General features: G+C 45.3%; 1 protein-coding gene across 2 annotated transcripts; it reads right to left on the reverse strand.

Annotated features, from left to right (window-relative positions):
- Positions 1-37,322: 37,322 nt before the first annotated feature.
- FAM217A (family with sequence similarity 217 member A) lies at positions 37,323-114,619 on the reverse strand. 2 transcript variants are annotated; one of them, XM_085606605.1, is made up of 4 exons: positions 78,108-78,314; positions 73,768-73,833; positions 57,431-57,519; positions 37,323-38,796 (listed from the first exon to the last, which is right to left on the reverse strand). In XM_085606605.1, the coding sequence occupies exons 2-4, from the start codon at positions 73,804-73,806 to the stop codon at positions 37,809-37,811; spliced, it is 1,116 nt and encodes a 371-aa protein (XP_085462731.1). In that variant the 5' UTR covers positions 73,807-73,833; positions 78,108-78,314; the 3' UTR covers positions 37,323-37,808. The 2 variants fall into 2 exon arrangements, with proteins under 2 accessions (XP_085462731.1, XP_085462730.1); XM_085606604.1 differs by lacking the exon at positions 78,108-78,314 and adding an exon at positions 114,026-114,619 and having other exon boundaries at positions 37,651-38,796.
- Positions 114,620-144,179: the final 29,560 nt, after the last annotated feature.

The raw sequence follows: 144,179 nt of genomic DNA on the forward strand, positions 1-144,179 counted from the left end.
ACCTGCAGAATGCGTATTTTTACATCGTCAACCTACCGGGCCAAAGGCGTTACCTGCGGTTCAGGGTAGGCCAAGAGTACTTTCAGTTTACCGTACTCCCCTTCGGCCTCACCAGTGCCCCTCAGGTATTCACCAAGGTTATGGCGGTGGTCGCAGCTCATCTGCACAGGTTAGGGGTTTCAATCTTCCTGTACCTCGACGATTGGCTTTTGAAGGCGTCCTCGCTCTAGGCTGTCGTCTCCCACCTTCAGACTACGACTAACCTCCTGCAGTTGCTGGGGTTCTCTATAAATGTGCCAAATTCACACCTGACTCATTCTCAGACACTCCCTTTCATCGGAGCTGTTCTGCACACAGTGCAGTTTAGTCTCTATCCTCCCGAGCTGCAAATCCAGGACATTGAGGTTATGATCCCGATGTTTCAGCCTCTATCCTGGATTTCAGTGAGACTGACTCTGAGGTCGTTGGTAAAGCATGCCAGGTGGCGTATATGGGCTCTGAAGTGCGACCTGAAGTACCAGTGGACACAGTATCGAGGAAATCTCACTGACATGGTCCAGATCTCTGAAGGAACTGTGAGAGGTTTAGTGATTCATTTAGCATTGAAAGCATTTCTTTCCTCTGTCAGGGGGAAGTTAATGCAGGTGTTGACAGACAGCACCACCACCATGTGATACTGAAACAAGGAGGGTGGGGTGGGTATGAGGACCCTTTGTCAAAAGGCCCTGCTTCTCTGGACATGGCTGGAGCAGCAGGGCATAACCCTGGTGGTTCAATACCTGGCACTGGCAGGTTTTCTGAATGCCAGGGCGGACAAACTCAGCCGTCCATGCCTAGCTCAGGATGGCGTCTATAGTCGGAGGTGGTGTAATGTCTCTTTCAACAGTGGGGAGAACCTTGGTTAGATTTGTTTGCCTTGGAAGAGAACGTGCAGTGTCAGCAATACTGCTTGCTGGAGTTTCAAGGCAGCTATCGCTCAGTGATGCCTTTCATCGCCAGTGGAGCTCAGACCTGCTGTACGCCTTTCCACCTAAACCATTCCTCCCCAAAGTTCTGAAGAAGATCAGGAACGACCGGGCCCAAGTCATCCTTGTGGCTCCGGACTGGGCGAGGAGAGTCTGGTATCCAGAGCTTCTGAAGATGAACATTGATCCCTCGATCAGGCTGCCACTTCAAGAGGATCTTCTGTCGCAGCAGCAGGGGAGGGTTCTCCACCCGAACCTGTCAATTCTGTGCCTCCATGCATGGAGATTGAGCAGCGGCAGGTGATGGCTTTTGACCATCCTCCCGAAGTATGTAACGTCACTTTGAACTAAGACGGTATACGCCTCCCGTTGGCAGAAATTTGTATTATACTGTAGAGAAAGGTCTATTGACCCTCTTTCTGCTTCTCTTTCCACTCTTCTTCCATTCTTTCTAATCCTTGCCCAACAGGGCTCTGCTTTGGGAATTCCCAAGGGTTATCTTTCTGCTCTGAATGCTTTTTTGCGTCTTCCAGACCAACCCTCTCTCTTTGAGTCTCCGATTGTAAATACTTTTTTTAATGGGCTGGCACACTTGTTTCCACCCACGCCCTTTTTAATGCCGCAGTAGGATCTTAATTTGGTCCTCACTTATTTTATGTGTGCTCCCTTCGAGCCTTTACACAACTGCCTCCTCTGGCTTCTATTATCAAGACAGCCTTTTTAGCGAAGACTACATCTGCCCGGAAGGTGAGTGAGTTGCAGGCGTTATCTTGCACGCCTCCTTACATGATGTTGATTCCGGACAAAGTGGTGCTTCATTCTTCCTAAGGTTGTGACCCCATTCCATCTGGGTCAATCCATCATGCTGCCCACCTTCTTTGCTCCTCCACATCCCTCTCACCGCCTGGGCCCAAAAAGAGCCTTGACCGCACAAAAGAGTTCCCGGTGGACTACCAACTCTTTGTGGAGTATGTGGGAGCTAAGAAGGGACGGGCAGTGCAGAAAAGGACCATCTCTCGCTGGGTCGTTCTCTGCATTAATATCGGCTATACCCTGGCTAAGAAGAAGCCCCTTGAGGGATTAACGACCCATTCCACCAGGAGGAAGGCTGCGACTAAGGCCTTGGCTTTTGGTGTCCCATTCCTTGACATCTGTCAGGCAGCAACGTGGGCATCCTTGCACACAATTGCCACTCACTACTGCCTGGACAGTCCGGTCCATAGGGACTCGCATTTTGCCTGTTCGGTCCTGCAGGACTTCCTAGTTTAAGGTATTTTCCACAACCCAGCGTTGGGATGGTATGACTTGGGTAATTCAGAGGTAAGGAATCTGCAGCTAGAAGTCTCTATCAGATGAACAAGTTACTTACTATCTGTAAAACATCATCTGGTAGAGACTATCTAGCTACAGATTCCTTACAGCCCCACTCCATGCTTTCCCGCTTTGCGGATTGATTTTATTAGGGCTAGGTTTACTCCCCTAATCTGAAAGAAACACGTTAGTCAGATTCCTCACCTTAGAATATCCCCAGGCGTCAGGCTGGATCCGGAAAGATTTTTCGTCCGCAATACCCTTGCGCGTCGCTAGGCGTCGTCTGCCGCTCCGCGTCCGTCGTCGTGATCGCCGGGATGTCATCGGAGTACTTAGACGCCGCCCTCGCACGCTGACATCAGTTCTTCTTTTTTCCGCGCCAGTAAGCGACGATCCGGGAAGAGCATACCCTTGTAGTCATTTTTTGACTAAACTTTTTTGAACTCTTTTGGTTCCATTCTTCGTCGACCTAGACTCTGGTGCCGATAGGGATACCTGGCTTCAAAGCTTGTGACACCTGTCACCGACTGATGTCGGTCACGGATCACCACCGCCGGTGCCTCTATTGCCTTGGGGCCGACCACGATGCAGAGTCGTGCCTCGACTGCCGGGCCTTGACTTCGAAGGCTAGGCGGGAGCAGTCCCGCAAGCTGCTCGAGTTCCGGCAGTCGGCTCCATGCTGCTCAAGATCCCGGTCGAGGAGGAGGTCAAGGGACCGGTCGCGGAGCCGCAGTCATCACCGCTCGTCGGGGTCTAAGTCTTCGCGATCCGGTTAGTCGAAGCATAGCAAGAAGTCGAAGAGGCGACATCGCTCTTCTGGCTCCCCTCGCCGGTTGCGCGACTCGGCTAAGGGTTCGGGTGGCACCACCCACGCGGCTCCGTCGGAGCCGCAGGAGTCCCGTCCCACCCCATACCCTCCGGTCCCTGGGTCTGAAGCGACTCCGCCGGAGGTCAGGGACTTCCTCGTGGCCATGAGGAACCTGGCTCCGCCGTAGACGCCTGCCGGCGCGCCTTTGGGCCCCGCAGGCTCGACTGGAAGGCCTAGCGAGCCGGCAGCTCCGGCCCCGGTGCGTCGTCGACTCCGGTCCCGACTCCGCAGGACCCCAGGCGGGCCCGCTCCAGGCAGTCGTCTCCCACCTCCAGACTACGGCCAACCTCTTGCATTTGCTGGGGTTCTCCATCAATGTGCCGAAGTCGCATCTGAGTCACTCCCAGAAGCTCCTCTTCATCGGAGCGGTTCTGGACTTGGCGCAGTTCCGGGCCTATCCTCCGGAACAGCGGGTCCGGGATATTCAGGCTCTGATTCCCATCTTTCGGCCTCTATCCCGGGTTTCGGTCAGGTTGGTGCTGCGGCTTCTGGGTCTGATGGCCTCCTGCATCCTGTTGGTGCATCACGTCAGATGGCGGATGCGGGCTCTGCAGTGGGACCTGAAGTTTCAGTGGGCCCAGCATCGGGGCAACCTGTCCGACCATGTCTTGATCTCGGAGGGCGCTGCAAGACAGTTGCAGTGGTGGCTCATGGACCGTGATTGGGTCAGTGGCAGATCCCTCTCCCTACCCCAACCGGAGCACGTAGTAGTGACGAATGCGTCCCTCCTGGGATGGGGGGCCACATGGGAGAGGCAGAGATCAGAGGCCTCTGGTCTCCGGCGGAGTCTCGGCTCCATATCAACCTTCTGGAGCTGAGGGCGATCCGACTTGCACTGAAGGCATTCCTTCCCTCCGTCCGGGGAAGTGTAGTGCAGGTGCTCACAGACAACACCACCCCCTGTGGTACTGCAACCAACAGGGCGGGTTGGGGTCGTGGACCCTTTGTCAGGAGAATCTGCCCCTCTGGACATGGCTGGAACATAAGGACATCACCCTGGTGGTTCAACATCTGGCGGGCTCTCTGGACGCCAGAGCAGACTAACTCAGCCGCGGGTGCATGATGGATCACGAATGGCGTCTGAACTCAGACGTGGCGCAAGGCCTCTTTCGGCAGTGGGGAGAGCCTTGGTTAGATCTATTCACCACCGAAGAGAATGCGCAATGTCATCAGTTCTGCGTGTTGGAGTTTCCAAGGCGGCACTCGCTCGGAGACGCTTTTCGTCGCGAGTGGAGTTGTGGTCTGTTGTACGCCTTTCCGCCTATACCACTTCTACCCAGAGTGCTGAAGAAGATCAGGCGCGACCGGGCCGAAGTCATCCTGGTGGCTCCGGATTGGGCACGAAGATACTGGTATCCTGAGCTACTCAGTCTATCGATTGATTCCCCGATCCGCCTGCCTCTTCAGGAGGACCTTCTGTCGCAGCAGCAGGGGACGGTCCTCCACACGAACCTATCCAGTCTCCGCCTCCATGCGTGGAGATTGAGCGGCGACAGTTGATGCCATTTGACTTGCCTCCTGAAGTCTGTAATGTTATTCTGGCAGCCAGGTGTCCCTCCACAAAATCGGTATACGCCTGCAGGTGGAACAAATTTGTGGCATGGTGTACAGCAAAGGCTGTGGATCCCCTTTCCGCCCCTCTTTCTGAGGTTCTCCTCTTTCATCTTTCCCTGGTCCAGCAGGGCTCTGCTCTGGGTACCCTTAAGGGATATCTTTGAGCTATTTCTGCTTTCTTACGGCTTCCTGATCAGCCTTCTCTTTTCAAATCCCCTGTTGTTTCTCGATTCTTTAAGGACATTACTCACATGTTTTCTTCTGTCCCTTTCGTAATGCCTCAGTGGGATTTGAATCTAGTATTGACCTATCTGATTTGCGCTCCCTTTGAACCACTTCATAATTGTCCCCTTCGTCTTCTGACTCTTAAGACTGCTTTCCTGGTTGCCATCACCTCTGCTAGAAGGGTGAGTGAGCTCCAGGCTCTCTCTTCTAAGCCTCCTTTCCTTTCCGTCCATCCGGAAAAAGTTGTTCTCAGGACTCGTCCTTCCTTTCTCCCTAAGGTGGTAACTGCCTTTCACATCGGACAGTCTGTTACACTGCCCACCTTCTTTCCACCTCCGCATCCCTCGAAAGAGGAAAAGAGGCTCCACCGCCTGGACCCAAAACGGGGGCTGTCCTTCTATCTGGACCGCACCAAACAGTTCCGGATGGATGACCAACTCTCTGTTGGCTACATGGGCGCTAAGAAGGGGCGGGCGGTGCACATGCGAACCATCTCTCGGTGGGTCGTTTTGTGTATCAAGGCCTGTTATTCCTTAGCTAAAAAGGAACCTCCTGTAGGGCTGAGGGCCCATTCCACTCGGGCCACAGAGGCGACCACTGCTCTGGGCCGGGGAGTCCCCTTGCAGGACATTTGTCAGGCACACCTTCGCCAAACACTATTGCCTGGACAGCCAAGTCTGGAGAGACTGCTTCTTTGGCCGTTCTGTTCTCCAGGACTTTCTGGTGTGATCTTGGTTCGCAGACCCAACACCGGGGTTGGTATTGCTGGGGTATCTATTCTAAGGTGAGGAATCTAACTAACGTGTTTCTTTCAGATGAACAAGTTACTTACCTTCGGTAATGATATATCTGTGAGAAACATTAGTTAGATTCCACACCGCCCCACCCATCCTCCCCGTTCTGCGAACCGATATCTAGGGTTGAGGTCATCCCTTTCAGGGCCCTAGAATTTTTGGCACCAGTGTCGGTCTCTTGCATGGCTCTGCGTTCCTGGCGCGGAAAGCTATGTACAAGAACTGACGTCAGCGCGCGAGGGCGGCGTCTAAGTACTTCGGCGTCATGCCGGCGATCACGACGCCGATGACGGACGCGGAGCCGCAGACGACGCCTAGCAACGCGCAAGGGTATTGCTGACGAAAAATCTTTCTGGATCCAGCCTGACACCTGGGGATATTCTAAGGTGAGGAATCTAACTAACTAATGCTTCTTACAGATATATCGTTACTGAAGGTAAGTAACTTGTTCTTCAGGACTCTTGTTTTGCACACAACTACGTCGGTTATTTCGTGGCTCTGCGCTTCTGGCGTGGAAAAAAGAAAGGTACTCAAGTCTGCGTGCCTGGTTGGCGCCTATATAACCGTAACCAATGCCGAAGATGTCACGCAGAGCCAAATGGGGCCACCCTACAGCGCTCGCAAGGGGTATTGCTCAGCTAAAAATTCTGGATCCAGCCTGACGCCTGGGAAATTCAAAGGTAAAGAATTTGCAGCTAGAGTCTCTACCAGATAATCATCATCATCATTTGATCTTTATTTCGACATTTTTTCAGTCATAAAAGATTACAGTTAAAACAGTTGAAACCTATATAAAACCACAGGAGATAAATTAACATTTCATAAAATCAGATTATCAAGCAAGGTATGCAATCATAATATACAATCACCCCTGGATGCCGCTGTAATGAGAGAACATCTCTTGGACCACATAGCTAGCAGGAACTTTGAAAGTGCGAAAACTATGTGCGGGGAAGTGTCAGTTTTAAGGACTCTCATTGCAACAAGACATTTATCAAAGCCCATGTTCTTGCACAAGGGTACCAACCAGTACTTTCTGGCTTTACTGTAAGCAGGGCAAAAAAAGAGCCTGTGTAGTTCATCTTCCTTAATCGCACCGCATCCAGGGCAAGAATTACTCGTTGGTGTAGACCACTTACTTGTAAATGCCCTTAGTGGTAGCGTTGCGAATCTCCATTGGATATATAACTTCCTAGCTCCAACTGGGTAAATAGAATTAAAAAACTCCTCAAAAACATATGAGTGTTTAAGTGTTAAAAAGGTCGTTGTCAGAGGGCCAGCTTTGGAGTCATGAAGCCATATATTTTGTTTGTAGTGCATAAAGGACTTCGCAGGCATTTTGCATGAAACCCCCCTGCATGCCTGTTCTGGCTCATGCCAAAGGTCCAATAGACCCATTTTCTCCAGTTTCTTTTTCACAAATGCAAGCCAGGGAATTTTCGCTGCACTACCATGGTTCAGCATATCCTTTAATTCAAGCCTATAATTGGACAGTTCTGGAGTTATCCATAGCCTGCGCCAAAACCTAAGAGGTTTCAGAGCTAGCTCATCCTGGATAAAACTCAGTCCTAAGTCCAATCTCAGCGGAAGGAGGGGTGTGCTTTGGGGGAGTGCAAGTAGCTGCCTCATAAACTTGTTCTCCACGTTAAGAATTTCGGGCCTACAAGTATATCCCCCAGAGTTCCCCACCATAAAGAGCCCCCCGATGCCCTCGCCTTCACTTTGTAAATCTCCAGTGCGGGGCTCACTGGCTTGATTGTAGATGTATTAGACATTTTGAGGATGCCACCGACTAATTGGGAGAGTTTAAGTTGTGATTTCTCCTGTTGGGGGCCCCAGGAAAGATTTTCATTGATCGTTACCCCTAGATATTGGAAAGTCTGTACCCTCTCCAGTCTAACCGAACCCAGGATCGGTGTTGGGCGTGTCGACACCGGGGGGCTGAAAATCATAAATTTGGTCTTATCAGCATTGATTTCCAGTCCGCGGCATCGGCAAAAGTCTGTAAAGCCGTCCAACACTCGTCGGATCCCCGTGGGGGACTTGGAAAGCAGGAGGGTGTCATCGGCAAACATTATCGCCGGCACCCTCCTGCCTGCCAATCTGGGTGCATCATTATTGGAAACCGCGTCCAGATGCGATATAACACCATTCACATAGAGGCAGAACAGGGTTGGTGCCAGAACGCACCCCTGCCTGACCCCCCTGCAGACTGGAAACTGGGACGACAGCACCTCCTCCCTCCCACATCTGACCTGTGCGTAGTTTTGTGCATGCAACCTAATCAGCACAGTCAGTATTGCGTTTGGAACTCCCATTTCCAAGAGCACCGCCCACAGTTTGGCCCTAGGTACTAGATCAAAAGCAGACCGGAGGTCCTCAAAGACCATGTAGAGGCTGCCACCCTCTAGTGTTACCGTCTTCCAGAATAACATTATAAGACGGAATATCTGGTCCATGGTCGATGTGTTCCTCCTAAATCCGGCCTGATAAGGACTGAGGATATCATACTCCTCAATCCACTCCTGTAAGCGGTCCAGGATTAGACGGGAGAAGATTTTTTGGGGAACGTCAATGAGGCTAATGGGCCTGTAGTTGGTTGGAAGCAGAGGAGAGCCCTTCTTGAAGATTGGGACAATCTCTGCTCCCAACCAAGTACCCGGTACCTCCATACCTCGCAGAATTGTGTTGAAAAGAGCACATAGGTAGGGGGCCCAGATCGCCGGTTGATCCCTAAATAAATCACCTGGGAGTCTATCTAGGCCGGGAGCCCTACCCGTGGCCAACTTCCCTATGGCAATATAGACCTCCTCCACTGTACACTCATGATCATTTTGTGCCCCCAATCTGGGTGTAAGTGCCAGTGGACTTTCTAGACCTGTAACTGCCGCATATAAGGTCTTAAAATGGAGCTCCCAGACCCCCGCCTCAATATTGGGTTCTATTGCAGGTCTGGCCTCTCCTGACCCCGTGCTAACTATTGGCCAGAATCTGCGTGCATCTCTCGTTTCCAATGCGGAGGAGAGGTTGGACCATTTCTCCAAATCCCACTCCTCCCTAGCGAGGTTCATTATTTCTTTATATTGTGATCTTAGGGTGCGAATTTTTGGTTTGTCTCTCCCATCTTTAAGGGCCACAATAAACTCTGATTTTGCCTTCCTGCATGAGGCATTATACCATGTGGATACAGGCACCCTGCGCCTCCTATTAGAGCCAGCAGGGTTAAAAAATTCCGCTAAACAGGCTACTAGGTCCTGATGCACGCACTGCATGTTATCATTAAAGTCAAGTGCCAGAGGCTGGGAGATTAGAGAGCCCACCTTCGTAAAATAGGGTAAAATTGCACTATATAATTTAGGCAGAGCATCTCGTGATACCACCAGTTTCTCCCACTTGACTCTGCGTCTATTATTCGTTAAGGTCAGCCCTTCGACCACGTCCGGGCCAAATTTCTTTTCATTCTCTATAGGCCGTGGGCACTCGATCCTCAGGCTTAGTGCATTATGGTCACTGTCCACCCTAGGCATTACCTCGAAGTCGACAACCTTCGACCATAAGCATGTCTCCACCATAATATAATCTAGTCTGGATTCGTGTCCCCTCTTGTTGAAGGTACACTTTGACGGGGTATCAGATGGCGTCCGACCGTTACAAGCCCTAATAGAGTTATTCAAAGTTAGGGTCATGAGCTGCATGGCCAGAGGGGACCAGGACTTCGGATATGGGGACTGGCATAGCGGAATTCCCCAGTATTCGTCCTCACCCGTCAGGGCTCCCTCATTTAAGCCACGAAGTGGCTCGTAGTGACAGTTTAGGTCCCCTGCGACCAAATAATGTATATCCCTGCTAAGGGAACCAAGGAAGGATGACAACTCTTCAATTGTTTTGGACTCCTTTGCCACACTTGTCGGCCGTGAGTAGACATTCACGATGGCAAGTTTGTAGGGGGTTGGCCAGGACAAGAGAACGCACTGAATATCATCAGAGTAGGTCGGGATGATCTCACCCGAACAGCCCAGATGTAGCCCAACCCAGATTGTAAGGCCCCCTGATGGGCGTCCCTTTCCTCCCCACCGTGCGGCGATGTTAAATGCCGCAAAGCCCACTCTGTGTTGATCCTCCCTGACCCAGGTTTCTTGGAATACACATATATCACTATTGTCCACAAAATTGCCCCACTCCGGACAAGCTAATTTGTTTGGTAAGCCTGCCACATTCCATGACAATATAGACATACATTTTGTGTTCCCCACATTAGGACATATACTGTCGGGCAGAATATCGTCTCTCCCTAGAGAATTGTCGTAACTGGTGGTAGCTGAGGATGTTACTGGTAGGTGATCATCAACTTCCCTGCCCAAAACCGGCGTTACACCACTCCTAATGCTACCTATTAGGGGGTTCTGCGCTCCTGGCTGCTCACATGCCTGGTCTCTCTCCACCACAGCCGGGCCCTCCCCGGCAGCCTCATCATGAGTCAGGACCTCATCCTGCATATCCTGCCCAGCCAAAAACAGTCAATCAACCTGGTCCAAGACGCTGAACCTATTATAACATGGGATCTGATTCTGGACAGATGGGTGGTGGCCATGCCAACTCACCCCTCCCCTCCCCACTCGACGGTGTGATACGAGCGACCAGGCTTCGTCTGAGTCACTCAGTTGATTGCCAGAATAGAAATAGGAAAGAGGCCTAACTTCAATTTTTGTGCCTGTGCTAGCTGAGCTCCATTTACATATGTGGTCTACAATATTTGGATCCCTAAAATTGACCAGTACACAATCGCCAGGTAAAGTTTTGGGTGTGCGCCCTACCCATCCCACCCTTCGGACCATAGATATTTTGGTAGTCATATGTGGGGGAAGGGGTCTATGCACGTTAAGCCAATGTATGGCTTTGTTTTTCAAAGAAATGTAAGATTCAGCATTCGGCATACTAATTTCTGGGACCCCTGTTAACAAAATTAGATAGGGACTCACTTCTGGTGGCAGTTCCACTGTGGGCTCAATACGAGGTCTCTTGCTTATACCTGTATCTGTACCTGTATATGCAGTGGCCCGCCCTTCGTGTGACGTAGTGCTGAACTGTGACCCTCCTGCTCTACTGGACACTATGTGCTGGGCAGCCCTGGGTACCACTCCCAGTTTATAAGTCAATACATTGGTACCGCCCGTAGATGGAGTGTGGTTAGCAACAACTTGTTGTGTCACAGAGGTAGCAGGATTGTCGTACGTCACAGTCCCCCCAGCTAGGATCGACAAGTTCGATTTGCCCTGAGCCAATACATTGTTAACCAGACTATTTAGGGTGCCCACTGTTACTTGTTCAAAGTTAGATAGTCGGCTTTCAATATTGGCAAGTCTCTCTTCTAGTGGGCGTAGTGTGGCACTCAGGGTTGCGGTGATTTTCATGCATAAGGAGTCCTCCCATGGCGGCGGTTCTTCCCTGGATAGACCTGCGCCTGACAGAGTATCACCTCCAGAGCTTCCCAAATGTAGGGGTGATTTCGGTGCAACAACTGACATTTGTGCCTCAGCATCATTTGGGCTTGGGCTTGGCCTTGTGCTTGGTGGAATTACATTTTTGCTATGGCCTTTGGCTGATTTAGCTGCCCTAGCTCCCGCCTTATTTGTAGATGGCTGTTTCTTCTTAAAAATAGCACCCTGTTTCTTTTTAGGACTAGCACCCGTACAATTACCCTGATGCTGGCCAGTATTAGGTCTTTCTGGGGTTTTAATCAAAGTGGGGGCATTCAATTGCAATGAAAAGACTTGCTGGATCAAATGAGTAGGGGGGGAAATTTCGACCGGACCTCATGTAGGTAATTGGTTTTGGTTTTGGACAGTCAATAAGGCGTTGTCAATATTCACATTCCTTGCAACCTCGGGTGTGCGAGCGTTCGCGAGATGCCCCAATGAGGATCTTTTGGCCATAGCAAGATCCTGCGACACCCTACGTTCCATTAGCACAATACCCTGCTCAATCACTGAATTGGCTCTCAAAATAAAATTGTCCAAAGTTCCTGTAAGTTTGCTGTTGTGGACTTTGCTTCTAGACTCCCGTGCAGCCATATTACAATCGTACTTTAAAATGTAGAAACTGTATTCCCCCACCAAAGGTACTTACTAGTAGCTACAGCTGGCTCCAAGGATGGCGAAATAGGGCTGGCCCGGTCCGGGCTACTTTTACGGGCAGGACAACCCCAATAACGTAGAATAGTAAGGGGGTGGGCGGGAAGAGGACACAACGTCGCCGCACGGGCTGCTGGTCCTCGCAGTCCCGCTGGTGTCTCAATACCAGTACTTTGCCCCCAAAAACCCTCCTGCCTCCTTAGCCCGCGAAGTCTCCCGCTGCCTTGGCTTGCCTCCGAGCGGGGCAGTAGTTCTGCACTTCCCTCCTCGGACTCTGTTCTATGCCCAGGGTCCCCCCACTCCAGGGCTCCAAAGCTCCCTCTTCCCGGGCACAACCGCCCTCAAACGCGCCGATACTCTTGTGCTGATTATGCAACTCCCAAGATTGTCATTACGCCCCTCTGTCACCGCTGACAAACAATGGGGTGCATTCTGGGAGTTGCAGTCCAGAGGACAAAATGACAGAATCCCGTCAAAATAATGTTATAGTAATGGTAATGATGGCGAGACTGGAATTAGGAGCCTCCTAACACGAAGGCGTCTGATGCTCTTACTCAGGGTGCAAGCAGCCCTGTATATATGGGCAGACACCTCACTCTTGCCGTCACTCCCAGCTCCGTGCTCCGTGCTGCAGCCGTGCTCAGGACGCGGTCCTCTCTGTAGGGTCTGCTTCAGCCTCGGTCTTAAGCTTTACGGGAATTGATGTTATCGTCTCTGTGAGATCCGCCTGCGTTTCCAATTACGGGACTGGTGATTCCTGTGGGATTTGACCACGGCAAAGCGTCTCTCCGGATACTGGCGTTCACCACGTTCACCACCTTTAGTAACGAATATGACCCATTCAGACCCACGTCCAGATAATGCGTTACCGAAGGTAAGTAACTTGTTCAGCAATGTTTAACATTATTATGCAATAACAATGATTGTGTACTAGCCAAGCCAACTATTACCCTGAATAAAGACATTTGAATGGGCTTTCTTAAACAGTAGTAGTTAGTAAGTGGAAATCATACAAATATCCATCTTGAAAAAAGAGACATCCCTTAGTCACGTCTGGGCAGCACGTTGTTACCTTGACTTTCTAGGGCATTAAATGAGGAAGTGCTCTGATACAACAACAATATTACTCGACAGCCCACACAAAGTCGCAATGCCAGACTCTATGACTCAAAATAAACATTTAGACAATTTTCAGGGAAATCCTGTGCTAATACTCGCTCTAAGTAATGACCTAGGCCAAAAGCATATTTCTAGCTATCTAATTGAGGAAGTTAAATATATATACTCCAATGGGTACCTCCTGTGTAATGGAACCCTTCGCTAGAGTGTTGTGCGATTCCACAGAAAAAGGCAATTCGTAAATCGAGCGGGCAAGTAGTGTTAACTGCAGCAGTCTAGATCCTCTATTCTATATCTTGCGCATTCCTTAGACGTTCGTGAACAGTAAAATATTTGTGTGCATGTGTGTAGACAGGTAAACGCATTCATATTCCTAAACCTTTCTTTTTTTAAAAACTACTTTAGTAAGGAAAAAATGCCCATAGTTAGCAACGTTTTCTTTCCTATTATTGTTTTTCAACTGAAGCCAGTTAAAATTCAGTCGTGTACTACTAATGTGCATTTGATTGAAATAATTTAATTGTGTTTTTTTGCTATTTCGACATCTAAGAAGGTTTCTTTCAGAGTTAAAGTTTTGAAGCTAGGGCAATTTGTTAATACTGTTTCTGTGAAAGAGTACTCCTGACCCATTTTCGTTAGTCACCATGCTGGCTCTCTTTGATAAATGCCCCTCTCGTAGTAGGAAGATGTAGTGGAACGATAAACATGAAATCCGTGAGGTCTGTTTTCCAGAGGTTGTACTATTGATTCTGAACTTCGAACATAGAAATATGGTCAAATAACAATATGATGGACAAAACATCTAAGACCAAAATTTCGAAATTTACGTGCATAAAGAGGAAGTATATATTTACTATTTTTAACTCTGCATCTACATACCTTGAAGATAGATACATCATCAAGGTAAATATATATGTAGTTAGGTTTAGAAAATGAATACTTACCTTTCAATATTTGTTACAATATTTTATCCTCGATATGTCCATACCACCATATTCTGTCTTGGATATTCAGGATGCGCACCTTTTCAAAACTCAGAAGTGCTGTTTGTCAGGTTTGCCTTACGGGACTCTAAAGGATAGGAAGGGAGTTGTCTGACAGCTGCATTTGAAGGACTTAAAAAGGAGGAAATATGGTCCTGCAATCTCCCATCCCACTCAAAGAACAAGGGTGAGAAACAACCTTTACATCGCGTTCATTAGACCGCGATGCCTTCACAACACGGTCTTTACAATGACCACGTTGTTACAATGCGATGCCGTTACTACGCAAGTCATTACATAGACTTGCAGTAGATGGCGCTCTAACATAAGGAATAGTATGATTTACTATTCCAACACCTTTCCTACTGTTGCATAGGCTGGAGTTGTAATAGTAAATAATATATTCCTAATAGTACGGCGCCATCTACTCCAAGTCGATGTAATGACTTGCGCAGTAATGGCATCTCATTGTAACACCGCTTTCGTAACGACCGCGTTGTTACATACCGCGTAGTAAAAGCACACGTTGTATGTGCTATATTTAACAAGGATAGAAGAATCCTCAACCTCAGCATTTGGTGGGACAGTCCGGTACTCCAAGGGTTTCCTCAGATGAACATCAACATCATTGACGTTCGTGGTCAACACTTAGGCAATCTTCATTGTACCATCCTAAATTGTGGTGAATTTTTCAATGTCAAGATACTGTCTGGCTAAGTGTTGAGTGCCTCCATGTTGAGTTTAATGTTCACTTATTGAGCAGGCAAATAATGGAGCTTAGGATAAAAAAAGAGGAGAATGTGTTCTTCAGAAGGGGAAATGTGTCAGCTGAGGACATTCTGCCTAGCCCTGCACTAGATGATGAAGCTGCAGCTTAAAAGCAATCACAGCCAGTGCCGGATTTCCTGAAGCCCTACAAAACTCACTTCTGAAAGTGCCTCCTTCACCATAGATGAACAGCGCCCAAAGAAATACATGCCTAGAGCCATATTCCCAGCACAGAACACCAGACAAGGCTTCTTTCATATTTGATTGGGGTGCATATACCTTAAACCCCAATTCCATCCTTTCCTCCATTTCACAAATTGATGAGGTCATCTTGTTTCACGAGGAGACAAACAGCTACCCGAAACACATTGATGCACTTCAATCACCTGCTCAAAAGTCTGTTATTTTGGAGACATTCCAACCAAAGCTACAATACAGTTAGATGTTCCCAGTAGTCACAGTTAAAATCAATTAGTCAGGGGTTGGGGTAGCGGAACTACTAACCTGAATGGGTCTCAAGGCGCTGAGGGGGGGGGGGAGAGAGGGGGCGCGCAGCTCCTGGATGATTCCGGAGTTTTGTCGAAGAGCCAGGTCTTGAGGTCCGTCAAGAACTTGGGGAGTGTAGGTGTCTGTCGTAGGTGAAGGGGGAGGGAGTTCCGTGCCTTGGCTGCGAGAAAGGAGAAGGAGCGTCCTCCTGTTCTGGTCTTCCTGATGCATGGTGCCATCAAAAGGGAGAGCTGGGCTGAGTGGAGGGATCTTTGGGGTGCTTGGAACGAGAGGCAGTGGTTCATATAGGTGGGTCCGGTGTTGTGGAGGGCCTTGTGGGCGTGGGTGAGAAGCTTGACAGTGATTCTCTTTTCTACGGGGAGCCAGTGAAGTGTCCGTAGGTGTTGGTTGATGTGGCAGTGGCACGGTAGGTTTAGCACTAGTCTGGCGACGGCATTCTGGAGTTTGCGGATGAGGCTCTTGTTGATCCCGGCATAGAGTGTGTTACCGTAGTGCAGTCTGCTGCTGATGAGGGTGTGGGTGACGGTTTTCCTGAGTTCGAGGGGGATCCAGTTGAAAGTCTTTCGGAGTAGGCGGTGGGTGTGGTAGCAGGAAGAGTTGAAGGTGTTGATCTGGCGGTCCATTTTGAGTTCGTAGTCCAGGATGATTCCGAGTTTGGGTGTGTGGTTACCTTGAGCACACAACGGACACTTTCCTACATTTGTCGTTCATCACGCCTACCAAGAGGGCACAGGGTAAGGCATAAAAGGCATGTCAATCAATCCCTTTACTATCAAGAGACAATCTGCCTGATGACTCCTTAATGGTCTCGACAACCAACACGTTAGCCTCCATCGAACATCAAAAATAAATTATTAGATATGTTTGGAAGAAGGTTTTGGCAAGCAAGAGTCACACCCCTAGGTGAGGTGCAATGAGTCATTCAGGACTTTCGTGGCAGTACGATTGTGCTCTTTGGGATTTCCTTTTGGTTTTCTATGTTCCTGTTCTGAGAAACAAGGGAAGACTTCAAAGAAATTTTGAGGAAAGAGATTGGTGACTTAATTGCTTTGGATTAACTAATACATGTAGCAAATGATAAAGCATTTCTCTGCAAAGCTACTTCTATGGCTTCACATTGCAATGTTCACTATATTTCATTGTACTATTTGTATAGCGTTTACTACCCCTATGTGGGACATTGAAGCACTTACCCACACAGATAGGCAGGTACAATGTGTACGGTGTGTAGTTGGAAGGCTGTTTTTTTGGGGCGGATACTGTGGGATATATCTTAATGTTGTACCGATGACAACCTGGGTACGGCTATCGTCTTATGAGACATAACACCTAGCAGTGTGATGAGGGAGGGTATGTGAGCAAGAGACATGCCAATTATAATTGTAATAAGGACTACAGCATATAGGCAGCTACACAGCATCAGCCAAGCCATAGGGGCAGCAGGATACTGTGTGCGTGTACACCAAATAGGGAGTAATCAGTGAAGGCACAATGATCCATATATTAACATGCGACCTACAGAGAAGGTATTGAATGAATTAAAGTTGGGGTCCCAATATATATGCGACCTGCTTTCCTTACGCCCTTTGATGTTTTGGCTTAAAATTTGGATAAATGAGAACATACCCCTAACACATTTAATCATTAAGGACTTTATGTCACTGGACAAGGCATTGAGTTCTCCTTGGTTAAGCTATTTAAAAACAAATTTTGACAAACTTGGTCGCCCTGATCTTTTTTCTAATCCACAATCAATTATCAGGGGAGATCTGGAGCAAATAAAACATTTATTTTTGTGTGATAAGAGGAGTACAAGAGAAGACATGGAGCTACAGAAACCAAGTGTGAGAAAATTTGTTATGCTTAAGACTACCTTGGCCATCGAACCATATTTGGAAGGGTCTTTTTCTTCACATGAGAAATTTTTATTGACCAGATTTAGGTTTAACCAATTTCATCATCTGCTTATTAGACCCAAAGGTGACATTTTTAACAAATTGCCAGCGCCCTGCGGCTGCGACGGAAAGTCTCCGCAGGATATGCTGCATTTTATTTTTTTATGCAAATTTTATGAATTTCCTCGCAAATTATATTTAGTGACTCTTTTAAAAAAACTTGATTTTAAACAAATCAGACCGGCTCTTTTGTACTTGCAGCTTTTGCACAGTGACAGTGTTCTCCAAATGAAGGAATTTTTAAAATTATGTATTAGATTGAGAAATTGTCTGGACCAGTGAAACCATGCCCCTCGCTCTGTTTCTATATTTTAAATAGCAATATTTTTCTTGCACTAAAATGGTTGGTGTTTCTGTATTAATGAATTGTTTATTTTATGTATGTCTTTTATGGTTAGCAATAACCGAAATAAAGATTTGATTTGATTTGATTTGATTTGAATTAAAGTAGGCCGAAAGGGCAAGAATGAGAATTGGTGACATGAGCACTAGCCATTCACCTTTATTTTTTAAATGCAAGGATATTGCCTACAGCTAAATAAATTGACGTCATGACGGAGGATTGAAGTGAAAAAGCAATCAGGGGTGGCACCCAGCACAGAAAGTACACAATCTTTAAAAGGCTCAGATTCCACCTACTCCTGCCAGATTGAAAGAAGCCAAACCTTTGAGCAGGGGCTTCATGCCCTAAGTTCCTCTCAAGTTCCCAAAGGCTCCATTAGGAATGCGAGCGCTAATCAAATTGTGGTTCACAGCCTTCCCAGACTGGCACCCTACGCATGCGGGTGAGATCAACAAGAACAACGTAGATTTCTGCCCAGAAAACGCAAGAGTGAATTGGCCTGCTTCGTGTTACCTGTCATCACTCCTCCATGTTAGCTCAAAACGTTTCTTAGATCCCAGAGACCCTTGCTCTTTCTTTGTTGTTTACATAAGGAGGCATCCTCCTGCTCTTTTAGAATTTAGAAGTTCATCCAAGAACTCTGGCCTTGGGCCATGTATGCACTTTATAGGCAAAAATCTAACTACTCCACACTGCTTTACGGCTGGTCGCAATGTCTCTAGGCTACTTTGGCAGATTTTTTGGCATATGGTCTCATCCTGCTGGTTTTTCTCAATTGCCTTTATTCGTATTGATAAATTAAAGAATGTAGAGCTCGGCCAGCCAGGAAAAATGCTACTACTCCAGCTAGCCTTATTGTAATTGTCAGGCTAACCTTGCTGATTCCTTCGTGTTTGATCCCATTTTACCGATCCGTCCCCTTGCAGTGATATGAGTTGTAATCTGCCTTCATTGGCTAAAGAAGATGTAAGTACGCTGAGCCCTGCCAGCAAGGAAGAAAAATCAAACTACCCCATACCACTTTAATGTTGGTCACAATACTTAGGGCTAGTGTTGCTATTTAGTGGGTACTTTGCCCTATCCTGCTGAGTCTTTCTATTGTGAAAATATGATCCACAATCTGCCTTTATTGGCATTAGAAGGTGAAAGTACACCAAACCCTGCCATCAAACTACTCTCATTATGGCTTCTATGGACCTTCCTCACTCCTTAAACACAGAATTAAATACCAGAGCCACTATTCACTGGATCTATCCTTTTCAAACCACACACTGATAATAGTCTTCAAATCAGGGGTCTCCAACCTTTTCTGTAATAAGAGCTACTTATTTTCAATGAAACTCACCGAGAGGTACTAATATTATTAGTGTTATAATACTGGCCCCATCAGACACGTTTACATTAGTGGCCACCACATGCAAGATTATTACCAGTAAGCGTACTACCAGTGATATCCTCAGTACATCATGTTGCCTGCAGTGACACAAAAAAGCCTTTGTCAATTTGTAATGCCTCTACATGGTTAGTACATAACAGCCATTGCTGCAATGTCTCTGGCAGCAAAGTAGTAACATTTGTAAAATGTCTCTCCAAAGCTACATGATGTATCACTCAATTATCCGCTTTAAATATATTTTAGAAGTCAGCCATTTTTCTCCATATATCACTCTAAATTTTTATATAGGTGTATTAATTCAACATAGCAAAAGTTTCTAATTTAGTAGGCTGCACACTGGAGAGCTACGTACAGGTAGCTGGGGAGCTACCAGTAGCTCACGATCTACTTGATCTACTAGTTAGAGAAGCCTTCTTTAAATGAAAGGCAAAAGAAACATGTAGGAAGATGTGCCCACTGTTCCCATTTCCAGGGCTATATCCACCACTTTCCCTGGCCCAAAAAGCCAAACCTGATATTTCTCTCCTAGCAGCCCTTCGCCGTGATCACGAAGCCTGTGACTGATCCTCCTTCAAGTTCATTGCAAAGCTCCACTTGCACTGGCAAACAGCTTCCTGGGAGCCTACCAAGTTCACCGTCCATCGATGTTTGTGTCCCAAGGATGGTGGCACTCCAAATCCCCAAGTTTGCCTTTAAACAGCTCTGTGCTTTAACACCCAGCTTTCCCTGTGATCACTACAACACCAGCCTTCCTAATGGTAATTCGCCTCTCTTCCACTTACCAGATTCGGCCAGAGAGGACTGGAAGGTCTCTAGGAAGAGGGACAGAAGGTGTAGATAGCCAAACAAGGAGTGACAGGAGATGCTAAAGGAGGCAGAACAACCATCAGGCTGGATTGGGAGTCATAGAGGAATGGGATAAACCAAGCATGTTAGGTGAATGGAAACAAAATGATCAGCATTATCTCTACATGTAGAATGCTGTGACTACATTTAAAGCAGCAGATTCAAATGAGCTAATAAACAGGGACGATTGGTTGGTGGTTCAATGAGAGAAAGACATATATAAAAGAAGGACCCTTCTTAACACTGTCAGTCAGTCAAGAATACTTTATTCAACAACTTAATGCCATAAAGTGATCATATCATACAGCAATACAATTCATTGACACCATAGTCTTTAAACACATGTGAGATCTCATAAACAATAAAACCATACATAAAAGGATCACATAAACAGATAAAACCACCTGATTCCTTAGAACTAATTTAGCTTAATACTTTGTTAAAAGGGGACCAGTGACTACCTTCTTCCTTGGTAGCATCCATATTTTCAATATTAAATACGCGGTTAAATAATTAAAATAACCTTAAAAGTTATTAGTCGGCGGTATCTTTGATACTCTCATTAAAGGGGATTCATTTTCCACATCCTTTCTCTTTAGCAGCAGTTGATTAAAACCGATGAGTCTATAACTGTTATTTAAGCTGTGTTGCTTATATACTTGGAATAAGGGTTTTTAAGCATAAATAACATTTCTACCCTTACTTAAGTTTATCCCATACAAGACGCTGTATGCCTTTCATGTAGCTTCCTAGTGCAATAGCAATGTCAAGACTTGTCATTTCTGTCAGTAACACAATGGCTTGGGCTCGTGACCTTATTCCATATTTTAAAAATACTGGGTGTAAAAACAATTTTCTCAATTCTAAAACTGTAAGGCAATCCAGCAATATATGCTGGATTCCAGATTTGGTCCCAAGGCCGCATTTGCATGTTCCATCTGAGTGTAACATCTCTGACTTTATTCTTCTCTCCATTAACCATGGGTTAATACCAATTCGTATCCTTAGGATTTCGCGCCTAAGCCCATGGTTTGGCAGAGTTTCTAGGTATGGATACCATGCAGCATTTACCCAGGAGTTTATTACACATTTGACCGATTTTTTTTCTTCCTCAGGTACTCTAAGTCATTATTCCTTGACTGCTCCATGCCTTGGTACTTGAGAGACGTCTTTGTAAATTCTACGTCCAGGGAGTGCTGTATAGTGCTCACATTTAAACTCCCTATTATTACCTGAATTTTCCTTCTCGCTTCCTTTGCCCAATTTAAATTACTATGCTGGATCTCTTCGCTACACCAGTGTGAGATTTTCTGCACTCCCCCTGGTTTCTGGCGTTTCCAGAATCATACCAAAGACATTTGGACCTGGGTGTTCCATGCTATTGTTCCTAACTCCATCCTAATTGCCTGGACCATTGCAGAGCTTGGTAGGGACAATAGCATTTTTAGGGCCTTACCCTCCTCCCGATCCCACCCTCCTTTACCACTTAGAAGGAGGACTTCTGCCCCATACAGTACTTGGGGTGGGATCATAGCTTCAAAAGCTTTTAACATAGGTTTGTGCGACATATCCCCATAGTCCTTATTACATTTTTTCAATCCGCAGATGGATGAAAAAGCTTTTATTTTTTGGGCTTCTAGGTGAGTACACCATTTTAGGGAGCTGTAGAACCAGAGGCCCAGGTATTTATATTCTTTCACTATTTCCAGTTTTGTTTGTCCTAAATACCAACTAAATTTTTTATCTCTCTTGCCAAAACATAAAATCTTCGTTTTATCCATATTTACAACTGAAAACTTTGCCTCACAGTATTCTTTAAAAGCATTTAATATCCATGGAGCCCAAGTTCCGTTTGATCAATTATTACAAGATCATCGGCATATAAAAGACTTGCTACTTTCCTTCCGTTCATTCTGGGGCTTGCACTTCTTTCTACTTCCAGCGCTGCAGGTAGGTCGGCTAGGAATATTGCAAAAAGCAGGGGGGCCAGGACACAACCCTGTCTTAGCCCATTTCCTATGGCTATTTTCTTTGTTAGTGACCCTTGAGTGTCCTTTATTACTTGGGCCCAGTTCCCTCTATGTAATTCCTTTAAGGTGATCAATAGGCTTTACGGTATATCATATTTTATCAGGCATTCCCATAAGCTCTTACGATCCACAAGGTCGAAGGCTGCCCGGAAATCAACGAAACAACAATACATTTTCCCCTTTTGTTCTATTGACTTCCGGGCAAGTGCCCAGAGGGCGAAACAGTAGTCTATAGTGGAATGACCTTCTTTGAATCCCCCCTGTTCAACCGGCACCACTGAGTTCTGGTCTGCCCAATCTTAGTTTCTCTAATACTATTTTTGGGAAGATCTTTTCCCCAATATCTATTAGAATAATTAATCTATAGTTTTTTGGGGCTTGCATATCGCCTTTCTTGTGTAAGGGCCTTATTATTGCACCCTTACAATTGTTAGGGAACTTCCCAGTTTCTAAGATGACTTGGAACATCTTAGCAAAGAATTCTGCCCACCAGTCCAACTGGGTTTTAATTATCAGGGCAGGGAGGTTGTCTGGACCTGCTGCCCTTGTTAGATTCAAACGTTTTATCGTATTTTTCACTTCAGAGGCCGAAAAGTCGGGTTTTAAGACTGCTACCAGACCGCTCAAATCTGGTTGCAAACCCTATTCCGGTTCTCTGCCTGGGCTGTATAATTCCAGCAAATGTTCCTCCCAAGCTGCTTCTTCTACCACACAGTTCATTTTCGCCACTGGACGATCTACTGCTGATTGAATTAGTTTCCAGAACTGGCGTATATTCTTTGTTTCTATTGCCTCAAGCAGCTCTTTCCAGCAGTCTTCTTTATACTCTCTTCTTGCCCTCCTAATTAACATATTATAATCTCTTTTTAATTTCAAGAGGATATCAGCCTTACCCTGATCATACTTTATACTTGGGCTACGTGCTGTTCTCCTCAATTCTCTCTTCTTTTTCAAACAATTCTTTGTAAACCATCTTCCTTGTCTCTCCGGCTTTCTTTTGCTCCTTTTATCATCTATTTTTTCTTTCCTCAGACCATCGCTGAGGCTTTGGACCACTTCTTCAATTTTATCCACATACCAATCCAAGCTCTGGCTACTTATTGTGCCCAGATTTAAGTTCTGCTGCAGTTTTACTAGCCGAGCTACATACTCTTCTGTTAGTCTTGTGGTGATCCACCTGGGGTATCCCATCTCTTGTTGAATAACTTTATTACAGGTGTTCCAGTATACATCTGGGAGCTCTAGTTCTAAGAGGTTATGGTCACTTCCTTCTCTATTAGTAATCCTAAAATCTTGAATTTGTTGGAAGCACCAGGGTGTCATAAATACATTATCTACTGGGCAGTTTTGCAAACCTAATTTAAATGTTTTCTTTGCTGGACAGTCTAAGGTTGATCTTCCGTTTAGACAAAGGAGGCTTTTAGACCCCAAATAATTTCCCAGCTGAATATCATTAGATGTACATACACAGTCTGGGAAAGTTGCTTGTATTATATCATAAGCCTCCAACAATTCTTGAAACCAACAATCTACTTTCTTTGGGTCCAGTTTATGATTAAAATCTCCCATTAGTATGATCAGATCCATTTTTCACAAATTGTGTCCATATCATCTTTAAAATTCCCCATTTCAACAGCATATTCCTCTCTGGAACCCCATTGCATATACACATTTAACAGCACCATTGTATTTTTTTTGTCAGAGGTAGATAAAGTTACCCTACATGCGAGTGACCATTTACATTTTACAGTTATTTCAAACACCTTTCTCACTATTTTAGTTGATAGCAATGTCATTATTCCCCCTGCCGGGCACCCAAATCTTTGCTTCTTTGCTAAGCGATTTAACTGGCGGAAGCCAACGAATATCGGGGTCTTGCCGCATAGCCAAGTTTCGTGGCTACAGATGATCTCGGTGTTTTTTTTAATTCCCTTATATTTTCTTGTTTGGATTGATCTCCGTGACCATTTATGTTCCAGGAAGCTATTCTTATGCCATGCGGCATGCCCTTTACCTATTCGACGTCATCTAGGGATCCTTCCTCCCCACGCCCCTCAGTATACCTGTTTGAGGGGCCTTCGTGGCATGGTCCCTGACTCCATTTTCCCCACCAATTTTCCACATCTGAATTATTTACTACTATTTTTAGGTTTCCCAAGTCAACTCCTTCATCTTCTTCCATATCAATTGTCCTTACCTGTCTCTTTCTTAATCCTGCATGGTACCTTAAAAAGTTTTTACCCTGCCGCTCTTTCCCTTCTACTTCTATTTGTACTTCCTCTTCGGATAGTATCCGTATCCCTTCTTTCTGTACCTCACTCTCTGCTTTTTTAATCGTAATCTTTACCAGGTCCGAGTACATCAATACTCTGGTCACATCCTTTCCTTCTATATTTTGCCTAAATCCCACTTGTCTTAAATCATTTGACCCTATACCTTTCAATTTTGGGCACTTGGCGAACGCTTGCAGAAGTTGTGACCTGTTTAGCGGCAACCTCTTCCTTGACTTCTTACCCCCTTTACCTATTGGTATTGGTTCAAAATATAACCACTTACCCTCCTTCCTTGCACCTTTTACTGCCTGCTGTTGTATAATTTGTACCTTATTTATCTGATTTGTGGGCCTATTAATTCCTACCACCGGAGTATTCCTGGTTTGAAGGCTTTCTCCGTAGCCATGACCCAGGCAACTACCGGGATTCTTAGGCTGAGATGGGGTTTTATTCCTAACTTGTTTCTCCTGCGTACTTAAGTTACTATCTAATTGCGCCCTTTTGTTTTGTTTCTTTGGGATTTTCTTCTTCATTATACTCCTGATGGGGTTGAGTGCCTTTGTTTCTTGCACCCTACCCTCACCTCTCACCTCAACCTCACCCACCCTTGATCTTTTCACTATCTTGTTAATCCCCTTGTTACTACCCTTTTTTAATGGTTTCCTTCCTACTCGCCCTACTCTGTTTGCTGGCATAAATCTAGAGACCTCGCCTCTTTTTATTACTCTCATTGGCCATTTTGAAATATAAACCTCTGGTTTTTCTTTAGATAAGTCAGCTAGTTCGAGGTGTTCCTCTACCATGGGCCGTGGATCGATATCTGGGACAGGTCTTACCATACAAGGCATTTGGCATCTAATCCCCTGTAGCTCACCCTCTATCTTAGCTAGGTACTTTTTCTGTACTTTTAAAATGTCATTATTTGTCAGCGTGACTTCTAGAAGGCCTTGTAGAGTTCTCTGTAGTATTAACATAAGGTTCAGCATCGACGAAGCGGGTGTAGCAGAAAGTTCCAAATTTAGTTCAGAGTTTAGATTCAATTCCACGCTTTGTTCTAGCACTGTTTTTTCGAGTTCTCAAGCGGGTTTTGCTTTTCTTTCCTTCTTTGACTTAACTCTCTACCAGATACATCCTCTTCCTCTCCTTGAGTCCGCCTCTGAAATTAGGGTATCCCGGTGTCCTGATTCTTGTTCATAAATAAGAAGACCTCGCGGTGAAGAGGACAACCGTGGTGACGACAATATAAATTGTAAAGACTGATTGGCCATAGTTACTGATTCAAATGTGTGATTCTCAGGTGGTAGGGAAATATTCCCAATCCCGTTCCCACTTTTACTCACCCTATCATTCAGCGGCGCAGCCTCTATTATTTCTATATCGGGGGCTTTTGCTGGTAAGAAATCTTTTTTGAAAGGTTTCCCCACAAATTCTTTTAGCGAATTTGAGGTAGTACCACCCCGTTTTTTGCTTACGGCCACACATTTATTTGCTCTTTTCTTTGCCTTTTTTCTGGGCTTGGCTCAGGGCTCTCTCCACTTCCCTCTGAGGGACACGGGTTAGCTAGGGTCGCTCTTGGTTTCAGTTTAAGATCCAGGTTCTTTTTGAATTTCTTGGGAGCCATCCCTAATGCTTAGTTTAGGTTATATTAAAATTTTCACAGTCTCGGTCACACTCTCTTTGACAGGTAGACTTACTCTTTTGACGATCTTTTAGGTAGAACCGAAGTTAGAGACCAGGATTAGTGTCGCAGGTGACTCTGTTAGGCTGGTCCTATGCTGTAGCCCTGTTTTGGTGATCTTGGCTAGCTGGCTAGCAGGCTGGGTGTGGCTTTTGACTTTTGGCTGTAGCCTTGGCACTTGACTTAACACTTTTTAACGCCCCAGGTCGAGGTCAAGCATAGAGGGCAGTAGGGTGCTGGACTATGACAACCCTGGACCCTCGGCGCAGCGTTGCACTGCTTGCACCTACCTTTGTCGGTTGTCAGTGGTTGTCTTGGAAATCATAACAAATCAGCAGACTGCAAGTCTGCAGTGTACGGGTAGATGAGGGAGCAGATAGATAAACGGGCGAACAGCTCTGGGCAGCACACCTCTACCTTTAGAGCGTCTCGGTAGGCTCAAGGGTCGCGGCGGTGACTCTCGGTGGCTCTTAACACCCCCCCCCCCTCCCCTCCACTCTGTATTATACTCCGGTTCCCGCTTAGAGTGCGACTTGAAAATCCCCTGCAAAGAGCGGCCTTTTCCCAAAGCTATTGCAGAGACTGGGGCCGGAGGAGAGGACGGAGGGCTGGGAGCCTAGAGAGGGAGGCAACAGGCGGAGCTCGATGATCGGCGTCCTCGCGCTGCGACTCTCCCCGACTGTGGCTCAGACTGACGGGCAACGTGGAAAAGACGGACTGGAAGCGCAGAATCTCTTCTTAACACTGGATAACTCATGGTCAGCTTTCTGGAAATTACCTGGAAATTTGGAGAGAAGGTTGAAAGTGATTGTCTGCCACCAGAAGCACATCCTTAGACTGCAGTGCTGAGCAACCAACAGACGGGAACTGACTTGATCCAGGAGAATCATTTTCAAGAGTTCTGTTCCCACCTGAAATAAATGCTAAATAAATACCATGTTGTGGTCTGTTCCGCTGTTGCTACCCATCAGAAGTCCACAGCCTAAAATTGGCCAGCTAGAGAAAAGCGCCGATTTCCCCAGAGTCCAATTCAGAAGCTACTGTAGAGGACATAAGCATAATATCCATACATCTTACTAGCAAATGCATCAGCAGCGTTCCTAATCACAGCCTCAGAAACCCTTCTTTCAGCACCGTAAATCAAGCAGAGTTAGAGGGAGCTTGGAGCTTTCCGCTACTCTGGAGAAGGTTTTCCATCCAAATACAACAAACTACAAATGGATGCTGAATATAGTTAGAACTAGTCACAAAATGGCATTCTGCAGGCCTCCACTGAACTTCCTTGAAGGGTGATATCTTTCCGTTTGGAACAGATGGTCTAGAAGCTCGGATTCTAGTCATAAACAAACATTTTGGGCAGTGTTCTAAAAAAAAAATCAAAGGAACATAAGCATCTACTCAAGGTACATCTTGGTCGGTAAGAAAGTTCCCAAACACAAGTTGAGTTCCAATCCTTTCTTGAGCTGAGAGGTGCATCATGTGACACATGTAAGCCAGAACATCTCAAATACATGTAACAGCACAGATGTGCCTTAATAATTACACAAGGCTTGCAACACCATCTAATACTAAGACATTTCACAAAGAGTTTAACATATTAAAAACATTTCACCCGAATGCTCCACATCTTATAAAAAGCACATATTCAACTATCATTAGTACCCTAACAACACTTACTAATTATCAATACACATGTTTTGTATCATTTGGCACTTCTCATCAAGGAGTAATCCTTCAGTTTGGGGTCGCTTGGCTAGCTACTTTCGGTAAATCAAGTTCTGTTCCACTCCAAGCACATGTATGCCTCTCCAGGGTTAATCAATTTAACATCCTTTAGGAAATGTAAACGGTGGGGGAGGGGAGCATACTGCCTTCCGCTTGCACCAGTTCTCTCAATGCATTCAGGTTGATGCAGTCCTCAATAGTGTTCATACTCACAGTTAGTCAAGTGTTTTCCCCATCATCTTGACGCTTCAAGCACTGACTATCCTTAGATGCATTTTTCATGCTAGTTGGCACTCATCAGCTAGGAGAAATCTGCTAGTTTTGAGGTGACTCAGATATACGTTTAATTCAAAGTACCACAACATAACATATTTTGCACGCATTGGACATTCTCATGCACACACCACAGCATCAAAGCCTTATAGTTGGTAAATCAGTGAAACCTCAACCGCACATCACTCTCCCCACTGCAACATACATCTAAAAAAACATTCAAAACACGTTAACATAGCTGTACCTCTCATGCACAAGAAATACATTGCATTCAAGCTAAATACTTGATAAATGATGCCACTCAACAGTCCTTCAAACCAGACAATTTTCATCCATTCAATGCTCTGCAATATATTAAATAGCAAAGTTCTATGAAACACAAACACATATGGCAATAAAAAAGATCCCTGATTAGATTGGGCACATTGTATTTGTCCAATCAACCAAATAAGAACAATGACTAAACTCTAAACAAAGTTTTCGACTGACCAAACATGATGATACCATATTAAAATGAGGAGCTTCAACGATAAAGGTGATAAAGATTTAGTTTGTAGGTTGAAAGGCGACCACCAGCACCTCAACAATGTCCACTCTCGCAACTTCTACATAACCCCATGGACATCATGCTGTCATGGAATCATGATGTGAGCGTAATCAACCCAACACCCCCCCATCCTTTAGCAAAATAAAGCATGGTGTTCGAACAATTACATGAACAAATATACACAGAAAACGTCAGATAGAGAATGAATCACGGACTACAAATACATCCACAAAGTTGCCCCACAACATAATTTTTTAAATGAGGGCAGACACCTAGAGAAACTCAAACTTGTAGGACGAGAACACCCCCTTGACTCTGTCACTTGTAACCTCTCAACATTGTCACTAACTCCCATGTGGTCACGCACTATGTCTACTTTATCATCAGGAATCAGTGCCACTCGGTCTTTGTTCTATACATGGCTATCACTGATATGTACAGCATGAGACATTACACAAACAACTTGCACAGGAGAAGAATATTTAGACTCTTCTTTGCTACATAACCAGGCTTCTTTATCCTTACCCAACAGTCCACGTTTACTTTCACCCCATGATCACCTTTGCCTTTGTAAGCAGATTGAACTTTCTCCCTAACGTCAACCACGTTTCCCAAGCTAGAAGTATCAATTGTGTGGTCACCCATACATTTCCTGTTTAATTTTGATCCCTAGGCCTGACCTCTCAACACAAAAGGCGTGACACCAGTTGTCATATTGGGTGTGGATCGCATGGCTCACAACATGTCGCTGACAACGCACCTCCAATTCAGCTTATTGACAAAAGCAAGTGTCAATTGACTCATCAGTGTCAATCAGTCAGGACTTATAAAGCACGCTAATCACCTTATAGGTTATCCAGACGCTTGCGGCCCAGGAGGCATATTCGAACAGCCAGGTTTTGTGGGCCATTCAGTGTGCAATTAAAACGTTCGACTAACCCATTACTTCTGGGACGATACAAGGAAGTATGGGTATGACTTATGCCATGTTCAAATAAAAATGTACCTATTTCCTCAAACAGCAGTTGCATACTGTCATCCATCACCAATTCATTTGGATACCCTTCTCTTTCAAATACTTCTCATAGAAATTCTATGACGGTTCACGTTAAGATATTGTACACAAAAGCAGCCTCAGGTCATTTATACATGCAGTCAATCCACACTAAAACATACTTGGATACCTCCCTTTGGACTCTTGAGGGACCAGCAATCTCAAAATCAAACTTTGACCAGGGATACATATACGATTCCACTGGAGTTATAGGTGACGATTTTGTGACTTGGCTCTTATCACTCAACACACACTTGTCACAATCACGCACAAAATGCTCAACAGACTTGTTAACACCAGCCCACCAGTAATCCTCTCGAACCTTTCCTTTGATCGCATGTATTCCCAGATGCCACTCATGAGCCATTTCCAACTCCCTTTTCCGCAACTCATTCGGCACAACCAATTGCTCGATCCTCTGCACCAAAACTTCCACACGTGTTAATTCATCCCCACATGAAAATAAGAGCAAAGTTCAGTACCAACACACTTAGCATCTGGCCAACCACCACACAACAAACTCTTCATCTGAGCCAAAACAATATCACATTCAAGAGCATCCCTGCAGTTATGCTCAGTAATAGCAACACTTGTCGTTTTCTATATTTAATGGAGGGTACATACCAGAGTTTCATTCTGGCTCTCACATTCTTCTGTAGTACGTAATGGCATTCTAGACATATAATTGGCAACCACATTCTTTCTATCTGGGATATACTCCACCTTGTAATGATACTCTAGCAATCAATATTGCCACCTGGCAACCCTGGGCGTTGTTCTACCACCACCTTTGGTACTAAATAAGTCCACCAACTCCTTGTTATCACAAGTAAAACAAAAACGGACATAAGTTCTAAAATGTTAAGTGCCCCACCACATCCCCATTGCTTCCTTTTCAGTGGTGCAATAAGTTAATTCAGATCCTTATAGTGCTCTACAGCAAATGTAATCACCTCTTCCCTGCCAGCTTTTCTTTTTTTGTAACAACACAGCGCCCAAACTATCATTACTGACATCTGTGATGATGATATTAGAATCACAAGTATCTAAATGTTTTAATGGCAGTGCCCCAACAATATCTGATTTGGTTGTTTCAACTGCACTCTGGCACTGTACATTCCAATCATACACACTTCCTTTGTTAATTAAAAACCAAAAAGACGCAGTCTTCTGGGCAAAGTGAGGTTCAAACTTGGAATAATATTCAACCAAGCCTAAATAAGACTTGAGTTGCTCCTTGTATTTGGGGCAAGGGGCTGTTATGTTCCATATAGATACCATAATAGAGGCCCCGGTAACTTCATTACCCTTCACCTATATTCTTCCCTACATTACACTTATAACGGTTTACAGAACGCAGGTTTTTCCTAGTTAGAAATCTCATACATTATGCATGAGGATTCTTGGAAGCACAGCAGGACGACCATCTCCTGTATAATATCTATGCATAAAGTTTATGCCCGACGTCATCCTTAGGCCGACACAGTAATACATTGAGGTAGGACACCTGGGGAGACCTATGGGTACATATACATCACATCTTGCTCAGATAGAGCGGTGGAGACCGAGACTTCCCAGCCGACACACTGACCAGAGACACTGAGGTTCCTGCATGCAGACAGTATAGCTTGCAGTGGTCTAACATCCTTTGCGGGGTGTTCAACTCAAGACCAAGACGGAGTCCTACAGTCTCTCACTTCAGGTAATGGGGTTGACTCTATCCTAGAGGGATTCTTGGCTTAACACCTACACACATGCTAGTTACATTTAGGTACATCTAGTTAGGGAAGAATCGTAGGAGTACTCATGTTTTTAACATGTGTTTTATATACTCGTATCTATTCATGATTATTGTAAGATGGTAGAGCTATACCATCCATTTACCTTTATAGTACTGCTAATCATTTATATCTTATACTGTCTAACGGTTGTTGCAGCTCATCTATTCTACACCAGAATAACAACTGTTCAAAAAACGCCCAGCCTGTTTATTCTGTGTATCCCTCTGAGACAGACTAAGTAAGCACGAGTGACTGAGTGAAAAGTAGTATATTGTTTCCACGGTCCTTAGGGATCAGAGTTGTCATGTTCGATGATTGCTAAGAACTATTCTCTCCTTGGTAAGAGGAGATTCTAGTGGCACTGTGAGCTAGTTGGTACAAAAGGCCAACATACCCGGTGGAGGTGTTCAGAGTCAGTCTGACACCAATCCTATAGTGTATGCTGTCCAAATGCACAGATCCTGTATAATTGTTATAGGAGCTACACAACAGGGCTTCCTTGATGACTTTCAATATCTTAATTTTCGGTTCAATGCCTTTGATACTAATATGTTGTTCAATGTAATCCACCCCACTTGCTTCAAATTTACACTTATTGGCCATCAATCGTAATCGTTTATCTTTTAGCACAGACAGAACCTTGGTGAGATGCTCGTCATGCTCCTTTACATTACCTCCGAACACCAGTATGTCATTCTGGGAATAAAGCACCCCTTTCTGACCAAGGAACATGAATGTAAAACAAAAGGCATGTGTTTGTAACGATAAGCTCCTAAGGGAGTAATAAGGATGTGAGATGCCTAAATTCCTCAGACAACATGACCTGATGGTCTGCCGCTGACATTTAACTTGCAAAATATCTCATTGATATTGGATAAAGGTTCGCAATCAACCCAGATATTGTGGTTCAAATTGCATAAATCCACACTCAGTCTCAAAGTACAGTTGCTGTATCAAACCAGGACAATTGGAAACAACCACTCTGAACCTTCTATCAATTCAATAATGTCAAGGGCACATAACCAATTCAATTCAGTCTCCAATTCAGCTTTCAAACACAATGGCACCTTGCTGACCTTGTTGGCTACGGGCTTGGCATCACTCTTCAATACAATCTCGTGCTGAAATCCATGCAACTTGCCCAGATTTTTGTTAAAAACTTCTGGAAAACGATCAGGCCATCCTCCACTAGAGAAGGACACATTCATGTAGTTCTTACAACTGGCACTAGTTAAACTGGACTTTGAGATGACTTGATTGGGATGATTCAGGTGCAGAATTATCCCTGGTCATACCACCCCAGTAAATCTGACCCATACTTGGCTACATATATCATGGATGTTATTGTCTTGCCATCAAATTCCAACTGTCTATCAAATTCCAACAGTTTATCAGACTCCCCCACAACCTCGATTTATCCCCCTCCATATGCATCATTCTTTACAGATGATGATTTAAAGCTCACAAGTAGAAATATTTTGGACTGTGATACCATTTAAATGCACTTCGCACATAGTAGGTTTTCTTCTAATGTTGCATTCACAATTTCCACCAACACTGCTTTCAACAATATTTACATTTTAACCTTCATTTTCCACCCCAACACTAGTTACACTGGGTTATTGTTATTGTTATTTTGGATTTATATCGCGCCCAATCACCTACAGGTCTCTAGGCGCGCGGAAATCGATGGTAACAGACAACAAACTCGGCAAACACAGAATGAGAGGCACTTTTTGGTCTAATTTACACCCAGGGTTCTTTTAAACAGCAATGTTTTTAGCGTCCTTCTAAATCGCAGAAGATTCCCCGCCCTGCGCATCACCTCAGGCAGTGTGTTCCATAGCTGAGGGACTAATACAGAGAAGGCTCTTCCTCCCTTAGTTACAAGTTTGTAACGGGGGCAGACCAAAAGCTGAGAGTCTGAGGATCTAAGTGTTCTCACTGGACTGTACACCTCCAGACGCTCAGTGATGTAAGCTGGTGCCTGACCATAGATTGCCTTATGAGCTGTGCATAAGTTTTTGAATTCCACGCGCTCTTTAATGGGGAGCCAATGCAAGCTGTGTAACAGGGGAGAGGCCTTAGTTCTCCTTGGGAGTCTAAAAATTAGTCGTGCAGCATCATTCATCACGACCTGCAGCCTGTTAGTAAGAGTTTTGGGTAGGCCAAGGTAGAGAGCGTTTCCGTAGTCTATCCTTGAGATGACAGTTGCTGCTACAATTGAACGCATCATTGACTGGGAGAGGACCGGGGTTAACTTTCGTAGCTGTCGGATGATGTTTGTACAGCTCCCCACCACAGATGAAATTTGACTGGCCATTGACAAGTCGCAATCCAGTTTGATCCCCAAACTCTTTACGTTCATGCTTGGTTTTGGAGCAGGGCCCAACTCAGCTGGCCAATAGAGGTCACTCCAGGGTGAGGCGGTAGAAGGAATCACCAGTACCTCGGTCTTGTCTGGATTGATCTTTAATAGGTTTCCAGTCATCCATTGCACAGTATACCTCAATATGTTCTGAGCATTGAGTTGTGCGGTACTTGAATTATCGACACTCAGCAACAGCTGAGTGTCGTCCGCGTAGTTAAAGACTCTGCAGCCCCTACTGGCCAGTGATGCAATCAGCGGTTGTAGGTAGATATTAAATAACAGTGGGGATAGGGCAGAGCCCTGTGGCACCCCACATTCCAGGGTCCCCACCTCAGATGGGTACAATTTCATTGTTATTTTCACTGTTATCCTCTTCCTCTATGTTGAACACAACTGGCTTGTGTGGCATGCGACAAACCCTTGTAAAATGACATTTTTGTTACAATTGAAACACATTAGAGTAGATGCAGAGCAGCTCATGGCTGAAGATGTGTGGTTGTTGCCGCCACACCTAAAACACACTACAAAATTTTCCCCATGTTCATTATCTCTTTTCCAATCCTGTTTATATTCCGGTTTCATTTCTGTCATGACCTTGGTGCCTTTAGGCCCTACGTTGATGAGTTATCTCATTGCACTGCACGTGGTCTGTAAGAGTAAATAATTGCTTAAAATAAGCATCTGAGGGGTATATTTACTAAGATTTTGTGCCGTGTTTGCGTCACAAAGTATATACCTTCCAGTGCAAAACTTGTTTTGGCTGGGAAATCACTTGAAAATAACACTAATCAGCACATAGCGCTGCTTTGCATTACTTAGCGCCAAGGAGGCATTCCATGGATGGTGCATGGGCGTTCCTATGCAGCCACCCAAACCTTTTGATGCAAAACCCCCCAAAAAAGTAAAGCAGGATTTGCATGAAAAAATAGCACCCAGTTCAAATAGGCTCTGTCACAGAGAATTGCTTTTATTTCTCCTTTCTCTTCCGAGCATTGTACAGCACACATACAAATTGGGAAAAGTTTTAAAGTTTGTCTAAGCGTCGTATTTTGTACTGGAAGAATATACTTCCAGTACAAAACCTATGCTGGACTCACACAGACACCCTTGCACTATGGTGCAAAGGTGTGTGCATGGCGCATGGCTGCCTGATTGAGCGCCAGCGCTAGGGAGAGGGGAGGGGGGTGCCATATTTTTGTAAATATGGCGTTTTCCTGCTCTGTCCTTCTCACTCAACACAGCATTCTTTGGCTGCATATTGTGTGAGAATTTAGTAAATCTGGTCCTGAATTTGCTATTGCTTTGGCAATGGCGATTGCAGTTTCCAAATCTGGGTTGTGAGTGGAAAGTAAACGCTCTTGAATTTTTCTGTTGGATGTTTTCTCAATTAGTTGGTCGCTAATAATCTCATTGTGCATATCGCGGTAGTTACAGGTAATGGCCAAAGTTCTCAGAGCTGAAACAAAATCATCAATGGATTCATCCGGTTGTTGACATCTTTGTAAGAACGTATGTCTCTCTCGTACTACATACCTACTTAGAGAAATACGATTTTCAAGAGCTTGTAACACTGTAGCATGCTCATATACATGATACACTGTCGCTTGTTCTCCCGCCTCTTCCTGCTGAGAAGGAATCCTTACTTCTACCAACGGTAGGGATTTTAAAACAGATCTGCCTTCAGGACCTAAATTGTGCACCAATAGAGCTTTTTTCTCATTAGTGAAAGTGTCACCGTCCACAACATCAAGATAGTCCTTGAAAGCTTCCTTTAACATGACCATTTGAATAATGGTTTGCCGGGTATAGAGAGAAATCGTGAAAGAGGTGATATACCTTCCATGGGGGAGTTGAGAATGATTAATTATCTTGCTGAAGTAAAAACATAAAATAAAATCCACAATAGGTAGTCTAGCAGACTAAGATGGGAATTACACTTTAATGTCCTCAAGAACTAAAAAATGTGGGCAAAAATCTAAATAAGCAAAAATGCCTGACTCCAAGACGGCAACAGTGCCTTTCCCTATGCATTTGTCTCAGTAGATGCCTGACTTTAAAATGGTGGCCAGAGGAGGCATTGCTAGGTGCACCTCGGGCCGATAGGTGGCACTGCAGCTCAAATCAAAGGAAAACTCAAGCCTCCGCCTCTCTTCATAGCTTGCTTGTGGCTTGGCGCATACAGAAGATAGCGCAGTTACCCCCAACATGGAACAGCCGGCCTCTGCATTCAGTGCATATAGCCAACCAATTTCAAGTCTAGTCTCCTGCCTCCTGATTCCTGTATGCAAAAACCCGATTCCACGTCAGGCTTTTGCAGACATGGACTGATCTTGTGTGACTCAGAGTATACACTGCCAGTAACCTGCACCTGCAGGGCAGTGCACAACATTTTTGGCACACTCCCTCTGCCTGCCATAGTGCATTTTCCGTGCTCCTGTCCGGTAGTGTAAAAAAACAATTTTTTCATTTAGTTCCAGTACATGACAATAGACCCGATTCAGGCCTCAATAGAAGTCAATGGAAGAAATACATTCTCCTGGTCATTAAAAAAAAAGAATCTTCCCCTTCTAAAATGTTAGCATGTATGTCCGTGACACCGAAAAGGAAGACAGGCACGACAGGTGGAAAGCTGACGGTCCCAATAAAGTCATCCTGGACTAAGCTTGCATGGAAATCAACATAGAAGATGCCCAGAAAGCAGCCATTAACAGACTAAAAGAAACAAATCACTTTCCTGTCTCAATGGGCCGAAAAGGCATGCACTCCCTAGAGGAAGCATACAACAAACAAACATTGGTAAAGTCAATATGTCTCGACTTTGGGACCTATTGGCTTTGCCAAAGCCTTACTGCGATGCTGTACAGCATCAGCAGAATGCTGTGCAGCATACCTAAATGGAAAAAGAAAAAAAGGAAGGTGCTATGATGTGGCAGCGTCATTTTGCAGGGAAACCCATGCATGATGACATGTGCATGCGACATTTTGCGTGCATGCCTATAAAATGACATAGCGCCATTTTTTAAAATTTACCAGTCTGAAATGGATTGGTTAATTTAAAAAACAATTAAAAAGAAGAGGCGCATAAAGTTTTTTTTACAAGGAAGAAGGACCTTAAAAAAAGACTGTTGGGAGGGCAACAGAAGAGCTGACTGGAGAGCTACATGGGAGTGGGGGAAGAAGCAGACGAGCGAAAAAGCATCGGGGAGCGCTGAAAAGTTGAACGTTTGGTGGGGGAAAAGCACGTCGAGAGAGAAACTGAAACATGATGGAGAAAGCAACACTGCCCATCGGGATGGGTATTTGATGGGGGAGAAGCACACAAGGGAGAGAGTTGGAATACACATGCACTCTAGGTAGTGCTTGAGCAAGAAGAAAAAAGTAGTTCCCTGAATGTGAGCAGTGTAGGAATGGAAGCCAGCCAATTAGAGAGATGGTAATGAGGCCATGTTCCAGGGCAGGGGGCAACCACAAGATGGACAAGCTAGGAAAAGGAAAGCCTTTGAATATGAAGCAAGCAAGTGACAGTGACAATAAAGCCAACCAATTGTAAGCAATGAACAGACTGTAAGCCCCTTTAACTTCTTGGTAAACCCACAACAGGTATATTACAAACAGTGGGCTTGCACTGTCTGGCAGGCCCGACGTAAAAAGCACTTCCATGCATCTGGCCTAAAACCCTAGGTGAGTACTGTCAACAATTGACAAAGTAAGAAACTTGGAAGTATTGTTTAATTTGAATCACTTCTTTGGTCCAAAAGTAAACACCAGGAAATGGTATTCATTTTCTGTAGGTGAAATATTGCATAAAACTCACCACAACTTTAATTGCTTTGTCATTGTATATTTTTTTTTTACAGAAAACACAAAAGCCAACCCTTTATGCATTTGGCTACCAAATCTGCAAGAGGATCTTGGCTACTGGTCAAAAGCTTCCTAAAAGGTTTTCAACATGTGATCAATATTTTAGCAAAATAATCTAGAGCACATGTTTTATGAAGTTCATGAACTTATTGAGGAGGGCCATCTACCTATAAATTTCAGGGAATGTTTTCTTGATCAGTGCTTTTTTTTGTGTTTCTACAAACCCATACAAGATCCTTAAATTGTGACTGAATGTATATTAGACAGGAAATTTGGTAGTGACACTAGATTTGTGGTTGTGTTGCTTTATTAATAATACATTTCTTCTGTTGTTTGTTAAAAACCATTTGAGTACAAGAATGTCATTATACTTAAAAGTCAAACACAATACTTTGCATATTTATGATTCGCAGAACTATAGAACGCTCTCCGTTGCAATGGTGGCTCTTTTCAAGCCACTTGAGATGGCGGGCACATGCTTGAGGATGCATGACTTGAAGGCAGCTGCAGCACCAAGGGATTAAACTCTGAAAGCCAATGGGGTTTGGAAATTCTACTGGAAGCGCCTTGCGTCCTGCAACGCGCTGTTGATAACACTCTACCACGTGCTGTTCTAGAACTCCATTTTGTATTGCAACAAGAGCATTTGGAGCCTTTACTTTTGCATTTGCAGTGGCAGGTGCTTTTAGAAGGTTTTAGTTGTTGAGTATGATCGGCACCAGTTGTTGGAAGATATTTTGGTTCATCGCACTGTGACTGTTTCGGCTTGTTAAAGGCTCTCCGGGTAATAGACCAAAGGGGCCCAGAGCTGCTTAGACGTGCCTGAGAAATCTTGCACCTTTCTTTGTGTATGGTCAGGTGCTGCATTTTTTCCATGTGAACTAGACGAGCAACCAGCGGCCTTATGGTAATTTCCAGGGAAGGGTCAACACCATTCTTCCAGGCCACACAGTTTGGGGATGCCAACTCCTGCAGTTCCATAGTATTTAGGGGTGGTGGTAGAACATCGGCATATGTGAAATATTGAGCTTCAGACGTCGAGCAAGATTCTTCAACATGGTCAATAACTTCAGGACTTAAAGTTGTGTCTAAACGTTTGCTGTAGCTAAGCAAGACATCATCAGGCTTCTCGTTATCAGAGAGACCACTTCCATCCGATAAAGAGCTTTCAGTATTGGTGATTTTCTGGTTCCAGACTGAGCTCAAAAGCGCTTGGTGGTCGCTGCACTCGATAGCTGGACATGAGTGAAGGGTGAGTTTTTCATTTTTATTCTTGCTGTGTGTGGAGTCAAATGACCACTGGAATTGAGATGGCATTCTTGCCCGCTCTGGGCTGACACTTGGTTGCTGCCACATAGGAACTGCGGAAAAGGCTGGATTGTGCATGTAGATTTTTAGACTTGCTGCACAGTTAGCTTCCTTGTGACTGTTAAATGGCCTGATTGGTGAATAAAAATACATTTATAAAGCTTAGCTTGCAACGAACCAAGATCAAAACATTCTCATTAATTACCATTTCTTTTGTACAGTGCGGTTTAGTTCAATAACATATTAGCTGATTTAATTCTGTACACAACAGTAACTTTCAAAACGTTTGTTGTGTTCTCCTTTTAACCATCAACAAAATATGCATGATCAGAGTAACAACTAAATACCAGGCCTAAAATGACTTAAGGTCAGTGCACATGCATTGCATTTTTTATTTTTCATTAAATGTTACGTTATTCATGTTTTAGTCTGTATTGTTCTTTGAGGGATGTGGCTCATGTGTCACCGTAGGGAAGGAATATATATTCCTTCAATATGGTGAACATTCAGCGAGTACTTCTGCGCCTTTTCTAGTAATAAACATTTACTGTTAGCTTAACAAACACCATTACGATACAATCCCAATATGATTCAGTGTAACACTATAACCATCATAAAACTGGAGCCAGCGCTATTTGTAAAGAAAGTAGAAGTATGTTAGTTACATTTCACATAAAAACCATTAAGGTTAATTGTATTCATTGTTTAAATCACATTCTGTATGCAGGCTTCATGATTAAATACATTTAGCAAACATAGTGCATATACATTTTGCAACTCCTCTTCCGCGTACTATATTTGTATGACCTTGTATGTTATGCTATATAAATATGGCCAGTAGGTAGTTATAGTTAGAACCCAGTTTCCAAATTTGACAGAAATGTAGGTCTTGGGTCAGAAAGCAGCCTTTTTGTTATTTGGTGTAAATTCGTTCAGGAGTTTTTGAGATATTAAAGGAAAAAGAAATTTGTATATCTGGGTGGAGCATAAGTACAGATCTCATGGTGAGATCTGATTGACTGGCAGCCGTCATGGGACCTATATACATGATAGCACCCCACAGAAATGCACTGTAGTAGATGGCAGGTTTTGAGGGTCACAAAAAGAACGTGTAAAGGGTGATAACTGATTTTAGTTATCATTTGTTGATGGTACCGTACTAATTTTAGGAATTGTGGTGTGTTTGAACGTGATTTAACCCTGTGAAAAAGTCTTCTCCTCGGATTTCATGAATAATGATTGAGAGAGAACGGTTTTCTCATGATTTTCCCATGAAGGTTATGGAAGGCACGCAAGAAGCTAAAAAGAGGGCATACTTTCTGTAAATTCACACTCTCTTTTGCAGCTATATGAGAATGTAGTCTGACATTCTCAGTAAAACATGTACTTCCAACAGGAGCAGCCTGTCAGTTGACTCTCTTGTGTTCTACTGCAGCCTCCCAGAGTGTTCTAAAGACCAAGAGTGCTAACGGTCCTACTTATGACAAACGTATGGCACCCCCGAAGCCATCTTGATTGAATCAAACTGGTATAACTTAAAACATTTAATTTCGAAAGGAACAAAATTAGGATGTTCATTTTGTCATAGAAATTATGGTTAGTGCTGTAGAAAGAAAAATTATAACACATTTTAAGTGAGTTCTCAAACATATTCCTCTTCTATTTCACTAAAACAATCTGACATGCAGACTGGAACATGCACTTTCTATACCAGCAGCAGACTGCCAGTTAATTCCCTGTGATCAGCAGCTTTTCTACACTGCTCGAATAAGCAACTAGAGTGCTAACATTCTGAATCTACACCTGAACGCCATCTTGATAGAATCATAATGGAAAAGTGAAAGCATTTTCTACTGACGATACTGCAGTAAATGAGAAAATTAGGAAGCTTCATAACAAATAAGCCTCCCAAGATGGCCACCAGAGAAAAAAGAGCCCAAATGTAGCACAAATATCACCCAAGTGTAGCCCAAGTATAGCCCAATAACAGAAGTGTGCAAAATACAAATTTTCTTTTTTTCTGTGCAGTTTTATATGTTTGCGACTTGACCCGAAGGTATTGGAGTGTTTTACATGAGCTTCAGTTACATTACGCAAAGACACATTCATTTTGGTTTAGGCATGGGGAGATTAAGTGATTTACCCAGAATCAGAGGATGTCAAGCTGATGCCGAAACTCGAATCCGGTTCCCCAGTTGCAAAGTCTGCAGCTCTGGCTGTAATGCCACATCCTCTTCCCTAAGTATAACATATAATCAAGTGATCAACTGGGTAAAAAAACATAAAGATAGCAAATATTTTAAAAGTGCTTTGCCCCTATTTGAGAACTCAGAAAATATGTCCTCATTTTAGTTTTTTAGAGCACTAACTATAATTTGAATGGGAATAAGACCCTCTCCTTTTTAGGTCTCGCCTGACCCAGTGCATGCGCTGGTCTGGCGAGACTCATTGAGAGGGCTCCAAAAAGTGCTACCAGGCCAGCCTAGAGGTACAGTGCATGTGCGCGGGCGCGTGCACCGCGCTTTACCGCGATTACTTTCACTTTCGCGGCCGCTTTGATGTTTGATCCTGATCGCATTCGCGATCACTTTCACTTTGCATAGCCAATAGGTCTCGCTTTTGGGACCTTATAAGTATTTAGTTATGCAACTGTTGCATGGCTAAACACTTCTAAGGTCCCAAAGGCGAGACCTATTGGCTATGCCAATGCTTGTTATAATTACTAGAGGAAATGTTTTAGGTATTACAGTTTTGATTATATCAAAATGACATTAGGCGTGCAACAGTTTTGTAATAAATATACAATGTTAGCAATCTAGTTGTTCATTACAATACTGTAGTGAGGCAGAGGTCATAGACTCGGATCATTGAGAGCAGGGAATAGGGTGCAGAGGCATTAAGTTGACCAGGCTGGGCAGGAGGGGGGCAGTGGCAGCACAAAGGACAATGGAGGGCAGGGTGAACAAACCAACTGTACAGGACAGGCAAGAGAGGTTAAAGGACGTACAGCCATACATGCCAACAGACCAGATTCAGGCAGGAGACTCCCAATGTTTTTAAGCCCAAGAACGGCTTTATTTTATCTGTATCCTGCCTAAAAATCTCCTTTTTTTCCCAAAATCTCCCTCTTACCAAGTTCAAAATGTTGGCAAGTATGGTACATTGGATCACGGAGGGCATCAGGAATGGGGTAGGGACATTGGCTTGATAACAGAGGGCAGGAGGGAGATGGGCAGGGGCCGCTTGGTGACCAAGCGGACCTTACAGGCGTCGGGCGCAGGTGTGGTCCATGAAGGTGAGAGGGGCGGGGCGGGATGGGGGTATTGAACAGACGACGACGAGGGAAAATTAATTATTTATTTAATTTTCCTTGGCGTCGTCTATCCAATCCCCACCCACCACACCCCAACGCTCTTACCTGCATGGGCTGCTCCTGGTCAGGGGTTGCAGCAGCACAACACACCACACAGGGCAAGCGGGATGGCAGTGCAACACAACGAACCATGGAAAGCAATAGGGAGGGGACAGGGTCATGCACATGGTCAGCAGAGAGGAAAGAAGCAAGGCCAGTAAGCTGACCGTACCGGACAGATGGGAGGGACAGTTGCAGCATAACGGACCATGAAGGGCAGAAGGGAGAGGGCAGTGCCACAACAATGGACCAGACAAGGCAGGAGAGAGGGGATAGTGGTCAACACATGGGAAACAGAGGGCAGGGGGCATGGGGACTGGGTAGGAGCAGCAAGCTGACAATGGAGGGCAGGCGGGATAGGCACTGGAAGCACAACACATCATGAAGGGTGTTAAAGTCTAGGCCCATTTACACAATTTCTTCAGAGGGGACTGGTCTTTCTAGGAGAGCGAGCAGTGAAAGGGAAATATCACTAATTCGCATCTCAATACGGTGCAACCAATGTGGCCACACATAAATCCACTTGACTCTTTGATCTGAGTTTATTAAGTTTTAATGATAAATTTAGCAACAAATCAAAATAGATCAAACTCAGCATAATCGTATAAAAGTACAAAAAGATCAGAATAAATCTAAATCTCCTTAATTGATGTACCCTATATAGTACAAAGCAAATGACTAACTCTAGGATGATGACGCAGACAATCAGGAAAAAGAAATGAAGGTTAAATTGCATGAGATGATTCTCATTAGCGAGCGTGAGCAGACTAACATTCCCTACACTACCATAACAATGGGAAACCTAACTAAATCATTTGGGTCAAGACACTGTAGGCGTACCTTCCATAAAGCTTCAATAGCACATTTACCAAAATGTGCTCAACATTTTTTGATGCTGCACTTAAAATCATACATCATGCTATGTAAACAATTCTGGCATAATGCCCCAGTGGACAATTTCTAATATCAACTGTACTTTAAAGTACTGGAATTGTTATTTTACTCTTTATATTATATTGCTTCTCTGACCCAAAGCACTAGTGCTTTAGATAAAGTGCTGTTATGTAAGTGAATTAAAAGCTTTTCTTAAAAAAACTTTACGTAAAAAACTTTTCTTTCCATTACTCATATCATACAAGGGAGAGAGAGAGAGACTTCCTAAACTGCAACAACACTTCTTAAAATTATTTTATTACTTATTTCTTTTCACTGTTTTACTTGTTACAGGTGGGTGTGCAAATCTTCTTTAATGTTCAAACCCCCAGGGGGGTTAGTATCTACCTCTGTTATGTAGCATGACTCCAGTTATCTTAAACTCTTCTCTCTTTTGCCTCTTCAGATATTCTTTGGTATGGCATCTGCTACAAAATATGTCAGACCTCGCACTCCACTACTGAGTTTTTTCAAAATGGCGGGCCACTGGATGTGATCTATCCTTGTTTTTTATCGCCCTCAGATGTTGTAGGATTCTTTTGACAGGAAGCGTAGTGCTGCTTAAATTCATCAGTTTATAAGGACAACCCAAAATATAAATGGCAAATTCAGTTTTACAGTTGAAATAACCTTTGATCTTTTTGGTTGTCTTCTAGAATAGTGATTCATACTCTTTGTTGTTCACACCATGCTCACACGCCTTACATTTTCCACATTATTTTGAACCTTTATTACTTCCGAATCATTTCTCTTTCTTTGTACATTCGGGTGTGTTCTTCACTAGCTTATTTCTCATAGCTCTTGCCCTTCTAAAGATTAAACCTGGTCTCCGAGGAGCTTTTTTCCCTATTATTTGGTCATTTTTACAATGGTGGCTCCTCCACTAAGGCAGAGGAGTATCGCCCCACTGCTTTTTAGCACTGCAAAAAGGAAAAATGTCAATGATAATAACATGCTGTTATTATCATTTTATTTTTCCCTGCTGAGGCAGTTTTTCCAGGCAGGCCTGGGCTGCTCAAAGAGCAGGGGGAGGAGTGGTAAGGGCTCTTTCTAAGTGCGCATAACGGTTTGGCCAGCAAAACAGTAGCCAAAAAGTCATACACACTTAGCATGTTCTCCACCCAGCTGTATTGCACAGCCTGGGTGGATTACATGCGCATGCACATCTCTGTCTGAGCATCGAACTACGGCGCTCAGACCAATCGCGACACTGCTGTGATGCTGGTGACAGCAGCGTCGTGATTGGCTTATGGGAGCCTGAGTGCTTCCTGCTTCCCTTCCGTTCCGGAGCCTGAGAAGAGAAGCAGAGGTGAGACACGGCTGTGAAGAGGTAAATGTATTTTATTTCTTCACTCCCCCCGCCCCACCACCCCCGATCTGTGCCAGCTGCCCCTGCATTCCTAATAAGGTGCCAGTGCTTCTGCACTATTTTATGAATCGCTCTTTCCTGTTTATCATAGATGGTTATTAATCTAAACTTTGAAAAACCCTTTTTCTGTTGTTTCTCTTTCTTTCCTTCAAAGATCAGCTGTTCCCTAGTTTTTACTTTAGACATATATATTTGTTTTTCCATGTTATTACATGTATATGCACTTTCCTGGAATCTATGGGTCATGTCCATTAGATGCAATCAGTGGTGTAGACTGGAGTGCCATACAGTTGGGTGGAGTACAGTGGATTAACGTACAGTGGATTACAGTACAATTTAATGGCGTATACAAGAGTGTCATAAGGTGGACTGGCATACTGTAAATAGCGTAGACTGCTGAGGCGTAAAGTCAACTCATACACTGGAGTAGCTTAAAGTGGAGTGTGTAATTAAAATGAAAGGTACCGTAAAAGTGTGTGAAAACGTGTGAATGTTATATCTGAAAAATATCAATTTTAATATCTAAATGTTACATTTCTATAAATATAGTAAATAGTGTAAGTAATTGTAAACGTATATATTGTATAAAATGTAGTTCTAAATTGTGCTATGGTAGACTGTGCAAATGTCTTGTTATACCACAGTACATTGTGCTTAGAACGGGTGATGTGACTGGTTGATGACTGTGTTTAACAAGGGTAGAAATCAGCTATGTAGTTTTATGACAATTTTGAATTATTGTGCAGTCAGCCTTTCACTGAATTCTGGGCTAGGGTGTTACATAGAGTTAAATATGAAGTTGTATTATTGTTTTTTTTTTTTAAACACTTTATTAAGTTTTCATGAGAAGGAGCATTGGGTTACAACATTGCATTAAACATATAGGAGGCAGAGGAGAAAATGCAGGTGATAAACGTCAACTCTGTGAATAGATGTTATAAGTATGGGATTGCAGCCATATAGCACCTCAGGATCCCCAGAGGTCCAGCAACCTGGTACATTGCAATGTATGGTATACCCATCTCTCATTATATCATACTCATTAAGGGGGCAGTGCCCGTCGAACATTCCCACAACCCCTAAAACTCCCAAACCCACCCTAAACCCACCCACTATACCAAAACATGCTGCTACTAAAAATCAGTCTAAGTGCCACAAGGCATTGCCCTAGGGGGAACGGGGGGGGAGGGGGAGGTGAAGAAAAGAAGAGGGGAGGGGAACCACATCTCCCGTCCGCAGTTGGGAAAGGAAGTCATCCACACAACGCCACTCACAGGGAATACCAGTTAAATGAAAATTCTCAGAGGGCCCCGGAGGGGGGGGGGGAGGGCACAGGAGGCAGGAGGTTCGACCCCCCCCCCAACCCGCATGCGGCCTCCATCAGCCGAGATACGTCTTCATTTAGTGCCAGGGGAATGGTCCCAGCAAACATCTAACCCACTCGTCCACAGACATCCCAGCTCACGCAGGGAGACAACGGGGATCCCGGGGGGGCGGCCCCCTCAGACCCGACCACCTCCCCCATCTCACCCTTAAACAGCTCCGTTAGGTGCGCCCAGTCCAAGGAGAGAGGACGTTTTCGCAGCCCCCGACTCTCCCTCTCCCCAGGTCTCTACCCGCGGCGGAGCTCGGGATTCCCAACGCTGCGTTATTAGGCGCTTCGCTAGCGCGAGTGACAGATTGACAAAACGACGCAATAGTTTTGCCTTAAGGGGGATAGGTAAAAGACCCAATAAGCAAGCCTCTGCGACGTCCCAGGAGGGGCGCTCGGTGAGTGCACTTAAGATTAGAGTTGTTCGTCCCCAGTATCCCCGCAGCTCCGGGCACTGCCACAGCATGTGCATCAGGTCCGCATCCGGCGCCGGGCAGCGAGGACAGGCCGTAACTGCCGCAGTATACATCTTACCCAGCGCATGGGGTGTAAGGTAAGCCCTATGGAGGATAAATAATTGGATCGCTTTCAACCTGCAATTGCGGGAGACCTTCCTGGGGTATTCCAGAATAAGGGACCACTCCTTATCACTAAATGCCCGGGACAGTTCAGTTTCCCACCGCAACCTAAGAGGGGCCAAGGAGATCTGTGTGTGTTCCCGGAGTCCCCGGTACAGCCAGCGAACCAGGAAGCGCCCATGGCCCATGAGATGTAGGGAGCGCAGGAGGTGAAACGTGGGGGGTTCTGCGGGTGTCACCCTCCACTGCGCCCGGATGTACCGGGAGATCGCCGCATGGAGCAAAAACTGGGAATCGGGCACCCTATTCACCCGCACAAAATCCACGTGTGGCATCAAACTGCCGTCCTGAAAAAAGGCTCCAATTGTCTCCACCCCCTGCTGGGTCCAACTCCGTACGCGCCCAGCACTCAGAATTCCCTGCCTCGTAGGAAGACCACACAGCGGTATTTTAGGAGAATATGGATTGTGAATCTTAGCATATTTACACGCCGATGACCAATAATGAAGTGCTACTTTCAAGAGGGCCGGGGGGTCCGATGGTCTAGGGGCACCGGGGCACAACATCGACTGCAATGCACCGCGTGCCAGCAATGATGGGGTATAACCAATCTCAGACAGGTTGTTCCCGGCCAGCCAGTATGCCAGCCACTGCAGTTGACCCGCAATGCAGTACGCCCTGAAGTCGGGCGCCCCCATCCCTCCAGCGCCACTCGGTAGTCTCAGTTTTGCCAATGCCACCCTGCGCCTCCCCGGGCCCCAGACCAACGAGGTCAGCAGTACATCCAACTCTCGGAATACCCAAGCGGGGTAGATCACCGGGATGTTAACAAAATAGTAAAGCAGGCGAGGTAGCATCACCATCTTAGATAGCGCCACTCGTCCCGCCACAGTAAGAGGCAGTGTATTCCAGAACACGATTTGGGAGCGCAACGAAGAAATCGTGCGCACCAGGTTACCTGCTATGACATCCGGTACGGACCGATATATATTAATCCCCAAATACTTAAGTGACTGGCGCCACCCTAAAGGATAGGGGCCCGAAACGGAGCTCCGGGGCTCTGAGCATCCCATCAAAAGAATAGGCAACGGACTTAGTAGCATTAAGGTGCAGGCCGGAGATCTCCCCGAAAAGAAGAAAAAGAGCTGCCACCTCCCCTTTGTCAGCCCGAAGATTGTGAAAATACAGCAGTATGTCGTCTGCATAAAGCGAGACTGAATGCAGGGCACCCTCCATTGGAATGCCATGGGGGATCATGGCCCGCCGAAGGCTCTGGGCCAGTGGTTCCATCGCCAAAACAAATAAAATGGGCGATAACGGGCAACCCTGGCGCGTTCCCCGAAAAATAGGGTAGGCTGAGGAAATTAACGAACCCGTCCTTGCCCTGGCCGTGGGGGCGGTGTAGAGCAGTCGAACCCAGGCACTCAACTCCGGGGGAACGCCCATCTTCGCCAGGACTGCCAACATATAGGACCAGCTTAGGGTGTCAAATGCCTGCGAGATGTACAAGGACAGACACCCTGCCCCCGACAGCCCAAGCCTGGAGGCACGCAGAATTGAGTGGAAGCGCCGGAGATTCAGCGACGTACTTCTCCGCGGAACGAAGCCGCATTGGTTCGTATGCATCAGCCGTGATAGAAGCGGGAGAAGGCGGTTGGCCAGAAGCTTACTAAGAATCTTATATTCGGTATTCAGGATTGACAAGGGCCGGTAGGAAGACATTTCTAAAGGATCTTTATCTGGCTTTAAAAGGGATGTGACAATCGCCTTCTGAGCGGTAGGGGGTAGGCGCCCCTCTGCAAGTGATGTCGTATAGAGTTATAGTAGTTTGGGAATTAGTAAGGGGGAGAACATGGAGTAAAATTCGATTGGCAGTCCGTCAGAGCCGGGCGTCTTCCCACGGGCCAAGGATTGAATCGCCACTCTAATCTCGGCCGAAGTAATCGGCGCCTTCAAATCATGGATTTCTGCTGCAGTTAGGACCGGTAGGTTCGCCTGTGCCAAGAATTCAGTTGTCTCGGCTGCACCCGGCGCCGGGCGTGCTCCATAGAGCTCCTCATAATGGGTCCGAAATGCTAAATTTATCCCCAATTGAGTCTGAATACGTCCATGCTGCGGGGTGTTAATAGCCAGGATAGGGGTAGGGCAGGTGGGGGGTGCAATCAACCGAGCTAATAATGTACCCGCTCTGTCAGCCTCAGAGTGCGTACGCTGGGTGTACGCCCTTTAATCTATCAAGCGAAGCCGTTCTAGAGTCTCCGCATATTTTATTCTGGCCGCCTGTAAGGGTTCCTCAGCCTGTTCGTCCCGTTGGGCTGCCACTTCACACTCCTGCAACGATGCCTCCAGGTCTGCCAAGTCCCGGATCGCCACCCTGCGGGCTCCCGCCAGGGAGCCCAGGGATACCCCTCGTATAGAGACCTTAAAGGCTTCCCATTCTATGGAACGGGATGAGGCTGTGCCATCGTTAACTGCGAAGTATGTGGTGATCGCATTTTGTAAGGTATCACGGAAGACTTGGTCCTCTAATTGGAGGGGTTGCATCCTCCAAGTCGGGATCGGTGTCGGCGATCGGCCCCACTGGAGGCGCAATTCAATAGGGTTGTGATCGGATAGGGTTTTACCCAAATACGTGCAGTGTGAAACCGCCGAGGATAACGACGGCGAGCCCAATACGTAGTCCAGGCGTGTATGCAACTGATGGGTATAAGAGTAAAAGGAGTATTCCCTATCAGTCGGGTGCTGTGCTCTCCAAAGATCTAGTAAGTTCCAACCCTGTGCCCACTGACCCAGGGCCGCAGCGCGGGTTCTCGCAGCAGTGCCAGCTAGCAGAGGGTGCGAGCGATCCAAGTCAACATCAAACACAGCATTCAAATCTCCACCAAGCAACCAGGGACAATCACTCCAGTCAGACAGGGCTACGGAAACCCGGGAGAGGAACTGGGCATGATCGACATTTGGGGCGTATAGGGAGCCCAACACCACAGGCAGTCCATCCAGGAGACCCCGCAATAGAACATACCGACCCAGATCATCTATCCGGCCCTCCGACAAGGAAAAGGGGACCCCGGCCCGTAGCCATATTGCAGCCCCTCTAGAAAAGGCGGAATAGGAAGTGGCATAAAATTGACCCCTCCAACGTTTCTGTAACTTCAGGGACTCAGCAGTGAGTAGGTGAGTTTCTTGGAGGCATACTATCTGAGCCTTACGGCAGTGCATTTGGGCTAATACCCGGTGGCGTTTTTGAATGGAGCCCATTCCTCTGACATTCCAGGAGAGCAGTACATACGACCTTGGGACCGACATCATGGTAGGAGATATGCACCTCCCCCCCCCATCCCCCCACCCCCTCCCCCCCACCCCTAACCCCGACCCCACCCCACCCCCTCCCAGACTGTGCGGCAAACTTATAAACTATAAACTGCGATACCCAATACTGGGTCAGACGCCCCAACTGCGTCCGACCAAACTGTAATTGAAATATAATTCCAAAATCTGAACCAGTGCTGTCGCCTAGTGGGGAAACAAAGGGAGACTACACAGAAAATGGTCAAAAGCGTGCACAATTCGTGGAAGTGCCCAGGACAGTGCAGGTTGGGGAACCACTCATACATGTTCGAATTTTACCACAGTGTCTCAACCTCTCACTAAGGTGGGCGGACTGCGTGTGTGTTGCATTCAAGAAGTCCATGATTCGGATATCAGTCTGGGAGGTTCTCAAGGGGGTCCTTGCTCAGGCGAGTGGAATCCGATGAGAATAGCGCCATGCTACCATCCGTATCCGAGTCTAAGGAGTGGCCCACTGATGGACTAGTGCTAATTGATGGCCGGGTCGATCGGAAAGAAGAGGCCGAACACAATGCCTCACGTTGTCCCTCGTGGATTTGCTGCTGCCGCGGGATGCTGGAGGTAGTGCTCTGCGTAAGCATGGTCTTTTTCCGTCCCCGCAGGGGCCGCTGCGACTGCGGCCGCGAAGAATCCAGGCGCGTAGCCGGGAGAGCCTCCGGAAAGTGCCTGTCCAGCCAGTCCCATGCACCGTCCGGCGTGTCGAAAAAGATAGCCTGGTTTTGATGGATCACCCGCAGCTTGGCCGGGAAAAGCAGGGCGAATGGGAGGCCCGCAGCCCGGACCCGCGCCTTTACCTCCATGACGGAAAAACGTTGTCGCTGAACCGCCTGTGTGTAATCTGGGAAGATAAGGACGGTGGTGTTATCTACAAGTAGTGGACCACTGGCACGGGCAGCCTGCAGCAGGTGATCCCAATCCCTATAATTGAGAATGCGTGCCAAGATTGGGCGGGGGTTGGTTCCCGGCGGAGGCCGTCACGCAGGAACGCGGTGCGCCCTCTCCACAGTAAAGTGGGCGGATAGTCCAGTAGGGGCCACCACCGTTCGCAGCCAGTGTTCAATGTGTGTCGTGGGGTTTGGGCCCTCCGCCCCCTCCGGATACCCCACAATCCGAAGGTTGTTGCGGCGCGCGCGCCCTTCCGCATCCTCAGCCCGGGCCTGAAGGGCATTGATCTGTTGACGCATGAGGTTAAGCTGTTTGGTATGCGCCTCCACACGGGTCACCAGCGGCTCCACGGTCTGGTCCGTGTGTCTCACCTTGTCCGCCAGTTTCCTGTGATCATCCTTTAGGAGGTTCAGGTCCACCGAAATCGCTCCCAGTTGGCCCTCCAAAGCCGATCGAGTATCCCTAATCTCCTGGAGGATCACATCCAGCTTGTCCGGGGATGGAGTCGGCGATCCCAACCCTGCCGATGTTCCCGGGCGTCCATCCGCACCATCTGGGGGGTTCACGCCGGACGGCTGCACAGGCAACCGGGGCCTGCCCTTGCCCATCCCAGTACCCAGGTGGGGGGGGGGGGGGGGGGAAGGTCCCCCAGTCCAAAAAGAGAAGAAAAGGGGGGGGTCGGATGTAATCCTGGGGTCTTCAGTCCCCGGCGATATTTTGCACCCACTGCAGATAGGGGGGGGTTGCAGTCCACCGGCCCCCCACAGCCACTCCCGGACCAGGCCCAAACCCCTCGAAGGAAGACAGGCAACCACTCGCTCCCGGCGGTCAAGCCCGCTAGGATCCACAAGGAAGGGGCCTCTCAGCGTATTGCCTGTCTAGTCATGAATCACAGGGTCCCCGGTCTGTTGGGCCGCCGCTCCGGGACCACCAACTGCGCTCATCTGGCGGCGGGGCCCCCGGCAATAATCACCGTCAGTAGCCCCAGCCCGCTGTTCACCAGCATCAGTTCGCACCGAGACGCGGCACCAGTAAAGCCCCCGGCCCGAGGCCCACCACCGCCGTCCTTACGCACCTCTCCACAGCAGCTCCGTATCTAGAACCCTGTCCAGCGCGGGTCAGGTAGCGGGCACCCCCCGGGCAGGTCACAGGTTCGCCAGGCGCCTCACCCCAGAGGCCGCCAACACCATCAGCGGGTCCCACCGCAGGTATGATTCCCCACAGGCAGGCAACAGGTCTCCAAGTCACAGCAGGCCCCAGAGGCGGCCCCTCAGTCACCACAGCTCGACTCCGGGCCCCCAGCCCCTCGCCACCGACCTGTAGCGCGATGGGGCCTCCATGCGCTCGTGGGTGCTCCGGTGTAGGCCGGCCGGGGTGGTCGGTCTTCACGTTGCTGTAGGCTGGTCTGGCACACCGGTCTCCACAGCTGGCACTCAGGGATGCACTCCGGAGGCGTCGCAGCTGACTGGAGGGCACAGCGGAGACACACCACAGGAGGGGCCAGAGCACCCAGGCCCAATCGATATCGACCCCTCACCAGGCCGCAATCCGGGAGGTCGGGGCACCCAGCAGCCACACGTCGCCGCACGTCAGGAGGCTCCTCAGTAATCGAGCTCCGCGGCTGCAGTCTGCACACTCTCCGCCGGGCCCCGACTGGCACGAAAGCCGCCACTCGCCTGCACTAAGGAGCGGCGATCCACGTCACCCCCAAGGATCACCGGAGCAGTCCGCCAGCGTACAGGGCCATCAACCAGGTCACAGACAGCGCCACAGCTCTCGGAGACGCGGTGACAGGCAGGATAATGAAGCCCCCAGGCCCGGAGCTCAACTAAGAAGCGTCCGCCATCTCCGGCTGCTAGCCACGCCCCCCCAAGTTTTATTATTATTAACAACATATTACGACTTCTGTGAAGTAGTAATAGGTTAAGGTTTTTGATTTGAAAATTCTGTATATTATTAACCTATGTTTTTTTTTTATGTACCTGAAGAATATGCCTCTTTTTCCCACTGCCCGTGACCCCGCATGTTGTTACAACGCGTTTGTTACAACGACCGCGTTGTAACAACGCATACCATTATCCCGCAAGCTGTAACAACGACTTGCGGAGGGGGGCGCTGGATTGTTGAAATAGTATAATTTACTATTCCAACTCCAGTCTGTGCGGACAGTAGGGAGATCCAACACCTTCTCCCCCCTCTGCAAGTAGTTGTTACGACTTGTGGAGTAATGGTATGCGTTGTTACAACGCGATCGTTGTAACAACCGCATTGTAACAACAAGCGGGGTCACTGTTTCGTGGTCAGGGTTGTTTACCGTACCTGAATAACTTTACACCTGTTTGAGGAATGTCCGCACATTTTAGTAGACTTCTTACCCTGGTTTAATTGTTGACGGAGTAAAACTTTTGTGGGGTTGACTGATGGGGGTGTAAAGACAAAAGTGGGGGCCCAAAACATGCTTTAATCGAATATATTTAATACACAATTTTAAAATTTGTATTGCACGAAAAGCGGGAGTCATATTCTGTTCCAAATTTGGCAGGTGTACATATTAGGGTGCGAACATGTTTATTTTGTGTAGTGCAGATAAGTTACATAATTATTGTGTTGAAAGTTAGTAAGGCAGACATGTTGTTTTCAGTTACACTTTCCCTGTGTTGTGATGTAGGCAAGTATTAGGATTGGTATTTTTGCCCTAACTATTACCACTTTAGTAAAGTGGTAATAGGTAGAGCAAAATAGTTATAACGTTATGTTTTTTTTTCCAACCTCCAGAGTAGTACGGGAGTACTGCGGTACCCCAAATTTTGTTTTCCACAGTTAACATTTTTGTTTATAAAGTTTTCTGCATTTTATATCACTGTACGGTCGTGTGTTCTTTTTTTTTTAAAGTAGTGCAGTATCTTTTAGTAAATTACTGCCTTACTCTTTCAACTTTTATGAGCATATTTTAAAATCTGAGGATACATAGGGACCAAGGGTACATGATATTTTAAAGGAACAACGGTCCTTACAAACATCAATCACACTCAAATTAAATCAATAAACATTATCATGATCAATGTCTTCATACGAAATTAAAAGACACATTTATTAACAATCAAGGGTAGTGGGTAATGTCATCAAGGAACCCCAAGTAATGCAATTAACACAAGTAAGTCTTTCCTTTTCAAATTATATATACAGTACGGGGTCAGTGTGCAAAGTCGCCAACACTTTAATCCTATTTGAATGCAAGGATCATCATCAGGGCATTTCAAAGGCAATACCTCAGATTTATCTGAATGGTTACTAGCAGAAGGCCAGAGATGTAATTTGCAGGAAGTAATGATCTTTAGGACTGGTATCGCACGGGCAGCAAGGGAGTAAAGCAATGTTCCTTGAGTTACACCTTTTGAAGAGCTGACTGTTGGAGAGTATCAAATGCGGATAATTAGCCTGGCACTTCCTACCTAGGGATATCAAAATCGAAAAAGGATACTTAAAAGGGAAGCAAACCCAGGAGACTAAGGTAGGTAAAAAAGAAAACATTCAGTGGTAGCTGTTGCACATCAGTAAGCCCTCCAAACACTTTTGGAAAGTCATTTTATGATGCCCCTGCCCATCCCTTTTGGGGCATAACATAGGCTAATATTCAGATTTCATACGAGCACAGTGGCTTATGACGCAATTCCCTGCCCAGAGGAATGCATACCACATGAGCGCCTGTTCTCCTTCGTGTTGTAGTGGTCTAGCCTGCGTGTCTCTCTGCTGCCAGGTGCCCATGCACAATTGGGCTCCCAAATGTTGGGATGCCCTAAGGCCCCCTCAGTGCTTACCTGCTTCCTGTGCTGGTGTGGGAGCCTACAGGAAAAAGGACTGAAGATGGACCGAATGCTGAACAAATCAAACATTTACCACGGGTTACAGATCTGGGTCTAATCCATCATTTTTTTACTCACCACACCATCCCAGTATAGGCCGAGCCACATGCATATCAGTCTTGACCCTGCTCCCCATGGGAACAGTCCAGACCAAACTGCCAAGCCAGGTCATTCCTGGACTGGAAACAAGCATCCCTGAACTGGGTTCGGGGTATCACCTCATCAGCCAGCCTAGCTTGAATCCGGTGGCACAGTGAGCACAGGACCCACATCTGGGCATACCCTTCCCACTTAGGGTGACAAAAGCAAAAAGAACAGCTGATGGACTGAATGCTGAACAAATCAAACATTCACCCCAGTCACAGATCTGGGTTTAATCCATTGTTTTTTTTGCTCACCACGCCGCCCCATTTTGGACCTAGCAATATGCAAATCAATCTTGGTCTTGTTCCCCATGGGAACAGTCCAGCCGAACTGCCAGGCCTGGTCCTTCCTGGACAGGAAACAAGCATCCTGGGACCTGTTGTGGGGTCTCACCCCTCATCAGCCAGACTAGCTTGAATCCAGAGGCACAATGAGCATGGGACCCTTGTCTGGGCATACCCTTCCCACTTAGGACGACAAAAGCAAAAAGAGCAGATGATAGACAGAATGCTGACCAAATCAAATTTTCATCGCAGTCACAGATCTGGGTTTAATCCATCATTTGTTTGCTCACCACGCCACCCCAGTTTGGCTCTAGCCATATCTGTGTGGGAGCTGGCATCTTTCTTTTTGCTGCAGCCACATCTGGAGCAAGTTCAGCTGCTGCTCCTGGCCACTGCTCCAGCAGTACACTGTCAAGGGGGCCAGCATCCCTGGCCTTGGAGAGACCCATCTTATTCCTATGGGCCAGCTGGAGTCAAAGTTCCAAAGTTCATTCTTGCAGGGCATCAGGTGGCTTCTCCTTTCAGCTAGGCATCCTTTTACAGCCATTACTCCCATGTCCAGTGTCTTCTCCTCTGTCTCTTCCTTGGAAGTTTTAGTGAGAGTGGAACCAATGGCCAATCATATGATTCCACATCATCACTCCATCTCTTTCCCAACCCTCGTGCACAGCACTCTAGGTCAATCTAATATGGCAACTTCAGTTTGTTTGTGGAAAGAGCTCGCCTGAAAACCTAAGCTCTGCCAATAGTTGACACAGCTGCATGATCCCTTACTACCAAAACTTAAAAGGCAAGCCCTTCCTGTGCTGGTCTCTGAGGTCTGGTTCACTTCCTTTGTTCCACTGGGCTGGGGTGTCTCAGCCCAGGTCCAAAGTGACAAGCTAATTAACAGATGCAGACTTTCTCCCCACCCCTTAATCTCCCATGAACTGGGTCAAACACTGTTAATTGCTCTGTTGTGTGGGAAGGTCTCGGAGTCCTTTGCTGAGGAGCAGAGTAATAGGCCCACTAAGGGGGGCAAAGGCCAGGAATTCAATTCTGAGCTGAGCCAGGGAAATAAGATGCATCTGAAAGTGCCATAATAAGTGTAAATAGGTTGTTAGGGACTGTAAATCAACATTTGGGGTGTGTGCTTCTCTAGATTGATACCTCACTGGATCCTGTAGGCCTAAGTGCAGCAAAACTGTACCTTAGTGCGGATTTCTCCTATAAAGCGGAACACCATGTAGGCACCACAGATTGTCAGTCAGCACTACAGGTCTTCACTATGAATGCCCAATTGCCTGAAGAGCCCCTTCCGTGACAGGCTCTCTGTGCGTGGATAATGGGCTGCACAAGACATCAGTCTCACACGTGCAGTCTGCACATATGTGCACACGTGTGTTTGCGTGTAAACAGCTCAGAGCCTCTTAGCCTAGTTGCGCAACAGCAGGCTAATCTTAAAAGGTGGACAGTGGCAGTTAACACTCTGTCCATTTACTGTGAATTTACTGTGAGGGAGACGCAGGTAGTGAGAATGGCTAGCAATAAAAGTCCAAAACCAGGTAGTCCAATGCAAACAATCCTAGGCGACTAAATGGGTGGAACCTGTTTGCTAAAGTAGGATCTAAATGCATAATTGTGCGTACATTTGTGTGACATAAATTTAGGGCCTTCCAATGTGTTGCAAAAGTCTCACCTTCCTTCATTTCCATGTCTACCAAGAAAAGCCACATGTGTGGATGGGCCTAACATGCATGATAGGAACCGAGAAAAACTACAACCATGTGAAGACCACATTGACACTATATAACTTTCACACAGTCCAGGTTTCCGTCAGTTTCTGTATGGTAGTATGGAAGTATCGTAGGCCCACTCACAAAGGTGGGGTACTTTTTCATGTGGATAAGTCTACAGGAAAGTGGGACTTTTGCTCTGGGCTGTAAGTTCTAGAATTTTCTATGATATAAATATGAGGGAATTTCGTTTTTCACAAATGATTTGGTATTTATAGGGCATTCTGGGTAAGGGATGTGAAAAATGGTGAGATCAATGAAAGCCGCAACATCTTCAACTCCCCGGGAGTCTAGTTTTCAGAAATGTCTGTGGTTAGTAGGTATCTTTGGGTGCCAGTCAGACCTAGTGCTACAGGCACACCCCATGGAAATTGTGAAGAATCCTATTAGGCATAGTAATGACATTTGAAGGGCATTCTCTGTAAGAAACTACTGTTATCTTTGAAAAAAAACACATACTTTCTTGCAAGGCACATTTTCCCCTTTTTTCCAAAAAAACACAATGTTGCTACATTTTGGCTATTTTCTCCGTTCACTCCAGGTCAATCCACAAACTCTGGGTACCTTTGGAACCTCCAACATGTCTGAAAAAACACAATAATTTACAAAAAACTAAATTTAGCCTGGATAATTTTTGTGGAATAAAGGCATAAAGGCTGAAACATTTTTTTGAAAAAGCGCTCAGCACGGGTTGGGGAGCAGAGGGGAGCGGAAAAGGAGCTTCTTCCCAGGGGGTTGACGTATAAAGGTTGCTTTTAAATGTGAAATTCATTCATTGTTTTCAATAACACATCGTTTTACCTGTTCATTGCGCCATTTTTTTGTTTAGGTCTGTTGTTCCAGGAATGCGACGACCGGGGCGGACTACAAAGTAAAGCATTTTGATGCCGCTATAATGCAAAATGATATATACAGGTATTAGAGGAAATAATTTGGCATCGATTCACCAGATAAATTCACAGGAACTTGTAAGGTTCCCAACATAGTAACATTTGTTTAATGTTTCACAGCCGAATAACTCGACCTTGAACTCTTCAAGCAATCGCATACAGAGATGTTTGTGATATATCCAGGTCTTTAAGTGGGATGAAAAAACTGGGGGTCTCTCAAAGAGGCGTGGCCGATGTAATTTAGGACGTGGCTTAAACACATGTGAGCTAAAAATCTGTTCTATGCATAGTGTGCCGCCCCACTGGTATTTTTCTGCTTCTGTCATTGCATCCAGATAGATAATACAAGAAGTAACATTACACCTACAACAAGCCAGGACAGTTGGCTTTGTCAATGGTTGTTAGTTGCACAAAGCAACCACTATAGCTTTGTTGTATTTAATATTGAAAATGCTTCAGTTCTGAAATGATGAGACTGTGAAAGAACTAAAAATAGTCTCTTTGACGTTACATTAAAGTTTTTGAGCAGTGGTACTGCTGCAGAGTTAAGATTTTCTTTTCCAACCTGAGGATGAGAGCAGAAATGGAGAGCCCGATAGAGACCCGTCTCGGCACCTGCTTTTAAGAACTGCCAGTGCTCAGCACCGACAAGACCCGCCCCACTTAAAGCCCTGCATATAACCCACCCCTGCTTTATTAATTGATAGCACTGTACCACTGACTGATGAATTCCAAACACATGCAGATATTTTCTGATATTTAGAAATATAAAACACACATGGTAATCAAATGTATCCACCAGAATTGGAAACTATTTGGGCACTAACTACCTTTTCCAGCAACCTCACTCTGCTTCCAACTTGCCGGTTATTTGAAGTTACTAAAAGGCAACAGGCAGCACTGTGCAAAATATATATATAAATAAATATATAATGGCAGAGCTTGATTTGTGAAAGAACGAGTGCTGGTGCCCGAAGATGTGCTCTGAAGCCTGGCGCACAATTTTGGCGCGGCCAGTACTAAGGCTTTGTAGTCTTTATTCCAGTTCAAGCCTCTTTAATCCACTACCAGACACTCCCTGTTACTTTATTCCACTCTTGTAGGTTCCTGCAATCTCCTTTTCCTGCCTTTTTTTCTTTCTTTCTCTACCTCCATTTTTTCATTTTGTTTTTCTCTCTTTTGCGCTGGGTAAATATCGGATGCAGAAAAATAAATGATGGTCCCAAAAACTTAGTGCCGGTGGCCACCACCGGCTCAAATTAAGCACTAATTGAGGAGACAGATAGCTGCTGCACTTCCTGTAGAGTGCCAGAGGGAAGGTAGACTTTCTATTTCACGGCGAGATCTCCCCAAAGCAGAAAACACTGAAGCAAACACAGGAAAGCATTTTGAATAGCCTGGGGTATACGCATGGGAGCAGGAGAAGAAAGAAATTAAGAACAAAACCGGGCATCGAACATTTTTCATCAAACTCCCTGAGCACGTTTTTATCTTCCTTGAAAGATACTCAAAGCCCTTTGTTAGCCTGCCATCGTGTGGTATTTTATGGATTGTCACTACTGTAGCTGGGAAACGTTGTATAGAATCAAAAGCAGCAACCTTTGTGAACTCGCCTCCTTAACCCTACATTTACAAACACATCTCAAATTAAACTTTCAACTCTTGATAATGACCGTTTATTGGCTTTGTCCCACAACCTGCAATTGTTGAATTAGAAGACCAAAACACAAATATATCACTCGGGCATCATTTATTTCCATGACGTTTAAAGCCAGCTCACACACACAAAATAATGTACTTTGCCTGCCAACTGTATTTTCCAACAACAAGCATTTACAATGCAGTAGGTTTCTTATTTGTCAGAGTTAGAGCTAATGGGGTTGTAAATGACAATGTCTTTTTATCCACGTGTTTTGGTTGGGAGTGTAGTGGATGTATATACAGAGACACAGCTGCAGCACCGTCTAGTGGATTTAAAATGAGGAATTTCCACTGGGACCAGAGAAGCAGCTGCAGCACTGTCTAGAGGGCTTAGAATGAGGAATTACAGATGAGGCCTGGGAAGCAGGTAGCAGCACTGTGTAAAAGCTTTAGAATGAGGAATTACCGACGGGACCAGAGAAGCAGCTAGCAGCTCTGTCTAGAGGACTTAGAATGCAGCAATCAGCACTGTCTAGAGGAATATAAATGAGGATTTACCGACGGAACCAGAGAAGCAGCTAGCAGCAGTGCCTAGAGGACTAAGAATGAGGAATTGCCACTAGGAACAGAGACACAGCTGCAAAACTGTCAAAAGGGCTTAAAATGTGGTAATTACCAACGGAACAAGAGAAGCAGCTGCAGCACTGTCTAGAGCACTTGGAATGAGGAATTACTGATGAGACCAGAGAAGCAGCTGCAGCACTATCTAGAAGACTTAGAATGAGGACTTACCATCGGGATCATAGAAACAGCTAGCAGCACTGCCTAGAGGACTAAAAATGAGGAATTACCACTGGGAACAGACACACTTGCAGCACTGTCTATGTCAAGGTCAAACATTTTTATAACGCGCACAAATCACCAAAAGGTCTCAAGGCGCTGGCAGCCAAGACAAAAGCAATAGACAGTGACTGAAATGCTCAAATACCTAAGTTTATTGAGAAAAAAGCCAAGTCTTCAGCTTTCTTCGGAAATGTAAATGGTCCGTTGTGGATAGCAGCTCCAATGGAAGTTTGTTTCAGAGCAAAGGAGCTAAGTATGAAAAGGATCGGCCACCGTTGCGGACCGTTCGAATAAGTGGTTGGACAAGAAGAAATCTCGTGCTTGACCGAAGAGAACGTCCGGGAACATACCATTGGAGCTTTTTTGCCAGATATTGTGGACCAGTTCCATGCATTATTTTATGAGTGAGGCTTAAGATTTTAAAACGTCCTCTTTGGCGGACCGAGAGCCAATGCAGGGTTTTAAGAGTGGTAGCAGAAGGAGTATGGGAAGGGAGATTGAGAACAAGCCTGGCTGCTGTGTTCTGAAGGACTTGGAGTTTGCAAAGTAGGTCTTGATTAAGTGCAGTAAACGGGGCATTACCATAGTCAAGGCGACTAATAATAAGTCCCTGGACCAATGGTTTCCTTGCTTCAATAGGTAACCATTTAAAGATCTTTCGCAGCTTATGCATAATCCCAAAACAAGTTCCAAGCACTTGATTAATATGAGCATTCATGGACAGGGAATTGTCAATCGTAATACCCAAATTGCGGACTGCTAGCTTAGGCAAGGGACAGATACCCAGCTCGTGCGGCCACCAGTCACTAGTCCAGAGCTGTTCCGCTTTCCCAAATAGAATAACCTCCGTCTTACCGCCATTCAACTGTAGCATATTTAAGTTCATCCAGTCATAGATCCGGATCATACAGCTCTTAAAACGAGTTTGAACGCCATCTTGGTCAGAATCACAAGTGACAAGCAGCTGAGTGTCATCGGCATAAGACAAGGTTTCAAAGCCATATGACCTGATGATATCCGCTAGAGGTGTTAAATATACGTTGAACAGCATAGGGCTAAGAATAGATCCCTGCGGAGCCCCGACTGTTGCTGGATAAGTGCGGGAGACCATCTCATCCACAGAAACCGTGGTGAAACGATCAGCCAGGTAGCTCTCGAACCAATCCAAGGCCTTCCCCCTGACACCCACCTCCCACAGACGGTGTTTAAGAATTCTGTGGGAGATGGTGTCGAATGCTGCAGACAGGTCCAAAAGGACCAAGATTGCAGATTCTTGATGGTCCAGTGCAAGTCTGATGTTGTCCACTACTTCAATAACTGCGGTCTCCGTGCTGTGAGCAGCACGGAAGCCTGATTAAGAGGGATCAAGGAGGCCATGGGTCTCGAGATGGGCAGTGAAACGTTTGTTGACTAAGTGCTCCAATACCTTCCCAAAATAGGGAAGCAATGAGATGGGGCGGTAATTTACAGGTGCACTGGGGTCAGCCAGAGTTTTTTTGAGAATGGGCTTAACCTGCGCGAGTTTCCATCTCTGTGGGAACGTAGCTTGATTCAGTGACAAGTTAAAAATGGTGGTTGAAGTGTCAGCAAGCAGTGGTAGAATCTTAACACAAGAGCGAGGAGGAAAGGGATCGGCTGGGGAGCCAGATTTAATCCTTCCTAAGCTTTCAATAACTTCAGTTTTTGTTATGGGTTCAAACTCTGTTAACTGGGGGACCTTGTCACATTCTGGCAAGGAGATGAAATCATTCACATTGGTGATATGATAACCATGATCATCAACCTGAGAAGGAAATGAAGCGTATATTGATTTGATTTTATTATCAAAAAACAGAGAAACAGAGTCAACCCACTCTTGTGTAGGCGCAAAGGAGGATTGTTCGACCTGGGGAGCAGTAAATTCCATCAGTATTTTATACAGTTCTTTACTGGAATGTGCAGCATTATTGATTCGCTGAGTAAGATATGCCTTTTTTGCTAATTTGATGTTTTTAATGTAAGTTAAGTGAAGGTGCTTATAGTTCCTACGATGTTCCTCAGTTTTAGATTTCCTCCACTGGCGTTCGGCAGCCCGGATTTGTTGTTTATCGGATTTTAATGCAGCAGTAAACCATGGTGATGCGTTATTTTTTACTTGGACCCTCGTGAGAGGAACGGTTTTATCCAGGGCCTTTCAAATGGAAGATTCCAAATTACTGACAGCGGAGTCCACCGTATCGACCTTCTTACCTAATAATGAAGGCTCAAAGTGTAGTAGAAAGGTATCCGTAGAGAATTTACGCCATGGCCGGATCCAGATACTTTTCTTTAAACTGATTTTCCTATGTATAATTATAGGCATACTAAATTTAAGAATGGAATGATCCGTCCATAATACCGGGTAGGAAGATTCAATATTTAATTTAGGGGAATTCGTAAATATTAAATCTAAGGTGTGACCTGCTAGATGAGTGGGGCCGATCACCTTCTGTGTTAATCCTAATGTGAGCATTGCCCCGGTTAAGTGGGCCGAGTCGGAGTCTAGCAGCAGCTCAGCATGATAATTAAAATCTCCAAGTAAGATAAAATTATCTGCGGCTAGTACATGCGGTGCGATAATTTCTAGCAGCTGGTTAACAAATTGCGTCTTTAGACCCAGAGGTCTATATATCAACGCCCCATTCCATGTTTCCGAGTCTAAAATGTCAATGGTAAAAATCAAGATCTCTAACATAGTGGTGGAGAATGATTCTAATACTCAGATCCCTGAGGGGGCCATGGTTGCAACTGCAATACCGCCGCCTCTGCCCGATTCTCTGTCAAGCCTTGTCAGATGATATTGGGGGGGAAACGCTGTGGCAACACTCACAGAAGATGAATCGTGGAGCCAGGTCTCCGTAATAAAGCATATCCTAGGCTTCTCTTCATCTAGAAGACTCCAGAGTTCAGTTGCGTGTTTATGTATAGACCTAGCGTTTAAATATAAGGCCGACAGAGAATTCAGAGCAGTTTTAGTGGCGTCCGGACAGAAATTGTCTAGTTTAAAAGGGCGTCTACTTGTCGCCTCTCTATTATGGATTACTGGGTGAGTTTTCCTATAGACCTCGTCTGCGTACGGATGTGTGCTAGACATAGAGGGTTTGAGGGGGTTTAGGAAGTGCAGCTCCATACTGGAATAGCGCAAGATTCCGCCACGCTGGTGCCTAAGAACTTATACAGAGATTCTGGGCATCTGGCAGCAGTCTGGCGCGGACGGGAGCAGACGGGCTTGCCTTTGGCACGCCGCTGCGCGCATCCCCGCCCTGATTCGCGTTATGTAGGCGGAGTGGGCGGGGCGAGCGACTAGAATGCTAACCTGTGAACCGAGAGTCGCTTGTCACTACAGAGCGCCCTGGGAAGGCCTCACGTCCCTCTGCTTCAACCGGCACAAGCCGTGGCGGAACTGGGACCAGCCAAGCAAGGTGCAGATAATTGTGCAAAACTGGGCAGAAGCAGCAAGTAAAAAGATTACTTAAAGATTTCTAAAAACGATAAGGCAGTATTTTACAATTAAAATATCTTTAAAATCACATTGACACATAGAGCGCATTTGGCATAAATTTGAATGAGCAGAGAAACAGTATGTCGGGCAAAACAATCACGGACCGGGAGCAGTGTCTATAGGACTAAGAAAGCAGCTAGCAGCAGTGCCTAGAGGACTGAGAATGAGGAATTGCCACTAGGAACAGAGACACAGCTGCAAAACTGTCAAAAGGGCTTAAAATGTGGTAATTACCGACAGAACGAGAGAAGCAGCTGCAGCACTGTCTAGAGCACTTAGAATGAGGAATTACTGATGAGACCAGAGAAGCAGCTGCAGCACTATCTAGAAGACTTAGAATGAGGACTTACCGTCGGGATCATAGAAACAGCTAGCAGCACTGCCTAGAGGACTAAAAATGAGGAATTACCACTGGGAACAGACACACTTGCAGCACTGTCTATAGGACTAAGAATGCGAGAATCCCCCACAGGACCAAAGAAGAAGCTGCAGCACTGTGTAGAGGACTTAGAATGAGGAATTACCAATGACACCAGAGAAGAAGGTAGCAGTACTACTATGTAGAGAACTTAGAATGAGGAATTACAGAGGTGACAAGAGTAGCAGCTAACAGCACTGTCTTGAAGTCTTAGAATGAGGAATTAATGACGGGAACAGAGTAGCAGCTAGAAGCACTGACTGAAACACTTAGAATGAGGAATAACTGATGGGACCAGAGTAGCAGCTAGTAGCAATGTCTAGAGGACTTAGAATGACAAATTACCAACAGGACCAGAGAAGCAGCTAGCAGCACTTCCTAGAGGACTTAGAATGAGGAATTACTGACGGGACCAGACGAGCAGCTAGCAACACTGTCTAGATGAGTTAGAATGAGGAATTACAGATGACATCATAGAAGCAGCTAGCAGCACTGCCTAGCGAACTATGAATGAGGAATTACCATTAGGAACAGAGACATAGCTGCAGCACTGCCTAGAGGACTTAGAATGAGGAAATAGCAATGGGAACAGAGAAGCAGCTACCAGCACTGCCTAGAGGACTAAGAATGAGGAATTACTACTGGGACCAGAGAAGCAGCTGCAGTTTTGTCTAGAAGACTTAGAATGGGGAATCACCACTGGGACCAGAGAAGCAGCTGCAGCCCTGTCTAGAGGACTAAGAATGAGGAATTACCACAGGTAACACAAAAACAGCTAGTAGCACTGGCTAGATGACTAAAAACGAGGAATTATCACTGGGAACAGATGCAGCTGCAGCACTGCCTAGAGGACTAAGAATGAGGAATTACCACTGGGACCAGAGACACAGCTGCAGCACTGCCTAGAGGACGTAGAATGAAGAGTTACTGACAGGAACAGAGTAGCAGCTAGCAGCACTGGTAGAGGACTTAGAATGAGGAATTACCAATGGGACCCAGGAAGCAGTTAGCAGCACTGCCTAGAGGACTATGAATGAGGAATTGCCACTGGGAGCAGAGATGCAGCTGCAGCACTGCCTAGAGGACTTAGAATGAGGAATTGCCATTGTGACCAGAGACACAGCTGCAGTACTGCTAGAGGACTTAGAATGAGGAATTACTGACGGGACCAGAGAAGCAGCTAGCAGCACTCCGTAGAGGTCATAGAATGAGGAATTACAGATGGGACCAGAGAAGCAGCTAGCAGCAGTGCCTTGAGGACTAAGAATGAGAAATGACCACTGGGACCAGAGAAGCAGCTGCAACACTGTCCGGAGGATTTAGAATGAGGAATTACCACTAGGACCAGAGAAGCAGCTGCAGCACTGTCTAGAGGACTAAGAATGAAGAATTACCACTGGGGCCAGAGAAGCAGCTAGCAGCACTGGCTACAGGACTAAGAATGAAGAATTATAACTGGGAATAGAGACACAGCTGCAGCACTGTCTAGAGGACTTAGAATGGAATAATTACTCGCAGAACCAAAGAAGAGCTGAAGCACTGTGTAGACGACATAGAATGAGGAATTACCAATGAGACCAGAGAAGCAGCTAGCAGCACTGTCTACAGGACTTAGAATGAGGAATTACCACTAGGAACAGAAACACAGCTGCAACAGTACAGAGAGGACTTAGAATGAGGAATTACCAACTGGACCAGAGTAGCAGCTAGCAGCACTGCCTAGAGGACATAGAATGATGAATTACCAACTGGACCAGAGTAGCAGCTAGCAGCACTGCCTAGAGGACATCGAATGATGAATTAACGACTGGACCAGAGAAGCAGCTAGCAGCACTGTTTAGAAGTCTTAGAATGAGGAATTATAGACTGGGCAAGAGAAGCACCTAGCAGCATTGCCTAGAGAACTAAGAATGAAAAATTACCACTGGGACCAGAGAAGCAGCTGCAGCACTGTCTAGAAGACTTAAAATGTGAAATTACCATTGGGACCAGAGAAGCAGCTGCAGCACTGTCCAGAGGACTAAGAATGAGGAATTACCACTGGGGTTAGAGAAGCAGCTAGCAGCACTGCCTAACGGACTAAGAATTAGGAATTTCCACTGGGAACAGAGAAGAAGCTGCAGCACTGCCTAGAATACTAAGAATGAGGAATTACCACTGGGAACAAAGACAAAGCTGCAGCACTGCCTATAGCACTAAGAAATGGGAATTAACACTGGGAACAGAGACACAGCTGCTACATTTCTGACCAGATAAAGAACAAGATTTACAGCCCTATTTACAGAAACGGAGCAACGGAGCTCCAAGTGAGTGAAGCATAATTAATGCTAAAAACGAAAGATTGGGTGAAAGGGAGCTAGCAAATAAAGTCACATTTCTAATATTCTAACTTTGTGACTGCACAACTTGATCTTCATTGACGCAGACTCTGTAGATCATAAGTGAAAGCCAAGGTGCGAAGTGGTGAACATGCAGAGAAACGGTGGGTAGGAGGGGAAAGCAGTAACACTTGTCAGCTGCTTGCGTTTGCAATGCTTCCACAACATGAGGCAGGCAATCAGAAAAATGTGTGCGCTAAACGAACTGAAATGGACAGAAGCTAAATCAGCCCTATAACAGAGCAAGTCTTTATGGGAAGAAATGACAGACCAAAAGGAGGGACAAATGGGCATGATTAACCATTCAAAAGTAAAGAATTTAGAAATGTGCCCGGAACAACCAATGTCAAGTGATGGGCCGGCTATGTACTGAATAAACCATGCCTTGCAGAGCAGCGCATGTGCACTGCTAGGCTTGGCCTAAAAGGTGATCAGGTGAACACAGGCCGGTTGGACCTGGCCCTTTTTGCAGGGTTGTTCCCAAACTTCTTGCCTTCCTCCTGTATTTTTTCTGACCTGTTTTTGTTGGTTTTATGACTGCTGATCAGTGCTAAAGTGCATGTGCTCTCTCCTGTAAACCTGATAAGATCGGTCTACACCTGTTTGGCATATTTAATTTACCTGTAAGTCCCTTGTACAGATGTATCCGATATACCCAGGGCCTGTCAATTACATTAATTAAATGGAGTTTACTGCCATAGTTACTTGCCATTTAAAGTGCTTGCCAAGCCTGAAACTCCCCTTTTTCTACATATAGGTCACCCCTAAGGAAGGCCCTAGGTACCCCTATGGGCAGGGTGCTGGGTTTTAAAAGGTGAGAGATGTGCCTTTGTTGTGGGCATATCCTAGTACTGACAAGCAGCATATTTGGTTTCTCACTGCTGTGAGGCTGCTCATCTCATAGGTTTGCATTGGAAATTCCCTGATATGTGTTTCAGTGGTAATTTCTGATATGGAAGGAGTAGTGTTGCATGTTTGATATGTTTGGAATAGTGGTGATGAAACCTTCTCATTAGCGAAAGTGAATTTGTTATTGCTATTTTAGAAATGCCACTTTTAGAAGTGGGCATTTCTGTGTGCTTATTACTCTTTGTGCTTTGCAGCCTGACTCAAATCAATGTCTGATTTAGACTGACATGGGCTTGTTTTGTGCATTCCCTCTAGACAGTCACAAAGGGAGCTGAAATGTGCCCCATATATGCTGATGGGTCTTCCTGGGTTAGAGTGGTGGGAGTCACCTGCACCTCAATAGGTCTGTGCCTGCCTTTCACAATTCTGTCTCCCCCTGTTGTGTGTCTGGGGCCAGGGCTGGGACTGAATGGAGGCGTTATGCACTTCTAAAGTTTGTATTGAAGTTACCTTCACATCAAAGACATTATGAGCATAAGTAGAGGGGCTCTGACCCCATGATTTTAGACACTGCATGGGACTTGTAACCAGACGTTGCTGGATCTACAGACTGCACCTTGCCAAAGGAACTATTATGCTGCCACTAGGAACCCCCATTGAACTCCTTTGTCTGTTGTGCTGACCTGTGGCCTGGTGGGCTGCAAGAAGGACTGCCTGCTTCCCTATAAGGACTCTGTGTGCTGGCCTGCTGCACCTATTCCTGCTTGGTGCTCCCAATGATATACCAGGGTTTTGTGGCATTACCTGGGTTTGTGAAAACGTAGCACTGGTGAGCGCTTTATTCCTCTGGTTCTTGGCCACAAGCGAAGTGTGTGGTGAGCGCTTTATGCTTCATTGATCTTTCCCTGAAGTGGAGCGGGTGGTGAGCGTGACATTTGGCCCCCTCAGTTATGTGAGCAGCGTGGGCCTTCCTGCCTTTCTAAGGATAGAGTGCTTTTATGGTAGTGTGGTCGGGCGCTCTCCCCGTAACTCGGCAGCTGTTCTTGCATGGGCTACACTGAGGACAAAGGACTGAACCTACAACCCACACCAGACTTGATGCTGGGGCAACAGAGAAGTCCACCGCAACGTCAGCGCCATCTTACTATAACGAAGAATCATTGCCTGGTAACCAGGGGCAGCCTGGATACACAAACCACGTTTGCTCGGCGCCTCCTCCAGGATTCAAATGTACGCCAAGGGAGACGGCGTAGGCTCGGGATGAGAGGTCGCCAAGCAGATTGAGACGGCCTAATCCAATTTAGGAGCGGTAGGGCCAAAGGGGAGTTTGGCCATCAGCTCTGTATCTCCCCACATTGGTTTCCCAGTCCTGAGGGGCCGTGACCTGTTTCTTTTTCACTGCAGTAGTCTCCCAACTGGATTGGGCAGTGTGGGTGTGTGCCCCCACTTATCCTGGGAGACATACTTTCGGGGCACCTGTTTCTATGTTGTGGTCTTACGGGGTGAGACCTCAGGCCACTCTCTGACCAGGAACCGGCTGCATTCAGGGAAACAAGTAAAGTTACCGTATTGAAAGTGATTGGCAAGCAGGTGCGGTTATGCCCTGTGTTTGGTGCCTTATTTACTGTCTAACATGTAGTAGGTGCGCTGCATCCTATGTGTTTTTGGTGATTATGTGTTTTTACTCACCACATACTGCATGTGTGTGGTGATGTATTGGTGACATGTGGTGGGTGATTCATATAACGTGTCATAAACTGCTTCATGATTGTACCCTGATTTACGATGTATGTCGTTTTATACCTTGCAATGACAGGATAACGAGTATCATCTCAGGACCTGCATAATATGTACAGTGATGGTGTATGGTATTTCTATGACGTGTGTAACATATAAGTCTTTACCTTTTTGCACTAACTGTGATATTATGACAATTGACTAGTTGGCAAAGTGATTTATGGTTTATGTCATTTTTGGTCTGTGCGTTATACACAATATATGAGATATTTTTATATAATCCTGTTTGGAGTCTCTTTTTTGCTGTATTTATTGTGTCACTGGTGTGTGTGTTGTGCAAACACTTTACATATTGCCTCTGGGATAAGCCTGACTGCTCTGCCAAGCTACAAAGGGGACGAGCAGGGACTATCTTGGGTGTGTAACTCCTTTACCCTCACTAGAGTGGTGTGTTTTGCCTGGCTTAGGTGCATACCTTAGTCAATCAGAAACCCCCTTTCTAACAATGCCACAGTTCAGATGTAGCCTCTTTTCCCATATCATGCAGTCACTGCAAAGTTCCCCTTGTGAATGTCTTTTTAGCTGACCCACTCGCCTGACAACGGAAGAGGGCTAACAACCTGAGTCCAGATTTTCTGAGAAACGGTCCAGGAATGTGTACCTGAGGATTCCTTATGCTTGCGCTAACCCTTTAACATATATAAATCTTCACTGATCTCTGGGATCCAGGAACTTGAAAAATGTCCTGTCTCATTGGCTACAGGAAGATAACAGCTCCATACCCAGAGGCGGCTCCTCCGCTAAGGTGGAGGAGCGCTGCCCCACTGCTCTTTGAGCAGTGGAAAAAGGAAAAATAAAACGATAACTCACAGTTATTATACTTTTAGTTTTCGTTACTGAGGGAGAATTGCAGGGCATGACTAAGCTGTAGTCACAGCCAGCAGGGGAGGAGTGGTTCGGGCATTTAAGTGTGCATGACAGTTTGGCCGGCCATCTGGGGCCGGCCAAACAGTTATGCACACTTTGCATGTTCCCCACTAGCTGTATTGTACAGCCATTTGTGGAGAACATGCACAGGCTCATAGTCCCCATCTGAGCACCAAAGCAGAGCGCTCAGACCAATCACAACGCTGCTGTCTTGGTGACAACAGCATTGTGATTGGCTTAGGGGAGCCTGTGTGTGCTTCCTGCTTATGGCAGGAAGAAGAAGAGGATGGAGCTCGACGGAGACAGTGGCTGGCAGCCAGGTAAGTAATTTTATTTATATGTCTACTCCTGCCCACCCCGTACCTGTTGGTGGCAGCCGCCACTGTCCATACCAATCTATTTACAGCTGTGAAAACCACAGTCATCTTGGTAGCCTTATCCCAAGGGACATAAGCTGTACATGGTGGGATTTAATATGTCACCCAAACTCAGCATCAATTATTACTCATATATCAGGTTGAAATATTTTTATGGAACACCGTACCTTTGTCGCCACACATTAGCTTGCCATTTCCTCTTTGCTATCAAATAAAAAGTTTACAAACTTTTCATTTTGGATAAATAGATTCAGTACAAAAGCTCCTCATTTTCATAAAAAGTTTATTTTTACCCTAAGATGTTTTTGATTCTATGCAAATACATGTTTGGTCCACAAACACAAGAGAGTAATTGCCATTCAGCACTCACATGCAGTACTGCCACATATGGACAGAATTTGCCTTTCATTCATATGTATAATCCCATAAGGCAGAGATTTCCACCGGCAGTGTGAAGGGATAGCCAGAATAATGTCAAGGATTCTGAACATGAACTACTTTCCAAGGTCAATACTGTGCTGTGAGGAGCAACAAATATGTATAGAATGTTTTTAATATGTCAACTATGAGTAATTTTATATGAGAGCCACCATCACCTAATGGATAGGCACAGGTATGTGAAGAATGGGTACCAGGATGCCAGAAAAAGCCCATGTGACAGAAAGAATGCCCACAATATAGCAAGTAAGGGCACCATTTTGTCAAGACCTCCAATATACCAATGACAGCCACAATTATGCAAAAGAATGCCCACAATATGTCAAGGATGGGCACACTTTACGCTAGGGCCACTATACTGCCATTTATGACTAGTGTGTGGGGTGAATGGTATACAATCACCATGATTATTGCAGGGTAAACTGGTCTGAGAAATATAGCTTTCATCAACATACACTAACTGGCAGACTCTCCCACACCAATTCACTGGAAACACAAGCATAAGTATGTATGTACACACACACAGGCTTTTCACCCATGCCGGAGCTAATTTTTGTCATTTTGTAAATAAAAACAAATTTGCATAGAAAGTATAAAAGTCTATGTAAACTAACATAAGTTGGAAAATACAATTTTCGTATTAGGCACCCATATTTAGGTATTACAGGTATATAAAAAGAAATAATAATGTACTGACATATGTTAGCCCAACTACTGATGCTATATTAACACTGATTTATACATTAGCATTGAAAGGCCTGCGTTTCACATTGAACTTTTCTTTTGCACAAGATATTTTTTTCTCCTCCACTGCAGATGCTGTAACTTTCCAGAAGCCTTCTGTTAGTTAGAGAATGGGCATTTGTTATGTATTAGACAACTGATAATGAGGTTCTCACCGGGAGGAGATGGCAGGAAGTGACTCGTGGGAAGAACTGTTTGAACCTCAAGATGCAGATGAAGAATCTTTTCAAGGACTTGTCCCCATGGTCTATTGTGAAGACGTGAGAAAATAGGGAGTTTACCTGCTCCCAGGGGTTTGCTGAAATGTGATTGGATGCCATGAATGGAGAATGCATCAATTGTTTCACCTTGTACTTTATTACATTTATATTAGTGTCTGTACTTGGAGTTGGTTAGGTCTCTCTTTCTCTCTCCCGAGTACTCTTTTCCTGAGATTCTCAGGGTTACATCTCTTCAGGAGTGATCCCCATTAGAACTCTTCTCTTTTCAGAAGATGTCTGCTGATTTATAGCTGAGAATACTTTCCAGCTTGATCATTTCTTTATTGCTTAAGTGCAAAAGCTTCTTGCTCATGCATTTTATTCTCTCATCTAAAGACTTTAGTGAGTTTCTGAACTGAGACCTTTCATTGGCTTAATTGTGAAATTGTCATTCTAATCCTTAGTGTAGATTAGAGAAAATCCTTTATGGAACAGGCTTGCTGTATCATCTGTATTTTATTTGTAAACTTCACTAATTTGGTATTTTATCATGTTTTGAAATAAAAACTGATGGATTATTTTAATTTGTAATCACTATTAATAAAGACTAATACTACTGATTAAAACAGATTGAATTTTATTAGAATTGTTAATAAAACCCTTTAACTCACACCAACTCTCTAGACCAAAATGAATTTCACTGTTAATGATATTTGAAGTATAAGATTGCTCCTTTTAATTTCTCCTTGCCGATGAACAAAGGTCCATATGACCAGTGGAGAGGGTTATTTAATGATTACACCTGAAGACTGTTGCAAAGATCCTCGGGCCCACACACCCATCCACTGCCCAGATCACCTTCTGCTGCAGGTCATACATAAGCTTTGGTACCAAGTGTCCATTAGCTCTGCTCAGTCTTAGGAACAGCACAACAGGAAGGACAAGTGGAAGCTGTCCTCTCGTTGTCCCATTCTGATCCATGCCTCTTCTGTAAAATGCATGGACTGACAAATGGTTTCAGCCTAACAGGAGAAGAGAAGGATGGAATCTGGAGTAGTCTTAGCCTGCATCAAGACTTGTGTTTGCACCAACTTTTTTGCAGGGAAAGCTGGAAGCCGTTTGTTTAATGTGCACTTCAACCGAGAAGGTTCTATGCGCAGCGGCTCCACTTGCCTCATAAGCAGGGCTGGACTGGCCTTTTCTTCCACCTGGCATTTCCCCAGTGGGCTGGAGCAATTGGAGGCTACTTTTTGGAGGGTTGTACGATGGAACCCTGCACGCATTTAACCCGTATGCCTTTACAATGCAGTCACTACCCTGACTGGGACGTTACCACATTTTACTTTACCATTGAAGTTGTTACAACGACTTGCTTTAGGGGATGCTGGAGTTTGGAATAGTATACATTATTGTTCCAAGTCCAGTCTATGCAACAGTAGGGAAGGTGTTGGACTTCAAAATCCAGCACCAGTCCAACAACGCGCCCCCTACAGCAAGTCATTGGAAGGACTTGTGGTTTAAAGTAACGCGTGGTAACATCGCAGTCGGGGTATCGACTGTGCTGTAAAGTCTGGTCGTTGTTGAGACTGTGGGGTAAAGGATGTTTCCCTTTGGAGGCCCAGGGCTGCTTCCATTGCCTTAGTTACTTTCCTCAGCTCCAGGGGGACGGGGCAGGGCCTTCAAGAGAGAGCGAGAGGGTGTGGGAGGTAGATGTAGAGAAAGAGATCTGTGAGCGAGAGGACAGGGGAAGAGAGATAAAATGGATGGATGAAAAGTGAGAGATAGCTATAGGAGAGGAAGAGAGCAGGGCTGGTTTGAGCTTTTTTTTGCTGGTCTGCTTTTGGTTCCCCTATCCTGCCTTGCATGCAGGGTGCGCTTCAGAAATAGGCATTGCCGTAGTGGATGAGCTCAAATCAGGCTCTCAGCTTCGGTAACATTCTCCATGAGTGAAAGCTTGAAGGTGGAGAACACACTAATAGTCCAGCCACCACTTGTCACCACTTGGTAGCACCATAACATTGCACCAAACCTCCAAGCCTAATGAAAAACATAGGCTAAATGTGCTTGATAAATAACCACTGTTCTAATAATATTTGTAATGCCAACTGTCTATAAGGGAACAAGTACTGTTTGAAAGTCAGTTGAGTGTACACAGCAAATAATTGGCCACATCTACCTGGATATGTTTGTGTTTTGATAGGTGAAGGTTTTCCATCTGGTCCACTGGAATCTTACATCTGGCCTGCAACACAGAGAAAACATTCAGTTATTTGTGCCAAAGACAGGATTAACCAGATGTAATTATGCAACAGTGCTAGAATTTAAATAAAATGACGATTCAAAATGATAATCGTTCTCATGGGTAACGTCCATTGCTCAAAATAAAATGCTACTTTAGCATTTCATATCATCACCCCCATTATTGAAGCAGTTTGGGTCAGGGTAATCACATGATCTTTAGTACACTGGCCCAATGTACCAACCCTGCTGCATATATGTTGCCCCTGCAGAAGTGCCCTCGCTCTATTCCATGTCTACTGTACTTGCAGTATCAAAAACGTATCTGTCGCTTACAAGGGCCTTCTCCTGCACATCAGATTACAGCAAACAAGCATGTGGAGGATGACATAACCCTAATACCATTAAACACAAAACAAAGGGGTAAGATGTACCTCTCCTAATCCACCCTCCTAGATCATTAACCTGAAACACATAAAAAGGAAAATGAGGCCATAAAATAATCAAAAATGAGTGGTATGCATTACATGGCATGCTTCATCATCGGGCTTGCTAACGACATCCGTGCACAGACCAACACCTGGGATGGAGCAAAGGGAAGGGGAAGACAATACATACACATATGTTCAAGCATCTTACTGTGCAGGATTCCAACAAAACAGTAATGAAAGCTGGCTTGGGAAAATCCCTAAGTACCTTTATTCTTGGATTTCCTTGCTAGGATTAAAAAAATATATAAAGGACGGTGATGATAAGCGGGGAGTTATTACCTCTTCATCCCTCATATTTGCAAAAACGTCTACATGTTTTGGCCACCGTAAATTTGTCCCAATAGGCCTTATTCAGGACTACAGATCCCACAACGACACTACTACCCTATCCTGAACTTCCAGTAGAGAGAGATAACCAACTATGGTATTTTCTGTAATCACACTGCAGATACTCCTGCAATGACATATGACACAAATAGACAAACAACTCCTACAATTGTACATGACACAGATAAACAAACAATGCATTTTCCTCAAAGTACCCAACACTCATCCTCAGTTAAAACCCTGATAACCCACTCAATGTTGGTTGCCTTTGCAATGGTCATTGCTCTATTTTTCCAAGGCATGAACATACTGCTAATTCTCTTGTTTACTTCATGCAATGATAATTGTGAATATAAATACTCTGAAACCACAATCAAGCCACACCCTAAAGTGATGATAAAATTATAGATATAGGGAGGGACAAATGCAACGTGAAAAAACGCTTACCAAGTCTCATAAGCCCACCTCTGGATCTAGTGTGTGATCTGGTGCGTCTCCCTGTAGTCACACACTGTATACACACAGAGGCGACAATCAGATGGGAAACAGCCATTACCACGCGGCTGTTTCTCCACAATGCCATTACATCGCAAGCGTAACAATGCATGCGATGTAACAACGCGTAGCCATTACTCGTGTTTTTACATCGCATGCGCTGTTACAACGCATGCGATGTTATGCCGATCCACCTCGTTGTGAGGAAACAGAGGCTCTTCCGTTTCCTCACAATGACGTGCACCGCCCCTCGATGTGAAGCAGGAAGCAGGAACCAGGAGCAGAGACGGCGACGCTGGAGAGGAACCACGAGGAAAGAGAGGTAAGGCTGATTGTGCTTGGGGTGGGAGTAGTGTGGGTAGTGGTTTAGGGTAGTGTTGTAGTGTTTTAGGGTTTAGGGTAGTGTAGTGGTGTTTGGGTAGTGTATTGGGTCTTGCTAGGGGTAGTGTTGTAGTGTTTGTGTTGTGTAGTGGTTCAGGGTTTAGTGTAGTGTTGTAGTGTTTGTGTAGTGTTTTAGGGTTTAGGGTAGTGTTGTAGTGTGTGTAGTGTTTTAGTGTTTAGGGTAGTGTTGTAGTGTTTGTTTGTGTAGTGTTTTAGGGTTTAGGGTAGTGTTGTAGTGTTTGTGTAGTGTAGTGTTTTAGGGTTTAGGGTAGTGTTGTAGTGTTTGTGTAGTGTTTTAGGGTTTAGGGTAGTGTTGTAGTGTTTGTGTAGTGTAGTGTTTTAGGGTTTATGGTAGTGGTGTAGTGTTTGTGTAGCGTTTTAGGTTTTAGGGTAGTGTTGTACTGTTTGTGCAGTGTAGTGTTTTAGGGTTTAGGGTAGTGTTGTAGTGTTTGTGTAGTGTAGTGTTTTAGGGTTTAGGGTAGTGTTGTAGTGTTTGTGTAGTGTTTTAGGTTTTGAGGTAGTGTTGCAGTGTTTGTGTAGTGTAGTATTTTAGGGTTTAGTGTGGTGTTGTAGTGTTTGTGTAGTGTAGTGTTTTAGGGTAGTGTCGGGGGGTTGTACAGGGTAGTGTAGTGTTATTGTAGGGAGAGGACTGGGGGTCGGGGGAGGGTTGTGCAGGGGTAGTGAAGTGTCACTTACCTTGCAAACTTTAACTACTAGTGTAGCTTTACCACGCATGCCTTTGCGTTGTAATGGCATGCGTGGTAAAAGCATACTCGTGGTAAAAGGTTGCGATGTAATGGCATGTCGTTGTCATTGACATCGCGTAGTAATACCCGCGTTGTAATGGCACGCATGGTTTTGGTATGCGATGTAATGACATACATTCCAATCAGAAATCATATCTCGTCATGTGAGATGTTAAATGATGCTTATTCCATAACCCCACCCAGGGTCACTAGCCCATTTATCAGGTATTTAAAATCTGCGGGTTTCCCCTCACTCCTCTCGGGCTCAAGCATCCCCCATACGCATTTAGTACAACCTTTTGTGAGCCCCGTGCTCCATTACAGAGACGTATTCATGTCCTCAAGGGTATGACGCCACCTCAATGTGCCGCTCGCCTCACCTTGTAGGTGCTGGCTTCTCTCTTTACCCCTGTTACATCCGCTCCTTGCCAGTCATGTGATCTGGGACTCCGGTCACATGGTCTCCCTACAGTGGTGTGGGACCTACAACCGGCAAGGGCTAATAAATTGCCACTGTCTTGGAAAGAGGCCCTGAACAATATAAAACCCCAAAAGAATATAAAAAGAGAACCACTTGCTGATAAAGCACGTAGTAATTTTAAGTCTAGTTTTTTTTTTTTAAATAAAGCAAGTAGGGGGAATTCCCGATTGTGAAATAGGTTGTATGTTTTTACCTGTATATGTTGGATGTCAGTGTGTCCCATGTTACCCCTGAAGCTGGAAAAATGTAGGTACTCCCAACCTACCTCCTAAATCCAGTGGCTCTGGGAGTTATCTCTATCTCCATATAGCGAGAGGGTCTATTTGACTAAACATACTCAGGGGTTGTTAGTGTGCCTTCAGTTTACTTCAACCTACGGAGATGAAATCCATCTACCCTGTCTATACAAAAGACCTAGGGGTCTGTAAAATGTGGTGCTACCCTTTTCCCCTATTAGCCCTGCCTCCCAGGCAGAAATTGTCTCTCTCCATCTGTTCTGGTTCATATGAGGCGCTCCCTCATGATTTAAAGTCTGCTGAGTTGGTGCCATACAATATAATCATTAAGACCAATCTCATGACTGCGGATCCAATAGATCCACTTCTGTACCCATGACAATAGGAAGTTCTTAATTTCCTTGATGGTATTGGGAATATTGGGCTTATCCAATACTGTCCAGTAGATGTCATTGACAGTATGATTCTTTTCTAGGAAGTGTGTTGTGAATTTGGTCATAGCTTTCTGGCACTTGATGTAACTTCTGTGCTCCATAATTCTGATCTTAATCTAGCGAGTCGTCATTGTATTGTAATTACATTTATATAACGCTTACTACCCCTAACAAGGCGTGAAAGTGCTTTTTGGAGAGTAGCACGCTACTCCTTAAACCATAAAGGATTAGTCGTGATGCCTATGTAGAGGAGATTACATGGGCACGGGATCAAATAAATCACGTTCTCTGAATTACAATTCTATGTCAGGACCGGAGGCGAGGATTATGCTATTCTTTCTTCACTTTATTGAATAGCAGCCATTTGTAGTAAACTAAAACAAACTACTATTCCCATGAACCATAGGTAATAACAAAGAAACAATAGAGAGTCCTAGTCTAGAGTGTCCATGTTTTGCACCAATCACAGGCTCCCAATGTGTAGGTAGTCCCTTGTCTCTGCCCCATTCCTCCTCTTTCTTCACTGCTTGCAGCCAAGATAAGTCCAACATTTTTTCTCATTCTGTTATATAATATTGACTCGTATTTACTGTGATTTACTCTACTGCAGCGCATTGTGTTTTGCTTGTTGCGCTTGTTTATTGCTTTGCTCATTGTGCTTGTTTCTTAAGGTGCGTAGCGCCGTACCGTTTTATAGCCGTTTCGGTGTTCGGGCGGCACGCGAGTCAGGAATTGCGCGCTCGCCGTGTGTTTCCGATTTGATTATTGAGTTGTGCTTGGTTTTCTAATTTATTTCTTTGTTGCGAGTCCACCGCTTCTCGGCGGCTTGCGTTCAGCCGTGGGAACGTCTGAGCTCCCTAGCGGCCGTGTTCTGTGGTGCCTGCGACCCGGGGTGACGGCGCCGCCTCGTTAGAGGGCGCTTGGGTCGCACGTTTGATGCGACGTGCGTGCTCCAGATTCTGCGCATTCCAGACAATGCGTCTGAATCCGGAGCACCGCTGCTGCGCGAGTCTGGTCTGTACTTGCCTGCTGAGACACCCCTGACCTGGGTCTGCTTAATTAGTGGGGAATTATCCCTGTTTCTTCCGCGGGAGCTTTCCTCCCGTGCGGTTGTGCTTGCTTACGCCCCCTGAACGCCTGTGCATACAGGTCAGTACCTCCTGTTAGGCAGTGGTCAGCATTCTTGCTGTTTGATTGGGGGTCCGTATTGTTTAGGCCAAAAATGCTCCCCTTTGAGGAGTCAGTACTGCAGATAGAGTCTGCTGGGGACCCGTTTTTTGCTGCTGGCTGCTCTTTTAATTAATTGGCACCAGGGCTGTTGGGGTCCAGGGCTGAGCCCTTGTAATTGTGTGCATTGCCCGCTTTATTAGGCTGTCACCCAGCCCCCTTTCTTGGTTGAGGTATACTCCCTCACCCGATCCCTGCTCAGCTTCCCCTGGTGGTTAGTGATACCATGGCGGAATACCAAGATAATGTTTATGAGGATGACCAGTAGGAGCAAGACCCCCTGGCAGCCCTTCAATGGGATGATGATTTCTATGATGCTGTAGATGCGTCCATCCTCAAAGCAGTGGAACAGGCTATGACTCCTCTTGAACAGAGGTTGGTGCGTAAAATAGATCAAGCCTGCGATCGCCTGGCTAAAGCTTCACAAGGCTTTTCTACCGCCCCTCCTTCTTCCGTCCCTCCGATGGACTCTCAGCCTCCGGCGAAGCGTGCCAAATCTGCTGGCGTAGACAGTGATGCTTTTGATCGCCTCAAACAGGCATTCCTTGCCAGTACTGTCCTGCAATTGGTCCCCCCCGCTACCCCTTCGATGCCCCCAGTTCCTGGCAGGGATGATGACCAAGGTGATGATGATGATGTTGCCGGCCCCTAACGGCCTTGGCGCCCTTCTCACCCAGACCCTTCCTCGGATGCACAGAATCTTTGTGCGGATATGTTGGATTCTGATGATGTTCTACATCCGCGTTTCTCCGACTCGCCCCCTCGGATAAGGTCGCCCAATATGTGGGCCCGCTTGAACCTGCGACTCAGAATTGTCTTAGGGCAGAATGTCCTCGTCTCTCCCTGGAGGAGGAGGTGGCCGCTACACCCGACATCGACCCGATAATGGCCACCTTCCTTCAGAAGTTTATCAAAGATCCTAAAAAGGCTACTAAGATCTTAGACATGGCAGAGGAAACCAAGGCTTCCGTGTCCCTCATCTCTCCTGAACATCTGTCCTAGTGGGCTCAGCGTGTGGTGGTGTTCTTGGTTAATGCAAACTGTGCTATATCCACGGAACGGCGCCGGTCCCTTCTGATCAAAGTAGACCCGAAGTTGGAGGACCTGGCCGATTCGGAGGCGGGCGCTGTGGCACAGGGGGGCCTCTTTGGAGAACCATTTATAAAGGAGTTGGGGAGGTTTGTTAATACCTTTACCTCTCTGGACTGGGCGCAGTCCTCTATCAGAAAGGTGTTTCACCCTCGGGTTTTCCGAGGGGCCGGACGAGGAAGGGGCCGCACGTCCGGCCGTCCCAACTAACACAGGGGACAAGGCTCCCGTAACGAGCAGTACCAAGACCAGGCCCGCTTCGGCAACTTTTATCCCACCCGAGGCCGAAGAGGCAAGAACAGAGGAGGCAGAGGAGGTGGCATCTCCAGTTCTTCCGGTGAGTGTTCCCCCTTCTTCCCTTCTAAAAGTGGGGGGCCGTCTGGCGCGTTTTTTCCTGACCTGGAGTTCCATCACTGTGGACGCATGGGTCCTGCAGACGGTGCAGGGTTTCCGCATAGAGTTTCTCGGGACCCCTTCGCAATCCATGCCTCCCCGTCCGCTCTGTTTTTCCGCTGCAGACACTGCGTTGGTCGACCAAGAGGTGCAATCTCTCCTGGACAAGGGGTTTATTGCTCTAACATTGCTCCACCCTCACGGGTTTATCAGCAACTCCTTTTCTTAATGGACAAACCAGACGGGGGAAAGCGGCCGGTAATAAATCTGCACGAGTTCAACAAGTGGTTAGTCTATCGCCACTTCAAGATGGAGGGCATCCATCTGTTGCGCGATGTTTTTCGGCCCAACGATTGGATGGCGCGCCTCAACCTCAAGGACGCCTATCTAACGATCCTGGTTTTCCCGCCTCACCATCGGTTTCTGCAGTTCTCCTGGAAGGGCGAGACTTACGAGTTCACCACTCTGCCCTTTGGCCTGTCCTCCGCTCCTTGGTGCTTCACCAAGGTCCTTCGCTGGTCATCGAACGGTTGCGGACGTCAGGCATGAGACTCATTGTCTACCAAGACGACATTCTTCTGATGGCGCAAGACCCTTGAACGCTCTCGCGGCAACGAGGCCAAGTCGACCCTGTCTCAAACGGTCCTGTTCCTCTGCTTCACGATAGACTCTGTGGCGTCCACCCTGAGCCTTCCCTCGCGCAAGGTGATGAAGATTCGTCACGAGATTCGGAGGTCTCTATCCCAGTCTCAGATCTCTCTCAGACAGCTTGCTCGCATTATCGGTCTTCTGTCTGCCTCCATTCAGGCGATTTTTCCGGGCCCGCTCCATTACAGAGCCCTTCAGTGTCTCAAGACGGCGCACTTGCGCAAAGGCCTTTCTTATTCCCACAAGCTGGCTCTTTCAGTGGTCGCCAGAGAGGAGCTTCGTGGTGGCTTTCGCACATGGAGGCGTGGATGGGACGAGCCATTTTCGGATCCACACCAGATATGGTTATACGGTCCGACGCGAGAAGGTCCAGCTGGGGTGCGCGGTGCGGCGAGTTTGCCACAGGAGGTGTGTGGTCTCCGTCGGAGCAGAAGTTACACATCAATTGTTCAGAGCTTTTGGCGGGCTCGTTCGCGATCCAGTGCTGGACCAAGGACTCGATACAGTCCTGCGTCCTCACCAGAATGGACAATGTGTTGGCGGTCCGGTACATCAACCATCTAGGGGGCGCGCGCTCAAAGGCCCTCTCCGATCTAGCAGCGAATTTTTGGCAGTACTGCCTGGATCACCGGGTCTCGGTCACAGCGGAGTACCTTCCGGGCCAGGACAACCGAGTGGCGGACTTCCAGTCGTGGCATTTCCACAACAGGAGTCTCTGGAAGCTTCACCGAGAGTGTTTGCAGACCTCCAGAGCCTCTGGGGGCCCTTTTCAGTGGACCTTTATGCCTCCCGCCTGGATCACCAGCTTCCCCGTTTCTTCAGCTGGCGGCCAGATCCCCTGGCGGAGAAGTCAGATGCATTCCTGCAGAATTGGGGGGAGGAAGCGGGTTATGCCTTTCCCCCGTTTGCCATGATCACGCGAGTGACATCCCAGGTGAGGCGTCAGAAAGCGGACGTGGTGCTCATCTCGCCGATTTGGAGGTCGCAAGTCTGGTTTCCAGTTCTTCTGGAACTTTCTTGGGATTTTCCAATCCCACTCCCCCTGTTTCCGACTCTTCTCCTCGATCCGACAGGGAATCCTCATCCTCTTATCAAACAGGGATCTCTGACCCTCATGGCCTGGCAGATTACATGGGACGATGGGCGGTCGCGGGCCTTTCGGAGCCAGCTGCAGCGTTCATGGCTAGAGCCTGGGCTGACAGCACCGTCAAAAGATACCGATCATCCTGTGATCGATGGTGTCGGTGTATGCGATGGAGTGTCAATCCCGTGGCAGCGGATGTGACCTCTATTTTAAATTTCTTGGCCTCTCTGGCAGAAGAGGGTTTGGCCTATCGGACCGTCAATAACTTTTGCTCCGCTATTTCTGCTGGGCATTCCATGGTTGATGGCTCGCCTGCGGGGGAGCATCCCTTGGTCTGTCGTTTGCTTTGTGGCATCTGTCTGTCAGTGCCCCCTGAGCCTCGTTACTCCCAACTATGGGATGTCAATAGGGAACTGAATTAGCTGCTTTCCTGGCAGCCGAATAGATTCCTTTCTAGGAAGGAGCTTTCTGCAAAATTGGCTATGTTGCTTTGTCTGATCTCTTGCAGGCGGGTCTCAGATGTTAGAGCGCTGGATGTCTTGGGTAGAATCTTTTCCCCTACGGGGGTTACCTTTACTATCCGTAGGTGCACTAAGTGTGGTACAAAGTCCATTTCGTATCCCGCGTTTCCAGATTCCCCTAAATTGTGCGTGCTTGCTTGCTTCAAGGCATAAGAAGAGATGTCAGAGGAGTTCCGGCCTCTGGGAGAACGTCAATTGCTCATTTCCTTCAAGAAGCCTCATAAGGCTGTGTCGTCTCCCACAATTGCTCGGTGGGTGAGATGGGTGATGCACGAAGCCTGGATCGACTTGCGTGCGTTTTTGAGCACATTCTGCGAGAGGGGCGATGGCCTCCAAAGCATTTACCCTGGGAGCTCGCCTAGAAGACATTCAGAACGCTTCAGACTCTACTTTTAAGCGGTTTTATTTCAAACCGGTTATCGACATGGCTCACTTGGTGGTGAGTAAGCTTTAAACGAGCATAATCCTCTCCTCTGGTCCTGACATAGAATGAAAAATTTCCTAGCTATCGTAATGGAAAGTTTCAATTCTATTAAGGACTCGGAGGCGAGGATTATCCCACCCAGGGTACAAGTTCCTTGCTGTCTTCCCCTCCCTCGTATTGGATTAAGTAAAGTTGTTTCTTACCTGCTTGATTGGACAGTTTGGTTACATATTGAAATGCTTCCTTCCACAGAAGTAATCCTTAGCCATTACTGTCGCTGATTTTATGCGTTTACTCCTTGCAGGCGATTCCAACAAACAAGATCCTTTAGGTGTCCGGTGGCTGACCGAGCGACGAAAGAGGAGGAATGGGCAGAGACAAGGGACTATCTACACATTGGGAGCCTGTGATTGGTGCAGAACATGGACACTCTAGACTAGGATTCTCTATTGTTTCTTTGTTATTCCCAATGGTTCATGGGAATAGTAGTTTGTTTTGGTTGACTACAAATGGCTGCTATTCAATAAAGTGAAGAAAGAATAGCATAATCCTCGCCTCCGAGTCCTTATTAGAATTGAAACTTTCCGTTACGATAGCTAGGACATTTTTCATTCCTTTGTTTAGTCTGGATCCATGGGTACCCCAGGCCCACGTCAACTGACTTTGTGGTACTTGTCACTGAGCATACCCCGCATGAGCCACACGTTGTGTGGCCAGTTACTCGTGGGAGATCTCATAGTCTCGGCTGCTGATTCGGACCCTGATGTTATCGCCTCATGTGTACCAGTAAATCTCTGATACTGGCACTCTTCTTGAAGGAGAACACAGGTTTCTGTAAATCCAAACCATTGAAGTTCAAAATGTGCCTATTCCTTGTGATGATACATTTCACTCTGTTGGATGCCGTGCTAAAGGTTTTAACACAAATAATGCTCTTCACATCAGACCTCTCACCGAATTCCAATAAGGTATCCCAGTTACAATTCAGTGCTCTATTTTGTGCCTTATCTATCGCTATCGTAGGGTAGTGCCTCTCTTGCAATGTATGACAGAGTTTTTTGGATTCTGTCTTGAAATCTATCACTTCTGTTTCAGCAATGCATTCACAATCTTTTTTGCAGTATTGATTAAGAAAATCAGCCAATATTTGGTGAATTTCCAGGCGATCAACGCCCAATCTCGTTTGAACAATGCATCTTCGAGAAATATCAGGGTCTGTGACTTAGAAATGCCACCTAGCTGAAATCACTCAAAATCATCTAGTTAAGTGCTGCATATTGGACTGTAGTTGATCTGCTGATCCGTCGGTTTGTCGCTGTTGTCATATGAGGCCTTCAAATAAAGGTTTGTCTGTAGCTAGTTAAAGCCTGCAATCGATAAAGGCTGCTGGGACATAAAGGATACTCAGGCAGACATCTTTTGAAGCATTAATGTTTTATAACGTTTTTTACAAACACCTGCAAAATAAAAATGAATTCACCAGAATTTGCAAAAAAACACTTTAGCTTGTATTAAAAAAAAATCTGAAGGTTTCTTAAGTTTCTTCTACTTGGTATAAATACAATTTCAATTAACCTTAAGTAAAGTAACTTGTGTTACCCTCACATGACAGCATTACCCTTCAACAATTAGCGCGATAGTCACAGTAAATGTTAAAGACAAAGGTATAGTCCAGTTAATAATCTGAAGGAGTAAAAATGTTAGTCATAGTCATTGGTGTTGCTCCCAAAGGGGAATGGTCGCCAATGTTTACACTTCTGCAGCGCTGTCCCAATCTAGGATGGTGGACAACGAGTTCTGTTTCAAGACTGCAGCGCAGCAACATTGAAGGCAACAATCAGATGTGGAGACTGTGCTGTTTATTTCCTACGCTTAGTTTGCACCTGATCCTCCTTTGCAGCAATGTTTTTTGTTTTCCTTGGTCCCTTCAGTTCCCTCGAGTTTTCAACTTGGAATACTATCTCCTTGACTACTTACCTGCGGCTACACCATTTGAAGATCTGCAGCATCTTCTCCAGTACTCTGTATGGATGAAGACCTCCCATTAACTCTATAGGATGAACATGTGGTGTAAATGAGTTACACATTGAATTTCCAAAAATATATACCTCTCCTGTCATATTAAGCATTTTTTGAGGGATGTGTAATAAGTAGCACCATTCAGTGTCCAGCAATTAACACTACAAGACTTGCTTTCCGCTGTGATCCAGTGTTTCTAAACAACTCACCGCCATCGCTGCATCCCCTAGGCTTGTTTTTGAACTCCTTTGCGCTTCAGGAGTCGAGGTGATGTTTTTGGAGTGTCTCCTCTGATCCTTGAATACTGAAATGTCATGGCAGTTGTTAAATTAAATGAAGTGTTGACTAATTATGGGTATGTCTAGGCAATGGCTTGTCTGGTAGGAGTCTCTCCTCATAAGACAGCACCTTCCTCTCATTCTTCAAAAGTGCTGGGTAGTCAAGTGCCTGGTAAAATAAACTCACAGTGTATGGAATGTGAAAGGGCAGGAATGCACCATATTTATAAAATAATGTGCATTCCTGTCCTTTCTCCCTGCTCTGGCACCAGCTCTGCAGCCTAGCGCCGACACGTGCACCCTTGCACCATTTTTCAAGGGTGCCTGTGTTGTCGGAAGGATTGCTTTTGTGCAGGAAGGGGCACCAAAACAAATCCTAAGATGCGTTTTTCTCTTTCTATGTGTGCTGAAGAATGCAGCACACATAGAAAAAGGGAAAAACGAGGAGAAATAAAGATACTTCTCCTTTTTACGCCTCATCTCAGGAGGAGTAAGGATTTGGCATTTCCCCAGGTTTACGTGATCTTATAATAATAATAATAATAAATCAACTTTATTTCAGCTCATTTGAGCCATAAAAGTGCACAATGCAAAACAGTATATATAATTAAAAACATTATAAAAAAATCATCCAAATTGTAGCAATTAATTAAATAATCATACAACATCAATTGTTAAATGTAATACCACAAAGCTCAAATAAAACCAATGGAACAAAAACCTCAGCAGATGTTGTGTAGTTCCTATAAACCTATATAGGATCTGCGTGTTAAGACAACATACACTGTAGGATTGGTGGCCGGACTGATTCTAGACACCCCCACCGGGTATGTTAGCCTGTATACCAGCTAGCTCACAGTGCCACTAGAAACCCCTCTTATCAAGGAGAGAATAGTTTTTTGGCAACTATCGAACATGACAACTCTGATCCCTCAGGATCGTGGAAACAGTGCGATACTTTTCGCTCAGTCACTCGTGCTCACTTTGTCTCAGAGAGATACACAGAATAAACGGTGGGGACATTTTTCAATAAGCATTTATTGAACCAGCATCATTCTAATGTAAAATAGGTGTGCTGAAACAACCATAAGACAGAAACAGATCAAAATGATCGTAAGCACCAACAGAGTAAAAGGATGGTAGATTTCTACCATAGTGCTAAAACCATGAATACAAGCAAGTATAAAAATACATGACAGTAGTAATGCGTACTCCTAGGATGTGACCCAAACTAGATGTACCTAAGTGTACCACCTTGTATGTTGGCGTAAAAGCCAAGAATCCATCTAGGATAAAGTCAACCCCATTACCTGAAGTGAGAGACTGTGGGACCCCATCTTGGTCTTGAGATGGACACCCTGCAAGAGATGTCAGACCACTGCGAGCTAGAGTGTCTTGCGTCAGTGTGTTAGCATGGAAGCCCTTTTCTCCTCTCTTGCTTCAGCAAAGATTTGGTGTTTATATATCCGATGTGGTACCCCCAGTGGATATACCTTGCTGGGTGTCATGTCGGACTAGGATGACAGAAGGAATGACCCTTATACATAGTTATTATGCAGGAGATGGTGTCCTGCTGTGATTCCAAGAATCCTCATGCATAATGAATGAGGCTAGTTTTCAGAGAAAACCCCATGTCATTTTGGGCATTACTGTAACTAGGTAAAAGGTCAGTACCAAGAACCATTATGCTGTGTAATGGCAGGGGAAATATAGGTGGAAGGTCTGCTTGCTACCTGAGCCTATATCGGGCACCTGTATGAAACATAACACCTACTCCTCATCCGACTGGACGACATATGAAAAATACTATATGTACTTCTAAAATACGCAGATAATCTAATAAGCAAAAATGCGTAAAAAATACTAGTTTACGCTGTAGAAGTCTCTTACAATATGTTCGTATATATGGTCCGAACAACTACGAGTGCCTGAAAGCAATGCAGTATTTAAAAATAGTCTATTGTTTAAGATTGCAAATTTAGGTTGTTTTGAAAAAGGCCACATTTTTCCCAGCACACAATGAGCCAAATGTTTATGTGTCCTGGCTGGGAGACGCAACATCACTGTTGCGTGCCAACGCACACGACGATCCTTGCAACACCTCCCAGATCAGGCCAATCGAGCACAGATGATCTTCTGCAGTGCTCACAGCCGATGCTGGGGAATCCTGTATAGTATCCATGACTTGTGTGCCTGTAGAGGAGGCAGTCTCCGTTCCAGCAGGAGCTGAAGCATCCCGTGATGACTACAAAAATGCCGACATCAACATGGGAATAAGCTGAGGACACAGCAGCACATGGGCCTTTAATGGGTCCAGTAAAGCATCTACGTCCGGTGGCGCACCCAATGGAAGTTGAAGTACCGGGAATTTTAAGCCCAGCGGTGCAGGGGAACACACCCTATGACTTCGGGTTCTTCCTGTTTCAGACCTACAGAAACACAGAGTCTTCTGGGTGAAGTCAAAGATCAGTTTATTGGCTGCAGACCAATTACAGGTATCCTAGAAGTACAACAGCGTGTATGTTCTCAGGAGACTGCTGAAAATCACAGAAACGGGCTTCTCCTTAAATACAAAATATCCTGCTTCAGGCATACATTCCTTGTTTTATGGCATGGTCATTTATATGTATACATTTCAAACGAAAAGGCAGAGTCATGATGACCATCCCACATTCCAGTTAAGCCAGCCCGCAATTATTTACCCAGCAAGGCTCAGATCCCACATCAGATATCGATAGGCCCCAATAAACATGAGCATCTCCTGTTTGGAAAACAAGCCATAAAGCAGGAACAGTCAGGTGCGAAAGAGATTCGCTGGAGGCTCGTGTTTAATGTAAAGGCTTTATGGTGTGTCAAGCCCTGATGCTAATCACAGGTGGCCAGAGGACAGGGAACTCGTGAGACCGGACTGACCTGGGGCAGCGGAGCCAAGCTGCCCAGGTCACAGAAAAGTCAAAGGAAAGCACATGTGCTCTAAAAGGCCCGTATTTGCTTCATGCTATGTAGCCTATGTGAGGGCAACCATAAGATGGCCACCGCTCTAAGATGGAACCCACGTAGTGATGTATAATAGCGTATACACAGTGCATTCATAGCTAAAACGTTACACAAAGCACTTGTACATACCGCATTAACCATTCGCGGTTCACTAATACCGGGATAGACCGGGGTAGGGCCCTGCCTCCTACGCGGTCCCAAATTCTAAAGTACGACAGACCCTCCTTTTGCCCTTACATAGGCAATAACTATACTCATTTCAATCCGAGTCTAGGTCAATATTCACGAAGTCATGGAGATGTTGCTGTAGCATCATCCTATTACTTAGCTCGTCCCTCGATACAGGTTTCCTTACACATAATGTAGCACAGAGGCCACATATCGCAGGAGCACACTGTATGCACAGACAGAACAGGAAAAGGATGGCTAAGATCATTCCAATGACCATCAGAACTTTCCAACCCCAGGCAGATATCAGTTCCCAGAACCACCCCACCAGTGACCAATCTCTTTTATCCACGTGTATGGACTCAGATATTTTATGTAGCTTGGAGATGGCTTGATAAACTGTTGGAGCGTTGTCTGGTATGAAAATGCAACAACTAGATTGGATAACCTTACATACCCCACCGCGGTCTGCAAGTATGACGTCTAGAACCATGCGGTTCTGCAAAGTCATGAGGCGATCCGCCTGGAGCTCAGCTGTCAAATTACCAAGGGCACCAGCCGTAACATTAACAGTGGATTCAACCACACGAGTCAGCTGTCTCAGGTTCCTACTATTAACCATAGGTCCCCAAAACGGCAGGAAACCCAAAAAGAAATCTCCCGCTTCCTGACCGGCAGTATCCTCCTTACTAATCACGCCTCTCACAACTCTGGTCTTGTGATAGTCAGAGGCGGCAGTAAATGTTGGCGGTAGCAGATTTGCAATATAACATGTGCCCGAGAAGTCAGAGGGCAACCATGTATATGCTCGGTCATTGCAGATAAAATATGTACCCTTGGCAGCCAAAAACGCAGGGGAAAACTGTGACAGAAAAGTGTACGTTTCAGTACAGTCACTTCTTCCCAGCTGAGCTCTAGGATTCTGACCATTACCTTGCAAACAGAACCGACCTATGTGGGGTACGACCCAGATTGGGGATGAGATTTTTCGCTGTCTTTCACCCAGACTAATACTATACCCCGTCGCGTTCCACCCTACATAAGCTCTCAACTCTTCTTTGGGAATAGATGAGTATGAGTCGATATCTCTGCTCATATCGGCAACTCCTTTCATTAAAGCTTTGTTATCGGTGCTAGGTCTGATGGAACGCGGTTGTCGCGGGGAGTAGGCATCTAATGCAAAGAGAAACATGGTCTGGAATGCCCATGACGATCCATTGTAACTAAACGGCAGCACTAGATAGGGAACACCCTTATTAATGGTATGTGGCATTAAACCACACACCCAGCAATTGGTTGTATTCATGACTAGTTGGTGCTGGTGCAGGAGCTGAATAAACGAGTTATTCACAAACTCTGATCGTCTAGCTTGTTCATGTTCAGGCAGAGGGTGAAAAGAGTGTGAGGAGATAGTAGGAGGAGGTATAGGCTGTACAGTGGGTGCAATGGGCTCTTGAGAGGAGAAGAATACAAATCCTACAGTAAACACTACCATACTACATAATACAAACAGGCATAAAAATACAAAACGTTTGCTCTTCATTATTTTACACATTCTTGCTTTAAAGTTCATTTCCTCAGCGAGTCTCTCCATCTTAAAAAACTCCATCCTCTAATCGTGCCGCTCGCGGCGGGTGAGTATCTTCTGCTAAGGAGTACGCCTGTCAGTCCAGGGAACGCCCTAGACCAACCAGAACCGTTGACCTAACGTCTTCGGCCTGTACCCCAAAGTCTTGACACCGCGACCCTGCGGCTGAACCCGGATGGTGGTTCGAAAAACAAAAATCAAGAAAGTCCTTCAGATGGGAGAGCTCTGGTTATCAAAAAATAAAAAGGTAAAAGAAAAAGAATATTTATTTGTCCATAGGCCTTGGTCTTAGATTATAATGAAAACGGCCAGGTACTGTCTGATCTTGAAACAAGAGTTCAGGCTCTGTGGTGTCCAATCGAATTGACGGTGGCACAGCTTCTTGCAAAATATCGTCACTCTGTTGTGCTGAAGTTGTGCCTTTTATGCGTGCATCACTGAACGGCACAAAACGAGGTACAGTGTCTGTTTCAGAGTCTGCGATACCCTCCTGGACCCACTGGTCATACGGCAGAGGCAAAGGGATCCTTTTCACGTGGGCGCCGTGGATCCAGTTCTTCTTCCCCTTTACTCGAACAGCTGATCTTGTAGACAGGAGTACGAGATGAAGGCCGATCCAACGAGGCTCATCGTTGCTTTTGCGCTGGAACTTTTTTACCAAAACCCACGTGCCAGGGTCGATAGGGTGTCCTGGAGCCTCAGAGGCCTGGGGAAGAGTATCGTGCACCTGTTGGTGTAAAACACGCAATTTAGCCGTCAATTCGTACAAATAATCAAGCAGTACTGGATGTTCGATTTCACTGAATTTTGTCGGTCTTGGCACACCCCATACATTAGCCGGGCGGCCAAAAACGACCTCGTAGGGACTAAGTCCCACTCGTGAATGCACGGTCATTCTGGTGGACAGGAGTGCTAGAGGCAGAGCGTCAGGCCATTTAAGACCTGAGCTCGCCTGGATTTTGGCCAATTTGAGTTTTAGAGCGCCATTGTAGCGCTCTACTAATCCAGCTGATTGGGGGTGATTTGCAGCGTGGAATTTCTGCTTAACCCCTAATCCCTCACACACATTCTTCATCACTTGACCCACAAACTCACTCCCATTATCACTCCACACCATTCTTGGCATTCCAAACCTAGGAAAAAATTCCTTCACAAGGGCTTTGGCTGTGGCTAGAGCAGTGTTGTCTTTTAGGGGATACGCCTCTATCCATTTTGAAAAAGCGCAGACAACCACCAACACAAATTTCAGGTTGTTGCACCTTTCCATGTGGATAAAATCTAGCTGCAAAACTTCAAATGGATATGATGGAGGCGCAAAATGACCAGCTGGAGTTGGGGTTCCCCTACCAGGGTTGTACTTCAAGCATACCATACAATTCTTGACCACATTCTCTGCACACTTAGGAATTCCAGCATTCTGCCATACTGGAGCCAACAACTTACAGATTCCTTTCATACTGATATGTGCCATCCCATGTGCCATAGTAACCACTGGAAGCATATATGCATCAGGTAACAACCATCGCCTATGTTCTGACAAATCAATCCAACAACCATTCTCATCCAACTTACCCATACTTTCTCTCCACTTGCTCAACTCTTTCTCTGTGGCTTCAGCCTGAAGGGACTTTACACTCTCTATTGTGTTTTCACACATTCCAACATCACCAACCCATCTTGCAGGGCCTGCAACATACATTCGAGTCTTCACATCTTTTGCTGTTTCTTTCGCGACTTCATCAGCAAACGCATTACCACGACCAACATCAGCAGTGATTTTCTTGTGCGCACTGCATTTCATAATCGCAACTTGTAACGGTAGGGTCAGTGACTCAAGGAGATCATTCACCAACTTGCCATTCTGAATCTTAGCTCCATGCGAAGTCAGGAACCCACGTTCTTTCCATAATCACCCAAAACTATGAGCCACGCCAAAGGCGTACTGGCTATCCGTATATATGTTCACTTTCATTCCTTCAGACAACACGCATGCTCTCGTAAGGGCAATCAATTCTGCTGCTTGAGCCGAATTTTGTGGCACACGCGCAGTTTCCACAATCGTGTGCAAAGTTGTGATAGCATATGCAGCAGTCGTATCACCATTTGGAAGCTTGAAACACGAACCATCCACCCATAAAGTACCATCACACTCAGTCAGGGGAGTATCTTTAAGATCTTCTCTCCCTTTCGTCTCTTCTTCTGTTCTGAACAGGCAATCATGTTGCTCAATCTCATCTAGGTCTGCTGGAATTGGCAATAGTGTAGCTGGATTCAATGTGTTGCATCTCTTTATGTGTATATGGTTTGCTAACAGTGTCAGCTCATAACCAGATAATCGCGCACTAGTTAAGTGTTGTGTCTTGGTCCTGTTTAACAATGTGTCCACAGCATGTGGAACCATAACAATCAATGTATTATCCATTACTAGGCCAGCAGACTGTCGAATAGACATAGCTGCGGCGGCTGTGGCTCTCAGACAACTTGGCAATGCCCTCGCTACCGGGTCCAAGGTTGACGAAAAATACGCGCATGGACGCGGTCTGTCGCCAAAAGGTTGTGTTAACACTGATAATGCGCAACCATCTTTCTCATGAACATACAATGTAAAAGGCTTGCTGTAGTCAGGGGTACCCAACACAGGAGCTGAACATAATGCATTGCGCAATTCCACAAAACTTTTCTGACACTCTTCAGACCATGGGATAGGATTCGGTGTGTCTTTGCATGTTAATGCTAACAAAGGTTTTGCCAACAAGGAAAAATTAGGAATCCAATGCCTACAGTATGAAGTAATGCCCAAGAAAGCACGCACTTCTCTCTGTGTTCTTGGCACACTCAACTGTGTAATGGCTTGAATTCTTTCTGGGGTCAGTTTCCTTCCCTCCTTCGATAAGAGATGACCTAAGTAGGTCACTTCTTGTCGACAATATTGCAGCTTTGAGAGAGACACTTTGTGATGAAAGGCAGACAAATGACGCAACAATGACAAGGTAGCGTTTTTGCAAATCTTTTCAGTATCCGCGGCGATTAGTAAATCGTCAACGTACTGAATAAGGATAGCGCCACTGGGTAAAACCAGTGCATCAAGCTGCGCTTTTAAAGCCTGACTGTATATTGATGGACTCTCACAGTAGCCCTGGGGAGCGCGTTTAAAGCGGAAGCTTCGACCTCCTAAACTAAAGCCAAAAATGTCTCTGCTCTCCTCTGCAATTGGGATGCTAAAGAAAGCATTCTTTAAATCGATCACTGAGAACCATGCAGCGGAGGCTGGAATCATAGTTAACAAGGCAGTTATATCAGGGACAACTGGAAACTGTGGCACAACAATCTTATTAACCTCTCTAAGATCAATCACAAATCTTTAAACAGGTGGCTGTGAAGGGTCCGTTCGTTTTAAGACAGGTAAAACAGGACTATTGCAAACGTTGCCCCTTGTCTCTTCAATTACACCCTTTTTAATCAAATCACTGACAATTGCTAACAATGCTTTCTGACCTTCATTGGAGATCTTGTACTGGGGAATACGTGGCAATCTGACATTGGCTTTTAAAGTGACCACATATGGCGGTATTTCCAAAAGACCCACATCATTGGGACCAGTAGCCCAAAGGACATCCGGAAGGGATGACAATTCAGGTGGCATTGCATTTTTAGACAAATACATCGGGGAAATAACTTTCTTGCCTAATGTAAGTTGTACTCCTGAGGGAGAACAATATAGCGTTGCATGCAATCTTTTTAGCAAATCTAATCCTAGCAAATTTTCACCACATCCTGTCGTTAGGATGAGGGGTGCTTTTAGCTCACAAGGTCCAACAGAAAGTGACATAGGACTAGAAATCGGATTCCTAACTGGAGCGCCAGAAAAACCTACTGAAACATTCATTTCGCCAGACAAAGGCGCGCCAGGGAGTTTTGAATGCATAATTAAACTCTTTGCAGCACCAGTATCCAGCAGAAAGGGCTCCGTTACATTTGCTGTAGTTACTTTAACATAAGGTCCGCTCTGATCCACTGGCACTGAAACAACTCCCTCTCTCTGTCTACGGCTGTCCTAGTAATCATTATCTTCTACATTGTCGTCTTCTGCATAATAATCATTATTGTAGTACTGAGCTGTATTACCAGTCGCGTTGGCTTGCTGATCAAAGCTATTTATGGTATTTTGAGGCGGAAGAGGACGCGCGTTGTGGGGAACATTTCCACGCCCTCTGCCTCTAGGAGCTTGCTGACCACCTCTACCTCTTGCTCCATACGCATTACTGTGACGCTGCATTAATTTAGGGCAACTATATTTAAAATGACCTTCCTCTTTGCAATATGAACATTGGTTGGGACCTACAGGGATTCGTGGTTGATAATACCCATTCATTTGCTGATTATTCTGAAATTGTTGGGGCTGCTGATAGATACCTTGTGTTTGCCTATAATTACTCTGTCCTCCACGTGGTGGATAAGCCTGCTGCAAGAGGACCTTTGTTTTTAGTTCTTTCGTTTTCTTATCTGTTCTATCCTTCTCATCTTTGTCTCTATTCTCATAATACTGTGCAGTAGCCAGTATTTGCGCTGAAGAGGAAACAGCCCAAGAACTTTCTGTGTCTTATAATTTTTTACACAACTCGGGAAGTAGATTCTGCACAAATTTATCAACAAATAACCGTTGGCCACCTTCAGTGCTCATGTCTTGACCACTGTGATCGATAAACGTTTCTTCAAACCTGGTGAAGAAATCAGACACTGTCTCATCTTTCTTCTGCTTACATGTGGATAGTTTATCCCAATTTACGCGCATCGCAGGCATTATAGTTTTCATGTAGGTAATAATTCGACCAGGGAGTTCTGCTACTAAAGGATCAGGTTTCGCGCCACCAACTTGGCCAGCATCTGCAGCAATGATATTAGCCCATGTGTTACCCAATTCTGCAGCGTGATCTACATTACGAATGGATCCCCATAAAGGCTGTGGAACAACATTCCCAAACAACATATCTATGTCAGCCAAATTCATTACACATGATTCTGCAGTTTGTGATAACTTCTTATAATAACCCGTAGGGTTTTTACGGGGGTCAGGCAATGTCTGCTTAAGTGCTAACACCTCAGATCTCTTCCATGGGACATGCACCCAAACACGCTGAAAATGAGCTGGAGCAGCAACAATATTTCTAGCGGCATCAGCCGCAACGGCTTCCTTCCATACCGGAGGGACTTCTCTCATAGGGTATAGTCGCGCTTTTCCATTCTTCCCCACAGGGAATTCCTGTTCGAACAATGATTGCTGACAATCCCCATTTCTGAGGGACAGTAAAGTCGCAACTGCTTTATCTACATTGGGGCCCACAATTGTACCTTTTTCAAAATCAAATCGCACTCGACACAATTCCTGTGGGTTTGGGTTTGCACCATTATCCTCCAATTCCTCACAGAGGAATTCACACATTTTATCAAAGACATACCTCTGTTTTGGGGCATCCCATTGGTGAAAAATGTTAACAACTGATTCCACATCATAGAGTGAAGGGAAACCAATCCACCTACGCGCCAGATGATCTAACACCTCTTTCTCGTCGGGACCAGGCAGCTGACTGCGCAATTGCTTACGCTGTAAGGCAGGAGTCGCACTAGATGACCTAAAGAGAGGCGACATTAGACTAGTAACTACATTAGCTAGTCGTTGTCGTGCTGAAGGAGAGGTTGAGGCGAAAATGGGGGGATAGACAGAGGGAAGAAAAACAGATTCAGATACAGGTACCTGGGTAGTGTAAGAAGGAGCGCCAGGGGAAGCCGCTGGCGTGCTAGGCAAAGTCGCAGGAAGCGCGGGGGTAACAGGCAGCAAAACTGGCGGCCCTTGAGAGGGCTGCACTGCAGGGATAGGAGCCAGCTGAAGAGGAGCTGGCGGCTGCGGGAAGGCTTGCGGCATATTTACTGGAGGCTGCGCATTTACAATCTGTGGAGGTGCTGTGGCATTTTGCGCATATGGGGGTGGTGAACTTAACAAATGGGACATTAGGGAATCTTTCTCTTTCTCTTTTGTCTCATCTTGCACAAGGGGTGACAAAACAGGGTAACATTTATCAATCCCTAGTTTGCGCTGTCTATGTAACTGTTCCTTCATTTGTTCCTCCTCATTATCTTTAAATTGCACAGCTGCTTGCATCACTGACATACCTCTTTCTCTCTTATTCCTCTTTGCTAGCTTAATTTCCTTCTGTTTGGCTTCCTTTCGCCATAGGCGGAAAGAATCAAACATCGCCGGCCGGGCTTTCTTTTTAAACAATTTAACTTCCAAATTATCTAAGATATCTGTATCGAAACTACCATTTTGGGGCCATTTCAAAACACCGTCCTTTCTGGTATATCGGATCCATACTTCATTATATGCAATGGGGCCCACGCCATGTTTTACATAAAGCTCATAAGTTGGAGTACCAATTGGAGGAACCGGACATGAATCCTCTAACTGGAAATCCCTTCTACAACTTAAACAAAACCAATTACCAAATACACTAGCACCAGGCATCTTCGCTCACTAGTCTAGTTCCCAACTTCAAAGGATTATCGATTACGATAGTCTCGTGAATACGCGAGTCCTCTGGCTTTGGGGTTTGCAAACTCCAAATCAAAATAATCCCGAAGGATACCAAATTCAAACTGGGAGACGCTCCACTTATACTTAACTGAATATCGATGATCAATGGCGTCACCAGAAGACTCTCTCGATTGTTTCGCTCTACCAAAATTGTCAAGGGTCCAAAACAGGGCGATTAATCAGGGCAGCAGTCCTTCGTAGCCGTCGGGACGCGGAGAACCTCGCAGAAAAGACTTTTGGACCACGTCGACATGCAGGGGTCGATGAAGTGGCGGCCTTCCTCCAGAATTTCCACACGAAGCTCCTCACGAACCTCTGGCTTGGACCGGTACCGCTGAAATCGCGCCGAGTTGGGCGCCAACTGAAGTACCGGGAATTTTAAGCCCAGCGGTGCAGGGGAACACACCCTATGACTTCGGGTTCTTCCTGTTTCAGACCTACAGAAACACAGAGTCTTCTGGGTGAAGTCAAAGATCAGTTTATTGGCTGCAGACCAATTACAGGTATCCTAGAAGTACAACAGCGTGTATGTTCTCAGGAGACTGCTGAAAATCACAGAAACGGGCTTCTCCTTAAATACAAAATATCCTGCTTCAGGCATACATTCCTTGTTTTATGGCATGGTCATTTATATGTATACATTTCAAACGAAAAGGCAGAGTCATAATGACCATCCCACATTCCAGTTAAGCCAGCCCGCAATTATTTACCCAGCAAGGCTCAGATCCCACATCAGATATCGATAGGCCCCAATAAACATGAGCATCTCCTGTTTGGAAAACAAGCCATAAAGCAGGAACAGTCAGATGCGAAAGAGATTAGCTGGAGGCTCGTGTTTAATGTAAAGGCTTTATGGTGTGTCAAGCCCTGATGCTAATCACAGGTGGCCAGAGGACGGGGAACTCGTGAGACCGGACTGACCTGGGGCAGCGGAGCCAAGCTGCCCAGGTCACAGAAAAGTCAAAGGAAAGCACATGTGCTCTAAAAGGCCCGTATTTGCTTCATGCTATGTAGCCTAGGTGAGGGCAACCATAAGATGGCCACCGCTCTAAGATGGAACCCACGTAGTGATGTATAATAGCGTATACACAGTGCATTCATAGCTAAAACGTTACACAAAGCACTTGTACATACCGCATTAACCATTCGCGGTTCACTAAAACCGGGATAGACAGGGGTAGGGCCCTGCCTCCTACGCGGTCCCAAATTCTAAAGTACGACAAAGTGTTAGACAGAGATCCAACATACATTCTTGTCCGCAGAATAGGCAGCGGAGTAGAGGCAGAACACAGTCAATCCAGATTGGTCAAAATTATAGGAACCAAGACTCGCTTAGTTCCCGAAGGTGAGGTATGCTCAGATGGAGTACCATGCGATCATGGTATTGGCGCTCCAAGAGCATTTTTTCCATCTCCTTGGTGACTGGGATGTCCATTGTGTAGCAGAAAAATTACAATCAGGATTCCTGCTATTAGGAACAGGATCAGTGGAAGGCCTCCAAAAATGCTTCCAAACCCGGAGTGTATGAAGTTGGGAATAACTCTGAGTATTGTCTGAAAGGAGCTTAACAGTACAGAACCTATGGTCTTAAATAGGTGTACTATACCCATCGTATCAGACATGTTAAAGGTATGTTGTACCATTTCTGTGAAATGAAAAGGGCAGTTTGTTCGTACTAGTGACAGTATCTCAGCCGAAGACCTTGCGACCTGAAGAGCATAGGTTTCTAGGGCAGAGGTTAAGGGCACGGTTTTCCGTAAAAGCATGGCTTTCCTTCTGTTCAGAGTATCAAACCGTATAAAGGAAACATTCAACGAAGGCCATAACGGCACCTCCCTGACTGTGTGGGTCGGTGGAAACAGCAAATAATCCAGGAGCTTACAGTGACATGATATGCGATGCTCGGGAGCATCCTACAACAACCTTGATCGTTCAGCATCAAGTAACTCCCATTCGAAAGTAACCTGAGCATCGGATTAATCACAGCAGCTGGGGACCCTTTCAAGTGACAGGATAAGTTATCAACTGAACCATTACAGGCCCTGTGAAGCATGATATCCTGGCATATGAGAGATCCACTTAAACATTCTTGCAGTTAGTACCACTAAGAAACACTTCCATGTCCCCACTTCTGTACCGAAATCTGTATGGCAATTCCCAAGATTACTTGATGAATTCCCTAACCCATCGCATCATATCTGCCTGCCTGCTGTTGTTTTAGGCAATACTGAAACTGGAAAGTCGTGACCGGTAATGTTATATGGCCATGGATTAAACATTCTGTGGAAGGTGACTCTGCCACAGTAAAGGGTAATTGATTCAGTTTTTCAATCGCAGCATTGTATATTTTGCTCTGCTTTGTGCCATTGTTATCTGCTTCTCAGTTAAATTGTTTGCAGAAAATAGGGACGTACTGTTGATAACTCACCAAGGCACATAACCAGCATGCAATGATTGCAGCGTCCAGCTTAATAACATAATAGAACGTAGTTGAGATCGTCCATATTGTAGTATGGACAAGTCCTGTTCTAGTATATCAATACCAGAAGATAGAATGTTGCCCAGTAAATAAGTCCTGGATGTTAATGTAGTCATACTATTGTCAACGACAGCTAATGCCTTTTCTCGGTTAATTATATCTATTTCACGAAGTCTCTCTGCGGCTTCTTGTTGAGAGAATTTCCAGATTTTATTATAGACAGCATATAAGAAACGTTTCTGACATGGCTTTTGGGGACCTAATAAAAGATCCCTTAGATCCACCTCATTTGAGAGTAAGGATAAGTGCTGTTTCACCTGGGACAGTGTCGAGGTTTTTAGCCAATCGAGGCACAACTTCCCAACACTGTAAGATGTCACTACCCCTGGATGTTCTCTTTGTACATAGCGTTAATCTGGCCTATGGATACTGAACCCTTTGGTTGTACCCCTGAATCTTGATTGACATCTATGTGTGTCTGTGGGCCAAACTAACCATCCCTTCCAATTGGGGTCTGAAGTATTGTACTATATGATGTCATCTATTGTATCCCCTCCATGCAATGTAAAATTCATATGCTTTCAAATCCTTGTTCTTGGCTAGTCCAAGACAGGAAGTCCGTTGCACTGTGTCATTCAAAAAGATGATCTGCTATGGGATAAGGCAAGTGCGAAATAGAGCCTATGTTCCCTGTACCTGCCAGTCCTTTGAACCCCAGACTGATTTAATGTCTATTGTGTCCTTCCATAAGTCGAAGCCCTGTTCAGACAGTTGGGTAATAAAGGATGCAGAATAGACCTGTTTGGTGTTAGTTAGCATATTTTTCTGTGCAGTTGTAGGTGCAACCTTATAGTAATATGAGGTTTGGTCTGTAGTGTTAAACCCTAAAAAATAAGAAAACTTCTGTGTAAATGTTTTTGAACTACCTTTTGGCAGTGTCGGGCTATGTTACCATTGGTGGTATGTAAAAACATTACGTGGGATACTGGATTTATGTAAGAAGTGATTACCAAAATATTGATAACAGGAAATAGTGTCAAAATCAGATGTGTCCTCTAACATTTCAGTGTTTGAAAATGCAGCGGATTGTTCCAAATCAGACAACATATTATTTACAGTTTCAAAATAAGAATCATCCGAAAATGTACTGGAGGTAATGATATCATTTAGAGAAATTTTAAATAAATGAGGAATTTTCAAAAGTTCAGTAGGGCCAAATACATCATAATCAACCATGTCCCAAATTATACCATCAGGAATTGAAATAGCTGTAATGTTCACGAAGGGCAGGTCTCGTTGTTCATGATGAGATGACATATGAGTTTTCAGGACCAAGTTCACTTTGGAAACTGCAGAGCGTTCTGGGAAATAATTTCTGTTCATGAGTAAGCAAAAGACAGTCATAGGCCTACTATCCAGAACAGAAAAAACAATGTTCCAGTTATTATCCAGAGCTGGAGCCATGGTGATACCAGATAAGTCTTTTTCAGAAAAGTGTAGAAATCACAAATTTGTTGCTTTATGGGAAACCGGAACTGGCATTGTCTTAGGTTCACTGGGATCAAGAGAGAAGGTATCAAAGTCGTTGAAGTAGCCAGTGCAGTTCGATCTATCTTTGGTAGCTCAGCAGGTTTTGTAGAGGCATATTGATGTAGACATCGGTTTGAGGGCAAATTGATATCTGTCTTTCATTTGTGTTGGGATGCTCTGTTTCAAGAGGAATGAGTTCCATTTCATTGTTGGAAATTCCATCATTTCGTATTGGTGACTCTTCAAGTGTTATAGGTCTTTCCGTCTGAACTTCCAGTATGTTAGCGAGAGGATAGCGTTGACTACCCAGGAGCCCACGAGGCCTACTATTCAATATCAGCCACGTAGTGTGGTTTCATCAAATCAACTGAGACAAATCTCCTTTCTTTTTTGCCAGCAAAAGGTGGAAGAAGTACTGTTCTTGTTCCTTCGACAGCCAGGACATGTACGGGTTTTCTGTATGATGGCCCAAATTCTTTTTTGTCCACAATCTATTCTCTGACCAGATCCTCGACTTTTGGGATCCAGGCACGTCTTGCCGTGACTGATGTGATTTCCCCAGTGGCAGTGCGTTTTACTTTCATGTTGCTTAGTAGTGCCCGGGACTCATTGAGATCCTGTAAAACAGACAATCGTTCATTGATGTCAAAAGTTTTTTCATCCGCCACTGTGCTTTCACAATCGAGATCGGGCACCCACATTCTTGTCCCAAATAGGACCTCATAAGGAGTGACACCTCCTGGGGAACTTTTTGGCATATTATTGGGGGCTCGTTGTACCCCATGTAAGTGATTGACCCAACTACCACCCAAACCTAATACTCTTGCTGTTAAATATTGCTTTATGTCTCAGTTTTTCCTCTCCACGACCAAATTTCCCTCTGGATGGGACGGAGAGGAGTACCACAATGCTACACCCAAACTTTTCACAGCTTCCTTGTAAGCCCCAGAGCTAAATGCGGGGCCGCGGTCAGAATATAATGAGCCAAATAATGAAGACTCGCAAATATTTTATAACAGGTCGAGTTTCAGCCGAGCGCTAAGGCCCTATCCATAGGAATCTAGAACATGGATCTACTGCCGCCAAGGTGTCCTTGTAAGCTCCATCCGATTGTAGGGGGCTGCAGTGGTCCAAATAGACACAAGGAGAGGTCTGTCTGATATTAGTAATGGTGTCTGTGCTGGACGCGCCACGGGGGAATCCTTTATCTGCTGACAGATGTCGCAATTTAGGACAAAATTATTTGTCTATTTAGTTAATCCTGGCCACCAAAAGCGCTGTTTCAATAAAGAAACCGTTGCAGTAATCCCTGTGTGTGCAGAACCTAGACCCTTGTGTGCAGCTAGAATTAAACCCAATCTGCGATCCATGTTTGGTATTACTCTATCCCCCACTCCTGCAATTTGAGTATACGGAATGTTATTTGCATCTAACTTGTAGGAGTACTTGAGTGGAAAACCTTTCGGTAAGGCTGAGCTGTTTTTGCGTGAAGCAATGACAGCTACCATTATCTGTCCGTCTAGTCTCGTTTTTGAAAAATGATTGCAGCTACGGCATCAGTTCATACTGCCCCTTTCACAGCTTCATCAGCCAATGAATTCCTTTCAACATGAACGCCATCACATCCTCTGCTGTTTGTATAGTTTCCATTTTTTTTTACAAATGCCAGGTGTTTCCAATGTCTCAATCCCACTCCTGTTCAGTTCCCAGAGCCAGCTCCCTCCTCTCCCTATGACTGTGCACAGAAAATGAGGCTTCTGATGCTGACTTCCTGGTTATGATGTCATCAAGATGCATCAAAAAGCGACTTCAGTAATAACGATTTTGCAAATAGCGAAATTGCTATTAGCGATTTCGCAATTACCAAAATTGCTAATATTTTTGCGTTTTTTAACGATTATTTAATTTTTCGCAATTTTTTTGTTGCATTGCGTTTTTGCGATTCTTTATTTGCGATTCCGTAAAAATCGCAAATAGAGAGTCGCAATCTTAAACAATGATGCATGTGCCTGTTAGTTCTGCCAGCTGTGCCGTACAATCTCCTAGAGACTGTGTCTTCGTACTGCTAGGATGGAACTTGCCTTCCTGCATACGACCCTTCACAATTGCACATGCGGTGCTGCATTGCGGTTTACTCTCTACGGCGGGCTGAGAAGATTCGTCAGTGTAAATAATGTATTCAGACTGATCTTAAGATATTATTTCATTTGAGAGAGGATATTCTTGTTCATATTGCAGGAATGCTTGTATTTTTAGACTAGGGTCATATCTGTATTCTACATCCGTTGCAGTAAGAGAATTAGCCCATTGTATCCATCTTGGATGTAAGGCTTTAGCATTAGGAACACGTGCCTTTGCAGCAGCCTCAAATGCTGGAGTTATGACAAATATTTGTTTCCCCTGAGCCAGTGCTCTTTCTCTCACAACAGCGGTCTGTACTGCTGTCAGTATTTTTTCTGTAGAAGCGAAGTGCATTTCAGCATTTGTGTACAAGTGTGATTTGTATGTTATGGGTAACATTTCTCCTTCATTGAAGGTTATGTAAGTGTACCCAGATTGACCCACTATACCACGGATCACCAGGTTGCGGACATTTATGCGTGTCTGCAAGTGTTTTGAAGCAATCATGTCAGCTTGTAGGGAACAAAGGATATCTGTGTGTTCCTATGTCCAATGCTTAACTGAAAAATCAGGTCTGATTAAGTCGTCTAAAGGTTTTACATTTTCTGCGTAATCCAAAATGTATGTTCTGCCAAAATTTAAAAACCCCATTCTGGATTGTACATTCTTCAAATATTTAGGAGGTTCGAGCAGCGCACACATTTCTAAAAAGTTGGCTGCCAGGCTCTGTCCTTCACTTGAAAGCTCGTATCCCAAGAATCGGACAATAAGGTGGGCTATTTTTGATTTTTTAAAGTTGATTTTGTAGCCCTCAAAGGCGAACCCCAAAATGATGTTGCTCACCCTGGTTAAGTGATCCATTAAATCATCATCCGTCATAAAAATATCATCTACATAGGACAATGCCTCTTCATCCAAATTCTGAAGTAACTGTTACCCTAGGGGAAAACAACCCAGGTTTATTCTTATACCCTTGGGGGATTCGACAAAATTGATGCTGTGAACCTAGCGCTGAGAATGTTGTCAAATACCTGCTCTCAGGCACTATATTTTGGCAGAAAAATCAATTTGAGATATCCAGTGTTGTTTTATATTTTTTGCTCACAATGTTAATCATTAATGCGGCACTGTGTGCATTCTGTACAGCAAATGTTTTAGTGTATGTGTTCATATGTCTGTAGTCTAAAACTAGACAATATGAATTATCGGGTTTCATTACGGGAAACAAATGATTATTCATTGCAGAGGTGCAAGGTTCTATTACATCCTGATATTCAAGTTGATTTAAGATCTACCTGTCCTGTTTTTTCGCTTCTTATTTTATTGGGTACTGTCTCTGTGGAGTTGGAGTCGTTTTTACTGGAATTATATGGTGAGGTGACTCAGCATCCCACCCAACGTGGTTACGATATAATGCTGGAGCAAGTGCTATCGCCCACTCCTGTGCGTATGTATGTTTTAAGTATATTGGAATGAGGTTGGAAAAGGCTGGTAAAATTACAGTTTCTCCCTTTGGGCAATCCATAACAATTTCAGACGGCCAATCTTTTTCAGCTAAAAGGATGTCATAGCCTTAAGTGAGGTTCTCCCAAAAGAGACCTTTAATTTTTCGGGGTTTGTACCCCTCCATCAGGAGTGTTATTTCATGTAACCTATGTGGGACACTTACCCTTGTATCAGGTGTCTCCACCGTGATATGCTCATTCAACTCCGGTGTCACCAGAAATTCCATCTGGTTCAGGCGAGCTATTGTTACTTCTGCTGCACTGTCTAGCATTGTCAGAGCCCATACCCCATTCAGAAGTTGAGTCCTCAGAATTCTGGGCATGTCTAACTTTAAGAACTGCTACTTTCTTCTTTTTAAATTGAGGTTTGGATTTTGGCTTTTCTTCTTTTTTGGAAGTATAGTCTGAGGCGCGTTGCGTGTCTCTGGACCTTGTACGCTCTTCTTGTCTGTGTTCTGACCGTCCTTCTCTCTCGGAGTTTCTTGGTGAACCCTGAAAGGAACGAGAGGAATGTGCATCAGTATCGTGATACCTGTCAGGTTTTTTAATGTTATCCCTATTCCTAAGGTTGTATCTCCTTTCGGAGGGCACCTGTTGAGGAGACCCACTCCTGGATTGAGATCTATTTTCTCTATTCTTTTTTTCTAATTGTTTTTATCCCATTTCTTTTTGAAAGAATCAGGTGCTTGCTTAGTGTTGTCCTTTTCAGGACCACCCATAAGTTGAGGGTTTGTTGCGCTAGCTCCCAAACTATCTTGACCTAGTTAAACATAGGTATCTACGATAATTTTAGGTAATTCACGTTCCTGTTGTAAAGGAGTGAAATCCCTCCTCCGGCGTTGGTGTATTACCACTGCTGCAGCATCCCCTTTAATGTTAGCTAATATAATAGCTGATACCTGGGAAATATGTCCTCACAATTTCATCCCTAAGTTCAGAGCAAGTTCTGCTCCATACTCATTCTGTATTTGTCTTAATACATCTGGTATTACTGCTAATGATGGAATACCATGAGTTCTGGTATATATTGCAGAGCAAACTGTACCTCAAGTGGTACAATCCTCTATCTGGGAAGTTTGCCCCATTGGCAAGCAGATTGTTAGCATTCTGTGTTTTTCTTGAGGGCTTGTGTGTGGAAATACTGCCTCTAGCTGTGTTATTTTTAGAGCTAGCCAGAATGGCATTTGCTCACGTCTAGTGGGCATTTTACCCATGACTGTGTGTAGAGTTTGTGGTGTAATTTTAGTTGTAGATCCCTGAATGTGTCCTGTTTGTGTAGCTCTGGTTGGCTGAAGTGGGAGTGTTCTCATCACAAACTGTGTCAGGTTTCTGTAAAGTTTTTATTATTTCTTTATGAAGTAGACGTAGGTCTGCTACTGGCATTGAGTCAATGTCTGGATGCAGTGTGTAAGCTGCTAAGACCTGCCAAGTGGCTCCATCTCTTCCGAGCAGACCTAGTCTTATTTTGTCGTTAGTGTGGAGGAGGGCGCCTTTAAACCAGTTTCTATGCTCCTAGTAGGTGAGCGGAATTTCAATGTCCTTATACGGACAGTATTCATCTGGTGTTTCATCTTCAGTGTAAGAAGAAAATGCATTTGATTGTGCATATGCTTGTGGGAATTGTGGGAATTTAACCCATGAATAGAATACCTCTGTTCTGTATGACTCATGAGTCTCAATCACAAAATGTACTGTCCCACCCCCTGGGTGTGACCCCATAGTCTGCTAGTTTTAAAGTAAGGGCAGATCTAACATTTTCTGAAATGTTAATTTCTCCTACCTGTTCTTCCTCCCTCACTGCGGCTGCACGTTGTGCTGGTGCAGCGGCGTCTTTGTCAGCCATTATTTTTGAAGAAGGGAAATGTTTCAAGGAAAAGTTTAAAGGAAACTGAGATAAGGTTTTATGCACAATAGGAACAATTTGTCCTTCAAGCTTGATAAACCTACAGCCAATACATAGGATATGCTTACTCAGCTGTGGCGGATAGTTCCCTTCCCACTCCAGACGTCTCTGGGGAAATGTGAGTAGGGGTCTCTGAGAATAGCACGACTGAACTACTCAGATTTGACCATTAAATAAGTACCAAACCACCGTTGGGCGTCATGTCGTGTAGTTTTTATAAACCTATATAGGATCTGCACGTTTAGACAACATACACTGTAGGATTGGTGTCCGGACTGATTCTAGACACCCCCACCGGGTATGTTAGCCTGCATACCAGCTAGCTCACAGTGCCACTAGAAACCCCTCTTACCAAGGAGAGAATAGTTCTTGGCAACTATCGAACATGACAACCCTGATCCCTCAGGATCGTGAAAACAGTGCGATACTTTTCGCTCAGTCACTCGTGCTCTATTTGTCTCAGAGAGATACACAGATTAAATGAAGGGGATGTTTTTCAATAAACATTTATTGAACCAGCATCATTCTAATGTAAATTAGTTGTGCTGAAACAACCATAAGACAGAAACAGATATAAATGATCGTAAGCACCAACAGAGTAAAAGGATGGTAGAGTTCTACCATAGTGCTAAAACCATGAATGCAAATACAGGACAGTAGTAATGCATACTCCTACGATTCGACCCTAAATAGACGTACCTAAGTGTACCTAGCATGTATGTAGGTGTAAAAGCCAAGAATCCCTCTAGGATAAAGTCAACCCCATTACCTGAAGTGAGAGACTGTGGGACCCCGTCTTGGTCTCGAGATGGACACCCCTCAAGGGATGTCAGACCACTGCGAGCTGGAGTGTCTGCGTGCAGGAACCAAAGTGTCTCATGTCAGTGTGTCAGCATGGAAGCCCTTTTCTCCTCTCTTGCCTCAGCAAAGATATGGTGTTTATATACCTAATGTGGTACTCCCAGGGGATATACCTTGCTGTGTCATGTCGGACTAGGATGACGGAAGGAATGACACTTATACATAGTTATTATGCAGGAGATGGTTTCCTGCTGTGATTCCAAGAATCTTCATGCATAATGAATGAGGCGAGTTTTCAGAGAAAACCCCATGTCATTTTGGGCATTACTGTAACTAGGTAAAAGGTCAGTACCGAGAACCGTTATGTAGTGTAATGGCAGGGGAAATACAGGTAAAAGTCTGGTTGCTACCTGAGCGTATATCGGGCACCTATATGAAACATAACACAGAAGTCCTAAAAGGAAGCCCATTAGGGGTCTGCTGTGTCCCCCTGGGTTATCTAAGCGGAGAATCAAACATATTGAGGACAGTCAGTTCTGCGATGAAAAGCATGACGAACTATCATTAAAATCAAGATAATATCCTTAATAACCACATGAAATTCCTAAAACATAGGTAAAAACTGTAGCCATCTACTTAATAGCACGTTTAATATATGTACCAGCAAAGACACAAATCTTATAAATGTGGAGCAGCGTCAAAATCTATGGGTGTAGCGTGGGAAAACACACAGCAGTGCCCATGGAACACCTCCAGAGCACAGAGTAAGGCAAGGTACCAATTTGTGCTGCTCTGCCTCAGTTCATATCTATGATGCCACATCCAAAGCCATGCATAGTGGCTTTGCGTGGCCTCAAAGATATGATTTTGTAATCTGCGCTGCTAGAGCATCACAAAAAGTAATGCCCTGGTGGCGGCTCGCAAATAAGCGCCTAAGTTTTATTTTAGGTGGATACCAAATATTGATCCACCTCTTCCATTGTAGCACATATTTCTGGTATAGTAACCCCAGGATGTTTCACATATAGTAAAATATTATCTGCATTCGTTGATATAAAGGGCACTGTTTTCCCTATCATTATATTCTTGTGTGCATGCCTGTGCTTAATTCCCATAATACTGTGAAGAGTAAAGGAGAGGATTGACAACCTTATCTTGTTCCCCTATGAATCGGTCATGATTCACTGATCAGAGTGTTATTGCAGACTTTCGCTGTCAAGTCTGCGTATAGCATTGTCACCAAGGGTGGGAAGTTCCCACCAAGTATATAGCAATACTGCAGTCATACATTTCCGTTCTACAGTGTCAAATGTCTTTTGCACATCCAAACTGGCTAAAGTGCAAAGGGTGATATCATGTCACATTTAATCCATTAGCAGAAATGGCAGCAGTGCTCTTCTAATGCTGTGGAACATGTCTGATGAGGTGTGGGTGAGGTGCCAGGATGTACTAGTGAGTGGGTGGGGGTGAGTCCCCAGCATGTCTGGTGAACTGATAGCCATTCGCACTAAACAGCATTACATTGAACAGCATTACATTGTAATTAAACAAAAACTTGTTTCTGGTGAATAGGAACGTTCTTAAGGTGCAATGCTGTTACACACCATGTTCACAAAAGTGAAAAGTGATAAGGGAATGGGAGGCATGTAGGAAGGAGGATAAAAGAAGTGGCAGGGGATGCAGTTCTTAACTTGCTAAAATCTTAATGAGTTCAGCAACCCCTACATTGAAAATAATGAGCTCCAGCACTCTATTAAATAGACTGCATAAATAATTAAATTCGCTAAGCTCATCTGTTATGTCTTAACCTTTGATAGCAACTGCAGGAAATGCACACAATAAGCCTAGAATCAAGCCAAGCTCCTGACAGGCGGAAGGATTCCTACAAGCTGTGAGGTCACCAGCCCTTTCACAGGGTCCAAAGTAGAAAGCTGAAACTCTACATATCATAGAATTACCTCTATGGTTTGTGCAGATATTTGGCTTTTTGGAGTTTCGCAAAAATATCCCCTGGAGTATTTATAGAAACTTCGATCATTCTCAGTTTCTGCGGGGACTCCTTTCCATTAGGTATGCTGATGCTAATTGTCCACGCGGTGGCTAGTACATAAGAACAGGCCATACTTTACAGATTATAGAATGTGGGGCATGGGCTTGAATATGGAATTTAGAGCATTACAGTTCTGGGTAGAGTGGTTTGGATATGATTGGGAGACAGTTGAAGACAGGAATATGAAGAATGTAGATGTCACTTTTGGCTGCTAAGACTAAATCTACTTGTAGCCAGTTGTATAGAGTCTCTGATGTTCTTACCGACGAGAGCGTGTCCCGACATTCCATATTGAGGAATCCCTTCTCCTACACTTCAGGGAAATATTTGTGTGTTTCTATATTCCTTTTCCACCCTCGAAATGAAAGTGCTCCCATCATTTAAAGGAGTAGTGTTCCCGACAGTTCCAGGCAGCGGCGGAGCGTTGCCCCAGTGAGAATGAAAAATAAAACGATTAAAACAATGTTGTTTTTCACTGGCAGCTGATGCTGCTGAGTCTAGGGCCGGGCCAGGCAATCCTCTCGACACTAGCCAGGGACTGGAAGGATGAGTAGAGGGCACTTGTAAGTGTGCATGTCAACTGGCCGTAGTGGGTACCGGGCAATCCCCCGGTGCGCCGCACGGGTAGGGGCCGTTTTTGGGCCCCTGGGGGCCGTTTTTGTTACAGGGCCGTTTTTGCAGCAGAGCTGCAAAATTGGCCCTGTAACAAAATCGGCCGAAAACCCCCCTTGCAAAGAGCTCGGCGGCACCCCCAACGCCCTGGGGGGCGGCCGAGCACTTTGCCAGGGCCGGTTTTGGTTCCCAGTCCGGCCCTGCATGTCAGGGCCAACCGTCTTAGGCCGGCCAAACAGACATGCACACCTAGAATTTCTCCCCCTGCTGTATTGTACAGCTGGGTGGAGAAATGGCTCAGGCTCACAGTCCCTTCGTAAGCGCCTAATCAGGCTGCTCAGACCTATAAAGGCGCTGCTTTCACAGCAGGAGAACAGCGTTTGGATTGGGTGGGGAGTCTGGGAGCCTGTGCTGGCCCATGGACTTCCAGAAGAAAGGAGCACGGAGGTGTCCGGCAGATGGAGAAGCAACGGGAAAAGCCCCACCATTTTATTTTGGCAGTAGCCGCTGCTGGTTCCAGGATGAGAAAGGCCATGCAAAAATGTTTATCAAAAACATTTGAGTTCAGAACCCACACGTCTAAACGAAACCCTACATACGGCCAATTTGTGTACAGTATTCACTGTCATTTGTGGGTGAAAATAATCACTGAACCAGTGCATTAAATGAGTAGTATCCCGCCAGATCTGGCAGCTATTATTGAGCTGTATCTGGGTTCTAGTGAGCTCCAGTAAAATATGCTGTAGTTGGTGTAATTTGCCGGCAAAGGGACACTTTCAGTAGCACCAGCACATTGTCTGCTTTCCATTCCAAGCAGCAACCTGCAGGAGGTGAAGGAGCTTTCTTATTTTCACTTCCAGCTGGGCCAAAACAAAGGCCTGTTTTACAGGGCTGCCAGACATCCTTTTGTAGGAGTCTCTTCCTTGTTGGGAGCTATCTGGAGCCTAATACCTAGATGCCAGTTCAATGGAGGAAAATAAAGCACAGTTGTTATCACTTAAGAAATCGTTAACAGAATCTAAGTTTTGAATGCAGGTTTTTGACTTTGGTCAACATCTGTATATAAGAGACATGCATGCGCTGTAAGAATGTCAGGTATGGCTGACTGTATGAGTAATTACTCAAATAATTTAAATACCTCTTCCTAATGTATTTTTGAATGTAATTCTTTGATAGCGTTACTTATCCCATTGTAGAGTGTCTGAGTGCCTTACATTACACATGCACATTATACAGAGATAATAAATCATGTAAGTGTTTAAATCACAGTACAGGGTGTATTATATAAGACAGTGAGGGTTACAAAGTATAGCAGTCACATATTGTTCTTACTTGTAGGCATTACATGTTAAGAGTGCATGATTAGAGAAACACAAAGTCAGGATTTAAAATATAATGCAGTTGTGGGAGTTGTAAGCCTTTATTACTACCCTAGTACCCAAATGAGCCCTTTTAGCAACATCAGAAGAACAACAGAAGTGTGGCTCTTTGTCTTGTACTAGAATTATTGCAACATAGTAATTGCAAGTAACAAAAGGATCTCTGTATCAAAAGCAGTAACCCACTGAGCTGACTACATAAAATACAAATATGTGTTCTACAGGCCTTCCTGCTGCGTTGCCCTATGGTAAAAGAAAAGGGCAGGAATGAGCCATATCTATGAGATACGGCGCAATCCTGTTCTTTTCCCCTGCGCCGGAGCACAATAGGCTGCTGTGCGCCAATGCAGGCACCTTTGCACCACGGTGCAAGGGTTCCTGCGTTGGGTGGATGATTGTTTTTGTGCAGGAAAGGAAAGCTTCCCACACTAAAACAATCACAAGAGGCTTTTTCCTTTTTCTATGTGTGCTGCAGTGACGTTCTTGTAGCGCGATATGTGCTTTGCCTTATAGACAAGGCAGCGTTAAGTCACTTAACGTGGCTTAACGCTGCCTTGTAAATAAGGCTCTCTTTCATGCTGTACTCAGCTTGAAAGGGGAGGGCAATGAGTGTTGTGGTGGGCATCCCACCGCAACACCCATTGATTAGGACACTGTCCCCTATTTACAAGGCCAGCTTAAATAGGAGGCAGCGTAAAAAATAAGATCAGGGAAAACTTGGTCTTACCCTGGCAAACGAGGAGACATTTTTATTTCCCCTCGTTTTTGCTGTTTCCATGTGTGCTGCATTGTGCAGCACACATAGAAACAGCAACAAGCCTTTGTAATGTACAGGAAGGTGACCCTTCCTGCACATAAACAATCTTTTAAAAAAAATTATATTTTGTAACTTCTATATGTGCTGCATGAAGCAGCACATATAGAAATGACAAAACGCCATTTAAAGATTGTTTATGTGCAGGCAGGTCTCCCTTCCTGCACATAAACAATCTTTAAATGGCGTTTGCAGAAGGTGAGACCTTCGTGCACATAAATAATCTTGCCCTCAACACAGACACCCTATGGTGTTAGGGTGCCTGCGTTGGCGCTAGGCTGCTAAATTTAGCACCAGCGCAGGGGTAAACACCGGTCTGCACCATATTGTTGTAAATATGGTGCAGCCCTGTCTTTTAGAAGCGGCGGAGCGTGGCGTTAAGCCAAGGAGGCTAACGCCACGTTTAGCCACTTAGTAGTACATATGCCCCAGAGTGTCTGCACCGGAATTCCACTCAGGAATGCTAGAACAGTTTCCAAATCTGGACCCTTACTTCCTACAACTAAATTCCGGGAGTACTGATGAGTAACCTGCTTTCAGAAATCTCAGGGGTATGTATCATATAGAGGTTGGTGAGCCAATGAGCGCTTGATCCAGATGACTCTGAGACCCTTGAGCTGAAAATGAGCAGAACTTTCATGTGCCTTCTGCTTGCCACCCACACTCTAACATCATGTACTAAGGATTTAAAGTAAAGCAGTCACTAGTGATGTAAAAAAAAAAGCGATAAAGATGTGTCCATCTTGTGGTTGAATTGTACAGTGTGAAACCAGAAAAACTGGGATCAATCCTGGCTTCTCTGCTTGACCAAACTGTGTGATCTTAGGCAAATATTTTATTTCAGTGAGCCTCCTTTTTCTTCGTTATCACGCGGGTGCACCTTCAAACACGTGAGTTCCAGGTGTGTGCTGTACAAACACCTCTTGTGTTAGATTTAATAGACTTTAATGTTGCTTGATGCATAAGAAGAATCTAGGCCTCATATACTGAAAAAATAAAAATTCCCTGCAAGAAATGTAATTCAGTAATAAAAAGCGAAAAAGTTAACATTGTGTCAGAAAGCAAAACACAAAGGTGGGACATTAAAAACGACTTTATCCAGGCACATTTGCAAGTTGTGATATGTCCTGCAACCCATTCAAACGTGTTTCGCACTTTCTTGAAAGGTTGACTATTGCACCACTTGACAGACAGCTACAACATACAAGCTAATTATTTGACGTTCGCTGAATATCCTGACCTTGAACAGAGTTTAATAATACTTCGGCATGCGGGAAGTGAGGCTGGAAAAGCATTATCTAAGCCAGGGTTACTCATAGTACGGCCCGCCTGGCCTTCATTGGTGGCCCGCGGACCTTGTTCGATTACATGCCGCAGTTCCTTCCTTGGAGTAAACAGGGAAGATGGCCGCAGGAGCAAACGTTGTGAATACGCTTGAATGCGTATTCACAACGTTTCCTCCTGCGGCCATCGTCTCTGCTTACTGCTTGCCTCTGATTGGCCTGCCTGCCTCCGAGTCACACACGGAACTGGTGAGTTAGTGCAACGAAGAGACCTCAGAGCGAGGCTAGGAACGCACCGCCATTGAAAGTGAAAGAGGCGTGTAGTCCGGAAGGGGCGGAGCTAAAAGGATTCCTCGTAGTCGCCTGGAAGAGTGCCTGAGGAGAGGTGCGTGTGGATGGGGGTTGTTGGGGTTAAAGATGTTTATGGAGCGGTAAAAAGAGGCTGGGTTAAAACCCGAGCTTAGTCAAATCCGAGTAGGCGCTGGAGCGCAGCCTCTTCTCTCCTGAAACTGAGTTGCTTTCGAGGTAGAGTTGGCATCTCTCAGTCAATTCATCCCCATTTGGAGGTTGTCACCTACTCATTGGACTCGGTGGCATACCTCAAATAATCAAAATGACCCCTTACACCTCCCCTACACGGGAGCATCTCCCTGTAAAATGCTTATTCTCCAGTGATTTCAACGGCATAACACCCCCAAACTGCTCAATGTCACCCTCGGCGCAGATTCAGCATGTTTCTTGTGTAGTTCATGCCTTCAAATAAAATGTATTATCAAAATGTGCTCTTTGTAGTTGCATCTGATTGTGAAATACAGCATTGTCTAATGTTTTGAAAGGTTTTTCTTTTTACTCTAGCTCCGCCCCCTACTGATCCCGCCCCCACTGACTCCACCCCTACCAGTGCGGCCCTCAGCCACTAATCACATTGTAATTTTGGCCCCCGACAGAAAGTTTGTGAGTACCCCTGATCTAAGCCCTGCATCTTGTAAACCCGTCCCCACTATGTGTCGTGCACCAGTATCAAAATTTCCCCTCAAGGGAGGTGGACTAGTTTTATGAAGAGGGTGGAGTGGAGGAAGAATTACGAAGTTTTCGTCGCGTACCTGAGGAGGGGTGTGCGCGTGCTGTGCCCTGAAGATGTCCGTCCCGCTGAGGCCGTCAATGGAATCTCTGTCTTGGAATCTTCCACTTCGGGGGTAGACGAGGCGGCGCTTCACCCCCAGCATCTTCACAGTTTCCCACAAATGACAGACGGAGCAGCACAACCGAGTCACCGCCAAAACGGCACGGATTTCCCTCGGACCCTGTACCCCCGCAGCTACTGACTAAAGGAGGGCTGGGGGCGAGCTACCTCTGACAAACCCTCTCTGTAGGCTGGGAACAGCACCTGCCTCCATGTAGGGAGGGGGTGGTGTTGGAATGGAGAAACTGACACTGGGAGCAAGGGGGACATTGCAGCATCTCTTGACTATGGCTCGACCGACTTTGGGTGGATGGGTGGTGGGGGGTGAGGTGGTGGTGGGGAGTAGGGGGTCAGAAGAATGTCCTGCAGCAGAGGCTGGTAGATGAGGTAGGGAGCGTGCACCCCGATACCGTCCTTTCCAGAGGCGATCTCAGGAAAGCGGCTCGGCGCCGCTGTCAGTTCCCCAGGCGGGGATCTGAGCGCAGGGATTCTGTTCTCACTTCACACTGACTTTCCTGCAGGTCGGGCTGGGACAGGGAGGAGGTGCCGAGCCCTCCCGCGGGTAGCACGTCACAGGCGGGCTACTATGGGAACACTGCACGCCCGTCCCATGGGGTCTTCAGGAGCCGGCCGTGAGGAGCAGACTGCCCGGCTGTGATCCTTGGTTTCACACACACAACATGCGCCCGCTATTTAAATCCGTCGCCCGCTTTCCAAGGGCATAGCTGCCGTTAGTGCAGCAGGTGCAGTGGCACCGGGACCCAGAGCCCTGAGGGGCCTATTAAAACCTGGAACTAAATAAAGACTACTACTCCCCACAGAATATGTTCGTTGTTTAAATGAAATCCCAGTACTGGAAACCAAGGGTCCCTTTCACGACAGTTTTCAGGGGCTTACAGAAGACTGGGTGAGGTGAGCCGTCCCTGTAACATACATGTATCCCTGTCACCTGTAAGCTCAGGCACCTTATGCCGATGCCAGATGACTCCTCCTTTGGGCTTTGACTTTCAGGGAGTAGCAAGGACAAATAGTCAAGACTTACTCCTGAAGGATGGTTAGGGTAGAACTCAAATACAGTTCACGCGTTAATAATAATACAAAATAAATGTATTGCCCAATCATTTCGTATTGAAAACATATAAGCATTTTATTCTTTTGAAGTTAAAAGGTTTAGCAGATGCAATAGCTTACACTTTAAAAACAATCTTACCTGTGCTTAAAGACACATTGACGTGCTTGAACTAACAGCAAATTCCTAACGCATCTTGAGCGATGAAGGGGAAGAGATGAGGGGGGCAAGGACACGGGTGTGTCTGTGACAGCATCCGAGGCACTAAGGGCCTCATTTATGAGAAGTGTCGCATCGTTGCTTGAAAGCAGCGATGCAACACTTCTCAGTGGGCCCTTCTTATGACATGATGGATGCCTCATATTCACTGTATGATTTATCATGTCGCAAAAAATGACAGATACGTCAGTATTACTGACGTATCTGTCGGCGCGAAAGTGGCGCATTGCTAGAGTGTGTCTGAAAACTGACGGAATTCCAGCAATGTGTCCTTTCACATGATGCAAGCCCCATGTGAAAGGGCCTGCATCACCCTTGCGCCTGCCATGAGGCTTTGACACATTGGCGTCCTAGAAGTGGCGCAGTGAAATCTTATAGATTTCACTGGGTCACTCCTACAAGCTTTTCATGCAGGAGAGTGCCCACTATGCGTACATTATACCTGACGCAGGTATAATGTAGCGCAGGGGTTTACGAAGTGACTCATCTGCCCAGATGCACCACTTCCTAAATATGGAGCAACATGGCGCATTATTAACGCCACCACTGCACCACAAAAAGTGGCGCAGGGGCTCATAAATAAGGCCCTAAGTATCTGGGTCACTCTGAGATGGTCCAGCAACACTCTACCTTAATGCAGATTGTTCACCTGTAGAATATCCCCAGCCACTAGACTGGAATTGGAGAATTTTGTAACAGTGCTCCTGTGCACTGGCTGGTGGCGATGGGTGGCTCTGCGGTGACACCGTACACCTCAGAGGTGATGGAGTGGTACCTTGCACAAGTACCACCCCTATGTGCTCACGTCAGTTTCATGTATCTTTCTTATTCCATGCCCTCAGACCCAGAGCACAAAATACATTGATTGAGACAGTGTGCTAATCGCTAACTTGAAACTCTATAGAACGGGGTGGCAGTAGGGAAGTGAGGATTCAGAGGTTAGAGATAGGATCCACCAGAAAGAGCATTATAGAAGATAAGTAACTTGTTCTTCTGATCGATCCTTGTAACTGCAGATTCCTCGCCTTTAGGATATATACCATAGCAGTACCTCCTGAAACGTTTCCACCATACCAGATGTCAAGGCAGAAATATTTTGTGAAGTATGCATCAATACCCATGTCACAGCCTAGCAGATATGAAGCATAGGCACCCCTCATGCCCATTTCATTGTAGCAGCCTGAGCTTGGTGAAAAGGTCCCTCAGGCCTTCATGGGATTGCCTCTTTGGCAGAGCATAGCACATTTTAATGAAGATAACTATCCTCCACGACAGATGCCTCTTTTGCCTTTCTTTGCTCCTGAGAATCCCATAAAGAGTTAATTATCCTTGTGAAGGTCTTTTATGCAGTCGATGTAAAAGCTTAACGCTATCATCAAGGGGTGAGGAAAAGCGAAAAACGCTGGCAGACTGATCGATTGGCCAAAGTGGAAAGGAGTCACAACCTTTGGTAGGAAGGACTCCGGAGATCTTTGCACCAGTGTATCTGGAAAGAAGGTGGTGTAAGGCAGTTGCACCAAAAGCACTTACAGTTCACTCACGTCGCATGCTGACTTAATCTCAGTGAGGAAGAAGTTATTTTAGTGGTAAAAGTTGCAAAGAGCTGCTGTGCATAGTTTCGAATGCCGTGAACATGATAAATGATAAGACCAGTTTTATGTCCCGTTGTGTCATAACAAATGGTTTGGGGAGGAAACATGTCAGTAAAACGTTTTACAAAATGCATGACAATCAGAAACTTAAGCAGAGACTATCCATTAGATGAACAGAGGAAGGAAGCGAGATAGGGCAAAAAAGTAGGGTGGTAGGGGTGAATGGATGGATAGAGAGGGTGATGGGAGATGTATATATGGCAGCAGAGATGGATGGATGAATGGAAGGATGGCTGAATGGATTTAGAGAATGATGGATAGAGGAGGGATGTGGATATGGATAGATGGATGAATAGAAGAATGGATGGATAGTTGAGAGAAGGATGAATGGACAGAATGAGGGAAGGGACGCTAGATGGAAAAAAGATTGGATGGGTGGAAAGGATGAAGAAAAGGAGGGAAATTGGATGAAGAAAGAAGGAAGGATGGATAAAAAAGGATGAATTAAATATGACAGAAGGACAGATATAAAGGACAAAAGGAAATAAAGATGACAAAAGGCAGCAGATAGAAAGAAAGAAGGACAAAATAATGAAAAAAGGATGGAGAGAAGGAAGGAATTTCAGAATTCCCCCATAAAAAAACAATCTGCTGAATGACTTTTGGGGTTACTTGCTAAGTGCCATTTGAGATACAGTGCCGCTCGCAGGCTCAGGACTCAGAACCACGCTCTGGATGGGCAAGAACTCTCCCACTTAAAGGATCCCGGCGAGGACAGCACGCTGCAACATTTTTAAAGGCACGGGGCTTTTAAAAGAAAACTCTTTCTTACACGGGACTGCGAGGCCCAGGGTGCTTCTCTCAACTGCTGATTCCCTGCACCTGGTTCCTCTTCCCGACTCCTCCCTCGGCCACTACATTACGCCTCGCGGCCCCCGCTTCGCGGGAGCCGCTCGCAGGCTCAGGACTCAGAACCACGCTCTGGATGGGCAAGAACTCTCCCACTTAAAGGATCCCGGCGAGGACAGCACGCTGCAACATTTTTAAAGGCACGGGGCTTTTAAAAGAAAACTCTTTCTTACACGGGACTGCGAGGACCAGGGTGCTTCTCTTAACTGCTGATTCCCTGCACCTGGTTCCTCTTCCCGACTCCTCCCTCGGTCACTACATCACGCCTCGCGGCCCCCGCTTCGCGGGTGCCGCTTGCAGGCTCAGGACTCAGAACCACGCTCTGGATGGGCAAGAACTCTCCCACTTAAAGGATCCCGGCGAGGACAGCACGCTGCAACATTTTTAAAGGCACGGGGCTTTTAAAAGAAAACTCTTTCTTACACGGGACTGCGAGGACCAGGGTGCTTCTCTCAACTGCTGATTCCCTGCACCTGGTTCCTCTTCCCGACTCCTCCTCCTGCCTATTTGACTCCTACCACCTCTCGCATGAGCGGGACGCGTGCGGGGCGCAGTCCGGGCGAAGCCCGGGCCAAGGGCGGGCCCGTTGTAGCCCGTTCGAGACCGAGAGAGACCGGACCGGGCCCCTCCTCTTTCATCTGCGGACTAAGCCGTATGTGTTCATTTTAACCCATCTTACTGTATTGAACATCAATCGTGGTTATTATTTTTCCACTGGTCTATTGTAGGATATATTGACGTATAACTACCACGACTGATTCATTGTGTTTTATAGTACCCGAGTAATGGCAGCCAAAGAGGTTAGGAATCATGTGTCTAAGGGTAATCTGACAGGCACTTTAGATCATTTCATAGTAAGAGCTAACTTGGTGATTGATCAGGGTATTGTACTCATGGAGCGCCGAGTTTCGCAGGACCTGGCCATAGCTAGGAGATCTTCTCTGGGCCCTCTTGCAACTGCGCGTACCCCTAATGGTACTGGTGCTAGCAATACCATTCTACCTCTCACCCAATTTGTGGACGACACCTCCGACAGTGATTCCTCGAGTGGTAACGATCTCACGACAAACTCGAGAATCCCATCCCCCCCAGTGTCCAGACAAGGGCCGATCCTGCGTAAAAAAAGGGTCATCAATGACGGGCTGAACTCGAAGACCAAGCCCAAATCTTCTAGAAAAGTCAGTACCAAGCTAGGGGGAGCCAAACAAGCAAAACAACTTACCACCATAGTTCCAGAGGCTAATACAGTGGTCATAGGAACAGAAACCCAGGGAAGCTGTTCACCACCCCCAGCCCATATTTCTTCCAAGTCCTCTGGGGATCCCCCTGTACAGGCACATGCTTCTCCTACCCTTTTGCCACAGACAGCTGGGGTTGCAATACCATCGCAACAACTTGATTTACTGCTGCGTACCCTTTTGGGTCCTTTGGAATCAAGGCTGGATGGTATGGTGACTCTTCTCGCTAAGCTTGAACATCAAATAAGGGGTTTAGTAGATGGTGCTAATAATAAATCACTTCCCTCATGTTCTTGTAAATGCGGTTGCACCGCTAGGGATGGGGGGGTAGTGCTTGACCCTTCAGTTGCCTGTCGAGACACTCGGCCTTCCATTATTCCACCTGTCTCAGTTCAGCCAGCCCCTGTTATTTTATATACTCCTCCACAAGTGCAACATGAAGCCAGGCCCTCCAACGATCTTCACACAGATTGTATTACTACAGGAAAGGCCCCTTTGGCCAAAGACAGTGTAAATGGGAGGTTGGAGCGGAAGTTAATTCAGGGAGATGCTTCTAGGCTCTCCCTGAGATTAGATCTGCCCCCGGAAGCAAGCCCTTACCTGGTTGTTCTTACGGGGGTTCCTGAAATTAACGATCCCAGTACTGAAGATTTCCCCAACCTGAAAAACAAGGTAATACACTGGCTCAGCACTCATAGACCTTTGCCTCCGCATGCCAGATGCGAGATTATTATGGCCAGAAGGGTAAGTTGGGTGGGGGGCACCCCTAAAAATATACCCGGCGATTGCGTCATAGTCAATTTTCGGGATGCCAGGACAGCAGACTACATCAGTAACTGGGGCACTTCTCGCTCTGACACTAAAATTGGGGTGCGCCCTCTCTCTTACTTCTATCCCAATGAACAATTGAGGCCAGATGAAACTGGCTGGACCTATATCCCGCACTCGCATAGGGGAGGCGGTGGGAAACCAAGGCAAGCCCCCTATGACTTAAAATGGTCCTATCCCCTATGCTCAAATAGGTTCAGTTGCCTCGACCAGGTTGATTGACTGGCTAGGTATTATTATGTGGCACCGGGTCCAATGGGGGGTAGTACTACAGGCTTAGAGCCTATTGAGTTAATAAGGGAAAGGATTTTGCCACCCTGTAACCAGGGGAGTCCCTCTACCCCTCCACGGACCATTAGTAGTGTCCCCCTAGAGAATTCTACAATGACCTCTGATCCCCAGCAACTACCAGTCATACCCCGGCCATCTGAAACATACCAGCAGTGTGGCTCTCCCAGCCAATTGGATCCTTCACCACATCCCCCGTGCTACCCACAGTACATGAATTTAATATCATGGAATGTGGCGGGTTTGAAAAATAAGCTAGCCTGTCCAGCATGGGGTACTTTTGTTGACACCGCTGATGTGATTCTATTCCAGGAGACTTGGGCCAGGGAGGAGGTTCATAGAGTGGGGTTTGCGGCCTATAATATCTTAGCTCGATGGGGAGGCAAGGGCCGTCCCTCCGGTGGTTTGTCAACGTGGGTAGGCGTACATCTGGGCTGTAGGGTGGAATTGATTCAGACAAACTCGGATGATATTCTATGTGTCCTTCTGATATGGCCCAATTTATATAAATTGGCTCTAGTGAATGTGTATTCCCGACCTACTGCCTTGGCAAAGGAATCTAACACCATTGGGGAATTATCATCCTTTCTTGAATCTTTGAATCAAGACATTCACTACGTCATTGCTGGAGATTTTAACTGCCATTACGAGCCTCTGCAAGGGCTGAATGAGGGGTCATTATTGGATGAAGACGAGTTTTAGGGAATCCCCCAATGTAGGACCACTTATGCAAAGGCTTGGACTCCATTGGCCATGCAGATTATGACCCTAACCCTCCATAATTCAGTCAGGGCAGTTAATGGTCGGTTGCCCTCAGATATTCCCTCCAAGTATACCTATAATAAAAAAAGATCAGGAATCCCATCTAGACTACATCATGGTTCAGACCAGGATGTGGTCTAGGATTGTGGATCTAGAGGTATTGAATAGAACGGACAGCGATCACAACGCACTGTCGATGAAAATGGAACTGCCCAAATCTACGAAAGCCCACATGGAGCCGACCGCTGACCCAGGCCTGGTTATCTCTAACAACAGGAGGAGGGTAAAGTGGGCGACTGCGTGAGAGGAGGGATGCACTTTCTAGTTTATATACATCCATCCTTCCTTTGCTCAAAATGGCAAGTGACATCTGGGCCCAAGGTTTGTCCTCGGATACTTCGGCGAACCTGCTTATTCTCCATCAGGATCTGGTTGACACTCTTGAAGGCATTCTTAATCCTACCACCTCTATAAGGAAGCCCAGGACTACCTCCTCCTCTTGGTATAATGCTACATGTAGGCGATCCAAATCTGATTTGATTAATGCCATTAAAATGGGCAGTGATAGGCAAACGATCCGTGCCTTTAGGCTTGCCTATAAAGAAGCACTAAAGCAGGCAAAAATAGACTGGGACTGGGAGAGATGGGAGAATCTAGCCTCTGCACTTGCCAATAAGGAATCGAGAAAATTCTGGGCTATTGTGAACTCAGGGTGTGCGGAACCCCGTAATGCAATTGAAGTTAATTTAGATGCGGGGGTGTGGGAATCCCACTTCAAATCTTTATATGCAGCAACTTCCGATCTAGATCTCCTGCCTTTTAATGCACCTTCTCCTGAGGATGCTGAGGCCCTTGAATTTTCCGTAGAGGATGTTTCCATTGCCCTTGAAAAACTAGCAACGGGCAAAGCACCAGGCATCGACAAACTACCAGGGGATATGTTCAAAGAACAGCCAAAGATATGGGCGCCGTATTTATGCGCACTTTACAACTCCATCCTGTATGGTGCAGAGGTTCCGGGCTCGTGGCTGGGAGCGGAAATTATACCAATATACAAAAAGGGTTCGCCCCTGCTCCCCGCTAACTACAGGCCCATCAGCCTCATCGATGTCCCCCCAAAAATATTTGCACGACTTATATTAGATCGTTTGCAGGAGTGGACCGATGAGAACGAAATCCTTTCGCCATACCAGGCTGGCTTTAGAAGTAAAACATCCACCATGGACCAGATCTTCCGATTAATTATGCTGTACTGGAAGACTATGGTAATAGAGGGTGGCAGCCTCTATATGGTGTTTGTTGATTTGCGCTCTGCGTTTGACACTGTCCCCAGGGGCAAACTTTGGGCTGTCCTACGAGATCTGGGAGTTCCTGATTCACTATTGGGGATATTGGTGAGGCTACACACCCAGAACTTTGCTCAGGTCAGGTGTGCCAGAGGAGGGGTTCTGTCTGCTAGGTTCACGGTGAGCAAGGGAGTCAGGCAAGGGTGTGTCCTGGCCCCTACCTTGTTCTGCTTATATGTAAATGGGTTGATATCCTACCTGGACGCAGTGCCTAACAACGATGCACCCCGGTTGGCAGGCAAGAAAGTCGCGGCTATAATGTTTGCTGACGACACCTTGCTTCTATCTAAGTCACCCATGGGGATCCAACGCATATTGGAAGGTTTTAACAATTTCTGCTGTGAACATGGTCTACAGATTAATGTAGACAAGACTAAATACATGATTTTTAACCCTTCTTCACACACTAGACCACCCCCCACTTTAGACTCAGTTGCGCTAGAGAGAGTTCATACATTCCAATACTTAGGTGTTACACTAAGTGAAAATCTCTCCTGGGCCCCTCATCTTGTTAAATCACAACTTAAATTGACCCAAATAGCGGGGGGAATATTAAAAATGTCTAATGCCTCTACTTATAAACCCATTAGCCCTGGCCTTGAAATCTATAAAACGAGGGCTAGAGCGGCAGCACTGTACGGTGGGGAATTATGGGGGCATGCCGTTAGACCTGGATTGATCAAAGCAGAGAATAATTTTCTGAGGCAGTTGCTCTCGCTCCCCCAAAGTACACCTCTCTTACCGCTGAGACTCGATCTGGGCATTTTCCCTATTCAGGAGGAACTAGCCATCAAACCCCTTAGGTTTTGGAGGAGGCTATGGCGGACCCCCGAGCTCCTGCAGTACAGAATTGAATTACAAGAAATTCTGAGTATAGGCAAGGCAGTGCATATTCCTTGGCTCTCTTATATTAAAGATGAACTTGTGAAAATGGGCCTTATCGACATGTGGCTTAATCCAGCATTAGCTTGCAGCGAGATTTCAGGGAATCTATTTACTGAGCTTTATAGATCTCGATGCTCTAATGTTTGGCTGTATAATTCACAGAATGGTACCATGGTAAAATCGTTCCTAGAGATAAAATCTGTATACTTATTCGAAGTCTATCTGGATGTAATTTATCCTGTCATGGCCAGGAAGCTTTACATACAATGGAGGTTTGGCTCACTTCCTTTAGCATGTCTTACCAGTAAATGGTCCCTGTCCAGGGACTCCCATTGTCCAGGTTGTGGTACGAAAAATGAGGATGAATGCCATATATTATTTTTCTGTCCTCTTTATAGTAGAATAAGGAAGAAATGGATTGTACCAATCTGTAGAAACTTAGGATTCAAGAAATGTTCTGATGCACTTAGGATTTTTAAATCTGATACTGCAGGTCATATTGTGTTTGCACTTTCGAATTATTTGTATGCTATTTGGATCAAAAGGAGTTTTATAATTGCAAATAGCGGCTAGCAGCTTCGGTGCACACTTGATCATGAAATTGTAGATATTGTTTTATTACTGTTGCTCTTTTATGGCTGAAATATTGCCGAAATAAAGATTCTTGATGATGATGATGATACAGTCAACAGTGTATTATTTTCTTTGCTACTCCCTTGCTGCTGATAACCCCAGTGTGACTGCAGGGCAGGGAAAACATCCAGTCACCTGTGTCCAGAGCTGAAAGGATCTAGGTCAGAGTGAGCATTTGGACCTGTTCTTCCTTGAAAATACATTTAGGGTGTTGAGGTCCAAGGTTGGTCTGAGACATTCATCTAAAGAAGTAGTGTGAGTAGCACCCTTCTCTATTCCCTGAGTCTGACACCTGCTCAATGGCACCATTGGACAGCAGACGGTTGACTTCCTCCATCAGGGCTGCAGGGAGCTCCTCCAAAGGTCGCTCTGTTGGAGGAGGGCATGAAGGGGAAAAATGAACGGCAGGGTGTAGACCCTTTGAACAATTTGTAAGACCCTCCAATCTGATATGATGGATCAACAACCAAGGAGAGCATGCCATATTCTTCATTATAAAGGCCAGACATGATCTTTTGATGACAAACTAAAGCAGCATGTCAACCGCTGCAATAGCAGAGGAAGAACTGAATGATTGAAGACCCTACTGGTGCCCATGGTTTCAGTTGTTGCCACACCCTCAGCCTAGAAAGTGCTGGGTCAGTTGCAGTAGTACAGGCAGAGAAGGTTGACACTGTCTCTAAGCTACCCCCTGGAACAATGTCAGAGCTTCCTGTAGTGTTGGGAAACTGCTTAGCTGACAATATTAGCCCCATGCACTGAGCCGTGATGCTTCTGTCTTTAAATAATTTTAGCTCTGAACCAGCCTTTTCTCAGAATAGCCTGGCACCATCACAAGGCATGTCGATTAGGAATGCCTGCACATCCCCTGAAAAAGCAGTTGATCTCATCTAGGTGTGCCATTTGAGCATGACACTGGGGCCAATAGCTCTCTCTACGTAATTAGTAGTGTCCCTGTCAGTTTGAAGTACATGCTTCAGAGCTTCCTTGCCAATATTTGTATAATTTATTCTGAAAGTCTTCAGGGACAGCCAGAAAAAACAATGGTGCATTGATAGGATTACCACATTTTGAGAAGCAAAAACTGGGGCAGGCCAGACATATAAGTAGGACTAAATCCTTTATATATATGTGTGTGTGTGTGTGTATATATATATATATATATATATATATATAGGAAAAGATTACTTCCAAAGAAGAACCGGAGGGACACAGTAGGGGAATCCTTGGAAAAAAGACTTTATTGCAGGACAGACAGCATGACGCGTTTCGGCAGATTAGCCTTAATTATATGCTTGTAACCAGTAACTGCATCAGTCCGCTATTCATACAGAAAGTCATGCTCCCATTGGTGGAAGCCCAGCTGAGTCCTGTTGTTGGAGACGTCATGGCAGCCTGCATCGGTAGACTACCACTCCCAGGAAGCACCATCTCGGCTAAGCGGGAGAACGTCTTGAAACGGACTCGTAAAATCCCAAGTGAGTGCTGGTGACGATGAATCTCGTGAATGTGTGCAGGTAAGAGTGTCCTGGTAATGTAACTGCCAAAGCCTTCTCTCCCGGGTCCCCAAACGCCTTACCGCATAGCCAAGAACTGCAGTACTGCTCCACCATAGTTAGCCGTTTTCCTCGTGTAGTCACGGGCTGTACTCCACAGCAGCAATGCTGTCCCTGGATACAGGGTCCGGGGCAAAGCCAATCCCATGGCACTTTAGAAAGAGAGCACAAGGCCCCTTTCCCATGACGCCCCGGCCAGCTGGCGATCACCAGTAGGTAGTTATAGTTATAGTTAGGATGCAGGTTCCATAGGAAGAGCATTTTTTTTTATTTGTCAATAACTTTGGCCTCGTTCAACGAATCCGCACAAAATTTTCAAAACTAATGGCTCAGTCACTTCAGGTGCTGTCGTAAAAATGTTGGGGTGATCTGTTGTCAAGCAGGGGCCGAGAAAAAGGGGAGCTACAAAACGCTTTCTCTCCATGTTAATTTCCATAGGAAACTTTAGACACAGCTACAGCCCGAACCGCTGAACAAATTACACAACATTTGGCAGAAAGGGAGCTCTTTTTGTTAATTGATGTAAATCCGTTCAGTAGTTGCTGAGAAATTTAAAGGTTTCTCAGAGATATAATTGAGGCCGCAGTGGATCCGCGACCCCTCCCGATCTCATGCCTGAGATCTGATTGGCTGTCAACACTTGAAACCAGGAAATGTTGGCAGCCATCTTGTGACTCCGTTGAACCAAGTCACAAGAAAAAAACGTAAAAAAATAAATAAAAAGGAGGCAGGATAGAAACATCCTGATACCCAAGGCCTCTGGGGGGGGTGGAGGGTTCCCTGTAGGCCCCAAAAACTTTTTTCATTTTGCGAGAGTCACGTTGGATCCAGGCCTCCCGTGGAAAATGGAGAAATAAAAATGCAGACTCCCGCGCTTCGTTTAATTTAGGCCCCTGGGTAGGAAAGGTCCCAGGGGCAATTGAAAATAATGATGAGGGTCCCAAGCAGGCCTCCCGCAGCCCTGGGGAGCTCAACCTCTCCGGGGCTGAAGACAAGTGAAATGTGGGGTGGGTATGCATGGGTTGCCGCAACCTCGACAAACAAAGGCAAAGCACAACTTTTTAGAAGTGTACACATGGGTCTGCAAGGTCTGAAGATCAACCTTATTAGAAATGAAGAAGGCACCCTTTCGACTGCTGAACATATGTAAACAGCTCGGATGAGCAAGCTCATCAAGGCGTTCTTTCTCTGATGTGAAAATGAGGCCAGAGGCAGGCACTTCATTCAGGCAGCTCTGAGCATGAGCAGAAACATGTCTGACTCGATTTATAGTTATTCTAATGAAAATTTTATTTCACACACATCTCATACGATACAATCCAGAAATTTCTTCGATTCCTAAAACAATACACACAAGCATGAACTTGATTATCTAATATAATACAAGCAAAACGTTGAATATCTGAACTCAATTTCATATTACTTGCGCCACAACAAGAGCCCGATTAGTGTGTTCCTTTTATTGTTCCTTTCATTGTCTAAAGTCTGTTGCTGCAAAATCTAAGAAAACTGCACAGAAAATCTCAAGCATTGGAACTCTGAAAGTCTCTTGTTCGAAGCTTGTCCCTAGCATGGCTGCATTCTAGAAAACATTAAGGACTCACTTATTCGGAGCTGCCGTCTAACGTGGCTGCTCATTCTTGAAATCTGGTCAGCCTCAATTTCTCCTCAGCCCTCCCAATCTGAGACGTCCATCCTTTTCCTTTCTATCCTCGTTGGTGCTATCTTTCTATAGCACTTTGAAGCCATGTTGCTATGGCATGTAGTGCTTAATAGGCGAGCCCTCTTTTATCCCTCCACTATACTTTTCAATCCAACCAACATTCTAACATGTCCACCGCTCACATTAATTTCATATTTCCCTATACTTATTCTCCACTAATCCTGTTTGAGTTCCGGAGTAGCGTACCACCTGCCGAAAAGCACTCATCAGACTGGCTACAGGACCCACGTATGGCCCATTGAAAAAGTACCTTGAATGGAGCAAGCATCGGCGTTGAGGACTCCCTGAGTCAGTTCCGATTCACACAGCTGGGTTGATGCATCGAAGTCAATCAGGGGTAACAAGTGCTGTTTAAATGCAAACCCTTCCCCCTTCCCTCTTCTATCCCTCCACCATCCTTTTTACATCCAAATAATAAACTCACATGTCCACCGCTCTAATTAATTTCATATTTCCCAATACTAATTCACCACTAATCCTTTTTGGGTTCCGAGTAGCGTGCTACTTGCCGGAAAAGGGCTTTGATACTTCATCAGGGCTAGTAAGTGCTATATAAATGCAACTACAATTGCAATGATGGCAGTATCCCCACCCTGGCCCTTGTGTGTTCTCACCACCACTTAGAGCTCTTTGACACCGAAGAAGTTCTGGCTCTCATTCCATAAACCCCCAAAATCAAAGAATAAATCAAAGTATAATTTACTTCAGCAGGAAATTATATATTTTTAAGCAATGTAAATGTAGCTGATCCCCACAATGCAATAGTTATTCATTAAGATAGTTCTAGGAGTAACATTAGTAAAACAGACCAATCGCGGCTGCGTCTGCTTGATCTGGTGGCGGTCATCTGATCTCTATGGCTTTGTGAAGCAGATGTACCCGTGTGACAATGTACCTCAAGTTGCAGTGACAGGTTTTATTGTATGCCTTAAACGGCTGGGCCCTGCCTCATGTTACTCTAACCCTCTTTATGAATTAGTTTTACTTCACTTAATCTTACTGTGTGTCTTGGGATTTTACATTCCGCTTTACTTTTTTCCTTTGTACCCATCTCATTCTTGTTTGATGCACATACAGAGCATTTATTGCACTGTGTGATCTGTGTTTGTGGTTAGAAGGTTATGTTAAAATCATTAACAGCAACCGAACTGGTTAGACATCCGAAATGCAAACTGATCCAGACCCTGCGCTCGAGCTCTCCCATGGCCCCACCCCCCTTCGTAAGAGCTGACAATGCAGAGAGCTCCAGCAGGGGAAGATGTGATGTTGACACGTCTTCTGCCTGCATTACCTAATCGTTTATACAAATGATTATAAAGGACTTAATCTAGGATCACTGCTGTGGGGCATTTCATATTCATCTCGCACTGATGGTAATCTGAGGCCGCCCTTGCAAGATAATGTACTTTCATGAGCCCATGGAGGGAGAAGAGTAGCGCTTTAAGTGGGATGAAATAGGTGTGTTAGGGTTTCTAAAAAGGGTGTGAATAAATAAGTGTAATTACTAATAATTTCCAGTAGGGGTGACCTGTGCAAATAAGGACGTGGCTTAAACATGTAAACTACAGTTTTGAGCTTCACACAGCATGCCATCTGATTAGTATTTGAGTCCCTTTCTTTGAGGTTTCTGTTATTGCATTCAATACAACCCCACACACACAGACGTGCCTAAAAGGAGCCAGAACTATTGGTTTTGCCATAGCTTGTTAGTAGTATTAGATAAATGAGTAACAATAATGATATTGTTCAGAACAATAAGAAATAAAATATTCAGTTCTCAAAATATGAGACTGTCAGTTCAATATTACTGAGGTCTGTGGAAGAGGTAGTAGTCTTCGGCATGTCTCTGTCACTCCTGTTCTCCCCTTCATACCACTTTCCTCTGCAGTCTCTCTGTAAGACACTTATACTTTTATCTCCACATTTTTCAGAAATCCTCTATCTACATATTTTACACCCACCTGTTTCAACTTTTTCACCCTCATGTCCTTCTCTCCTTCAGCACATACGTCCCTGAAATTCCTTTACCTGACAGTCTCTCCCATACAAACACAACACACTTATTCAACATAAACAATGTATTTTCATTACGCTCGCCAAGAAAACAGCTTGGTACCTGCTTCACACTCACATATGTACATCATGCAACAATGTCTCATAGGGTATCAATAAAAAGACACATATAGTATGAGTCACTAAATTGTGACACAAAAATAAATTATAGCAACACAAGTGGTAATTGTTAATAATTGGGTCTCTAGTTGGCAGGGGTTTTAACCCTGTGCAAGTAGGAACCACTATCCTAGTCACGGTAAGTCAGATACACATCCTAAATGAACCTGTGCTCCCCCTCTGGTAGCTTGACACAGAGCAGTCAGCCTTAAGTTAAGAGGCAATGTGTAAAGTATTTGTGCAACACTTAAGTTACAGTAACCCTGTGAAAACACCACAAAAAGACTCCACGTGAGTTTAGAGTGATAGAGAATATTTATCTGAGTAAAATGACCAAAACGACAAAAATCCAATAAGTAGAAGTCGAGATATGAATTTTTAAAGATAAAATTCCAAAATATGCTTATAAATCAATAGTGTTAAAAGTTTACTTGAGGTCGCACTAGATCGGGGTAAATTCAAAGTTTTAGGCCGACTGCAATGGAGGGCAGGCCGGCTACAGGACCCACGTATGGCAAGCTGAAAAAGTACCTTGTATGGAGCAAGCATCAGCGTTGAGGACTCCCTCCATCAGTTCCGATTCACACAGCTGGGTTGATGCATCGAAGTCAAGGCTCGCAGTCGGCATCAAGGATTGGCACTGCGGTGGAGTTGAACCTCGCAGTTGTGCCCTACCGCTTCATCGAATCGGCACTGTGTCAACTTGGGAGGGCACTGCGTCCGTTCTGATCAGCGCAAAGGGGTCACTGTGTCGATTTTTGCAGAAAACAGCTGCAGAACCCACTTCTGAGGCCTAGGACTTGAGCAGGCACTTCAGGCAAGGGTAGGACTCACAGATGGGAGATTCCAACAGCACCAACAGAGGTGTGAGAAGACTTTTTTGTGACCCTGTAACTTCAGAGAACAGGAGGCAAGCCAACAAGCTTGAGAGAAACTTGGGTTCAAGGATGTAGAGAAAAGGTCCAGTCCGCCTCACTCCCAGGCAAGAAGCAGCAGGTAGCAGGTCAACACAGCAGAGCAGGTAGCAATCAATCAATCAATACATTTGTAAAGCGCACTACTCACCCATGAGCGTCTCAAGGCGCTGGGGGGGGGGAGGGTGCTGCTACTGCTCGAATAGCCAGGTCTTGAGGAGCCTCCTGAAGGTCAGTAGGTCCTGGGTCTGCCGTAGGAGGATGGGGAGGGTGTTCCAGGTCTTGGCGGCGAGGTGGAAGAACGATCTGCCGCCGGTGGTCGCTCTTCGGATGCGGGGGACGGTGGCGAGGTCGGAAGGTCGGAGCTGTCGGTTTGGGGTGTAGAAGGGGAGTCGTCTGTTGAGGTATGCTGCTCCGGTGTTGTGGAGCGCCTTGTGTGCGTGGGTGAGGAGCTTGAAGGTGATCCTCTTGTTGACGGGAAGCCAGTGCAGGTCTCTCAGGTGTGGTGTGATGTGGTGCGGGATGTCGAGGATCAGGCGAGCAGAGGCATTCTGTATGCGTCGTAGTCGTTTCAGGAGTTTGGCTGAGGCTCCTGCGTAGAGGACGTTTCTGTAGTCCAGCCTGCTGCTGACGAGGGCCTGCGTCAACGTTCTTCTTGTTTCGGTGGGGATCCACCTGTAGATCTTGCGGAGCATGCGGAGGGTGTTGAAGCAGGAGGATGAGACGGCGTTGACTTGCTTGGTCATGGAGAGGGTTGAGTCGAGGATAAACCCCAGATTGCGTGCGTGGTTGGTGGGTGTCGGTGTTGCTCCCAATGCGGACGGCCACCGGGAGTCGTCCCAGGCTGAGGGGGTGGAGCCGAGGATGAGGACCTCTGTCTTGTCCGAGTTCAGCTTCAGACGGCTGTTCTTTATCCACTCGAAGACGGCTTTTATTCCTTCCTGTAGGTTGGTTTTGGCGGAGAGGGGGTCCTTGGTGAGGGAGAGGATCAGCTGGGTGTCGTCGGCATAGGAGATGATGTTGAGGTCGTGCAGTCGGGCGACGTGGGCAAGTGGTGCCATGTAGACGTGTCGGGCTGAGGGATGATCCTTGGGGTATGCCGCAGATGATCTCGGAGGCTTCAGAAAGGCAGGGGGGAAGGCGGACGCTCTGGGTTCTGCCGGAGAGGAAGGAGGTGGTCCATTCCAAGGCCTTGTCTCAGATCCCTGCGTTGTGGAGGCGTGTGCGTAGGGTGCGGTGGCAGACGGTGTCGAAGGCGGCTGATAGAACCAGGAGGATGAGGGCCGCGGCTTCGCCGTTGTCCAGCAGGGCCCTGATGTCCTCGGTGGCGGCGATGAGGGCAGTCTCCGTACTGTGGTTGCTGCGGAACCCGGACTGGGACGGGTCCAGGATGTTGTTCTCCTTGAGGTAGCGGGTCAGCTGACTGTTGACGGCCTTCTCGATGACCTTCGCCAGGAACGGGAGCAGGGAGATGAGCCGGATGTTTTTGAGGTCCCTTGGATGCGCCTTGGGTTTCTTCAGTAAGGCACTGATCTCGGCGTGCTTCCAGCTCTCCGGGAAGGTCGCGTTCTCGAAGGAGATGTTGATGGCCTTTGCGGAGATGGGGTGCGATGGAGGCGCTAGCTTTGTTGAAGATGTGGTGTGGGCATGGGTCTGCCGGAGAGCCGGAGTGGTTGGTGTTCATGATTTTGATGGTGTCGTCGTCGTTTATGTTGGTCCAGGTGAGCAGGGGATCGATGTTGGTGGTTGCCGCGCGGTCTGAGGTGTCGGTGGTTGTTGGGACGGTCAGGTTTTTGAAGCTGTCGTGGATGTATGCAATCTTGCGATGGAAGAAGGTGGCGAGGGAGACGCACAGGTCTTGCGATGGTGGGATGTCGTTGGTGTTGGAGCTGGGGTTGGAGAGTTCCTTCACGATGTTGAAGAGTTCTTTGCTGTTGTGTGCGTTGTTGTCGAGTCGGTCCTTGAAGGAACCCCTTTTGGTGGATCTGATAAGGTGATGGTGTCTGCGGATGGCGTTTTTGTGGGCTGCGTAGCTGTCTGGTGTCTGTTCGCGGTGCCATTTCTTCTCTAGTGTACGGCAGGTTTGCTTGGAGGCCTGGAGGTCTGCGGTGAACCAGCTAGCTTTCTTGTTAGTGTGTCTGTTGGAGGGTTTCTTGATCGGGGCAAGAGTGTTGGTGCAGTTGACGATCCAATGTCTGAGGTTGCGGGTGGCGGTGTCGGTGGTGTCAGTGGGTGGGCTTCTGGCGAGGGTGGTGTTTACCTGGTCTTCGGTGATTTTGCTCCAGCTGCAGCAAGGGATCTGTTGAGTGCGGTGGTGCGTGGTGGGTTTCCGGAAGGTGAAGTGTATGCAGTGATGGTCGGTCCAGTGGAGTTCGGTGGTGTGGCTGAAGGAGATGTGGGGGCTTGCGGAGAAGATAGGATCAAGCATGTGGCCGGCGGAGTGGGTGGGTGTTGTGACGAGCTGTCTGAGTCCGAGGTTGGCGAGGTTTTCAATCAGGGTGGTGGAGTTGGTGGCGTTGTTGTTCTTGAGGTGGAAGCTCAGGTCTCCGAGGAGGATGTAGTCCGTGGAGGCAAGGACGTGCGTGCTGACGAAGTCGGCGATGGAGTCGCTGAACTGAGGCCGGGGACCGGGGGGTCTGTAGATGAGAGTTCCTCTGAGGGTGGTGTTGGGATCGGTGTGGATCTGGAAGTGCATGTTTTCGGCGGTGCTGTTGGTGTCGTCGGTGCTGGTCGAGACCCTGAGGGTGTTCTTGTGGATGATGGCGATTCCACCTCCTACTCCGTTGGTGCGGTCCCTGCTGGTGATCTTGTAACCGTCCGGGATGGCTATGGTGGTGTCAGGTGCCGAGGAGGCATTCATTCAGGTCTCTGTTAGGAGGCGACGTCTGGGGAGGATGTGTAGAGCAGGTACCATAGTTCGACGGCGTGTTTGTGTGCGGAGCGGGTGTTCAGTAGTATGGATCTGAGGTGGTTGCGTCCTGTCACGGTGGGTGGTTTGGCGGCTCAGAGGCTGGTGAAGCTGCAGCTCCAGCAGGAGAAGGGTCCTTTGGTGTGCTTCGGGGTGGCCAGGAAGCAGGTGTGCGGTCGTCCGGTGTTGAGTGCATGGAGGGTGTTGGCGTCATAGCGGCGTCTGGTGTCATGGCATTCTCTGGGGCCAAGGATCTGGCGCTGGGCGCGGTCCGGGCACAGACGGGCTTGCCTTAGGCGCACCTTTGGCGCGCCAGTGGTGCGGCCGCGCAGCGGCCCCCATATGAAAGGAGGTGGGAGGGAGGAGCAGCTGGGAAGCGGGAGGGGTGTGGCGAATGGGTGAGCAGGGTGCGGGGCCACAGGGGATGCAGCGGCGGGAAAACAGGTGAGGCAGGGGCAGGTTACAGAAGGCAAAACAGGGGGCACAGGGGAAGCGGGGGGAAACGAGGGTGACAAGATACACAGGGCAGTAGAAACAAAATCACAACATAATACACAGGCAGTAAAAACAAAAGCAACAGTACTGGCCTACCGAGGCAGAGGGGCCTCGAACCTGCGGCATCGGCGGTGACAAGCAGCAGGGACACACCGTCCCACTGGTGGAGCTGTGCGGTGTGAGGGCGCGACCTGCCTGAAGACAGGGTCAAGGCAAAGTGGCAATCCCCCCTGCAGCACTGCAATTAGCAGGCAGCAAGCCAACACAGCAAACCAGTTAGCAAAGTGGAAGTCCTTCCTGTAGCACAGCAGCTCTTCATCCAGGCAGAATGCCCTTGGATCCAGCAAAGTTCTGATTTGGTGGTGTCAGGGGGCACCCAAATGTGCCTTTGAAGTGGGGGAGCCTTTAAAGAGGCCTTTGAAGATCACAAGGTCCCTGCCTTTCCTACCCTGGCTACAGTCTCACTACTGGGGGGCATGCAGCTCTTAGTGTGGGGACTGGCACAACTCTATTCAGGTGCAAGTGTCAGCTCCTCCTTCTCAATCTACCTCAATAAGGCCCATCAGCCTGGTGATGGGCCATTGGGATGCACATGTCACACCTCAGCTCCCTTTGTGCAACTCTCTAGAAAGAATGCACAAAGCCCAACTGTCACCCAACCCAGACGTGTATTAGAGACAGGCAGAAGCACAGATTGGTTAAAGTGTGAAAATGGCAACTTCCTAAAAATGGCATTTTCAGACATACAATTTAAAATGCAACTTCACTATAAGTTGTGATTTTAAATTGTGAGTCTAAAGACACCAAACTCCAAATCTCTACATTTTCCCAATTGGAGATTACACCTAAAAGATGCTTTAAGACAATCCTTAGCATAAGGAAAGGCAGGCATTAAATCCACCTTTAGGTTGCTGCATCTTCATCTCAAGAGCTTACACTTGCTGATCTTCCAGCTGGATGGCCAGTTCTACTTTTATAACGTTCCTGCCCATGGGATGTGCCATATCCTGCACTTACTTTGTGGTGGTCAGCACATTTATAGAGTGGGCACTCAGTGAGTTGCACCTGGCCAGAGGAAAATTGCATTATTTGGATGACTTCCTATTATTTGGGGAGTCAAACTTGAACAAATATCAGTCGCTATTGGACCAATTTGTAAAACTGACAAATGAGTTAGTGTTAGAACTGGGGGTCTCTAGTTGGCAGAGTGTAGTATTGGTTTTGTAAATAAAATCCAAATGCTTGAATAAATATGTAGAAAGGTTTATTCCATACAGGATCCACGACCGCCAGCCACAACAGCAAAGCCATCAATGAGCCACAAGTTCTATTACACTAGAACACCTTAACACTCTACATTCTAGACTATACAGGATTACACTTAAAGCAACACAGTTATAATATGAATTACTTTACCACACATTACACCCCCCTTTTTTTAATAAACAAAAGATGCATCAATAATATACATAATCTCATGAGTGAACTGGAGCCGATCTTACCCCTGAACTACTTCTCAGCAAGATGTCTCCATGGTCACCCAAAACAGAGTTGTTGATGTTAGAACGTGCACAACTAATGAGAGTAGTAGCATTATAACCTCTGTCTAGATTCGTTGAAGAAGAATTTACTTCACTCATTTGCAGATTCTCACTGCTAGCAGAATTAGACAACAAACCAAGATCAAACCAGTCACTTCTTTCTTTAGCTCTTGTACTACTCAGTTTTTGTGAAATTATTTTAGCTTGTTCAGCAGTTACTTTAACCAATGTATTTATATTCCACTATCCTTTGTAACAACGCTGCCATTCGAGACATTTTCAAAACCCTCACTGGTTCTGAAAACTTTGATTGTCCTTTACCAACTTTAGTGTTTTTTTTTAATTAAAACCCAATCTCCAACATTCAGAAAACCTTCTTTTACATGCATTCTTTTATCAAAATTGTGTTTGTACATCTCTTGTTTCTCTTTAACACGTTCTCGTACACTCTGCAAATCAATATTGTGAGAAAGATTGACCTTATCTAATAACCATGTGAGACTGAGAAGAGAAATAGGTCTTCTGCCTCTTAACAAGACAAAAGGAGCTACATTAGTAGTGCTTTGTGGAGTAATATTGTAAATCCACACTTTAAAATGTAAATATTCAGCTACATCTAAGTTATTGGCAACCGCAGTTTGCACACCTTCTTTTATTAACCGATTAGCCCTTTCCACAAGGCCATTGGAAGCTTGACTATACAATGGTACAAGAATATGTTTAACATCATTTTTGTCCCAAAACTTAGTGAAAACGTCAGAAATAAAATGAGATCCATTATCTGTAACGATTTCTTTCACCCTACCTTCAATACAAAACAAATGTCTCAAATAGGATACCACAGAAGCTGAATCCGCACTCTTTACAAATGAAAAATGCAACCACTTTGAAAAATAGTCGATGGCAACTATAAGAAATCTTTTGCCACCTTTAAAAACGTTGAAAGGACCAGTGAACTCAAGACCTATTTTCTCCCAAGCATTACTTGGCCAACTTACAGGACACAATTGTGCTGTAGACGTTTTCAAGTGTTTGTCGGAACATAAACACTCAGCACATGTTTCCACAAATCTTTTAACTTGACCATCAATACCTGGCCACCAATATATTTGTTTAATTGTCTTCAGAGTTGCAGTAATACCTACATGTCCCTCGTGAGCCAACGTAATAATTTTAGACCTTAAACTTACAGGAGGAACAAATAAATCTTGTCTAACTAAAATATCATTGACTACCGATAACTCAGAAGCTATTTGAGAAAAAAACTCATACATCCATTGACATGCTCCTGTCGCAAGGCCAACCTTCAACAAGAAAAGTATTTACCTGAGTCAAACAATCATCTTCCATACAGCTCTCTAACCACTCTTTCTCCGAAATTTTTAATTTTTCATTTATATCATCCACTGTAAAAACATATTCAAAATTGGATTTATCATTGCTACTAACACAGTTACTCTAAGCTGGTAATTGTGACAAACAATCTGCTCTGACATTTTTGCCTCCTGGAATATATTTTATATCAAGATTGAATTCTTGTAGCCTTGCTAACAATCTAATGAGTTTAGAGGAAGCTTTATTGTAACAGCTATCTTCTAACATATATATCAAAGGCTTATGATTCGTAAACAAGTGAAATCTAGTTCCCCATATGTACATTTTAAACACCATGAGCACCCAATTTACTCAAAACCTTCTCTAATAAAATTATATGTTGATCTAAATTCTCTGTATGAATTAAAATGTCATCTTGGAAAGCCTGTATACCTTTTTCTTCTTGAAACATTTGATCCATCAACCTTTGAAAAACACTGGCTGCGGATGCCAAACCAAATGGCATTCGCTTGTACATATATACACCAAATGGTTGTAAATCTTCAGATAAGGAAATTTGATGATACGCGGAACGTAAATCTATAGTTGAAAAATGCTTACTCTCTCCTAGTTTTGCCAACATCTCATGTATTCTTGGGAGAGGATGGCAATTCACAAGAATATTTCTATTAAGTACTCTCAAATCTGCACATGAGCGAATATCACCATAACTTTTGCGTGCAACGGCAGCAGCCGAAACCCATTCTGAAGACTCAACTTGTTTGATTATATCTTCAGAACACATATCATCTAATAATTTTTTAAGATCCTCTCTGGCAGAAAGAGTAACAGGTCTTACTTTTGTATAACAGGAGTAACATTATTCTTCAACTTTATAGTATGTTGAAATCCTTTAACTACCCCAATCTTTTTTTAAAACACATCTGAAAACTTGGAACATAACTTTTGTATAATCTCTTCATGCGTATTATTTTCTAAAACAGCTAAAACTGGCATATCACCAAGTATCACGGGTTCACGTGCCCAGGTTTGAGTATAATACCTAGTTTGGTTTGATCTTGCCAACCAAGAATGTCTCTTCCATTAACTGCCACATAAACTTTGGTAAAAATATTTCTTCCTTTGAATAAAATGCTGTCATAGAAATAACCTTTCATAATTATATCATACTCGCCAAATGCTTTCGGATTAACAGTGGTAGGCGTCAATAATTTGCTAGACCAAAACTTGTTGATTGTTTTTTCAGCTAATATAGTAATAGGAGACCCTGAATCAGCCATAATGTCAATATTAATAGTTCCTATGTGTACCTCACAAATAGGACCTTTACACCTCTTTTCAGAATCGCTTAACAAATCTACCTCAACTGATAATGAAACATTAGTAATAGCCTCACTCATAATGTCATTCTCCACATCAAGTTGAGTGACCTTAAATTTTGCTTTGTTAGAATTGCATACAGTATAAAAGTGTCCAATTTTTTTACAATTGTTGCCTCTTTTACCTTGAGCAGGACAATTAGGATGGTTGCCCATGTGAAACTTAGATCCGCACCTGTAACATGCTCCCCCAACACCTTTTTCACCTCTCTTCTTAGGCATGTTTTTATATGAAACACCATTAACATTAGAAATACTAGCATTAGATACTGCTGCCACTTGTACCACTTTAGTATTATCAGAAGCATTTGTAGTAGACGATTCTGTCAAAATTTTAGAAGAAACAACCGAACGCTTAATACTTCCAGCAATATCCATAACTTCATCAAGAGATGGATTTTTGCACGTTAAAATGCACTCTTGGATTTTCTTATTAAAACAATTAAATACTATATATTAGAAAATGGAAGGAGTGGACAAGTGATCAGTAAACAATAAATTATTGTAGTCCAAGAAAAATTATTTTCTGTAGTCCAAGAGATTTCTTCCAAATAGATTCTTTTATTCTTTCAAATTATTTTCAATTTGGTGCTCCAACAAATTCTTAGAAGTCCAAACAAAATCATAATTATACATAAACACAGCCAACGCGTTTCGTCCCCCTTGGGACCTCATCAGGGCTGCAAGAATAGAAAAGAAAATATCACTGAAAAATACATCATACATCTCTATATCCCAAGTCCTGCTGACAGTCAAATTAATATTGTTTAATACATCTATAACCTCTACGACCTGCCTATATAACAATCTTAAATTTGATGAATTTACCCAAACACATAATCACTCAGTTTTAAAAGAACAACATCATAATTTATCAGGTTATGGTTTATGCCACTGATTAGACCATTAGTCCTCTCAGAACCCAGCCGATCATTCCTTCTTACTAAACTTTTTTATAAGTCGTTACCTGATTTTGATTATAGCTCATTGTAGTATCTGCATAATGAAATATCACATACCTCCTAAATAATAACACGATGGTGTAAAATATCAGTCATGGAAGGCTACCAGTGTCATCAGGGTCTGTTGTTTTCTCATCGAGTTAAATTTTATCTAGTTAAAGTAAAACATGATACTCAATTATTTCCTATTTGCTATTAGTATTAGTCATTATTCCTGGCCTTTATTTTAATTGGCTGTCCCATTTTTTCTTATTATCGCTAATTGTTATTTCCATATAATATCCTATCACATACCTCCTATAATTGGCGCGGTGGTATGAAATATCAGTCATTAATAGGCACTAGTATCATCCAGGTCTTTAGTTCTCCCATCAAAATAAAAGTTTTCTAAAAAAATGAAACATAATAATCAGTTATTCTCATACTACTATTTACTTTGGTATTCCTGTTCAACAATCCTTAGTCCTCACCTCATTCTACATCCGTTCTAGTCAATTAAATGGTATCCTCCACGCAATGAACCCTAAAACAATATAACATAAAAGGACCAAATCAGTATTCCTTTCTAAACCTGTTTAACTCCTTCCCTGCTCATGACGGAACCACTCCGTCATGAGCCACGGGCGCCGTGTGCTCATGGCGGAGTGGTTCCGTCATGCTGCGGCCGTTGGTGGCCGCTCCGCCCACCCGGCACTGATACCCCGCCTGTGCGGGCGATCAATGCAAGTGGGCGGAGTCGTGACGGAACCACTCCGTCATGAGCACAGCGCGCCCGTGGCTCATGACGGAGTGGTTCCGTCACGAGCATGGCGGCGCCGCAAACCCCCCCAGCGCCGCGGCAAAATTCGTGCCGCGACGAAGGGGTTAAACAAAATATCATCTTGTTTATTGCCGAATATTCATATGTATCCACATACCTTTAATTCTAACAATAGCTTCCTCGTGGCCTCCACTTCCAATCGAATATCACCGCTTAACCTAGTATCTTTTGCGTTTCCTTTTTATATTTTTATTCCACCAATCACATTTCCCGCCTACCATCTCCTAATTATCTTAAACTGTTTCCTCTACGGTCCGTGAGCTACCAACCAATCAAAATCATTATTTTAGCCTGCTCCTGCTAACGCCAGTCCTGGTACGTCCTGCCCAATCGGAAACGTTTCCCTAATACATCATTGACCAATCATATTCCCTGGTCACTAAGCCTTCTATTTGCATAAGACACAAGTGTTTCCTATTCACTCCGCATGCCATTGGCCAATCAAATCTAGCGTGTTACAATGCTTGTTGTTCCTGGAAACAGTAATCCTGTATGCTCTTTTTATTAACACCAATGTATACCTCTGTTGCTAAAAACCCCTCGACGGCATGTAATTAGTAAAACGTAGAGGATTTCCCCCCCTTCTAACTATTCACATATTCGTAATTCACTAAGTCTTAAATGTATTCACATTACGAGTACTTCCTGCCCGATCCACATCAAAGCGGGCGATCAAATCGGGCATATTCCAATATGTTCTCGTCAGCAAAACGATAATGTTATCTTGTATCTTTATAACTTCAGCGTTAAATTTTATTACTAATCCCCATCAGTGGCCACTAATTATGAGAGCGGCAAAACTTTCCCACTCCGCTGACCAATCACAAACATTCTCGTCTGCTTATTCAACTAACCAATCAGAATAGTCGTGTTACCAGTACTGCGCCGTAAACACCATAAATATAACAAGCAGATGTATCCTTGATTTAAAGCCCATTATCAATCCAAAAAAGTATACCCACTCACTGATTAAAAAACATCCTCATTCTATATACGTATCACAAGTTGTTATCCCTTTCAAATGCAAACTATTTGTCAAGTTATAATTTATTCCTCAAATGATGAGATGAAGCAACCATTTACTATGTACATTTATCATGTATGCCAATATTGTAAAACTAATTCCTAATAGTTGTGACCAAATCATCAAGCGTATACAGACCCACATGTTTTTACGTTTAATTAACAGTTTCATCATTCCAGAAAATAATGTAGCTCTGTATCACTATTAAGTCCCAGCTCTACCGATCTACAACGACTTATCCATCTAGCTTCATTTTGTCTAATTCTAAGTTCCCAATTTGCTCCTCTCTTTCTTGGTAAGATTCTCTGAATACCATGGAACTTGATGCCACTCTCCCCTGGATGTTTCTCCTTAATATGTAAATACAGTGGGGATCTATTATCATGATTCATTATTGATCTTCTATGTTCTTGAATCCGAAGCTTTAAACTACGCTTGGTACTACCAATATAGATCCTTCCACAAGCGCAGATTATGGCATAGATCATGCCCACACTATTACAATTGATAAATTCCTTAATATTGTATCTTTTCACAGTATTATACATAAAGTTTTTAATCTTGTTGATGCCCAAATCACACACATTACAGGATCCACATGTAAAGAAACCATTCGGCGGCTTGGGCAACCAATTTGTATTTACCTTTGCTATAGGTTCAATATAATTCCTTGTGATCATTTCTCTTATAGTTGGACTGCGTTTATATATCACCCCAGGTTTATCCCCAATGATATTGGTTAAACCCGGTACGCCTTTCAATAGACCCCAATTTCTTCCCAAAGCCTTAAAAATTTCATTTTTTTGTCAACAGTAAGTTGTCACAAATGATATTCGCTCAGCAGAGCTGCTTCTGTCTTTCTGTACCAGGGTGGTGTTTCTCTCAACCTTCATTATCTTGCCCCTGGCTTTATTCAGAATATTTTTGGCATATCCTCTCTGTCATAATCGTTTGTGGAGATTATCCAACTCCTTAATGAAATCAGTTTGTAAACTACAATTCCTGCGTATCCTTATCATCTCCCCATAAGGGATCCCTCCGATCACCGAAACTGGGTGAGCACTTTCCGCCCTCAGAATAGAATTAGTAGCAGTGCTTTTTCTGAATAATTTGCTATTAATGGAATCTCCATCAATGAATAGTTCCACATCCCAAAAATGTATCCTTTCTGAACTACATCCCATTGTGAAAGTAATATTAAAATTATTACAATTGAGATATTGCAAATATTCGTTCAGTTTCTCTGTGTTTCCTCTCCAAATCATTAAAACATCATCAATAAAGCAGACCCAAAATAGAATATAATCAGTCCATTCCGAGGCACCACAACCCCAGGCATGCTCCCTCTCATGCCAACCCATAAAGAGGTTGGCATAAGAGGGAGCAAACCTGGAACCCATCGCTGTTCCCCTAATCTGATGAAACCACTCATCCTCAAATAGGAAAAAATTGTTATTTAATATCAATTGACTCATTTCTACTAGCATCATAGAGTGGTCCCTCAAACTCGCACTGCGACTGCTTAGGAAGTAACACGACTATTCTGATTGGTTAGTTGAATAAGCAGACGAGAACGTTTGTGATTGGTCAGCGGAGTGGGAAAGTTTTGCCGCTCTCATAATTAGTGACCACTGATGGGGATTAGTAATAAAATTTAACGCTGAAGTTATAAAGATACAAGATAACATTATCATTTTGCTGACGAGAACATATTGGAATATGCCCGATTTGATCGGCCGCTTTGATGCGGATCGGGCAGGAAGTACTCGTAATGTGAATAAATTTAACACTTAGTGAATTACAAATATGTGAATAGTTAGCGTGGGGGAAATCCTCTACGTTTTACTAATTACATGCCGTTGAGGGGCTTTTAGCAACAGAGGTATACATTGGTGTTAATAAAAAGAGCATACAGGATTACTGTTTCCAGGAACAACAAGCATTGTAACATGCTAAATTTGATTGGCCAACGGCATGCGGACTGAATAGGAAACACTCGTGTCTTATGCAAATAGAAGGCTTAGTGACCAGGAAATATGATTAGTCAATGATGTATTAGGGAAACGTTTCCGATTGGGCAGGACGTACCAGGACTGGCATTAGCAGGAGCAGGCTAAAATAATGATTTTGATTGGTTGGTAGCTCACGGACCGGAGAGGAAACAGTTTAAGATAATTAGGAGATGGTAGGCGGGAAATGTGATTGGTGGAATAAAAATATAAAAAGGAAACGCAAAAGATACTAGGTTAAGCGGTGATATTCGATTGGAAGTGGAGGCCACGAGGAAGCTATTGTTAGAATTAAAGGTATGTGGATACATATGAATATTCGGCTATAAACAAGATGATATTTTGTTTAAACAGGTTTAGAAAGGAATACTGATTTGGTCCTTTTATGTTATATTGTTTTAGGGTTCATTGCGTGGAGGATACCATTTAATTGACTAGAACGGATGTAGAATGAGGTGAGGACTAAGGATTGTTGAATTGTTGTACTCAAAATTGAATTAAATATGGTAGAATTAACTTAGTTCAAGTTGATGGTAAATGCAACACAGTTCTCACAAAAGTACCTGGATGGGTAACGCAAAATAAACAAAAGGCTTGCAGCGTTGGAGATGCTTCGGGTCCTTGCTTCGGGGGAGACGATGCGTCGCGCCTCAATGCTTGCGCAGAGTAGGGGATGCGTCTTGATCCTTACCGGAGAGGAGGTGATGCGTAGATTCTCGTGCGGCAGTCCGGTTGCGATGCGGCAAGATGGCGCCTCGATGTGATGCGGCAATCCGGTGCGATGCGATAAGATGGTGCCCTTGATGCGACGATGTTGAGACGATGCGGGCACGCCCTGGGCAGCCTTGCGGCGACTCTGTACTTTGGAGCCGCGACAGGACCTGCGACACGCTTCTCCGATGATGCGACTGCGACCCTCGCGGTTGCGACGCGCTTCTCCGGTGATGCGACAGCAGACAGCTGCGACGAAGACATGCTTCTGGGAGATGTTGCGGCGGCACGTTTCTCCGGCGATGCGATGACTACAGCTGTGGCGGCGACACGCTTCTTCTTGTTGTGTCGCGCTTCCAGCTCCCAGCGACACGCAGGCTTCTGCAGATAGAATTCCCAGCAAAGAAATTCAGAGGGGAGCTGGTAGTGAAGTCTTTTGTCCCTGACACTTCAGCAGGAGTTAAGCACAATTTCAAGCCCTTGGAGTAATATTCTGCAAGATGATGAAGTACACACAAAAGTTCCTTCTCCTCTCCTTGGCACTGAAGACATCACTGTAGGCCAACCCAGCAACACAGCACACTGGCAGGGGGGCAGTCCACTCCTACAGCTTCCTTTGGTTCTTCTCCTTAGCAGAGGTTTGTCTTGTTGTTCCAGAAGTAATCTAAAGTCTTGGGGTCTGGGTCCCCATATTTATACTACTTTTCTCTTTGTTCTCTGAAGGCAGAGAGGCCTTTGCCTAGTCCAGACCAGTTC

This window comes from Triturus cristatus, chromosome 5_2 (assembly GCF_964204655.1).
Source record: "Triturus cristatus chromosome 5_2, aTriCri1.1, whole genome shotgun sequence".
NCBI lineage: Eukaryota > Metazoa > Chordata > Amphibia > Caudata > Salamandridae > Triturus > Triturus cristatus.

Excerpts from the sequence above, each read along its gene's own strand:
- FAM217A (XM_085606604.1), bottom strand. The coding sequence starts at position 114,148 with ATGCTGGGGGTGAAGCGCCGCCTCGTCTACCCCCGAAGTGGAAGATTC. Across the intron at positions 73,834-114,025 it reads ACGCGCACACCCCTCCTCAG|GCCAGATGTAAGATTCCAGT; the intron begins GTACGCGACGAA and ends TCTGTGTTGCAG. Across the intron at positions 38,797-57,430 it reads AAAAATGGCGCAATGAACAG|GCCATTTAACAGTCACAAGG; the intron begins GTAAAACGATGT and ends TTCACCAATCAG.